At 44.9% G+C, this 144,179-nt stretch overlaps 3 protein-coding genes across 9 annotated transcripts in view; all 3 read left to right on the top strand.

The window, feature by feature from the left end:
* Nucleotides 1-2,381, top strand: part of LOC120371410 (potassium voltage-gated channel subfamily C member 1-like) — a 14,466-nt gene extending 12,085 nt beyond the window's left edge. For all 6 annotated transcript variants that reach the window (XM_039487107.1, XM_039487102.1, XM_039487105.1 and 3 more), the window contains one exon: nt 1-2,381. This exon is cut by the window's left edge and continues 192 nt beyond it. In XM_039487107.1, coding sequence (XP_039343041.1) covers nt 1-609 — 609 coding nt within the window. In that variant the 3' untranslated portion in view covers nt 610-2,381.
* A 50,298-nt stretch (nt 2,382-52,679) lies between these two features.
* Nucleotides 52,680-122,102, top strand: MSN (moesin). Its single transcript, XM_039488792.1, has 13 exons — nt 52,680-52,817; nt 92,613-92,696; nt 110,691-110,786; nt 111,387-111,661; nt 112,335-112,418; nt 114,942-115,088; nt 115,941-116,037; nt 117,255-117,418; nt 117,975-118,105; nt 118,749-118,909; nt 119,500-119,592; nt 120,524-120,757; nt 121,860-122,102. Exons 1-13 carry the CDS (start codon nt 52,806-52,808, stop codon nt 122,022-122,024), a joined length of 1,743 nt encoding a protein of 580 aa, XP_039344726.1. The 5' UTR covers nt 52,680-52,805; the 3' UTR covers nt 122,025-122,102.
* A 17,721-nt stretch (nt 122,103-139,823) lies between these two features.
* Nucleotides 139,824-144,179, top strand: part of LOC120372635 (adrenodoxin-like) — a 14,894-nt gene continuing 10,538 nt past the window's right edge. The window contains exon 1 of one of the 2 annotated variants that reach the window (XM_039489904.1): nt 139,824-140,092. In XM_039489904.1, the coding sequence (XP_039345838.1) occupies nt 139,914-140,092 (179 nt within the window). In that variant the 5' untranslated portion in view covers nt 139,824-139,913. Of the gene's footprint in view, nt 140,093-140,593; nt 140,951-144,179 lie in introns of those variants that run through there. The other variant, XM_039489905.1, reaches the window with a different exon arrangement.

The following is a 144,179-nucleotide window of genomic DNA, read 5'->3' as shown; positions in this document are numbered from 1 at the left end:
TGGTTCACTTTTGAGTTTTCCATGCGATTTTTCTTCTGTCCAGACAAAAAGAAATTCCTCAGGAATCCTCTGAATGTGGCTGATTTCCTCTCCCTCTTCCCAGTTTACATTGAACTCTTCACCGCCGAGCAGATTCACAAAATGCCTAACCTAGCGCTTTGGCTGGGTTTTGTCCGCGTAGTCTACCTCTTCAAACTCCTGAAGATATTCAAGCTAATAGAGACCCCTCTGATCCTGAGAGTCCTGTCCTACACGCTCAAGTCCATCATCCGAGAGATCTGCTTCCTGCTGATGATCCTGGCCTTTGAAACCCTCTTCTTTGGTTCTCTCTTTTTCTATGGCGAGTTGCTGGGTATTCATTCTTACCGGGCAGATTTGCACTTCACAGACATTAACATTTGCTTCTGGTGGGCTCTGATCACGCTAACCACTGTGGGCTATGGTGACATCATCCCTCTCACCATCTTTGGCCAGGTGATGGCAGCCTTTGCTGCAATATTTGGCATGTTAACTATTATCATTCCAATCCCCATTTTCCTGGTCAAGTTTAAAGGCTACTATGCCACTGCCATAACCAAACAGAAGCTGAAAATGAGCAAAAAGCAATAATGCGATTGACTTCAGACCATTGCTGCCTTGGGGCACTTCAGAATTAATTCCAGTGTGGTTTGTTTCCACCACTTTGTGAGAAGAAAACACACTCCTATGAAAAGTCCATGCCACATTCATTAAGACTGCCTCCTTGCTCCTTTGGTATATTTCAAATCAATGTCAGGTACCCAGATCTAAGCTATAGCTTTCTATTTTAGTGGCTAATGCTCTTTATGGCCTATCCCTATATCAAACAGCACTACACTGACCCTCAGCGAGACCCAGCTAGCACTGAAATCTCACCTATCCCTTGTCAGAACAAGATGAGAAAATTCACTGTGGACAGTTTCATCAGCACACAAGATGTTGTTGTTTTTCTCCACCAGCAGGAAAAAGCAATGCTGTTCACTGTGCAAAGCTATGATAAGTGATTCCCAGAGACGGCAGGGATGAAGGGCTGCACTGAAGTATAGACCAAGAATCTGCAACGTGCTAAATGCTCTCAACCCCAGTGATGCCAGTTCAAAGTGGGGCCTAACTAGGGTGACCAGACAGCAAATGTGAAAAATTGGGACAGAGGGTGGGGGATAATAGGAACCTATATAAGAAAAAGACCCAAAAATCGGGATACCTGGTCACCCTAGGCCTAACAGAAAAATGTATAAGGTGCACACCCTGGCAACAGCCTTCTGCACGCTCTCTGGGCCGGATAATCAGCTGGTGTAAATCAGTGCAGCTCCACTGACTTCAAAGAAGCTTTGCTGATTTATCCTGTCTGAAGATATGGGTCTGTGTGCCTCACAGGGACAATCACACCTTCATTTTCATAGATACCTTTTTACGGAGAGAAATGTGTAGCTAAAATCTAAGGGTCAGATCTTCTCCCTAGCATCTGCTCCCAGAGGGGGATCTTCCACATGTTAGATCTCACCGTGCATGGAATGGGGAGAGTAAGGTATCTCAATGGCACTGGACCCCACCAAGAGGCTTTTACTGAATCCTGGTGTTGGGAAGGGGGTGAAGATTGCGTGGACAGTGAGGCAGCCTGCATTAGGCTGTGGCAGGCTGGGAGGAGAAGAGACATGTAGGGATGCACATTATCTTCCCATCAGCCCTGTTACCCATGGTGGGGAACCTTCCACCTTTAAGAAGGGACCTGGGACAGCTGCAACTAGAGGAAGTCCTTATAGTACTTTTTCACAGGAGTCCATTGGCACAGGATGTGTGTGTGGAAACGCAGATGGCAGGGAATCCATAAAACTGGATGCTGACACACAGCTCCTTCTAGGCAGGGTCATACTCTCCCATGGAACAGTACCTTCCCCCCCATGAGTTCGACTGGGCGGGGAGCAATCTGGCCCTAAGAAATTCTGCCCTGTCCTCTCATATTTTATTGAAGAAGCAAAGGATGTGGTATATTTTGTCTGATTTGCCTGCACATAGAGGCCAGTGTGAACTAGTGAACAGATCTAAAATCTGTAGTTCTTATAGTCAATATTTTTAGTGATTTTTTTTCACTTGGCCTGATTCTGATCCTCACATACCCCACTGCCAATTTGGAGTAAATACTCTGAAGTGAGGGAGTTACATTAGTGGGGTAGGAAAAAAAAGAGTGGGAGATCAGAATCAGGCCCAATAAGTTGGTGATGCATTCAGTGTGCAATAAGGGACCCCTTCAATGGCAATTCCCTTGGACTGCAGCCAGAGGCTTCATATCCTAGTGGAAAGATTTCAGAGTAGCAGCCGTGTTAGTCTGTATCCGCAAAAAGAACAGGAGTACTTGTGGCACCTTAGAGACTAACAAATTTATTTGAGCATAAGCTTTCGTGGGTTACAGCCCACTTCACCAGATGCATCGAATGGAACATATAGTAAGAAGCTATATATACATACAGAGAACATAAAAAGGTGGAAGTTGCCATATCAACTCTAAGACGCTAATTAATTAAGATGAGCTATTATCAGCAGGAGAAAAAAACTTTTGTAGTGATAATCAAGATGGCCCATTTCAGATGGTTGACAAGAAGGTGTGAGGATACTTAACATGGGGAAATAGATTCAGTTTGTGTAATGGCCCAGCTGCTCCCAGTCTCTATTCAAGCCCAAATTAATGGTATCTAGTTTGCAAATTAATTCCAGTTCAGCAGTTTCTCGTTGGAGTCTGTTTTTGAAGCTTTTCTGTTGCAAAATTGCCAACTTTAAGTCTGTTACTGTTTTTGAATGTTATGATTCCTGATGTCAGATTTGTATCCATTTATTCTTTTGAGTAGAGACTGTCCAGTTTGGCCAATGTACATAGCTCATCTTAATTAATTAGCTTCTTAGAGTTGGTATGGCAACTTCCACCTTTTCATGTTCTCTGTATGTATATATATCTTCTTACTATATGTTCCATTCGATGCATCTGATGAAGTGGGCTGTAGCCCATGAAAGCTTATGCTCAAATAAATTTGTTAGTCTCTAAGGTGCCACAAGTACTCCTGTTCTTTCTAGTGGAAAGAGTTTGTTTGAAATTGCAAAAGCAATCTGTTCTAGTCCACTGGTGGGGCTAGGTTTTTATGAGAAATCCTCTGTAACTTTTAGTGTCCCTGGATGAAATCCTGGCTTTATTGAAATCAATGGAAAATTTCTATTGACTTCAGTAGGATCAGAATTTCACTTCCCATGTCAAATGGATCAACACGTGCCGGGCTGGTGCAAGGAGGTTTCGCGCCCTAGGCGAAACTTCCACCTTGCGCCACCCCCCCCTCACCCAGCAGAGACCACCACCACTCCCGCCTGGGCAGCCCCCCCGCAGCAGCTTACCCCCCCACCGCAGCAGTGAACCCTGCCCGGGGAGACTCCCCTTCCCCAGCAGCAGCTAACCCCGCCCAGGGATACTCCCTCCCCCGCTGCAGCAGCTAACCCCACCCGGCGAGACGACCCCCGCAGCAGCTAACCCCACCTGGGGAGACTCCCTCCCCCCCCGCGGCAGCTAACCCCATCCGGGGAGACTCCCCTCCGTGGCAGCTAACCCTGCCTGGGGAGCCCGCCCCAACTCACCTCGGCTCCGCCTCCTCCGCTGAGCATGCTGGCGCCGCTCTAATTCTCCTCCCCTCCCAGGCTTGCTGCGCCGATTGGAGGAGACTTAGAGCAGGGGCCGTGTGCTCAGCGGAGGAGGCAGAGTGGAGGTGATCTGGGGTGGGGAGTGGTTCCCCTGTGTGCCCCCCCCCCCCGTTACTGCGGGCGGGCGGCCCTCCCTGCGCCAGCTCACCTCCACTCCACCTCCTTGCCTGAGCGGGCTTTTAGGTGCCCCCAACCACTAGATGCCGTTTGCCTAAATGGTTGCACCAGCCCTGAACACGTGTTCAGTATCTCATGATTTTTACGTATCAAAGGGGTAGCTGTGTTAGTCTGGATCTGCAAAAGCAGCAAAGAGTCCTGTGGCACCTTATAGACTAACAGACATATGGGAGTATGAGCTTTCATGGGTGAATACATGCGTCCGACAAAGTGGGTATTCACCCACGAAAGGTCATGATTTTTATGTAACCAGAAAAGCTCTGCTTTTAATAAAAATAACTAAACAGCACTATTCTTTCAAGAAACAAAACATAAACAAAACAGTATTAAATATAATATTCATTACATTTTATCTGCCTATAGATATTGTTATAAACTAGAAAGATTAAACTTATAATTTTGTAATCTTTATATGCCTATATTCTTAATTTTTTTCCTTATAATATCCAATACTGTATGCTTCTGTTGAGGTAAAGAAACAAGATCAGATGCTGTGGCTATTTCAACAAAGATGGGAAAAAGTTATGTTGCTTAGTAGAAGAAAAACATGTCTTTTATACTATTACATCTATGAATTTAAATCCTATTAAGACTGTACCTTTATTAAAATTTCTATTAATGTATGTCCATCAGTGTGATTATGTTGCAAAGGGCATGAGTTTAAAGGCTGCTTTACTTTTATTAAAACTTTTATTTGCTTTTTTTGCATTAATGCAATTAAAAAGGAATTAATTCTCTCTAAAGAAGAAAAGATTTGCTTCAAAAAATTTTGCATATTAAAAATACACCAAGTGAGAAACAGAAAATTTAAGATCAGATTCTCTCCTGCATCCCAATTCTGCTTGGCATGGGGGAGAGAAGAGACATCAGGGCAATATTAAGCAATCTGAACCTCTGTATGTGGCTGGTGTTAGTTAGAATAGCCTTGGTGTAACAGGGTGGTCTGCCCCTTTAAGGGCCTGGGGCCAGTCAGCTCTTTTTGATTATCAAAACCATCTGGAAAAGCATCAAGTGAACCCTATGAAGAGCTGAGAGAGCTCAGTTGGTGAGGTCTGCAGGAGGGAGATGAGTTCTTGCAATTAGTGCTGAAGCAGGGGGATTGACAGAAAGGAAAAAGTAGGGTAGTCTCATCTCCTTCCAGCACTGAAAGAGGTAAGGGGAAAAGCCCCTGCAAGCTGGAGTCTGTGGTGGGCAGAGGAACAGCTTTGTTTTGGTGTTTTTAGTTTAAGAATAAAACTATGCTCTGAAGGAAGGATCTGAAAAGGCTGGGTGTGGAACGGAGACCTTCCTGGGCTGGAGAGCCAGGCCAGCTGCCTACATGTGGGGATGTTATACCGCTGGTATATAGCCTTTATGTGACCTGATGCCAGATGTAAGTTGAGGGCGTGGTCCTGCTATTGTGGGGAACTTTCTTGACTTATAAACTACCCAGGTGGAATTGGCTAGTGAAAGGATCTGAGTCCTCGTTCCCACTCCTTTTAAGTGGAGGACTGCCTGACTTCGAGGATTTCCCTTCCACTCTACTATGCAGCAGAGTCCTCATAACCTCAACGAGGCTGGACCCAGGATTCCTGGGAGGCTGAACCCCTAGTCTTGTTGTGGTCTCTTATGGCAGGGGCTAGGGCAGGGATCGGCAACCTTTGGCACACGGCCCACCAGGGTAAGCCCCATGATGGGCTGGGCTTGTTTGTTTACCTGCTGCGTCCGCAGGTTCGGCTGATTGCAGCTTCCACTGGCCGCGGTTTGCTGCTCCAGGCCAGCGGGGGCTGCGGGAAGCAGCGTGGGCTGAGGGATGTGCTGGCTGTAAGGGGAAAAAATGAAAAAGGATAAAGGAAACAAGTACTCTGCTGTGGGGGCACAGGGAAACCACAAACAGCAGTCTCTGGGAGATAAGGAAAGTTTAGTCTGTTCCTCACAGGTCCCAGGCCCTGGCCGTGCTGCAGTGATACCAGAGGTCAGATCAGACACCTGCTCTGGCAGCAGTCATGCACCCTCAGGCTCTAGGTGGCAGGCACCTTCTTCCCAGCACATGCCCTCCCCTGGGGGTCACAACCTCCCTCCAAGTCCGGCCACCAAGACCTCTTGTCTGGTGACATCTCCCTGCGCTGGGCCCTCACTGCCCAGGGTCCAACCTTCCTCTCCCCAGCTGCTCAACACGCTCGGCTCCTGTGTTACTTGTGGCACATGGACATCCACTGCCTAGCTCTGGGCCCACAGCTCCCTGCTGTAGCTCAATCCTGGCTCTCCATCAACATAGCTGCCCTGGCTCCTTCATTGGCCTGCCGGCCCTGTCAGTCAGGCTGACCTGGAGCTTTGGCCTCGCCCCATTGGCCTGGGGACTGTCAGTCTCAGGATCTTGATTTCTCATCAGCCCTTCCACTTTCTTTTGATACTGGGAGAGGCCAACCAAAAAGCCCCACTAACTAACAGTGCCCTAACGAGGGCAAGGCGAGTGAGGCACTTGCCTCGGGCGTGGAAGGTGAGGGGCGCAGAAAGTCTCTCCTTCGGTGGCAAGTCCGAGAGGGACTGAGGGACCCGCCACTGAATTGCCACTGGTCATTAGCAAGGGAGAGGGGCGGCACGTCTGTCTCTTTGGCAGAAATTCGGCGGTGCGTCCCCCAGTCCCTCTCAGAGGGAAGGACCTGCTGCCAAATTGCTGCCGAAGAATGGCAGCAATTTGGCGGCAGGTCCTTCCCTCCGAGAGGAACCCGCCGCTGAAGAGCCAAACGTGCCGTCTCTGTCCCTTGCCTCGGGCGCAAAAATCCCTAGTTACGGCTTTGCTAAATAAGTTTCAGTAGGGGGCCAACACTCCCCTTACACCAGTGGTTCTCAACCAGGGATCCGCATACCACTGGGGGTACATAGAGATCTTCCACAGGGTACATCAACTCATCTAGATATTTGCCTAGTTTTACAACAGGCTACATAAAAAGCACTAGTGAGTAGTGAAGTCAGTACAAACTAAAATTTCATACAGAAAATGGCTTGTTTATACTGCTGTATATATTATACACTGAAATGTAAGTATGATATTTATATTCCAATTGATTTATTTTATAACTATATGGTAACAATGAGAAAGTGAGCAATTTTTCAGTAATAGCATGCTGGGACACTTTTTTGTATTTTTAGGTCTGATATTGTAAGCAAGTAGTTTTTAAGTGAGGTGAAACTTTGGGGTATGCAGGACAAATCAGACTCCTCAAAGGGGTACAGTAGTCTGGAAAGGTTGAGAGTCACTGCCTTACACAGAGGAGGATCAGCACAGCGTAGTGTAGCTCAGCTGTGTTCTCTGCCCAGCACTGACAAATGGTAGTGGGCAGCAGACATAGCAGCTGGCTTCACAAGAGGAGTTCCCTGCTGGCTATTTATAGCTGGAATCTGGCCACTTTGTGCCACCTGAGCTTAATAGGGCCAGCATTTGTCCCCATTACACCCATTTTAGGAGTCCAATTTAAACCTGCTTTGTAACTTTCACCACTGTTTATTGTACACCACTGCTATACGTGGCCCCTACTTTCTAAATATAAGGGATGATACAGAATGCTGTTGCAGTACTCTTCCCTCGTGATTGGAAAGATGCTCATCTCTCCATCCTCCATTAACTTCACTGTCTTCTTATCAATCCCCATCCCCACTTGTTTGTTTTTCTTTCCCCAGTTTCTGCACAGAGAACTGAAGGTTTCCATGATTAATGAATATTACTGACTATTAAGTCTTTGTCCAGCTGGGGGTGTTCTCATACCGCATATGACAGCCTCCAATCTGCACAGTCAGCATGACTTGGAAATCAGAGCTAGGCCTAAAAACTCAGTCCCATGTTAATCTGGGATTTGTTCCCTTTGTCATTGTGTCAGTAATTTACAGCAGAAACATAGCCACAAAACAAAGGCTTATAGAAAATGTTAACTAGCAATTGAGCCTGCATTTTTGCTACTCTCCCACATTTTAGCTACTCTCCCACATTTTAGGGATCTGTCACACATCTGGGCTCAGAAAATTAAGACATAATGACAGAAGAAATGCAGATTCTGAACTGGTGTAAATTAGTGTAACTTTATTGAAATTGGTGGTGTTACATCAATTTATGGCAGCTGAGAATCAGGCCTTGAGTGCACTGAAAGAGGTAGATATTCAGAACCCCTACACGCAGTTGGCTTTAAGCTGGCTAAATCAGATCAATATTGATGGTCTAGTTACAAGAGTGGTACATGGGAATTATCTCTCTCTGTCTATGGAGTGTTGTCAAGCTTTATTTAGATTTCAATTATTCATTAATTATCTCTGTAATGTAGATTGCAAACTCCTTGGGGGAAGAACCTCATTTCCTTAGATGTCTAATGTGCCATGCATACCAACCACACAGTATAAGTCAAATAATCACATTAACAATAATATGAAAAATGTAGAGACTCCAGTCCAGTAAATGACATAATCCACTCCAGAGAAGAATCATCCAGACAAGTTACAAGGTGTTGAAGACAAAAATAATCAACTCAGCTAAATATTGGAGATGCAGTAGTAGCTCTGGGAGCTTTGTAGAAAAAGTCATTGTCCTGGGGGGAAATCTTCCTGTATATTAATAATATATGTTCTGGAAAACTTTACCTCCACACCAAGTTTCCTCACATGAGGAGGGGACATCTTGGGGCTACAAATAAGGTGGGTTATTTTTAAGCTCCAAGTAGTGATATTGATAGGCAAAAAATGTAACTGTGCTGAAATGGAAAGATACAAATTCTCCTGTAAGGAAGACTTGGGGGCAAAAATGAGTTTAAAAAATGATCTATGACGGTCCCAATCCTGAGACTGCTGTTGTCCCAGGCTGGTCCCTGATCAAGCTGTTTTGATTGCTCACAGCCCCAAGAAGCTGTTTTTGCCAATTGGGACTCAGTGGCATCCTGGCCATAACCTCTACACTGGGCAGCAGGAAGCAGGGCCGACTAGAGTGTGGGGGGAAGCTGGTACAAATTACTGGGGTCTGGCACTCCGGAAGGGGGCCAGGGGCCTGGCTTCCCTGGCTTCGTTGACCCTGTTTAGCCGGTCCGCCCTTGCTGGGGAGCCCGAAAATTTTTTTTCACTGAGGCCCGATCCCGCTCTTGGCGGCCCTGGAGGAAGGAAATGGCAGAGCAGTCACTACACCACCATCTTCATTCACACATTCAGAGGGAAATCCCTCACTGCCTGTAACCTCCAGTTGTATTACATGGGCGTGGGTGGTGGGTGAAGTGTCCCCTTGGAGAGGCTAGCCCCCTGTCCCGCCTCTTCTGGCTAGGCCCCACCCCCACTCACTGCTCGCCGTCTCCCTCGGCCCACCCATGGCCTCACCCCATTCCGCCTCCACTCTGCCTTTTCCCTTGAGGCCCCTGCCCCCGCTTGTTCCTTTCCACCCAGCTCTGTCCCTGAGACCGGAACAGCTCTGTCACTGTGCCCCTGCTGTGGTGGGGAGTGAGAGCTCCTCCAGCCCTGGGGCCATGGCAAGGGGGAGATTTTTCCAGGGACCCCAAATCCACCACTGGTCCCCCCAGGCAGCATGAGGTTTGGGGAGGCTTAGCCTCTCCCAGCCTTCATTATGCGCCACCCATGGGTTTCTGGCTGCTTTGTGCCAGGGTACTGTCACAGTGGCTGCAGCATGGCTGTAAATCTAGCCCTGAGCACAGAATGCAGCCTGTATGCAAGGAGAGCATCTGCTTCCCTGGCAGGCTTTTAGTAAAATGATGGTGTCATGGTTTGTCATCTCAGCTGTTGTCTCCTTTCAGCTAGCACTAGAGGTGGGACCAAACCACAATGCTCAGGAGTGTTTGGATATGGGATTTGAGTTCAACTGAAAGAGAGAGCTGTGAAATCCAACTATGGATCACATTTGAATTCAGACCTATCCTTCCTACCAAAGCTGAGGAGCCAACATTTAAATTCAGGCTCATCTCTAGATGCCCCAAAGCAGCTTCACTACTGAGGCTACCAGGTTATCTGCGAGTCCTAACACGGTAGTGACCTGGATCAGGGCACTAAGTAAAGCTCATGTTTTATGGTGAAAGGGGAAGTGCTGGGATCGGAGAACAGCTTGTGAGTAAGATCTTGTGCCCACCCCCTCTATGCAGCAAGGCGAGGCTTTCACAATGAACCCTCAGGATAGGAGTCAAAGGGGAAGGGAGTTTCCCCGCACACAAGTCTGCACACATTGGGCTGAGTGCTACACTATGGGAAACAATCTCTTTGTTTGTAGGGCAGGTGCACCCCCCTACCCCCCCAGGCAAGGAATGGTAAGCTCTTCCTGTAAAAGAAGAGGAGCATCACCACCTACCATGGAATGGGAAAAGCGTCTGTAGCAAACTCATGACATCCTCTGTGGAAGGCTCTGCTTCAGCACCTTATCTCCTGCCTGCACCAGGCAGAGGGAGCAGGAAGGATGGGGTGATAGGCCTTGCCTTGGGGGCTTTCCAGCCCAACGCAGCCCCATCTTCTCTCTTGTTGTTCAAGCCATGTATTGTATCCTGTAAAGAGAAGATCATTATAGCCTCTGTGACAGTATAATGACAGGTTGCAGAGAATCCAGCCCACTGGATATCGCCAGACAATTCCACTACCACTAAGTCCCATGCAGCAGACCAGTAGCATTAAAGAGCAGCAATTTCCATTTTAAACTTCATGCTTTGAATTGCTGCCTGGGATGAAGCTAAATCCAGGTTCTGATCCAAACACTGACTGGACTGGACATCATCCTGATCTGCCCTATGCTGTACAGGAGTTGGAACGGTGCGTGAGATGTGGGGAATTCCTCTTCCCCTGCCCAACAAAAGGCATCTATTGTTGGGACCCTTTCTTCTGGCTGATGAGGCGAGGAGCTCGCTCCCAGTGAGTCCATCAACACAGTGGTGTTGGCCAAAGGGCGTTCTGACTCAGAGAGCAGGGATGTGATGAATCTACTCTTTATTTATTTATTTATTTTATTTGAAAACAAGTATCAGGCATTAAGTTTGATACTGAGCTTCTAAACCTCTGATGTAAGGAAATGGGGTTGGAGGGAGAGGTTAGGGTTTATGATGGTATTAGAATAGGCCTCAGTGACATCATATCCTTGCAGCTCTCTGGAGCCCAACCACCATTGTTTGGTGTGTGTCACCTTATTACATCATCTCTATATAGTACCTAATTCTACTCTCAGACAGTCAGATGCAAATGCCCTTGAAGGCAGTGGGGAGCTGCAGGAATCAATGCAGACTGTGTGCATATACAATATTTATATACAGGTTATGGGTAATAATACTGGATGCCTTAATTCTGATCCCCAAAGATCTAGCTTTCTTTCAAGCCTGACAGGATAAGATCTATGGGGGGGGAAGAGACCAACTTTTTGTTCAGTGTTTCTACAGCACCTAGCACAATGGGGTCCTGGTCCATTATTAAGGCTCTTAGGTGCTAATGCAATAAAAATAATAATTATAATTAATGGACAGTTCAGAGTGTGGATATACCTACAGGGATATGGTCGTACAATCTTTCAGAGAGAGCACAGGATTATGTACAAAATATACAGCTTCAGTAACATGAGTAATTATTCAACCTAGCTCTTACTCAGGTCTAGGAGATAACAAATGGGGACAAATATTGATATGTTACTATTTTTTATAAGGCTACAATATGACCTCTATAGAAATGCAAATAAATAATCCAAATTGTATATAGCACTTCTTATCCTGAACCCTTTTAATATACTGTATTTGTAAGGATTATTCACCCGCCACAAAATGTGAGCAACTCTAGCGGGGAGCCCTATAACTATTCTGCTGGGGCAACACAACATGATAGTTTCTAGAACAGGAAGTTGAGGATGATGTATCCAGGGGTTATTTAAGGAGGCAGAATTAAATTACCCAAATGGAATTTGGCCAGCATACTAGGGCTAACACCCATAAAGTGCTATAAGATCTTTAATGACTACGGGGGGGTAGAAGCTTTGTTCATCTCGTATCTCATAAAAGATGGCACCTCTGGTGGCATAGTCCCCAAGAGCATCACATCTGTGTAGTGGCACAATGTGGCAGCAGAGAGGACACTACAACCTGGTTGTACTGTTGCCAGTTCTTGCAGCCTTGGAATCTTTCCATGCAAGCACTGACTCAGGGTATGGCTACACTTGCAGCTGCACAGTGCTGCCGCGGGAGCGCTCCCGTGGCAGCGCTTTGAAGTGCGAGTGTGGTTGCGGCGCTAGTGCTGCAGGTACTCCACCTCTCTGTGGGGATTAGCTTCCAGCGCTGGGAGCGAGAAAGTTGCAGCGTTGTAAAGCACCAGTGTAGCCAAGGCCTCACAGTCTCTCTTAGAAGACAGAAGAAAATCAGAGCCTGATCTGGTACAGCTGCCTGCAGGCAACTCACTTTCTCTCCTCATGCCTCCCTCAGCTTAGCTCAGTGGGAGGCTGAAGCTGAAAGAACTGTATGGTCACTGGCCTTTATGGAGATGGAGACCAGCCCTAGGCCACTTTCTTGGCTTCATCCTCCTTTTGGGGGACTCTCACCAACTGAATGTCTCCACAGAAAGAATCTAACAGGATAGGACCATTCACCTGGGTTTAGGATTGTAAAATCTGTCTCTCTTCTTTCCCTGCTAAATGCTACCTACTCCCCCAGCCCCAGGCAACTGTAATCTGTCTGCGATTTGCAAGCCTGCCAAAGGGGTGGCTTTTTAAGGTGTGTCATATCAATTACTTCCAGACTGGGCTTGCTCAGGGTGCCTCCGAGGACTTGTTAAGGCTCATCATCTGCAGTGCTGAAACTTTCCAGAGCTGCTTGAACTACATCAGAGCAGGGCCTCCGCATGCCACGATAAGTACCAGGCTGCTGTATAGCATTTCCACCTCTCTCCATCTGTTGCTTGTCTTCTTAGATTGTGTGAACTCTTCGGGAAATTAACTGCATCTCCCTATGTGTGTGAATGGTGCCTGTCATGTTGTGAGTGCTACCACAATACTACAACAACAACAAAGATAAATAGCTGTCTGAGGCCTCTGATTGCTGGGTTCCTGCTGGATTTGTGTCCTGGTTCTTCATTGTCTTAGTCTCTATTGGGTTTCTGGGTTCTGCCCGCCCAATGCTAAAGGATCCCCCCCGCTAGCCTAAGGGGAGGATCTACAGGACCTCAGAAACCCACTAATTTTGGGGGACAACTAATAAAAGAACAGGGACAGGAGTGTGGTCAAAGGGTCATAAGAAGGGAGCCTGACGGGGACACCGAGCAGAGAACCCCGGACAGCGCCCACTGTTCCTCGAAGGCGTCAAGGGAGCCAGTGGACGCCGCCTAGAGGAACTCCGCCCGGAGACGTGAATGGACAGAGGATCGGAACCAAGCCCCACAGTCACAGGAGTCTGTGGGGCAAGAGTCTGGGGCAAGAGGCTGTGTTAAAACAGGCACACTCTATCAAGAGCAAGTGATCCAAAATGTTTAACATGGCGGGTAGAGGAGCCATGTTAGAGACATAGCAGTCAAACATCATAAAGATGTAATAGCTACACAACCAGTCTGTGAGTTCAGCACAACCTGATGGGTCCTACGCACTACCACAATATAGATAATAATAGGAGTCAGTTAGGGCTATTTCATTCTATGTAGGTTCTTTTTATCCTTCACTCATCACCATGGATTCTGAGCCCCTCACGTTATTGCTGCTTTTCTCCCAAGAGTTTTGCCACTGATTTCAGTAGATGCAGGAGTCCACTGCAGGAATCCACTACAGTAGATATGCAGAAACTAGTCATCTAGCCAGCTGTGGCATCCAGCCTGGGGGTGGGGGGGGGGAATGAAAAGAGAACTACTTAACTAGCGATAGTCATCTTGCATATTGTTAACTTTGGAAGGCACTCAGATACCACAGTGATAGGCCTGGTGAAGAGCTGAATAGAGCAGAATAGCTTGGCTCTCCCAAAATACAGTCAGATTAGGGCAGTCCCTCTTTGGATTCTAGTAAGCCCAACTCTATAATAATCAAAAAATGATACTTGTAGCCTTTCTTTTGGATGATTGCAAGGCAATCTGTCTCCCTTTTGTGTCAATCCCATCTGTATTTTATTCACAGACCTTCCTTGCATCTCTCTATAAGCTGAAAATTCCTACTGATTTTCTTAGTTTGTCTGCCCTTAAAAGGGATATTTCAGATTTTGTCTTAAAAAAATAAGTCTTTATGTGATGGCATCTTATAAAATGCTAAATAACATTTGAAGGGATGAGCTTGTGATTAAAACCCTGGACCAGAAGCCAAGTGATTCATGTTCTATTCCCAGCTGTATTATAGACTTGCTCTGTGACCCTAGGCAAGTCAATTAATCTCCTTGCCTTAGTTTCCCCACATATAAAATGAGGATAGTAATAGTCACCATCTGCATAATGGCAAAGTGAAAGTTACACTGCACTAAAGTTTGCAAAGTGCTTTGCAGTCCTGTGATGGAGGATGCTATAGAAGTCCAAAATATTATTAATACAGTAATATGTCTCCATCCCAAAACAAAGTTCAGTTCCCTTTTTAGTAGGAACAAACTATGTATAGGTTCTACCCTGGCCTGTCTGAAACGGTGGTCCTGGGGAGTGCCTACTAGGATGTAGTCTGATTGCAGTAAAGCAATTATTCCTTCCAGAAAGTCTGTGGTAACCAGACTCGGGGTAGATTCTAATCTCTGTTAGAGTGGTGCAAATTCAGAGAAGTTATTCAGGATTAACACTAGTAAAAACGAGACAAGAATCCAGCCCACTGGTTCCAATTCTTGGTTGGTTTCACATCTGGGCTATGAAGAGTTTGGTCCTTAGTTTTCATTTCTTGATAAAAGTCTCCTTTTGATTTAGTGCACAGAAAAAGGACATTTTAATTTGCAATCGTTGCTATATTCAGTGCTAGCATCACTTTTCAAAGTGATCAAATCCATTCCATATTTGCCCTTTCACTGGATCCCCTACTATTGATTCAGCTGCCTTGATTTGGGAGGGATTGTGAGTAAGACATTCTTGTCCAACACCTCCTTGAAAAGCTGAGCATTTGGGAGCAAGGCATTGCCAACATTTTATGGGGCGAGGGGTGGGCTGGTATATTTCAGTCCCATCCCTTCAGTTCATCCTCCATCAAACAGCCCTTCTCATATTTCAGCTCTGCTGCTGCAGCAGCCTATGTTCCAGGCATCAATATTTTATGTGGCTAAATGGTTCCCCTTTAGGAAAAGTAAAAGCAGTTTTTCCTGTTTGTGAAATCTCAGCATTGCCGAGACTAAGAAATCCTGCATCTTCACTACAGTCCAGGCTTGCAGAGCTCCACTGCCTTATAGGGTCTGAAATCCCCTGGATTCACTGAAGGGGTGGGCCAGGAATGCTGCCTTTTCCTCCTTCTGGGTAATTCTGGGAGGCCCTGAAATGACGTCATGGTACATTTTAGGCTACAATAACAGGAAATTGTCAAGTGTTTACACAGGCAGACGGGGCTGTGATGTGATTTCTCTCCCCCCGATTTTACTTCCTTGGTATATCTGTTTCCTCCGATTAAAATACTACACAGTGACAACACTAAAGGAGGAAAAAGGAAAGGGGGGAGGGATATGGAAAGGCAAAATTTAAGCGGATGGCTCCCCTGGTGTGATTTACACACTGTACATACACTGTAGTAGTGCAGCAGCTTGGACACAAGAGGCATCAGCACATCCTGCTGAGAGAATAAAGGGCACAGATCTCTGAGCCACAGGAACAAAAAAGAAACCATCCCAACTCTCAGTCCTGGGGTAAATAAGTTGCTTGGGAAACCACCTCTACAACATTTGCCCTGACTCTCCAGTGGGGTTAGGCACCCACTTGTACACTAAAGAAGTTTTAAGACAAGAGTGAGGTTGGTGCAATCATTTAAAATGAAAGTTCCAGCGGCAGGGCCAAAAGGTGGATTGGATACACATCAGGGTGGCTGGGTGCTGCACCACCATATGAGGCCAAAATCAAGTTTTGGGCCAAGCTTCCAGGTTAGGGTCAGGCAGGGTTTGGGGATCAAGCTCCATTTAGATCGGGGTTCTCAGGCTGCCCCTCCCATACTGCTGACTGGTGGAAGGAATCCTAGCTAGATGGATGGAGGTTCTAAGGGCCAGGGGTTCCAATGTGGAAAAGGATGAGAACTGCTGGACTAGATGGCTTTGAAATTTTGTGAGGTGTTCTGGTAAGATTTTGGCCTCCTGTGGCAGAAATCTGAGATCGGCTAGACTCGTGGGCACAGGTGCTCTCTCAGAGTTTTGGTTGCAATGGAACTAGGTCTGCAAATAGGCCCCTTCCAGTTTGGGGTCTAAATCCAAGCCACAGAGCAATGTTTTTTGATTAGGGTATTGGTAACCAATGCATCGGAACTAAACTTGGGATTCAGATTCTGGCCAATTGCTAGTTTCAGGTAACTGTTATCTTGGGCCTAATTCTCCTTCCACCTACACCAGTGTGACTCATTAACTTCAGTGAAGCTGCTTCTGATTTATACCAGGGGGAGTGAGAGAAGAATGAGTCCTTTTGACTCAATCTGATTTATTAAATTCACTCAATACAAATGATTGGTGTAGTTCAGATTTCAAGTAATGATTGTTTTTACTTGAGTAGTAAAGGATCAGTGCAATTAGCAATTAATTTGTCCCTCCTGTAAGTCATTATTGATATTCAGGGTGAAATCATTATTTGGGTTTTCTGGAGTGTAACTGCAGGAATGGGCCCTTAGCATGTGCAGGCCTCTCCAATGAGGCCTGAATCTAATCTCACTAGTGCTCCTGTCGTTCAGAAATAACTGAAGTTACACTGGGATTCAGTCAGAACCAGGTCGCTGCAGAGTGGGATTCACAGAACCTGGGGAGCTGCTATCCATAACCTGGCAACTATCAGGTTCTATTTTCATCTCTTGAGATTTTAAACTAATTGATCAGTTGCCTCTCCAGCACAGACTAGCTCTTCCGACTGCCTACCCCATCATTAGGGCTGTGGACTGGATTCATCATTATGGTTTAATTCCATTGACTTCATTACAGTTACATCTGGGATGGATTTGGCCCTGTGTGACTCCCTAAGAGGAAAATTGTGCATATAAATAATATAGCACATTTCCTATTAATAGGATTGCCAACTGTCTAATCACACAACCTCTAACACCCTTGCCCTGTTCCTGCCCCCGAGGTGCTGCCCCTACCCCAACTCTTTTCTGAGGACCCGCCCCGATCACTCCATCCCCCTTCCCTCCATCGTTCGCTCTCCCTCACCCTCACTCACTTTCACCAGGCTGAGACGGGGGTTGGGGTGCTGGAAGGGGTGCGGACTCTGGGCTGGAAGGTGGGGCCGAGGAGTTCAGAGTGTGGGAGGGGGCTCTGGGCTGAGCCTGGGGCAGTGGGTTGGGGTGCAGGAGGGGATGCAGGGTATAAGCTTGGGGAGGGAGTTTGGGTGCAGAAGGGGGCTCAGAGCTGGGGTAGGGGGTTGGGGTGCAGGAGGGGGTAAGGGGTCCAGGTTCTGGGAGGGAGTTTTGGTGCAAGAGGGGGCTCCAGGCTGGGGCAGGGGGTTGGGGTGTGGGAGGGGGTTGAGGGCTCTGGCAGGGGCTCTGGGGTGGGGCTGGGATGCGGGGCTTGGGGTGCAGGAGGAGGCTCCGGGCTGGGGCCAAGGGGTTTGCAGTGCGGGTGGGGGTGCAGGGTCAGGAGGGAGTTAGGGTATGGGAGGGAGTTCCGACCTGGGGCAGGGGTTGGGGTGGAGGTGCAGAGTCTGGGAGGGAGTTTGGGTGCGGGAGGAGGTTTCGACCTGGGGCAGGAAGCTGGCATGTGGGTGGGGCTGCGGGGTCTGGTGGGGAGTTAGGGTGTGGGAGGGGGTTCTGACCTGGGGTGCAGGCTCCAGCCAGGTGCCACTTACCTCAGGCGGCTCCCACTTGGCTTTGCAGCGAGGCTAAGGCAGACTGCCTGGCTCTGTGCCACTCCTGGAAGCGGATGGCATGACCAGCCCCTAGGGAGAGGCGTGGCCAGGTGGTTCTGTGCCATGTGTGCGTGTAGCCCCCAACTTCCCGCAGCTCCCATTGGCTGGGATCAGTGAACCGCGGCCGCTGGAAGCTGCAGGGGGCTGTGCCTACAGATGGTCAACGTCAGCAAAATGTCTCATGGCCTGCAATCAGATTACCCTGATGGCCTCATGCAGCCTGCGGACTGCAGGTTGCCCACCACTGGACTAGATGGACCACTGATCTGACCCGAAATGGCCATTCCTGAGTTTCTGTATAAAATTAAGGAGTTACACCTTTATGGAGAAAATAGAAAGAGCTACGTGAAGAAACCTGATGCACCATAATGCACAAAGGATCCAGAGAAGAACACAGACAAGGCCCCTAAAAATGGCCTATTCAGCGTACAGAGTTTTGACTCAACTTACTGTGGAAAAGCTGGGGGAAAACTCAGTGGGATAAATCAGTGCAGGAAAAGAAACTGGATAGGTAGAAGGAAGGAGACTGTTCAAAGATAAATGCTGTGATTGGGTTCTGTCTAGTCGGTATCCCCTATAAAGCAGAACATTACAGTAATGGAGGCTGCACAGTAGAAGGCAAGTGGAAGAGTCTCAGGCATCCTAGTTACAAAGACAGGATAAACCATATAATAATACCTGGTGCTTATTAAGTGCTTTGAAGCCCTGGGATGAAAAGACAGTATTCTTTACGAAAGACAGTATTCTTATTCTGAGTTATAGATGGGGAAACTAAGGCACAGAAAAGAGAGGCAACTTGTCTAAGATCACCCAATGAGTCAGTGGCAAAGCTGGATATACAACCCAGAAGGACCGCCAGTTCAGAGCTCCAGCTACATGCTGCCTCTCAAAAAGGGCTGTGTGGGTGAGAGGAGAGAAGAGAAGAGAAGAGGATGGGCTCTCAAAGAGGAAATGCTGATGGAGAGAGAGTGAGGCTAAAAGTCTGCTTGAATGAATGTCATATGCAAACTAAAGGGCACAGGCTGCATGTTAAAGAGCTGGTCAAACACGATGAACATTTGGGCTGCATTACTCCACACAGTGTCATTAATGCATGGATTAAATCTTAGCAACAGCAGCGATAGGGAATTACAGAACTCCAAAACCATTGCAGAGTCCAACTGCACACTCAGAAGAGGGAAATGTGCCAAGAGGAGCTTCCTGCCTCAGCCTGTCCCATAATTTCCTGCTTCTCTACTGTATCTTCCTTTCACTGAAAGAGTTCACTCGGTCAGACTGTTAGAACTGGTCCAAACCGATCTATCAGGCCTCATAGTTTTTCTCATTTGCTAACAGCAGCCTGGGAGCCCGCTTTGTATTGTTGTCTTGGCATCCAAGAGGGTGAAAGACTTGAGTGTAATCAATGGTGTGGAGATAAAGGGAATCCCCCATTATGCTGTGTGAATGAGTGAGTCTGGCGCTGTGTGTGACTGTGGTTGTGTGCAAACAGCTCTCTTTGTGAATGACTCCCAGTGTGTGGTGTCAGAGACCATGTGTTTATATGAACATGCTGTGTATGGGGCTCTCTGTGCAATCTCTGGGCGTGAATGCAGGTAGGTATTAAAAGCCCAATCTAATGTGTTTTACCAATGTGTCTTCAAAAGGAATCGGAATCAGAAATCAAACAATTTGGGATCAAATTCTGCTCCGAGTTACAGCCTTGTAACCCTGTTGAAATCAATTAGCCGGATTCTGATCCTTGTTACTCTGGTGGATGTGTGGATTTAAGCTGATAGTTACAGTGGTGTAAAATCACTGTAAGATCAAAATTAGGCCCCGGAGGTTTACACAGGTGTAACTCAGTGAAGAATTTTGCCTTTGAGGTATTGTCTGCTGTAGTTTTGTGCACTCATTTGTATTCTGGTCAGTTTTTCTTGAGCATGCTGTTCAGAGTTATGAGAGGGCAGCACATGGTTTCACTCCTGCTCTAGGGCTATTGAACTAATTTAACCTATGTGGTTTGTTGTTGTCGTTGTTGGTGGTGGTTTCTTTGGCATGTCTGTTATATTTGCATGTGGATGAACCAGGAGATGATGGAGCACATGGCACAGGCAGCTCCGTGCTCTGTTCCTACCATATGTAACTCCAGTTATATAGGAATCTGCATCTTCATAGAAAGCAGGAAAAAGCCAGCGGAAGCATCCGTTTCCTTTGCTGCTAATTTCTAATTTCATTCTGTTTGTTTGATGCTAATGTCAGCCGTCTGTCCATGTGAGTCAGTGTTTGTGTCTGTGTCTGTGCAGGGGATGGGGCCTGATTTTCTGTCAAGTATCAGCACCTCTGAAAATCAGGCCCATATATATGTGCATGCTGGACCAGGGGTGCTGTGCTGGAACAATTTGTATAGTGGGGGTGCTGAGAGACCCATTGAACCAAACTGTAAACTCTGTATATGATGGAAACCACTTCAAGCCAGGGGGTGTGGCAGCACCCCCAGGATCCCTAGCTCCAGCATCTATGTGCTGGACTGTATGATACATTTTGTATGTGTATATAAGGAAGAGGATCTTCTGTCCTGAAAGGTCCCAAAGGTCAGGCTAAGTCTCCAGACAGGGAGTGGAGCTCGCATATTCTGGGCATCGTGCCATCTTGACATTTCATTGTCCTACTGCAGGACACAAATACCACAATTGAGGCATAAGCCAGCAGGGTGTTAACTACGTACAACTATGTAACAGGCTAATGCAACATACATTTGTCCTTACCACTGTTCTGAAACAGAAAGGGTTACTGTGTATTTATCAGCTATCCCTTAGTAATCACAACCTTTCTCTTGTCCTAAGCTCTCTCTTTGATTTCTACAAAGAAATAGATCTTTATATTCTGTTTACCTAGAGCAGTGGTGCTGGGGCAAATTAATGCAGAAGAGTCAAGAATTCATGCCCTGGGGCTCTGTAGCGGGGTGATCACCCTGCTCCCTCCCTGGAAGGGTGAAAGCAGCCCTGGAGAGGGCTGCAGCAGGGTAAGAGGGATTAAGAACAGCTGGGGAAGCTGAGTGGGTAGGTGACCACAGCTGTGGCTGGTTTAATGAGGGCCCAGCTGGCTCTTATAAGAGGGCTGGGGCCAGAAGCCAAGAGACAGTCTCTCTCTAGCTATTGAGAGGGATGGGCCTGGCTGCTGGGAACTGAGCGGGGTACCTAAAGTGGAGCAGGGCTGGGGAAAGGCCAGAGGAGCTGGGGAGCTCCAGCCTGGAAAACCCCCCAGGCTGCAGGCCTTGTTAAAGACCCAGAAAAGGTACTAGGGTTGCAACAGGGCAGCCCAAGGGTAGGCAGAGGCAGCAGGTCCAAACCCTCCTTGCCAATGATGAGTGGCAATTATACTGCAGTCCGCCCCAGTGAGCGGAGGCTAGATGGTGATTGGCAGTAGCCCCAGACTGAGGTGAGGTGGGGATGGGGGTTCTCTGGGCAGGGGAGACCCAGTGAGACTGCAGGGTACTGAAGGGGGCAGAATCCTGGCAGAAGGGGCACCGGGGTCCGGGAGGGACATGGGGGCCAGCGACAAGGTGAGATACCGGTTTGCAGAGGCACTCAAAGGCTGGAAAAGCTAATTCCCTGGACGACCAGCAGGAGGCGCTGCACCAGTGAGTTGTCACCCCGATACAGGCTTAGATAGGAAAATGGAGACTGTGAAACGTGGAAATAATCAGTTCTATTAATTATGACTGAATGGGCAACAGTCCCCTATAGCACCTTTCACACCACAGGATCTCAACATGCTTTATGGACTCCATGGATACAGTCACTTCTGCCATACAGAAATACAGCTGATGTTCCCTGCTAGCAGCAATGAGCAGTGCAAATTATCCAGTCCTACCAAATGAGCCCACCCAGGAGGGTTAAGCATTGCCATGACTTGGCACTTATCAGTTTCTTTCATCCAAGGGTCTCAGAGCACTTGATAACCATTAATTAAGCCTCTCAGCATCCTGGTAGATCAGCATTAATATTCTTATTTTACCAATGGGGAAACTATGGCACAAAGAGGGGTGTGACTTGCACTAATTCCTTTGATGAATGGGTCCATTGTTTCAAAACATCCCATTGTCCCAGAGAGGATACAGCAGACCAGAGGCATCATTTCCATACCATGGTGTGGTAGTAGCAGCAGGGCAGTAACTTGGAGTTTTGTTTCAGAAACTGTTAATGGGTTTTACGGACGCTCCCCGACTTACGCAAAGCATTCTGTTCTGGAACGCCTTGCGTAACTCGAATTTTGCATAAGTTGGAAACGTATCTCTGACCATTATGCAACCTCCTCCCTCATCTTCTATTTCTAGCATACGGAACTTTTTCTGTAAGCTCAGATTTGCATACGTCGGGTTTACATAACTCGGGGAGCGTCTGTATATTGTGAGCTATGAAAGACCCAGATAAGTGGGCAGCCATTGCAGGCTATGTCCTCGCACTGGACCAGGCATCAGTGGACTTGCTCCAGATTTGTATTGGTGTAGCTGAGATGAGATTCTTGCCTGCAGACTCTCTTCTATTAATATATTGACATTTTAAATAATAACCCACAAGGACATGATGAATGGTGATTAAAGCAGGGACCTGCAAGTCAGAATGCCCGGGTTTTATTTCCTGCCCTGCCATTGATTTACTGTATGCCCCTAGGTAAGATTCTTCACCTATTTAGAGCTCCTGAGAGTAAAGGTGCTATCTAAGGGTAAAGTATTACTGCAGTTGTGCTGTAACAAACTGGCGCAAGACAACCCAGTGACGTGGAGATTGGCCACACCCACAGGGCCTCATTCTGCCCTTTCTGACTCTCCAGCAACCTCACTGGAATAGAGTTGCATAGGTCAACTGAGGCACAATTTCATCCTCAGAATTTTGGGGTGAGGTTAAATCAGTCTCTCACTTATCAGCCTTGCCTAGGTCTCTGGGAGGGACCTTTTCTCACTCTACTTTAACGGTCCCTCTAATTTTTTACATCCGTGTGCAGAATGAATTTTGTTATGTGCACCAGTATGGAAGTGACGTGTGGCTGGTGGGGGGAGGGTTCAGAGTGTGGCAGGGGGCTCAGGGCTGGGGCAGAGAGTTGGGGTGTGGGGGCGATGGCTCTGGCTGGGGGTGCAGGCTCTGGGATGGGGCCGGGGATGAGGGCTTTGGGATGCAGGCTATCCCCTGGCTGCGGCGGGGAGAGAGGACTTCCCCCAGCCTCTACCCTGCTGCAGCAACTCTGGGGATGGGGCCAAGAGAGAGGCGCCGTGCCTCTCCCCGCCTGCGTGGCCCTTGATAGCAGCTTAGAGGGAACTTAGCTCTTCTCCTCCTTCCATTTCTGTGTCCCATCTTGCACGGGCCTTCTCTCTGTCCTTTTTCACAGTCCCATCTCTTGATGTGAAAGACTTCTCCTCTGCAGCTTGTGGCATCTTACATTGCATTGACCTTCCATCTCATTTCATATCTCAGCCGTGAACATCTTTCTTTTTCTTTATATTTTTCATGCCTGCTGCTGTTTAACTTTTTAAAACATTCTGGGCTACGATTTGTCTGGGAGATACTATAGAAAACAAAATCCCATACAATGTAACCTCCCGACAGCCTCAGAGATCACTGCTGACCCTAGGAGGTGCTGAGCACCTCCTGCCCATGGGAGCTGGAAAGTAATATCTTGCAAGAGTGGGCCCTGGATAGGTTAATTACATCTGGGATATACAGCTCTTCTTTGCATCATTAATCAAGTCAGTAACTGTGTAAATCTTCTTTGGGAATAGTGGTAACTATCTGGTGTTCTTATCTCTCCTTTGAGTGCTGTGGGGGCAGCCCATTGTTCTTCATCACCCTATCAACAACTCAGATTGCAGAATAATCTATAGCAAACAAGGTGGTGCTAGGGCTGCATGAGAGCAAACAAACAAAGGAATAATGGACTTGTGATTTCTACCCTCCTTTCTGTTGATTTTTCCTAACTACAGCCAAATAAAAAACCCTCAAAGATATGCTCTATAAAGGGGTTGTATTCCCGTACAGCACTGTAGCACTGGCTCCTGCTGTAGGACTGTAGTGGGAAAAGTTCTCCAGTGGACAGCATTGTCTACACCCCTGAGCGAAGTAGTTATACTGACATAAGTCTGTAGTATAGACCTGGCCTAAGGGCTTGTTTGCGTTATGGAGTTTTGCACCAATGTGACTGCACTGGTGTAAATGGGCAGAACTGGTGTAAAGTCAGGTAAAATCCCACTGCTACAGCATTTTCTGCTGACAGCTTTGCACTGGTATATCTCCAATGTTGCAAAGATGCCTAATACAGATAAAGCTCAGCTCTTCATGCATAATGCAGGAGAGGGTTAAACTCTTTGCCTAATAGATCAGGATAAATCCAACAAAGTTAACTTCTTTTAGGCCCTTATCCAATTCTTATAGAAATCAACAGAAGACCTCTCATTGACTTTTATGGGAGCTGATCCCGGTGTTTGTGCTTAAAGCCCCAGCTCCTGGAGTCACGTGAATACATCAAAATCTCAGCATTCATTAAAAATTTTTTTTTTTACTTTCTAGCTCTCATTGTGAAAATGTGACCCCTGAAGGTGCAAAAGTCAGATGGAAAATAAAAAGAACGCAAAATAAATTATTTTAAAAATTGCATGGTTTTTAAACTAATCCCATGATTTGTTGGGGCCTGACTCATTATTCTGGAGTACTGGAGCAATTCTATGGATCCAGCCCTTAAGAGAATCCCCAATATGGGAAGAAATTCAAAAGCCATTCCCCTTGCAGTGAAATGGTGATTCACCCTGTAGTGAGGTGGATAGGCCTCCCTCCTCTGGGGTGAGTAAGGGAGTGTTACATGCCCCTTGGAGGGCGGAGCCTAGGCCACCCCGCCCCGCTTGCCAGAAGGACAGGGGCATGGCCGGCAGTATAAAAGACCAGACCCGCAGCCCATTCAGGGGGAAGCCTGCAGAGGGGAAGGATGTCCCGCTGGTTCCGGAGCAGCACAGTGCAGCTCCCCCGTCTGGCTCAGCCCATGCCCCGGACACGGACGACAACTGGCCCGGAGTGCCTGCTGCCGCTTACCCAGAGGAGCTGGATGACAACTGGATGTCAGAGGTACCCACCCCAGAGGAGGCAGGAAGTGGCCCAGGGGCAGCCGCCGTTGGGCTGGCTGCAAAGCCCAGAGCCCCCAGCGTTGGCGTATTGCGGCTGGATCCTTGCAGTCCCAGGGCAGCAGATTCTGTCCCTGCCAGGGCCCTGGGCTGGGATGTGGTGGAGTAGGGAGGGCCTGGTCCCCCTGCCCCCACCCCGGGTGGCTGACCCTCGTTCCTCTGCAAGGAGCTCTCGCTCTGAAGAGGAGTGGCCCCGGCCCCTTAAGACTATTGTTCGCCGGCTGCCTGAGCCCAGGCCCCAGTTAAACTGAGACAAGCTTGGAGGTGGGCTACCACCAGCCCTTCAGTGACCTCCCTCCTCCAGGGTAAGTGAAGGAGTGTTACACACCCCCATTCAAAAGCGTGGAGCCAGATTCTCTGCTACTATAACTCTGGAGTTATACCAGCAGAGAATTTGGCTCTTATTGGGCTAAAGCAATGCCGTATTGCCAGCTCTCATGATTTAATCTTGAGTCTTGCAATATCTCCTGTTTATCTTCAAGCCCCAACTCCTGGAGTCAGGTGATTATGTGAGAATCTCTGTTTTCATTTAAAAAAGGGTAAATTTCTACCTCACTTCATTGTGAAGAAAAGCACGAAAGCATGACATGAGTATGACCTAAAGGCTTAAAAGCCAACCTTCTCCCAATATTTGTTGTTGTTTTTTTTAAATAAAAATCCCATGATTTTTAAGATCCAAAAAATCATCAGATTGGCTTGTCTCATTATTTTTGAATGCTTGTGATTGGCTATGCTATCAGGCACAGAAGGGACTTGGAGGAGGAACATCCTTCACATACCAGTGTGCCAAGGACTCCATGAACAAATTGGGTTTGGTCACCCTCTCCCATGGGGTAACCCACAGCACCATGGGGCAACAGCCTTAGTTGTTCCTAGAGTTCCTCTCTAATGAACGAGCAGCGGTTTTGGCCTGCAGAATTCACGGTCCCTATCAAGATTCACATGGATCCATGCTGCGAGGGATTGCTTTGCCCTCTGCTGTCCCCAGAATCCTCCTTAAAGGAAGGGACTGCAGAATTATTACCGCAGATTCACAGCTGCTTTGGAAAGGGGCAGAATGCCAGCGAGTCATCATTCCCTCTTGCCACTGCTTTCAGCGTGTCTTTGTTGCTTTTGGCCATGATTTGTTCCCTTTGGTGCCAAGAAGCAGAGGAAAGAATAGAACAATGTATCTATCTTTCCTTAACTGAAAGGCAGTCACCTCTGGGGTGGAGCACAACTGCTTTTCTATAGTACACAGTAACATCACACATTGTCCATGACAGAAAGGATATGTTTGGAAAGCTGCCCTCAGCATATCCAGCCTTGCTGATGGCTCCAAGCTGTACGACATTTTCACAGCAAAAGACTCTCTCAGGCATTGATAATGCTGGTGGGTAGCTCAGGTGGGAGAAGGTCATTTGGTAAAGACAGGGAGGCATTCCAGCAGCTGCTGGGTGATAGAACTTTACTGCCTTCTTAGAAACTTTTAACCTCTGCAGGGGAGGCCTGGGGAAGGGGAGAAAAGAACTTTTATGAAACAAAGGCCTGAAATGTCACAGCACTAAATAGAACCCAGAAAATGTTCTGGCTACTGAATGAAAATAGTCCATATACCAAGCTGCTCTTTGCATCCACTGATTTCCTTGCTCACATTCCCTGGAGCCAGGGTAGTCAATTTATTTTTTGTCGAGGTCCGAATTCGTTAATTAAGGTATAGTCAAGGTCCAGACTCCAAAGAAACATATTTTACCGTAATAACAGTAATAAGTAAATAAAAAGATTTTGTGGTCCATTCAAAAGCATCTGGAGGTCCAGATTTGGCCCACGGTCTGCCGATTGATTACCCTTCCCCCACAGTGTCAGTCCAGGGCTTCTTGCTTTATAGCAAAACTTCCAAGGAATTCAGCACTATGGACTGGAGCCCTTGCAGCTCTCTGTATAATATCTTCTTATATGCAAAGTCTTTGCCTACTCAGCTTTTGGTAGTAAATTCCCATTAGTGCTCAAAACTGCTTAATTACCAGCGCCATTGAGAATATAATGGCACAGATCAACACAGGGAAAAGAGCATACGAAGTGTAGGTACTTAGAGCATACCAAATGTACCGTACTTTAGCACTATAGGACCCAGTCCTGTGAGGGGCAGAACACCCATTGTCTTCAGGGAGAATTTAAGGTGCTGAGTACCAATCAGGATGGTGTCCAAAATCCTTCTGATTCATCAGTTATGCTTAATGGTCATTAGCTGCACATTATCTTTTGCTAATGGAGGCTTTGGCATCTTGAAGGCTGGAGGATTTGAGAGAGAGAATTACCTGGTGAGCTTCAACTTGTTCAAAGCACTGTGCAAACAGCAGCTAATTAATCCTCCCTGCCCCCTGGGAGGCAAAGGAGTGCTGGGGGTGGGGGAGCACTGAATTTTACAATCCCCTCAAAATATGTTTTTGGGTTTGCAACATTAGTTTTGCATTTGGGAGCCTTTTCCTAGTAATAAAAATCCAGGGGATTTATGTTCAAGGGAGATTCTATTTAGTGAGACACTCCCTGCCCCCAAATCCCCAAACCAACCAATGAAAAGTAAGTGGTGGCGGTGGTTGTTTTAAAAGGGAAAGCCAGCAGGTAAGTATGCCCAGTGGCCTGTGATGGGATAATAGATGGGGTGGGATCTGAGTTACTGCAGAGAATTCTTTCCTGGGTGCTGGCTGGTGAGTCTTGCCCACATGCTCAGGGTTTAACTGATCGCCATATTTGGGGTTGGGAAGGAATTTTCCTCCGGGGCAGATTGGCAGAGGCCCTGGAGGTTTTTCGCCTTCCTCTGCAGCATGGGGCATGGGTCACTTGCTGGAGGATTCTCTGCAGCTTGAGGTCTTCAAACCACAATTTGAAGACTTCAATAACTCAGACATAGGTTAGGGGTTTGTTATAGAAGTGGATGGGTAAGATTCTGTGGCCTGCTTTGTGCAGGAGGTCAGACTAGATGATCATAATGGTCCCTTCTGACCTTAAAGTCTATGAGTCTATTTAGGCTAAAGGACCCCCACAAAAGCAAGGTTGGTATAACTGGGGCAATCTGTCATCCAAGTACTACCACAGTATTTGTTCTTTACTATGCCTAGGGCCCTACCAAATTCACAGCCATGAAAAACATGTCACGGACCGTGGAATCTGGTCTCCCCCAGGAAATCTGGCTATTGTAAGGGGGGTTGTGGTATTTCAGCAGTGCAGAATTAAGGGTGGCAATATGATACCATGCCACCCTTACTTCTGCACTGCTGAGGGTGGCAGTGCTGCCTTCAGAGCTGGGCGTCCAGACAGCAGCTGCCACTCTCCAACTGCCCAGCTTTGAAGGCAGTGCAGCAGTAAGGGTGGCAATACTATGACTGACACCCCCTGCAATAGCCTTGTGACCTCCCCCAGTTTGAGAAACACGGACTTAAAGGCTTTACATGTTTATATTAGGGCTCTCAATTAATCACACGATTAACAAAAAAAATTAACTGTGATTAAAAAAATTAATCGCAATTAATTGCACTGTTAAGCATATTTTTGGATCTTTTTCTACTACAACACAGACTATAAAGTGTACAGTGCTCACTTTATATTTTTTATTACAAATATTTGCACTGTAAAAATGATACTATTTATTTTGTTTTTCAATTTACCTCATACAAGTACTCTAGTGCAATCGCTTTATCATGAAAGTGTAACTTACAAATGCAGATTTTTTTTTGTTACATAACTGCACTCAAAAACAAAATAATATAAAATTTTAAAGCCTACAAGTCCACTTAGTTCTACTTCTTGTTCAGCCAATCGCTAAGACAAACAAATTTGTTTACATTTACAAGAGATACTTCTGACTGCTTCTTATTTACAATGTCACCTGAAAGTGAGAACAGGCGTTCTCATGGCACTTTTGTAGCCAGTGTTGCAAGGTATTTATGTGTCAGATATGTTAAACATTCATATGTCCCTTCATGCTTCAACCACCATTCCCGGGGACATGCGTCCATGTCGATGATGGGTTCTGCTCGATAATGATCCAAAGCAGAGCAGACTGATGCATGTTCATTTTCATCATCTGAGTCAGATGCCACCAGCAGAAGGTTGATTTTCTTTTTTGTGGTTCGGGTTCTGTAGTTTCTGCATCGGAATGTTGCACTTTTAAGAAATCTGAAAGCATTCTCCACACCTTGTCCCTCTCAGATTTTGGAAGGGACTTCAGATTCTTAAACCTTGGGTCAAGTGCTGTAGCTATCCTTAGAAATCGCACATTGGTACCTTCTTTGCATTTTGTCAAATCTTCTGTGAAAGTGTTCTTAAGACGAACATGTGCTGAGTCATCATCCGAGACTGCTATAACATGAAATATATAGCAGAATGTGGGTAAAACAGAGCAGGAGACATACAATTCTCCCCCAAGGAGTTCAGTCACAAATTTAATTAACACATTTTTTTTTAATGAGCATCATCAGCAGGGAAGCATGTCCTCTGGAATGGTGGTTGAAGCATGAAGGGACATATGAATCTTTAGCGCATCTGGCATGTAAAGAACTTTCAACACCGGCTACGACAGTGCCATGTGAACACCTGATCTCACTTTCAGGTGACATTGTAAACAGGATATGGGCAGCATTATCTCCTGCAAATTGTAACCAAACTTGTTTGTCTGAGCTATTGGCTGAAGTAGGACTGAGTGGACTTATAGGTTCTAAAGTTTTACGTTGTTTTGTTCTTAAATGCAGTTATTTTTATACATAATTCTACATTTGTAAGTTCAACTTTAATTATAAAGAGATTGCACTACAGTACTAGTATTAGGTGAATTGAAATATACTATTTATTTTTTTTTACAGTGCAAATATTTGTAATAAAATAAATATAAAGTGAGCACTGTACACTTTGTATTCTGTGTTGTAATTGAAATTAATATATTTGAAAATGTAGAAAACATCCCAAATATTTAAATAAATGGTATTCCATTATTAACAGTGCGATTTATTGCGATTAATTTTTTAATGGCTTGACAGCCCTAGTTTATATTTTTAAATACATATTCATGCTTTGTGACGACACTGTGAAATTTAAGATTTAAATATCTTCAGCTGTAATTCAAGATTTTTAAAACGCTATGACTGTGAAATTTACCAAAATGGATCATGAATTTGGTAGGACCTTGTGCCCCCCTCTGTTCCATTATAGCTGCTCACATACCATGGTTCTGTGTGTTGTATAGGAATCTAGACAAAACAGAATGTTTCTTCTGTCACATGTATGGGATTAGGAGATGAACGTGTGATGTTTGTTCATGTTTAGCCACAGAGAGGTGATATGGCTGTTCACTAATCTGTACCTCAGTACAATCCTCTGTACAATAAGGCCATGTCTACCCTATGAAATTATATTGACCTAATTTAGGTCAACACACAGTCACTGCAGTTATTAAATCGGTTGTATGTGTGCACACTTGGAGTCTTGTCTCAGCGATTCACGTCCTCACCAGGAGTGCTTTTATTGATTTTGTTAGGAGTGTGGGGCATTGTAGGATGGCTCCTGAAGGCCAGTAGCAATTGACATAAGCAACATAGTGTATACACTGACACTGCATCGACCTAATTACATCAGCAGTGTTGCCAACTCTCATGATTTTGTCATGAATCTCATGATAATTATTGTTTTCCTTAAAGCCCACAGCTCCTGGAGTCAAGTGGATATGTGATGATTTTAGCCTTCATTGTTAAGGAAAATGTAAGTTTCTAGCCCTTGTGGCTGTGGAGAAAGCTTCAAAATGTGACCCCAGTGCACCTGGAAAAACTCAAAAAGCAGAAGGCAAGTAAAAAGAACACCAAATCTATTATTTTTACATAATCTCATAATTTTAAAGCCAATCTCATGATTTTTGGTGAGCCTGACTCATGATTTTTGAACATTTGGGGTTGGCAGTGATGCAGCAAACATGACTATGCTGCTTGGGGAGGTGGTGTTACTAATTGGCGTAGAGAGGCACTTATGATAGCGGGAGCCAAATTTAAGAGAAGACACTTCCACAGCTAGGTGGATGCAAGGCAGGTTACACTGGCCTAACCATGTAGCGTAGACCAGGTGTAAAGCTCTGTTAATCTATGCCTGTTCCCTGTTACATCTCAGTAATGACTAGAGTAGCCATTTGGCCAGCTTTTTCTGTGACTTAGGTTTTGCTGTACATCTAGAATCCACTTTAAGATGAGGAGAAGCCAGTTCGGGTTTTGTGTGTGTGTGTGTGTGTGTGTGTGTGTGTGTGTGTGTGTGTGTGTGTGTGTGTGTGTGTGTGTGTGTGTGTGTGTGTGTGTGTGTGTGTGTGTGTGTGTGTGTGTGTGTGTGTGTGTGTGTGTGTGTGTGTGTGTGTTTTTAAATGTCTTCAGTAAATAAAAAGCAACAAAGAGTCCTGCGGCACCTTAAAGACTAACAGATGTATTGGAGCATAAGCTTTCGTGCATCCGACGAAGTGGGTATTCACCCATGAAAGCTCATGCTCCAATACGGCTGTTAGTGTTTAAGGTGCCACAGGAATCTTTGTTGCTTTTTACAGATCCAGACTAACACGGCTACCCCTCTTATACTTCAGTAAATAAAGTTCCTGTATCTGAAGAAAAGTGGCTGGAAACTCCCTGGATATTTTTAAAGGTTCCAAAAATAGATCCAAGTCTCAGACAAAATGAATGGAGCCAAGAGTTAGATGGAAAGAAGCAGTAAAGGGTGGTTTGTCTGAAGCAGTTATTACTGAAATCCTCCTCCACCCCAAATGCCACTACCTTGAAGCATGGGCCAGTTTTTATTCCCATCTTTATAGCCTTCTGTCTGAATCTTATTCCCCAGCCTGTTTGTTCACTCGTTAGGTTTCAGTGCAGCCTGGGAGAAGCTGACTTAACTTTGGTAGGGGAAAAGTAGAGGCAGGGTGCTCACCCTCTCTGTGTTTTGCTTTTTGGAAAGTGTGGGGTGGAGAACCAATACCTTTGGAGTCAATCCTGATTAGCAAATCGACATATCTACCTGCAAATCAACACAACGGGCCAGATCCTCGGCTGGTGTAAATCTGCCTAGCTTCACTGACTTCAGTGGAGCTAGACTGATTTACACCAGCTGAGACTCAGCCCCTGCATCATCCAACTTCAGGAACTTATTCTGCAAGGTGCTGAAGCCAGGAGGAGTTGATTTTAGTGGAAGTTAAGAGCCTAAATACCTTCAAGGAGGTGCTCAGCACCCTGAAGAATAAGAACCTTATTTTGCATATGGTCTTTCATACAAACTGTCTTCCAACTCCCTTGCAGAGTTAAATGATATAGTACAGTAGAGTGGTAATTATAGAAAATGCAATCACAGTGAGGCGTCCTTGTGGCACCTCATTGTTTTTTCTGACACAGACTAACACGGCTACCACTCAAAAAATGCAATGACACTGGAGTCTTCAGTTTATTTACTCCTTAGATCAGAGCGAACGACAGATTAAAAGGTATAGGCAAGAGAGAAGAGATCTCGATGTAATGGGAAAGAGAGAGGGAAGGTTCTCCAAGTGGCAGGAACTGCAAAGGAGAAGACTCTCACACCAACAGTGGTGATATTGTTTAACAGGCCAGTGAGTAGATGAGTGCAGGAAACAGAAACAGCAGCAGTGACAGAGGACAGGACAGATATCTGGTGTAACTCCACTGATATCAATGGAATTGTGCTCACTTACACCAGAGATGTTATACCATGAGGTGCGACTAGGGAAGTCTATGGAATGTTGTAAAAAAGAGAAGGGCCATTTAGAAACAAAGGCCCTGACTCTGGTCTGCAGTTAAGTTGCATGCTACCTTTGTGCCTCCTGCAACATGGAGACAGCTGGGGACCAGAGTGGTCCTTGGTGTAAGCTCCAGCAGCCTCAGGGGCTGCTCTAAATTATGCTGTGCTGCTAAACAGTTGCACTGAGTTCCAGCCATGCCCTCCAATCCACCCCCAACCACACCCCATGCCTGGGTTGCAAGGGGAGAGGGCATCATAAAGCTTTTACATTGGTTCTGTATTGGATAGGAAACCTCCCTTTAGAAAAGAGGATTCTGGAACCGCTGGTCTTACATTACCAGAGTGACATCAAGAGGTTATAGCTTTTGGCCTAGAATACTGAAGTGACCATGGAGCTGGTGGATGGTTTGAGGATGAGTTTGTCCTTCTCCTTATGTGTGAGAAGACAGACAGTGGCATTTTGCACAGGCTAGGGTCACTTGCTATGAAACAAGGTCATGGGAGCAAGACATTACAGCTCAGCATCAAAGGGCACAATGTGCTCTCCACCATAAGGGGAGCAAGCACCAGGGAGAACTGCCTCTCGATGCTGGGTAGCACCTAGAAGTCAAAGGGCTGTTTTGTCCTAAGAGTTTCACACAGCCCCAGACTTCAGCAAATGAAATGAAGCTTTGTGCTTAGAGTGGTGCCAATATGGCAACGGATTATTTAATGGTCTGTTAAAGCTGTTGCTTTGGCTGCAGCTAGTGGTGTAGGAGGAGTTTGCCGTCTCGCTCTCTCACAACTCATGGGCTGTGTCCTCATTCTGCTGTTGGAGCTGCTTGTGAGCTCTGGCAGGGGCAATGCCAGAATCCATTGCAGGGAGCCATAACAATCCTGTGAAAAAATGTACAAATTCTCCTGGAACTAGCCAAGAGGAGAACACATCCAGTCCGTGTGCACTGAGACAGAAAACCAGAAGATCCCTTCTGACCTTTTACCTCTCTATTCAATGGTTAGCTAACACTTATATCTATTCTGTCTGTAGCATAGCACCTTTCAAAACCCTGAAGGCACTTAAAAAGTACATAACTGTAGAGGCAGTCACCACCAAAGCACAACCTCCTCTGGGGTGGAATACGACAGAAGGAATACCATGTACCACAAAAAGCAGTTTAGGACAGGAAGTGAAGGAGAATACCGTATCCAATTAAAATACCAGAGAAATTTAGGTGGGTAGAATAGAATTCCATGTAAATTTTCACCTGTGACTGTCATGAGATGTCCCCAGACTTTATTCTATCTCTCTCTGATTCCATGATTAGTTTCCCAAGTAAGGTTTTAAGCTTAACATACTGTGCCACCTGCCATGATTTGGTCAGTAGGACGCACAAGTGGATCTACGGTTTAAACTTGCAACTAATAGAAAGTGCTGTAACAGTGAGTCACTCATTACCAGAGTATCTGAGGGCCTAGAGCGAGAAAGTGGATCTGCTTCACCACTGCCTTGCCTCTATGTCAGGGGTTGGATCAGGTCATAAAGGATGAAAAGTGAATAAGGAGCTTTATTCCTCACTTCCTTGGACCTTGTGTCATTACTTACACCTGTGTAAAGTGCATGCGAAATGTGTCCCACTTAGAATGGCCGCATTTTACTCCCATTTTGTGCTCACTTTGCACAGGTTTGGATGTTGACACAAGGTGCAAGGAAGTGGAGAATACGTATCCTTATTCCCTTTTCATTCTCTGTGATCTGATCCAACTCCTGTAGAAGTCAAATGTCCATTAACTTCAATGGATTTGGATCATGCCCATATGCAGTGCGTTTACTTGCTATATTTTACCCAGTTTGGGCAATGAAAACTCAATGATCACTGTCCCTCTTTTCTAATTTGTTTCGCTCTCTGGTTCTTGCTCATTAGTACAGTGCTGCAATGCTTGGATTACAAAACTGCAAGGGAATTTTTTGCCTTTAAAAATAAACCATTTGCATTGACATAAATAATGGAAACAATTCTCTCTCTCTCTTTTTATGTATTTTTATTATTATTTTTTCATTAACATGTTATTTATAAAACTTAAATGTGGCTCTAAACTAACCTGACAGTGTCCCCTTTAATTAATTAATCCTCCCCAGTGAAATAGCTCAGCATTATCATGCTCATTTTATAGATGGGGAAAGTGACGCATAGAGAGGTAAGAAGAGATCTCACAGCCAGTTCATGATAGGGCCCATAGAACTCAAAAGACCTGGTTCCTGTCACATATCCACTAGAGCAGTGGTAGGCAACCTGCAGCCCGTGGCCTGCATGCGGCCCACCAGGATAATCCGCTGGCAGGCTGCCAGACCATTTGTTTACATTTGCACGGCTGCCCACAGCTCCCAGTGGCCATGGTTCAAAGTTCCTGGCAGGGCCGGCTCCAGGCACCAGCGCAGCAAGCAGGTGCTTGGGGTGGCCAAGGAGAAGGGGTGGCACGTCGGGCTCTTCGGCGGCAATTCGGCGGCAGGTCCCTCGGTCCCTCTCGGAGGGAAAGACCAGCCACCGAATTGCTGCCAAAGAAGAAAGTGGCGCGGTGGAGCAGGCGCCAATTGCTATCGCAGCTTTTTTTTTTTTTTCCCTCTTGGGGGAGCAAAAACCCTGGAGCCGGCCCTGGTTCCCGGCCAATGGGAGCTGCGGGAAGCAGATTACCCTGACGGGCCACAGGTTGCCCACCACTACACTAGACGACTCTGCTTTAATGGCCTGATTTTTTCAGAGATCTGGAGCACTTGCAATTTCCATTCAGTGCACAGGAGGTTGTGGGTGCTCAGCATGTCTGAAGATTAAGCCACAAACTACTCTTGCTCTGGTCAAGGAGAGGCAAATTGACCAGCAGTAACTCTAAGAAAAAGGAGGTTATTGCAGCTCCAGGGAGTTGACTGCAGCTAAAGGGTTTAAGAAATGAGGTTTGTTATTGCTGCCTCTTGAGAGCTTTCATTTTCCTGTCTGACGCTTCCTATCTCATAAAGCGCGCCCTTTATTTCCTCTTGAGCCTGTGCTTCCCTCCCACCTCAACCACAGCTGCTTTGAGTAACTTGTGGGTCAGAGACTCCACAGGGCATATTTTATGCAGATACTTTTATGGGTCCTGAATCTGATACAAAGCCAAAGGGACCCTTTCCATTGACTAAAATGGGCTTTGGAACAGGCCTATAACTTGCAAGTTTAACTCATTGGTAAAAGTAGAAAGATGGGATCAATTAGCTGTTTTTTCCATCCACTTTTAAATGTACTTATAGAGGACAATTTAACTCTGAGGTAGGGTCCACTTCCAAATTCCTCTAAAACCCAATTTCACAGTCCTTGTAACCACATATTTGGCGAGTCATTGTATCACTTCAGCACTAATGCCAAGTTAATAAGTGATTTTTTTTCCATGGAGTGCTTAAAAAGAAATGAAAGGAATTTCAAGAAAAATGAATAGTGTCTCTCCAAGTCCTGGAAAAAGGAACATGGATTTAAGAAACAGCCCCTGTCTAAAGGCCTTGTCATCTTGTTTCTAAGCAGGCAACACTTCCTTTGTGATCAGAATAGGAACTGCAGGATTGGACTCTCACTATTAAAGCCAAAGGAGTGCAAATGTGGGCAGGTCAGGGAGATTTTTGGATGGTCAGCTGGAAGGCAGCTTATGGGGAATAATGATTTAGGGTATGTCGTTTGGGGGTCCTACAGCATAAGTAAAAGCATAGCCCCTCAACTAATTTTTTCAGTGATGTTAGTTGCAAGTTTCTATCACTGACCTGCGATTGTATTTAGAATAATGTCCTGGGGGCTCCAGGAAGCAGTGCTGGGTCTGACATGTGCATTTATGGCCTTGTCTTCGCTGCTAGAAAAGGCGTATTTTTTACCTCAGAATAAATAATGTGGATGAGCTATCCTGAGTAAAAACACAGTGAAGACAAGGCACTTTAGTTTACCTTGTGGTAAAACTAAGCAAGGCCATATTATACCCCCGCCTATTGCCGACCTCACCTAGTTTACTTCACAGTAAAACTATGATGCTTTGTCTTCACTGTGCTTTTTGCCTCAGAATAACTCCTGTGTTAGTTACTCCAAGGTAAAAAAAAAAATACCCACCTTTTCCAGCAGTGAAGACAAGGCCTGTGTGTGTGTACGTGTTACCCATGTTGGTGTTACATGAGCGAGGAGTGGGACACATGCACTGAGTGCTTTATTTGTTTCCAAAGCTGAGTGAAGCAGAGTAGATATGTTACAGGAATGCTGTGTACCTATGATGGGATCGGTGCAAAGTTTCAGTATAAGTAACCCTGTACTGACCTCTCCTATCTTATCTTCAAGATCCAGGACACTCTTATAAATCTTAGACTCTGGTCAGATCCAACAGGTTTCTTTCCCTATGCTCACTGGGTCAAATTCACCCCAGTCTAATTCTATGGGCCCCAGTGAATTCACCTAAGGGATGAATTTAGCCCAGCCTTCTTATTACAACCTGATTCTAGAGCTCTGCCTGAATGCCCTGCTTTTGCATGCTATGAATTAAATGTGGGGAGCACAGTCTGGATCCACAGTTATGCTTATGGAGGAAGTGGTGTCAATGACCACTCTCTGCCTAACATCTTAGCTCTTCTGATCTATCTCCACTATCCATCTGTGTTTGTAGCGAGTGGCTGCTGCTGCAGTATTTCAGCACTTCCATTTTATGCTATTAGACTATATTGATATGAAAAGCACTTTCAAAATCAGTTTATTCCTGTGGCTTCTTTAGACAGGTTTATATTAATAGAATCGTAGAAACGTAGGGTTGGAAGGGAACTGAAGAGGTCATCTACTGCAGTGCTTCTCAAAGCCGGTCCGCTGCTTGTTCAGGGAAAGCCCCTGGCGGTCCGGACTGGTTTGTTTACCTGCCGTGTCCGCAGGTTTGGCCAATCGCCGCTCCAGGCCAATAGGGGCTGCAGGAATGGGGGGCCAGCACATCCCTCAGCCCGTGCCGCTTCCCGCAGCCCCCATTGGCCTAGAGTGGCGAACCACGGCCAGTGGGAGCCTGCGATCGGCCGAACCTGCCAACATGGCAGGTAAATAAACTAGCCTGGGCCACCAGGGGCTCTCCCTGAACAAGCAGCGGACCGGCTTTGAGAAGCACTGATCAACTGCATCCCCTTGCTCTGAGGCAGGACCAAGTAAACCTAGACCACCCTGACTGGTAGTTGTCTAGCCTGTTAAAATCCTCCAGTGATGGGGTTTCACAACTTCCCTGGGAAGCCTATTCCAGTGCTCAATTATCCTTATAGTTAGAATTTTTTCCCCTGATATCTAACCTAAATCTCCCTTGCTGCAAATTAAACCCATTACTTCTTGTCCTGCCTTCAGTGGACATGGAGAACAATAGATCCCTCTTCTCCTTATCACAACGCTTAATGTATTTGAAGACTGTTATCAAGCCCACCCACCCCCAGTCTTCCTTTCTCAATACTAAACATGCCCAGTTTTTTTAACCTTTCCTCATAGGTCATGCTTTCTGAATCTTTTATCATTTCTGTTGCTCTGTACCCAGCTAATATTTCACAACCCCCTTCTCCCACCTCCCTCCATCTTCCAGACTGATTCTGTACGCTATCACTCAGCCTATTTAAACTCTTGTCTGCCCATTAGACTCCCTCTATCTCTGCTAAACTTATAATTGCCCTTTAAAGTCTTGAGAAATCCCTAATGTAAATACAAGCATTCCTGACATATTCCTGTCCAATATTTACTAGTACAATGGGACACCTTTTGGAACCCAGAGTGCAGTCCCATTGGCTGAACTATGCATCAGAGTTCTTGTAGGGGGAGAAGATGGCTATCCTCCACCCAGAACCAGGGAAATGCTGTATCATCATTACTTAAGCCTCAGGACTCCCCCTGAATGGGTCAGAAGAGCTGATGGTTCTGCATAGTCATAGACCCAACAGTCTTGTCCCAACTCTGTGTGCTAGAATGCAGGGAGCCCCCAAAGAGCCCATCTCACTGGCACACCACCGGGGGTCACTAAATTTACTCCTGGGGGAATTCTGTGCCAAAAATCAATAAATTCTGAGTACATTTTAAAATTCTGCATATTTTATCTGTCTACATAACACAATATAATCACGTCAGTTTAAGTTATGTTGGTAATTTATTTAAAAATACCTGTCAGCAAGTAGGTCTCTAACAATATAGACCCCCCCCAAAAAAGCTGATTTTTTTCTTACAAATAGATTCCTTACTAAGCACATTAATACAAAACTTTGAGTAGTTCATTTAAACTACAATACAGAAATGTCTTTCCCATACCCCTCAGAAGCAGTGCAAAGGCTTGCAGGAGGCAGAGGTAATGGAGGAGCTGAGGGAGAGGGAAGGAGCCTGGGAGTGAACCTGGAGGGTTGTTGAGTGTGAGTGGGAGAAGTATGGAACAGGGTGTTTTTTTGCGGGGGGAGGAATTGTTATGGAGTTGGGGAGCCTCTCCCATGCAGAACCTGGCTGACCCCTAGCCTCTCCCATTCAGTCAGGCATATCTGCCCCGTCCCCGTGTGTCCTTGCACCCCCCGATCCATGCGTGTCCCTGCACCCCCTACCACCATCCCCATGTGGCCCTGTAGTCCCCTCCCATTCAGCCACTGGCTCAATGCTGTCACCCCTTTAGCTCCTGAGCCCATGCCCCAGTCTGTTCCCTCCACTAGCCCTTCTGAACCCCAGTCTGTGACTCCCCCCAGTAGCCCTGTGTGTCTCGGTCTGTCCGTCCAGTGCCTCCTCACCTGTCCCTGCTGTGAGGAATTCAGCCTCTCTGGCTGCTGCCCTTTTTTCTGGTGCCACAGCAGCCCTTGGCGGGCGAAAGGTGTGACTGTAGTGACTCTCCAGTAGAATCGATATTCTGCAGAGAAAAAAAATCTGTGGAGTGGACATGAATTCTGTGCATGTGCAGTGGTGCAGAATTCCCCCAGGAGTATAAATTGTATCTGCACTTTCTGCAGCAGAATCATACTGGCTCTGCTGGATCTAGGCCAGTGTTTCTCAAATGTGGTCACCGTGGCCGCATGAGGCCATCAGGGGCTTTTCTTGCGGCCACAGCCTCCTGGGCTGTGATTGGAGGGAGGGGAGAGGGGGAATAGTGCCTCCTCGCCCTCCCTGTTGCTCCTGGATGCACTGCCTTGGAGTTGGTTGTTGGGGCTACCAGTAGGGATTGGGCCCTGCTTCCCTCTGGAGTCATCTGTGGCACAATGCTGTAGGAGCAGGCAGCCAGTGAGTTCCCTGCCTTCTCAGGGGCAGTGGGGCTCAGGCTTTGGGCTTTAGCCCAGGGCTGGTGGGGCAGCAGGCTCTGGACATGGGCCTTCGGGCTCCAGCCCCAGGCTCTGGCTGCACGATGGCAGGCCCCAGACTTTGGCCACACAGCCTCAGGCTCCGTCTCGTCCTCCAGCCGTGGGGCTTCGGGCTCTGGCAGTACAGCTTCAGGCTCCAGCTCCCTGCTACCTCCTCCAGCCCCTAACTCCCATCTCCCCTGGGCCACACTGCCTCCCCCAACCCTCCATCCACGGCTTAATTTGTCCCCAGGCTTGCAGGGGCTGAGTAAATCTGCTGTGAAAAGTGATACGTGTATGTTTGTTAATATCACTTTTCACAACAGACTTACTAGCTATCAATAAATAAATTACAATTATTTGACCATGTATATGTGCATATTTATTTGGTTTTCCTAAAGCTAATTAAGTATGTTAGGAAAAAGTGTGAGAGTGGCCACCAGCAAGAGTTGGTGGCTGCATTCTGAGGCCACGAAAAAATTTGTCCTGAGAACCCCTGATCTAGGCTCATCACAGCAATAGAAGAGGAGGCAGTATTTGGCCCTATAAAATAAAATATTGGCCAGATTGTATGCCTGCCTGCCTTAAGAGTGTCTCTTTAAGTAAATAAGTTTGGGAAAGAAACAGTGACAGAGAAGCATTAGAGAGTTTGGATTCTCCATTTCATGTACATGGGTTATTTCTTTGATTGCTGTTTGTTTAAAACAAGGTATCACTTAGAATGGACAGCAGTTGTGATTTTTGGCATGCCTCAGGTGACTAGTCATGGGCTACGGAGCATTTAACACCTACTTCTTTGGTTACAATCTGCTCCAAGCTGGTTGTGACTTTAGTAACTGTTTGACGGCCCGTGTTAAGTAAATTTGGGTGTGTATATGTTTCTTGTTTCAGTTCCTACTGGACATGTGCCCAGATCACAAAAACCACCAGGACAATTGACGCCATGGGGATTGCTTGCTAGGCATATCAAAAAGACCAAGGGTCAAAACTGAACTCTCCTCCTGGGTGGGCGGGGGAAAGGGTGACTTCTGGTGAGGGTGAGGCGAGAGAGCCATTGGTGGGCCAGAACTTGGGAAGATCGCACTGTGCTGTGAATAAATAGGGGATGTCAGTCTCCAAACCTTCTATATATTGTTCTATTTCATATAGATTCTTTTACCACACTCATCACTGCAGTATCTGGCACCTGGCCCCCAAACTGCCACAAAATGGCCACTGTTTGTCCTCACTAATTATCTTATATCTTATATAGGCTGCAAATTCTTAAAGTCCTACCCTAGAATTATATACAAGGCCTTTTATTTTTTTCTTACCAGCAAGTAATGCAGGGTGTGACAAGTGGACATTATCGATCCTCTCGCTCCTATATAGTACCAAGGAAGAGAGAGAGAGCTGCATTCTACAAGTGCTGCAGCTTCTGGATCAGTTTCAAAGGAAACCTGAACAGGAGCAGGTTCCAGTAATCTAGCCTGAGGCTGAAGGTATGAAGAGCTGTAGCAAGGTCCGCATTAGAGCGGAAGGGGCATTTGTGAATAACTCTGAGATACTTTGGAATGAAAGATGCTGTAGAAATATAAAATATGATTGTTAATGAAAATTATCCACCCTGCATGTTCAGACCTTATGGTCTGAGTGGAGGGACGAGTCAGACCTACTGTACGTAGGGTGAAAAGAATAGTTTGTAACAGCTCAGTTACTCTTCAATGAAGAACAGCCTAAAATGGCTACATGGTAAATGCACAGGTTCTCACCTTGGGTCAGTTACTGCCAGTGGTTCCAATGTGTTCCCTAAGCTTCCTCCCTAGCAGCAATGGCTTTGTTCCCTGATAGGGATACTACACATTTGCTTTGTTGCCCTGAGGCATGTTTGATGGCATCATTAGCTTCCCCCATGTCCTCTTTTGGGGTGGGGAGGGGGCTCTGCAACTTGCCCATCTTGTGCACAGGAAAAATTAACTTACGGTTCTCTTCCAGGAAGCTGCATGCTGGAGAGCCACGTTAGTGCTTGTATTAAAATATTTCTATTTAATCCACAATTTAAAATCAAATCTTTACCACTTTCTTCCACTTAAAAGACAATACTGCTAAGCTTCTTAAACTAGGAACAATAAATCATCACTACATAGGGCAGGTGAATACTTGCATCATCAAGGAGGATGCTTAATGCCACCTAAGTCTAATCTAATTTTTAAATACTTGAATATTATTTGATTCCTGAGCAAACTGAGAATAACAGCATTTTGAAGGCCTTGGGCAATGTTATTCAATCTGTACAGCCTTCTCTAGGGATCTTGCTTTATTTGGGCCCTAAGAAGCAGACAGTTCTCCCTTTAAAACTCAGCCCATTGGTCTAGCGCCCCAATATCTCTTCTGTACCTTGCATGTGGCTTTCATGGAATCCATAACCGGGCCTGAGCTCAAGTCACACAAGGCTGTGCAGGGAGTGCTCAGCAAACGAACCAGAGCTTCTGGAATCCATTCTCTTCACTTTCAGCAGATGGAAACAAGGGGGAGGGGGATTCTTGGTGCAGCATCCTAACTCCTGACATTTTATTGTGATGCTGTAGCATGACCAACCCTACAACACAGAGCTGCCAGTGACTGAAAGTGTCAGTTCAGGCAAAGTGGGCCCCAGCCCTGGGAGCCCGAACAGAGGCAGGCTCATGTACCTCCCCTGTTCTATAGCTCTACAGGGAAGGGGAGGGAGAGGGCAAGAAGCAGGAGGGAAGTGACTGCAGGGGGTAGGTGAAGCATGTAGGCTTGTGCCCCCATCACAGCAAGCCCCTAACTTTTAGACACTTTCACTAACAAAGCCATCATCTAACTGGCTAATCATCTCTGCAGTGGTGTCAGAACCTGCACCCCAGCTTCAGTGTCCCCTATAGACCACTGCAAGGTGCACAATCATCAGTGTAGGAATGAGCCAGCCTCACCTCATCCCACCCTTGGCAGTGTAGATTCAGGGTCAGTGGGCCAGTTGCCACCCACCTCTGCAGGATCCCCCAGCAAAATGGCTGTTCCCTCTTCGGCCCTGCCCCTGTGCTGGGGGTGACTGCAGAGGTGGCTGGTGCAAAGGGGCTGTAGGACAGCTAAGAGTTTGAATCTCCATCATCAGGTACAGAGAGTGGATGGAGCAGGTTTGGACTGAGGGGAAGAGGGAGGAGAAGGAAATGTCTAACATACTGTGAACCTAACATCACCCTGAACATTCTACTTGTATGTTGATATAGGGTTTCTCTACACTCCATTGCAAACGTGTGTCTATATGTAAGGGGACTGTTGTCCCCTTACTAAAACTTGTGGGGGTGTTTTGGTTGGCTAGCTCCCAGTACCAAAAGAAAGCAGAAGGGTCGATGAGAAATCAGGACCCTGAGACTGACAGTCCCCAGGAACAATGGGGAGAGGCCAATGTTCCAGGTCATAGGCGCTGACTCCTATTGGTGGGTGCTCAGCAACCACCCACAGCTCCCCACCCCCCCACCCCACCCCAGCTCAGCTCCATCTCCGTTCTGCCTCCGCCTCCTCTCCCGCATGCCCACTTTTTCCCCCTGGCTCCCAGCGCTTGCGCCATGAAACAGCTGATTCGTGCAGCAAGTGCTGCTGGGAGGGAGGAGAGAGGAGGGGGAACACTGTGCACTTGGGGAAGACGCGAGGCTGGGGCAGGGCTTTGGGGAAGGGGTCCAATAGGGGCAGGGAGGGGGAGAAGATGGGGTGGGAACTTTGGGGAAGGGGTTGGAATGGGGGCAGGGCAGGGGCGGGGAAAGGGTGGAGTCAGGGCAGGGCCAGGGGCAGGGGGGCGTGAGCACCCACCAGTGCCGGGGAAAGTTCGTGCCTATGCTCCAGGTCAGCCTGATTGACAGGGCGGGCAGGCTAATCAGGGAGTCAGGAGGGGTCCCATCCTCTGTGTGAGCTGGAATTGCCTGGGTCAGACAGAGTGGGGCAGAGCTAAGGAGAAGGAAGGGGCCCAAGCTGAGCTGGGGAGCAGAGCTGTGCCAGCCAGAGGGGCCAGAAAAGCAGCCCAGGAAGCAGGTCAATGCTGGCAGCAGAGTCACAGAAGTAGCCCACAGAAGAGCAGATCCTGTGCTTGGAGGAGAGCTGCATCAGCCATAGCCAGAGAGGCCAGAAAAGCAGCCCAGAGAGCTTGAGGCAGAGTGGAGCTGGAGCTGAGGCAGAGTGCAGCTGGAGCAGTCCAGAGCCGGGTGTGGTGAGCAGCTGGCGAGAGCAACGGGGGACCCTGGGCAGCGGGCCCGGTGCAGGGAGACACCCCCAGCCAAGAGACCCTGCAGGCCACACTTGGAGGGGGATCATAACCCCGACGGAGTGAGGGCGACACTGGGAAGAAGGATCCTGCCATCTAAAGCCTGAGGGCATGTGGGCACCACCAGAACAAGGGTCTGACCCGCAGCATCCCTGCAGCACAGCCAGGGCCTGAGAAAGAGGTCTGGGAATTGTGAGGAACAGACTGAACTTCCCTGACATTCCAGAGACGCTGGTTGTGATGTCCCCGTGCCACAGAGCGGGGTTATGTGTTTTCCTTTCACCTTTTTCATTTTTTCCTTATTCTTTTTTTAATTGATTGCTGTTTAATAAATTGTATTTGCTTTGAATTGCATGTAATGATTAGTGGGTCAGGGAAGCAGCCAGTGCAGAGAGAGCACCTGGAGGGGGAACACCCTAGCCCCCACTAGAATGGGGGTCAGGTGAGGGCGGTGCAGAGGCGGGAAGAGGTGGTGCAAGGGTGGGGACGGGGGAGGGGTTGAGCACCCACCGAGCAGAGGGGAAGTTGGTGCCTATGCCCAGCCTTGTTTGGGTTGGGAGGACTCTGCCATACAGGAAAGTGGAAGGGGAGCCCCCGAGGTCAGGCAGGCCTCTGGGTAAAGGAAATGGGAGTGAGGACTCAGATCCTTTCGCTAGCCCATTTCACTGGGGTAGTGTATAAGCCAGGAAAATCCCCCACAATAGCGGGACCATTCCCCCCTGTTACATATAGTACCCAGGCTTGTGGTCTTGTTGTTTCCAAATCTGTGCTTGAGGGTCCACACTGCGTTGTAAGTCTGCATTTACAATTGCTGGACCTGGATCCCACAGCCAGGCTAATGCCTCCATACTGCAATAGGCAGACATTCTGACTCAAGTTTGCCGCTTGAGCTGCACCCACACTGCAAAATGACAGGGTTTGGACCCAAGTCACAGCAAGACTTGGGCTCTGACCCACTCTCCAACTAGAGTCCTGCGACCTGGGTCCTGAGTACTTGCTGACCTGAGTCAGACTGATTTGTGTGTGGAGGGATGTGGGGCTTGGGCTCAAACCAGGTCAGAGCCCCAGGTTAGGGTGCAGTATACACATATCCGCAGTGCCTGGCACACTGTGGCCTGTAGGTGTAAGAAAGAATTACACATGTGTGTGTTTATGTAAAATATTCCTTGATGGTGTTTCTTTAAAATTTGGAGCTATATGTTTATCCTGCTGTTCACATGGATGTGTGACAACACTGGCATTCAGGGTTCCTAATCTCAGCAATGTGAGCACAAAGCTAGTTCCCTACAAACCAAAGTGTGACTGACACCTGAATGTTCACAAAGGGATGCTCTGGACTTGAACTTTATTAGGAGTCACAGGGCTAATGTTGGGAGCTTACTGGCTAAATCTCCAATGTACATTGCTTCAAAACTTGCGGAGGGGGGACTTGAGAAATAGGATGATGCAGTCAAGGGGTTGGATTTTCCTCTAACTTACACTGTTGTAAAAGTACAGTGAGCTCATTGAGTTACGCTAGTGTGACTACACACTTCAAAATACAGCTTAGTATTTGTTGGGCAAGTCACTACAGGGCCACATATTTGAATTCTTGTCCAGTCTGGCTCCAAACCTGGTACAAAGGAGCAATAGACAGCCCAGTGTCATTAGTCAAATCAAAACAGTGGGCAAGGATTTCCATACTCGTAGCATCTTGAGTCACTTATTTCAGTAATCAAGTTTCGGAGTGGTAGCCATGTTAGTCTGTATCAGCAAAAAGAATGAGGAGTTCTTGTGGCACCTTAGAGACTAACAAATTTATTTGAGCATAAGCTTTCGTGGGCTACAGCCCACTTCATATTGAATGCATGTAGTGGAAAATACAGTAGGAATATATATATACACAGAGAACATGAAAAAATGGGTGTTGCCATACCAACTGTAATGAGGGTAATTAATTAAGGTGAGCTATTAGGTGAGCTATAATCAGCAGAAGGAAAAAATGTTTGTAGTGATAATCAGGATGACCCATTTCCAACCCTTGACAAGGTGTGAATAACAGGGGGAAAAATTGGCATGGGAAAACAGTTTTACTTTGTGTAATGACCCATCCACTCCCAGTCTTTATTCAAACCTAATTTAATGGTATCTAGTTTGCAAATTAATTCCAATTCTGCAGTTTCTCATTGGAGTCTGTTTTTGAAGTTTTTTTGTTGGAGTATTGCGACTTTGAGATCTGTAATTGAGTGACCAGCGAGGTTGAAGTGTTCTCCGACTGGTTTTTGAATGTTATAATTCTTGATGTCTGATTTGTGTCCATTTATTCTTTTACGTAGAGACTGTCCGGTTTGGCCAATGTACATGGCAGAGGGGCATTGCTGGCACATGATGGCATATATCACATTGGTAGATGTGCAGGTGAACAAGCCTCTGATAGTGTGGCTGATGTGATTAGGTCCTATGATGGTGTCCCCTGAATAGATATGTGGACAGAGTTGACAACGGGCTTTGTTGCAAGGATAAGTTCCTGGGTTAGTGTTTTTGTTGTGTGGTATGTGGTTGCTGGTGAGTATTTCTAAGTCAGCCATAAAAATGTTGGCATACTGTGGGCCCGTAGCAGTGCCACTGACTTGAAGGTATACATTGTCCCCAAATGTGAAATAGTTGTGGGTGAGGACAAAGTCACAAAGTTCAGCCACCAGGTGTGTTGTGACATTAGCTTGGTTGACCTTTGTGACACAGTATCAGAGGCTCGTTTGTTGTCAAGGGTTGGAAATGGGTCATCCTGATTATCACTACAAAAGTTTTTTTTTCTTCTGATGATAATAGCTCACCCTAATTAATTACCCTCATCACAGTTGGTATGGCAGCACCCATTTTTCATGTTCTCTGTGTATATGTTTTCCTACTGTATCTTCCACTGCATGCATCCGATGAAGTGGGTTTTAGCCCACGAAAGCTTATGCTCAAATAAATTTGTTAGTCTCTAAGGTGCCACAAGTACTCCTCGTTCTTCTTATTTCAGTAAGTTCCTACAGATCTAGTGGGAACCCACCCAATGAGGAGTCTTGTTCTCAGCCTGGCCTATGAGATATATAAACAAATTCAAAGTCAACAAAGGTGGCAGAGGAAGGAAACTGGCATACTGTGATGTACAGGTAATTTCAGTGGGCCCTTAGGGAATCTATGGCCTTGTCTAAAGAAAAGTTGTACCAATTTAAGACAATGTAGTTAAATGAGTGCAGTCTTCTTAGACAAGACCTAGGGAATTTTGCTTGAGTGAGGCTGGAGGCTTCAGGCTTAATAAATACAACAGGCTCTCAAGAAGGCTATGGGCCTGATTCTTCTATTATTCCAGTTCTGTGCTGGTGTAACTCCATTGACCTCAGTAGTGTTACTCTTGCTTTACACTGGTATAAGGCAGAGGAGAATCAAATATCTTATAGTTTATATATTTCTTTTATAGAATGAGAATGATGCTGTTTTTCTTTTTCTTTTTCACAGAATACCACATGGTGAAGAAACAAGACATTGCAAAACATATTAACACATTTTACAGGCTGTTAAATGGAAATTTATTTATATTGTACTACATATAATTTTACAGCATATTATTGCTGAGGGGAAAAAATAAATTTCCCTTTCAGCAGTTGTGAAGATTTAATTATTAGTGTGTGCAAAGCACTTTGAGATTCTCAGATAGAGGCACTAGAGAAATGCAAAGTACTGTATAATTATTAATGTGGTGTCAATTCCTAATATGCCCTAGTTTACTGGTACTCCCAGAAGAATCCTAGAATCAAATTAAACAAAAGGGATTAGTCAGCAATAGGCTATGCTTAGTTGCCTATTAGTTTTTGGCTAGTCCACTTTCCATTTTGTAGCTGGATATGGATTTACACCACCTTAATTTATTCTAGCACCAGAAAGCGACAGGTATGTGGCCGAAGTCAATTAAGGGAGAAGAACCACTGGACCTAGGAATCGATTAAGTGGGGCAACAAATGAAGAAAACAGCTGCCTCGGCCTTAGCATGGGGCTTGGAAACCCCATCACGGGCCCCTTTGAGAATCTGAACCCTAGATCCCATCTCATCAAGGACTAATATTTAAGTACCTGAAAATGGGATACAGCTTTCTCAGCCACACAGCTGCTATGAAAGAATTTTGTAAATCAAAGTCTGACTCTATAATACCTTCCATAGATTAGTAGTCTATTGACTTTGACTGTTGCAGGATGGGGCCCTACATCTGATGCTTTTAAGACTTAGGGTATGTCTTAGGGTATGTTAAAGTGGTGCCGCGGCAGCGCTTTAATGTGGCTGTGTAGTCGCGGCACCAGCGCTGGGTCTCCCAGTGTTGTAAAAAACCTCACCTCCACGAGGGGAGTAGCTCCCAGCGCTGGTGCACTGTCTACACTGCCACTTTACAGCGCTGAAACGTGCAGCACTCAGGGATGTGGTTTTTTGCTAAAGCCTTGTCTACACTACACAGTTTAACACTGAAATGCTCCTCTCACCGAAGCAACTCCCCAGCTATGCCAACATAATAAAAACACCTAAAAAATGTTGATTGAGGATTGCCTTAATCCTGCAAACTATATATGCTTAAATGTTCTCTGTCCTACACTCCTTTCACATCCCCTCCATGTGCCTATACATCCCCCCCACATTTTGATTCCATTATCCTCTGATGTTGTATTCTAATTTTTAAAATATACTTTGAAACATTTTATTCTATAAAACATCAGTAAGGTATTTTTAAACAGAAAAAAATGTTGTTAAAAGGATTGCAGGTACAGGGGAAACTTCAGTAAACTTTAGTGGCTTAAATGTCAATGACCAAAATGAGAGCTTTGGCCTGCTCCAGCCTTCCTGGATTTCATGCAATTGTGCTGATTGTTTGTGAACTAGCCTGCAGGATGTTTAAAAACTCATGCATTTTGTTCAGGTAGAATATTGCATCAGGACGTGATACAATTTGTCAGTAGGATTTCCACTTAAAAGGGAGCTTGACCAATGGGGCAAACTCGTGTGTCATGATTTCATATTTGCATTTGTAATCCGACATAATAATATCTGCAGTGTGATGTCTTATGGGTCTCAAAAGTTATTTCAGGCTCTCTCAAGATCACACTAAGTAGACTTGTACGTGGGATTACACTGCAGCAACACAGAGATGCATTGGTGGTTCACTACTCTGTGTCAGCAACTCTTGTCAGGCCTGACATACTCACTACACCTAACACACTGTTGTTACAATCTGTATCTAAAAGGCATCATGTAAAATATCATATACAAATTGGTAATAGGCTGGTCTTGAAAATCATTACATGGTGTATGTAAGGGGGTGCATACGAAGAGTTATAGATATGTGCTACAAATGTGTTCTTAAATGTATTTGGTAAATAGTGTCCTAGCCATGCCTGTTCCCGACAAAGGAATGTGGCTCCATATGCTTGAAAATGTCTCTAGTGTAAATGAGGCAAGGTGTGACCAAAGACAAAGAAGAGAACATTTACTTGCAAGGTTAAAAAAAAAAAAAAGCCATCAAAGAGCAAGTGGGAAAAGATAAATACCTAATCTCAATGGAGGATGGAGCCTGCACCCCTGAGTAATCTTCATGCTTCTTGAAGCAGGGTCAATTAACTGTGGGAAGCCAGTGTGGCATCTGCGCAAGGAAACAGAAACTTGTGGCTAGTCTACACGGCAGCACTTTAATGTGCCTTGTGTGGTCGTGGAGCAGCACTGGGAGAGAGCTCTCCCAGCGCTCTAAAAAGCCACCTCCATGAGGGGCATAGCTCCCGGCGCTGGTGCACTGTCTACACTGGTGCTTTACAGCGCTGCAACTTGCTGCGCTCAGGGGGGTGGTTTTTCACACCCCTGAGCGAGAAAGTTGCAGCGCTGTAAAGTGCCACTGTAAACAAGCCCTTGGTCTGCACTTACTATTCAAAGAATACATTTCAAAGGTTGCCTCAGCTATAAAGACAGGAAGTCTGAATCTCCAGTGATAAGCAATTAAATCAACTGATTGTATACAATATTACTGTATTACCAAAGTGTATCAAGTAAGGTCTTCTATGGAAGCCTATGACCCCTGGTGATTAATGTCTTTGTGAAATGTATGCATTAACACTATCTGAGGAATTATGGATACTTATGACATTATGCTTTTAAAGTCTGTGATCAAACACAGAAAGAAACAGGCTTTCTCCCAGACAGGAGGGAAGGCAGCTAGCTATCTGTCTCCAATATAAATTAAACCGTGTGGAATCAAAACAATGGAAGCCCAATTTACATATGAAGTCCTTAGGATGGGAAGAACAGCAGGAAGCCTCCCTGGCTCTTGAAACAGAGAAGTACTTTAGGGTGACAAAAGGGGGGCAAAAGACATTTGCGTTATCCATCACTCGGGGGACTAATGGCACCAGAGCTCTTGAAATCACAGAATTTTGGATCCTTCAGCTAAGAGGGCTACAGTCTCCGGGAACTGAGTTCGGTGAGAAACCTGCTTAGGCAAAGATTGTACCTTGCTGAAATTAAGTTTTAGTCCTAGAAGTATAGTTTTAGTTTTTGTTTGCTTGCAACCTTTTTTATCTTTATTCCTTATACTTGATATCACTTAATTCTATGTTTTATTGTTAAATAAACTTAGATATCTGGTTAACTTTTATTGAGTACTCAAAGTACATTCACCTGCAAAAAACCCCAGCAGAAAACCCCAGCACACCTGTCCATTTTTTTTTAAATATTAACATTTGATAATGTTTATGCCTGGTCTGTTAAATATGTTTCTATAGGGACTTCACTCTATTTAATAAAATCATTAGAAACAACATATTATAGGTGTCATAATGATGCTCACTCTTTAATACCCTGTTAAATAGAAAGATCTGATGACTATATTCCTACATAATGTCTCTTTAAACAAAAGTTAACTGTTGTAATGTTTGTTTTGTTTCTCTCATTTATATGGCAAGGATTTGTAAACTTGTTAAAGCTTCCTAAATAAATAAATATTAAAAAAAATAGTTCAGTTGATTCAGAATTGATTATTTCTCTACTGTAGGCAAGGCGAGACTGGGAAAAGTAGGAAAGGAGAGATGGGGGAATGTGTATGGAAAACAGAGATGTGGGGCTTTAATGAGGGAAGGAGAGATTGAGGAGACTTGTTGGGGGAATGGGACATCAAAGGGCTTTAGGGAGGGTATGCTGAGGAGATTTATGGGGAGGATGAACACAGATTGAAGGCCTTCTGTCATGGGAGGAGAGGTTGGAAGGTTGTGTGTGGAGAGGGATACAATAAGGGGATATGGTGTTAGGATAGAAACACTGAAGGGATTGAGATGAAGTGGATAGAGATTTAGGGAGAGCTGGGGGATGGGGATCTACAAGGAGAGGATGCAGATCCAAGGAAGGGGTCACTCAGGAGATGAGATGAGACCGGGGAACACTGGAGTGTGTGTGGGAGATGTGGGGGCAGGGGGACACAGTGAGGAGATGTAGGAGTGGGGAACACATGGGGTCACAGGAAGGACAGGGACAGATGGACACACAGGGATGTGGGGGTCACAGGGAGGACCGGGGTCAGGGGACATGCAAGGATGTAGGGGCAGTCAAGGAGGGATTGGGGCTGAGGGACATGCAAGGATGTGGGGGGCAGATGGGGATTGGGGCAGGAGGACATGTGGAGGTGTGGGGCACGGGGATTGGGGCAGGGGACACGCATGGGTGTGGGGTAACAGGGAGGACCGGGGCAAAGGGACACACACGGATGTGGGGACAGATGGGGACACACAGGGTATGGGGGCAGAAGGTGGATTGGGGGTAGGGGGACACGCAGGGATGTTGGGGGCAGAGTGGGATTGGGGCAGGGAGTCAGGGTGTGGAGGCATATGGGGATTGGGGACACACAGGGACGCCCTAAGGATTCAGGAGCCCTGGGGCAAAGCAACTTTGGGGGCCTCTTCCATAAAAAAAAGTTGCAATACTAGAGAATATTATAGTCTCGTGGGGGCCCCTGCGGGGCCTGGGGCAAATTGCCCCACTTGCCTCACCCCCCCCCCGTCCCCGGCAGCCCTGGGGACACACACGGGTTTGGGGGCAGAAGGTGGCTTGGAGGCAGGGGACAAGGGGGGTGTGGGGGGTTGGGGGCATATGGAGATTCGGGGCCGGGGAAATCGGGCGGGGTTTGGGGGCGAGGAGACGGGGATCAGACAGCGGTTCACGGAGGGCTTTGGGGTGCAGGCGGCAGCTGAGCGGATCGGGGAGGGTCAGGGGGACACAATGACGTGCGGGGTGCTAGGACCCCGGCCCGCCAGGACCATGCGCCCGGAGCTGGGGGTCGGGCGCTGGCTGCTGGGCCGGGCCGGGCCAGGCGCAGGCAGCGCCAGCCGGGGAGGCAGCCAGGGCGGGGCTCGGCAGCTCCAGCCCAGAATAAAGGCGGGCGGCGGGGCCGCAGCTCCGGGGTGGGGTTTGCGCCGTCGCGGGAGAGGCAGACGAGTCCCGTTAGCAGGAAGCGCGGAGCCCGCAGCAGCCGGAGCGGAGGAGCCGAGAGCGCCGAGCCCAGCCCGCCGCGAAGATGCCGAAGACGGTGGGTGTCCCCGGGCGCCGGGCTGGGGAGGGGGCTGGCAGCTGCTGGGGGCGGCGAACGGAAGCGGCCGTCTCCGCTCTGCCCTGCGGGCCGCTCCCTGCGCAGCCCTTCCCGCCCCGCCGTGCCGTGCGGTGCCAGCGGGCGCCCGGGGCGAGGGCTGGGGGCGCTGCGAGGGCGGGTGGGGGAGCGGGGACGGAGCCCCGTCTCGGGGGCAGGGCAGGCCCCCGCCCGGCTCAGCCCTGCCCCCGGCCGGGTTCAGCTCGGCGTTTCCCTTCTCGCGGCGGGGATTTCACCACCGCTGGCCGGTAGCTGATGTGCGGAGCCGGGGGGTGGGACGGCCCTTGTTTTAAAACAAGCAACACGAACTTCGGGGGGTCCCTGGGCCCGATGCACTGTCCCCAGCCGCTGCGTGGGGTGGGGGCTGTGGCCGAAATCCTGTACCCGTGGCCGCTGCCCGGCCCCGGGATCGATCGAGGGGCGCGCTCGTGGCTAGCTGCTTAGCGGAACAGGGGCCGGGCCGAGCTTCTGAGTCTCCCGTGAATGATCACATTCATGGGCGGGAGGGGCTCCTCTGAGGCGTGGATAGGAGCTGAAACGTGGGTAGGGCTGTGGGCAGCCATGGTGGAGCATGTGCGGTTCCTGCCGGGTGGGTTCATTTGCAAACTAACCCTGCCCTCCAAAGAGTGTTAATTGGAGGTGGAGTAAATACCCCCCCCCCCTCCGAGTTCTTATCATAGCAGTCAGACTTCCCAGAACAGCGGGGGTGGTGGTGGTGGTGGTGGTGGTGGTAAGAGTTTCTGCCCCTGTAAATGAGGGAGGAGTGAATCTTCAGCAGAGCTGGGCTGTGTTGGCCCAGCTTCCATTGGGTGAGCTGCTAACTGTGAGATGACTGTCAATGGGTGATGGGTGTGTGTGTGGTGGAAATCGGCACTGAGACTTGCTTCTGGCTGCCCTTGGTGGAGGTGGCTGACTGACTAATTGCACAGTTGTGCAATTCTCATCCTGAAACTACCCACAAGCATTCGTTCTTTTTGAATCAGACTTTTCTTTCTATCTGCCTCCACCATTGACAGGGCCTTATTCAGTCTACACAAGTTTACAAGCCTTTCTATAAGTAACAGGGCTACTCCCTGATACTCGAAGCCTTTCTGTAGTTCAGGGATCTTCTTAGAAGTGTATTTCCTGAATACAAATTTACTGACCCCTTTAAAGTCAAAGTATGGGGAGTTAAAAATGTATATAGAATGTAGTCTCATAACTCCCAGTATGGCTACATCGCAGCCACAAAGAACATAGGGGTTGGTGTCTTTATAACTCATAATTAAAGTCTCTGTTTGACTGAGTTGCTAAGGAGCCTTGTCCCAACTTGATTCAAAAGTATTTCTTGGCTAGGGAGAACCGAGTGCTTGAGAAAGTTTTGTCAAGTCCATACTTGACTCTTTCTTTTTGTAATAGGAGTTTAATGATGAATAAGAAGGATGAGTTTTTTCCATTTTCAATTTCTCTTGATTGGACTCAGAACTGGTACTTATTTTCCAATAATGGAAAATGGAAGGGTCAAACTTGCAGGTCTGAAGGTTTTCCTGCAGTTAAACTTTGTCCTGTTTTTTTAAAATGTAGTTTGTAGACTAACAGCCCTTTTTAAACATAAAAAACATGCAAGTATCTATATCTAATGAAACTACCCTGAACTTTTGAAGATAATGTGATTTGGGTTGAAGTACTTCTATCATACTGCAGGAGTTATTGATGGATATGGTTACCATGCAAACAAGCTGTATCCAGATTTATGTGCCATGTTGTAATAAAGTGCCTGTTGCAATTTCAGAATCACATACACACCCTAGACTCAGTTCGGTGTTCAATCTGGTGCTTTCCCCTCTTTGCCCAGGGGCTTGGTTCTATTTTCAGAGCAATTCAAATAGATGCAGATATGAAAATCCAAGCACTTCATTGTAGTACTTTATATTTGCTGTATGTTGTAACTTCAGATGCTGAAGCAGATCTAGAAGCTGGTTGGTTAAATGTGCACCTAGCTACCAAAGTGCAGAACTGTGGGCTCATTGGAATGAGGCAATACAAGTAGCCAGCTTCCCTCCTGTTTCCTGGCCTGTCTGTTATAATTGCAGACCTAAAATAAAATGACACTTCAGCCTGTACTGCAGATAAATTATGTATAGTTCAAACATTTTCAAACTGTGGCTCACAAGAAATGTAGGCAAAACTATGTAACTATTTCTCTAGGTGAAAGTAGCACACTACTACTAGTCATCCTTCTTAAAACTTTTTTTTAAAAAACAAAATGGCTGAAATTCAAAGAGTAAAATGAGTTACTTTCTTCCTTCAGATCAAGGTCAAACATGAGTGAAACCTCCTAATAATTAGACATAGATGTAGTATGAATTCCATCACAAAAATAAATTGTGGAGGAGCCAGTTGGAGCAAATGTTTCAGTGAACACTTCTGGTTGGGCAAGAAAAAATTGATAGAATTTCACCAGACTCTCAGAAAATGGGCTGCTATGGTCACTGTTTGATCTAAGCATCAAAAACTGTTGCAGTTTTTTTAAGCATCTACCAGCCAGGCTAAAATTTAACAGAGCTAGATAGAAATCACTCTTCCTTCAGCCATTCCATCACTTTTCAGAGTTGGCCAAGTGGCATTAAACTTTGGTGCACTATTAATAGGAAGGAAAACTCCACTCTGTTAACCCTTGAACTAGTGCTACCTGTGACCTTTGAGATGTACATGGGCTCTCTTTGTCAAGCAGTCAGCACATTTGTGATCAAGGATGGGAAATGACTCCAAGGGCTGGTCCCAAGAAGATATTTTTTTTTTCTGGGGTGGCAGCTGGCACATTGGTGTTTATACAGGATATGTAGAAAGTCCATTGTGAAAATGCCTGCTAATCCTGCCAGACTCTTGGCGGGAGGGGGGGGGGGAACTGCATCTGGCCTCACAGATGAATTTAGAGAGCTATCCTAAACGGGTGTTGCTTCTGGCTCACCATTGTTCCTTGTTCTGAAAGATCTGTGTGATGTGTGCAGTGTAAGCAGTTAAGGATTACATGAAAGAGTAGGCTATATACTTTTTTGTTCCCACATGTTAGAGGAGATGGTTGACTGTTTAAAGGCTTTCCCAAGTCATACTAAGCACTGAAGTCTCTTCCCCCTTTGTCATTAGAGCCTTGCTTATTGGCAAAGAGTGGGAACTGGTCTCACTGTGACTGGCTAGTGCTTCTGTCTGTCACTCTAACCATTTCATGCTTGGTAGAGCTGAACACTACACTGTGTTCCAGAATCTAATTGAGGTGAGTGAGCTGTCACTGCCAAAGCTGGTTCAAAACCTCATTTCATAACTTGTAGCTATTTAGAAAAATTAGCTTGCCTGTGGGGAAAGTGTTGCTTCATAGAGCTAGTATTTTTCTCATGTTTCTACTAAATGGAGACATAAGGAGTTAAATTTACTGTCATTGGCCTTAACTTGTAAATGGAAAAAAATAAACTAGCACTGATTTACTTTGAGTGGATTACCAGGTCCAGTGTGACAAACATAAGCGTCAGTCCCACACGAACTATTCATTTACCTTTGGATGTTTGTGATTTTATCTTGCTCTGTAAAACTTAAAACTTGCTGCTCATCATCACTAGGTCTTAAACAGTTCAGTTCTTAATCACTCTACAACCTCATTTACAGCATAGGGAAATGGGATTAGCCAGAACTGGCCTTTCACAGAACAGTGGGTCTTGTAGACCAGGCCCAATCATTTTATAAGCAAGGCCTGGGCTAGTGCTCATCTGCTTTTTGTGTTAGCAGCACTTAAATGTTGCTGGCTGGTAGATGGCATCTCTAGGGCATTAGCCCTTAGTGCCCTCTAACCCAAAATGTACATGCAAAGAAAATCTAATTGGAGAAATATGGAAGCTTTTAATAAAGAAAATGGGGAAAACATTTTCACCACTTTACTAATTTGTCAGTTTAAGCCTTTTTTCCCTGAAGAGTAACTTTGTGGCCTTTGGTTCACTATTCTGTATTGTATCAGAGGGGTAGCCGTGTTAGTCTTATCTGCAAAAAAAAACAAATGGCACCAAAGAGAGAACAGATTTTTGCAGTATTTTTGCAGGTGAATCTTCACTTTCTTCGATGCAAAGAAAGAAGAAGTATTCACCACCCAAAGCTCATGCTGCAAAACGTCTGTTAGTCTATAAGGTGCCACAGGATTCTTTGTTGCTTATTCTGTATTGTCACTAATCCAGTATAGCAAAACTGCTGCTTAAGGTCCTTATAGTGGCCTGTGTTCCTTTTTTGGTTTAAAATGAGTGGCCCTTGACTTTGTCACTCTTGAATATCCTTGTGGCTTTTTCCCTTGCTATTCTCCAATATTGTATATACTTTGTTTTCTCTTGCTGCCTCCTTTCCAAACAATACCAATCAAGTTTCTCTAACAATCTGGCTCTGACAATCTGTTCAAATCTTAATGATACAGTAACTACAGTGTTACACATGTACTTGACTATTTTATACAGTTACAGAATTTACTCTAAGACTTGACTTTGGGGGTCTAGTGAGAGGCAACCATATAAAATGCCTTGTGAATTATAATAGACAAATTCTCTTCACCTCTGGAGACCTGGGTTCAAATCCTGATGTGTTGCCAAGGAACATTCAAGGAATCCCAAATGTCTTGTCTTAACTAATACAGAACAAAAGGGTTTCCATTCTGAGGCTCCTTATATGATTTGGGAATCTTGTCTAACTTTGAGTGCTGTCTAAGCATTGATCTAGCATGGCTGCCTGAATCACTAGCTTGATTGCAACTTGAGTTTGCATAGCTATTGTCCCTCTGCTCTGTAGTCTATCTGATAGGGCCTAAAATGAAAAGGCTGCATTGAGAGCCTCCAAAGAACTCCATTTTCAGAGAAATGTATTAGGTTGCCTGAGGCATCTGGCAATTTCAAATTAATTTTTTTATTTTTATTTTTTACTTCAAATTGTATTGTTTTAAATGTAGCCAGTCATAACCCAACATTCTGGTGTGGTACCATACCAATATACAACTGATTTTGTTTTGGTACAGTAACAAACTCCTGTGGCAGACATAACTGTTTCACTGAAAATTCTCTTCTCCCTTCCTGTCCCATTGCCTCTCTTCCAGCAAAATGACTAACACTGACTATTTGGAAATATCTTAAGAAATTTGGCTTTGTTTTAGAATTTTTAAATGGGGATAAAATCAAACACTCTGACTAAAATGTCTCAATTAATGAAACTTTATTACCCAAAAACCGTTTAATACTTGTGATTGGCAAAAGTGGAAGCTGAATAGTAAAATGACAAAAGGGCTGATTATTTTGCGGATCAGCAATCTCTGAAATGTTAATCCCTTTGGAACAGCAGTTATCATGGTTTCTTGGTGCTGCAGGAATATTTGGGTTCTGTATTGCATCTTGTATATAATGTGCAGTTGTACCTATGCACAATGGGGTGAGCTGAATGGACTAGAAACAGTATTTACTAGGATTTTTTGGACACTGCCATTTAAATAATACATAGGGGGTTACAAAATCCAATTGATAGATAAAATAACATTGATTTGTTTAAGTTCTGGTGCATTTTTCCACACACAAGCCAGTGACAGGGCAAGTTTCCCTTACAACTTCAGCCTCTGCCTGAGTGCTTCAGCATTGATTTAGAATGGTGGCTGGTGGTGGGAGTGGGAATTCAGTCATTCAACCAAATTCTTGGTTGAGACTAACAAAACGGGGGACTACTTATCATGTCTTTTTAATAGTAGGATAGCCTAGTACCATTAGATGACTTGGAAAAATAATCTTGAACACAAAGTCCTATGTCCCCTCTGGTGGGGTTGGGGATTAGGAGAGAAGTAGAATTCTACAAGAGCTTCCTTCTAAATCCCCTGAAGCCGAATAGATTTGCCACAAAAAACCCAAACTAATTTAATCTCCAAAATGACCAAACCAATTAAAGTTGCATTTTGTTGCACATCTAACTTTCCAGCATTTTGTCCTTACTCTCCCTTCTGAAAAGGGAACCCTTTTGGATAGAGTATCTGGCTGGCCATGTCCTGCAGAGAACCTCCGTGCAAAAGCAGAATTCCAGACCTGTCCCTCTTGGGTAGTGACCAAAAGTTCACTAACATCTCTTCCTATCTGATTTTTTGAAAGACATTCATGGTCTTTGTTCACCTCTTGGACAAGTGTCCACCTGGCAAATAATCACTGTAACTGATCCCCTTAGCCTCTACAGAAGTGGCAAAAATTGACGAGCCAGAGCCTGAACTCCCCCCTCCCCCTGTACTTCTGGAGCTTGGCTACCACAGACTATTCTAGGTTCTCTAAGAACATAATGGCTAGATCAGTGTTGAAGCATACTTAAAAAGGCAGCATGGCTGTGTTTTCACAGCTGCTATTCATATCATAATTCTGTGGAGAAACAGAACACTTAATTCCCCAGGATTGCTAATCCAGCACCTCTCTCAAACACCAGAGTATTTTTTTCTAATTGAATCGCAGGCAATTCCTCCTTTGGGGCAGCAGGGTTTGAAGTGCTTTCTCTGTCATGCTGACTCTGTTGCCTCTTCATATGTGTCTGATTAATCCCCTCTGAAGGTAAAGAATAGTCTCTGTTTAAAAAAAAAAGAGATCCCTGCTTAAGATGCCTTAATATGGACTCCTTTTTGACAGGAAATGGCACAGCTGCCTCAAGAGGAAGCTCTCTGTTTCAGATGTCTCATGTATAAAGTTTGGTGTGAAGCAGAATCTTGCTGCGCAGCTCTGCATAGCTCACTGAGCCCTGTGCAACTAGCAGGAAGTACAGCTAGTTAGCCAAAACTTTGTAAATTGAAGGAGGGACTCCTTATTAGCCTGTTGTGACTTATTTTTAAAGGTGCTTTTTCATCATGAGCTGCTGGGATCTGAGCATCTCTGCTCTCAACTGACTGACATTCTTCAGTGTGAGATTTGATGTCTGAGAGGTGCCTTCTGGCTCCACTCCAGTTTCTGAAGGAAACTGATGACTAAAGGCTTCCTCTGAACCACGTCATCTCCTGGACCCTTTCCTGGCTTGGTACCACTCAAACGGCCTTATTTGGCAGACTTTCTTTTTCTTCCTTTGTGCAGCCAAAGGGCCTCCCTGATTTTAGCACAATAAAGCTGCTGTTGGCGATTAATCATAACCCTGACGGTTACAATGAGGCCCCCTTGGAGAAGGGCTCTAAGTCTCTCAACGCTGGGGGTATGTCTACACAGCAACTAGACATTCATGGCTGGTCTGTGCCAGTTGACTTGGGTTTGGGCTGTGGGGCTGTTTCATTGCTATGTAGGCTTCTGGGTGTGGGCTGGAGCCCAAGCTCTGGGACTCTCCTGCCTGACAGGGTCCTAGACCCTGGGCTCAAGCCTGAGCTCAGAAGTCTACACAATGTGGAACAGCCCCACAGCCAGAACTGAGTGGCATGGGCCAGCCACAAATGTCTAGTTGCTGTGTAGACATACCCTGTATGTTACCTCAGGCTCCTCCCCCCCCCCCCCGTGCCCCCCTCCCAAGAAGTATCTCATTCACATACTTGCTTTTAATGTGGTGCACCAAACTCTTCAGGGGGCCTCTGTAGCAGTGTTAGCATGCCCCCCAAAACCCAACCCACCCAGGAATAATTCATACCAATTGAGTGGTTTACTTTTCCTAAGGGATGTGTTAGAACAGAAGACCTGTGGATTAGATTCACTAAATGCCTTATTAGTGGGTTGTATTTTTACAGTGATCTTAAACTCCAGGCTGCTTTAGAAGCATAAGTCTGATGCTTGTGGTGGTTTTTATTGTGAATTGTTTCACAAAAGCACTTCCGTGGCTTAAACCTTATTGAAAACTGACTTCAACTGTGGCATTCCTGAATGGTCTGGGTGTATAAAACCATCCTTCTGACTGCAATAGCTAATGCTGATTCTCTTTTGCTGTAATGCTTAATATATCTTCCAGTTCCACTGCCAAATATTTGTAGAAAATAGGTCATTTGCAGGCTTGGTGATGATAAAGCCATAGCTCTAGAGAAGAGGAGGAGAATCAGCTGTAACTGTTCTGAATTTTATGAAATTAAGCAAGGTTCTTAGGCGTTGAAACCTCCCTCTACCCTCCCCCCTCAATGTAGCTGTAACATTGTGGGGGAGATCCAACATTTGCTGTCTTACTGCCCAGCCATTGGATACTTTTAGTCTACCTTCACATAGGTACCTCTCTATTACCCACAAATTTGGGTGTCATAATGGCCATCTTGGTTTAGGTTTTTAAACTTGATGGTACAAGCTGACTAAATACTAATCTTTTGAGGACAATGGGATAACTCCTACAGAAATCTGCAGACTTAAATTACAGCAGTACCCAAAGGTGTGCTAGTTGCCATACAAACCTGTAAGAAAACAGTCACTGTCCTGAGGTGCCTACTTTGGAGAAGGACAAGCATCTGAAGGGTGGGGAAAGTAGAATGAGGCTATGGCTACACTTGCACTTCAAAGCGCTGCCGTGGCAGCGCTTTGAAGCGCTAAGTTTAGTCAAAGCGCCAGCGCTGGGAGAGAGCTCTCCCAGCACTGTCTGTACTCCACCTCCCTGTGGGGAATAACGTACAGCACTGGGAGCCGCGCTCCCAGCGCTGGGGCTTTGACCACACTGGTGCTTTGCAGCGCCGCAATTTGCAGCGCTGGAGAGGGTGTGTTTTCACACCCTGCTGCAGCGCTGCAAATTTGCAAGTGTAGCCATGGCCTGAATGTGTACACTGTGTGGGGGTGGGAGTGTCTGGCAGTATCCAGCTGCTTCTTTCACTAGTCCAGGGGTGGGCAAACTGTGGCCCAGGGGCTGCATCTGGCCCTCCAGACATTTTAATTTGGCCCTTGAGCTCCTGCTGGGGAGCAGGGTCTGGGGCTTGCCCTGCTCTGTTGCTCCAGCCAGGGAGAGGGGGCCAGGGGCTTGCCTCACTCCATGTGGCTCTCGGAAGCAACAGCATGTCCCTCATCCACCCCTACACGTAGGGGCAGCCAGGGGGCTCTGCACACTGCCCTCACAGCTCCCAGTGGCCAGAAACCTCCACCAATGGGAGCTAAGGTGCACAGAGCCGCCTGGCCGTGTCTCTGCGTAGAGCTGGAGGGGGGACCTGCTGCTGCTGCTTCTGGGAGTTGCTTGAGGTAAGCACTGCCCAGAGCTTGCACCCCTGATCTCCCTCCCACCCTCTGAACCCCTCAGTCCCAGCCCAAAGCACCCTCCTGCACCCCAACCCCTCATCCCCACCCCAGAGCTTGCACCCCCAGCCAGAGCCCTCATCCCCCTCCTGCATCCCAACCCCTTTCCCCAGCCCAGATCCCCCACCTGAACTCTGAAGTCCTCATTTTTGGCAACACCCCAGAGCCCACACCCCCTGCTGGAGCCCACACTCAACCCCCAATTTCATGAGCATTCATGGCCCGCCATACAATTTCTATACCCAGATGTGGCCCTCAGGCCAAAAAGTTTGCCCACCCCTGCACTAGCCATTAATAGTTAGTAGCTTAAGAGGAGGAATTTGAATGGAGAGGTTAGTTGCTGTGCAGATCAGTGAAGGGAATTGTGGGAAAGAAAGTATGAAGACTGTTTGTTTGGGAGGGTGGAAGAGGAGAAACAAGGCATCAAAACTGGCATCACTGGAACAGAGGTACAGTGTGGTAAGAGACCTGGGTTTAACTTCAGTAATGTGGTATCATGTAAATCCCACAAAATACAGACCGGACTATAAATTTGGTAAATGACCCAGACTGCTTGCCTGTTGCAGCCCCTTAGTAAGCAACAATTCAGAATTTCCTGGAGATCCCATGCATACTTTAATGAAAGCTCTTAACTCTGCTCCAGAAACAAACTAGATTATTCCCTGAGGCTATGAGACATGTCTGACTCTGAAAATCACTAACCCAACCTCTCTTGTCCTCCCTCTTGCTTTGCCACTATGAATCACTGCCTTCTTTCCTCTGGCTAGGAAGGTCTCATTAACTTGAGGAAATTATTCAATATAGGAAAAAATCTAGCAGTGAGTAGTCTCATCAGTGATGTAGTAGTTTATTTAAAACTTTATGGTTTTATGTGGCATAATAATACATCAAAAGCTGTGCTAAACTCATCCCTGATGTAACTTTTGTTTACACTAAGAATGAATTTGGCCCCTTAATTTTATTGTCTGTTCTAGGGCGTGTCAATTTCCCATGTAGACCAGCAGAAATATAGCAGTATAATTATTCACTGACAAGAATTTAGATTTAAAAAAAAAAACATACTTGGCACGGCAATTGGAGCAATTCCAGAATCTGGCCTTTTAAAATGATCTAAATAAATGCATTAGGAAATATGTATGTGTTTAGGTCTGTCTGGAGCAGGCTGGAAAATGGAAGCTGCAAGAGTTCACAAAGTATATTCCGCTCCCCCTTTTCTCTACTAAATCTTGACAGATTTTTTTTTCTACCTGTTGTAGTTTACATTCTGGGTGCAGAAGTCAGTGGTATTGTAAAAGTCTGCAGTCCTTTGTACAGCCTTTTGACTAGTATACTTTCACCACAGGAAAATTCTTCTACTTTAATATCCTTGTATCTCATACTGGGGTGGGTGGGTGTTTTTTGAAGAAGCTGTAGTGAAACTAGACAATCTTGAATGCACTTCTGGAAAGTTCCTGCAGTTTTCCTTTAAACTTAAATCAGTATTCAGGATGCTTTCTCTACTTAGAGGTTCAGGAAAAGTGCAGATCCATGAGCTCTTAATTTAAACTACTCTGTCCTATAATGTAAGCACCTTTCTACTGCTCAACCTGTGTGCAATATACAGATAGGTTTTATGACTGTGGTCTCTGAAGGAAATGGATAAACTGTATCTGATAAACCAGTTAGCACAGCCCTCATTAAGCTCTTCTTGTGGAGATGGAGCTGCTGGTGAACACCTCTCATGAAAACAAAATTTAAGCCACTGTCCAGATTGAGTGTTTAATCCAAAGGATAGATGGGGGAAGACAGTACTTAGTAAATTTTATCTCTACAATCAAAGTCTTAATTTTATCAGAGGGCTCATGATTATACAATGATGGGGCATTTAAAATACCTAAATCTTGACATGAAAAATATGGTTACTGAATGAACAGTTTAACTACAAAATCCTTCAAGGATTATTTTAAAGAATACATTTAACAAAATGGGTATTACACCAATTGATAAGGTACCAGATATATTTCAGTAATCAAGACAAGGTTAATGGAATGTTCAACTTTATTGAAATCTGCAGCTCTTTGAGGGGGAAGGGGGAAACAAGTAAGTGTAGGGAAAAAATTGTCTAGACTGTGTCCCATAATATAATCGTGTGGGGAGGAATTAAGAAAGAAATTGCTCCTTGGTATACAATAGTTTTTCTACATGCACCATCTTCACCCTCCACAATGCAGTTTAGTTAGCAAGATAGCCAAGTAGGATAAACTAGCACAGACCTTCTGCATAACCAAGTCAACCATTGGCTGTTAAAGTTTCTGATGGATTAGAATAGAAGAGTCACCAAAACTTTTTTTTTAACACTTCTATTTACTAGTTCTTAATTCCCTCCATGTTGCAGTACTCCAAAGAGGCTTAGTCCAGGTTTGTCAAGAAAATAGATTAAAAAGTCAGTCTGGACTGACTTGATATAGATGAATTCTGCAGTGTTTGGATTCCTAAAACTATTTGGATGGCAACAGTAAGTTACCTACTGAAAGACAGTAAGGCTCACTGGCTGTGCAGACTGGTGTTCTCTTAAAGAAAAACTGTATTAAGCTCAGTTTGCTAGCCAGCAGTTTAAGGACTCCCTTCACACTCTTTACAGTTTTTATAAAGAGTGCCTGCTGTAGCACTTGAAGGATTTGAAAACCAGGCATTAAATCTGGTCTTTCCCTTTCAAAGAGCCATATCTGACTACAGCACATGTGAATGGATTTTCAATAAGGGCTTGTCTACACTGCAACTGTTGACAAAACTTTTGTCTTTCACGGCTACTTAAAGCGCACCCACCACCCCGAAAGACAAAAGTTTTGCCGAAGCAAGTGGCAGTGTGAAGGCTCTCCTGCCAACAAAGCTACCACTGCTTGTGGGGTTGGAAATATTTTTGCTGACAAAATACCGATAGGGAGCATTCACACATGCTGACTTTTAGCACCAAGGCTGTGTTGACACCGCCTTGGTGCTAAAAGCTGCATAGTGTAGACATGCCCTGGGGCAGTGGTGCCCAATCTTATTACACAGGAGAGTCACACAAACCTAAGCACAACCTTGTGTGGGCCAAACATTAAAATATGTGGAATCTAAGATTTTAAATCTTGCATCTGAAGAAGTGGGTATTCACCCACGAAAGCTCATGCTGCAAAACGTCTGTTAGTCTATAAGGTGCCACAGGATTCTTTGTTGCTTTTAAGATTTTAAAGTCACCTTTATTGATTTATATTCAGTTCAGCTTGTTTCATATGTATTAGGTTGTTTACACTTGTGTAAACAAACACTACATATAAACTAAAATGATGTAAACATGATGACAAAAGGCTAAGGAATCTGCCATTAGTATATTGTAAAAGCCTGGCACCTTATAGACTAACCTATAGACTAACAGATCAGCAGCAGCATGAGTTTGTGAATAATCACTTCTTCTTCTGCATGTGTGGAAAGGGGCAGGCAGGTATATATATAAGCAGAAGCAAGAGAGAAGAGAGAGAGTTCGTAGTTATCAGGGAGAGGAGGCCCTGTCTAGCCAGTTGTGGTGTGAAACCAAGGGAGGAGAAACTGGTTCTGTAATTGGCAAGCCATTCACAGTCTCTCTTTGAGTCTGTCTCTCTTTTTTTTTTTTGAGGATGATGGCCAGAGAAGATCTCTATGTGGCCAGGGAGGTTGAAGTGTTCTCCTACAGGTTTTTGTATATTGCCATTCCTAATATCTGATTTGTGTCCATTTATCCTTTTCCTTAGAGACTGTCCAGTTTGGCCGATGTCCAGATCAGCCACACCATCACTGGTTCATTCACCTGCACGTCCACCAATGTAATATATGCAATGCCCTCTGCTATGTACATCGCCAAACTGGGATAAATGGACACAAATCAGATATTAGGCAATACAAAAAAATAAAAAAAACAAGGAGAACACCTCCCTGGCCACACACAATAGCAGATCTTAAGGTGGCCATCCTGCAGCAAAAACTTCAGGACCAGACTTCAAAGAGAAACTGCTGAGGGCTTGCCAACACAGACAGTTTTTCTCCCTCCTTTTTTTTCACACTCAACTGCTAGAACAGGCCCCTCCCCCCCTGATTGAAACTAAAAACTCTCTATCTCTTGCTCTTGCTTGCATATATAAACCTGCCCTGAAAAAATTCCCACACTTGCATCTGAAGAAGTGGTATTTCACCACTAAAACTCATGCTGCAACAGATCCAGACTAACACGGCTACCCCTCTGATTAGTATATTGTGTTGATGCAGGGTCTGAGTCTTATGACTGGGCACCCCTGCGCTAAGGGAACAGCAAGTTTGAGGGGTGTGTGTTTGTGTGTGTGTGTGTGGGGGGGGTATTATGTAACCTGTTTCCAAAATGCTTTGGGTGAAGTGAGAGGGAATGACTAGATTTCTGCACATTACAAGTCTTATGGCTTCTGAAGATATGATGTACAATTTGATTTTGGTATCAACCCTGTAATTGGAACATAGCTTAATCAAATAGCTTTGCTTTCTCCTGAAGGACGCATGACCCACCTGATGAGCTTCACACGGCTGGTAAAATAATGCTGAAAGTAATTCTGTAGTATATTCACCAAAAGCAGTGAAATGGATCTGTATGTAGGATAATTGTCATCCAGTCAGGGAGCAGAAGCTTTTATTGTATCATTAAGTGACCACTCATACACAACAAATCAATTAGTGAAAAGTTTGTGAACAGGGTGAAACTTTTTTATATAAACTATTCAGTGAATACTTACAAAATTACATTCCTAGTAATCTGGCTCAGTGCATGAACAGAAAGAAGATGAATATTCATTTGATTAATCTAAAACAAGCAAAGCTGATCAAGTTATAAAGTGTTGGCCTTTGAGATGTTTCCAAAGGACCAGCATCCCATCAAAACTGGAAAATGGTAGGAATTATACTGCAGTCCTGCAAATATGGATGTCTCAGATGTAAAAGATTTGAAGGTTGTGCAGACTTGCTCATGGAGGCTGACTGCAAACTGTGAATATTCTTACCTGCTAAGACCACAGTTCAGTACTCTAGGTTTATCTTGCTGCTGTTAATGCCATCAGGCAAACTCTTGATGAGCAGGTAGTAACATGTTCGTTTTTATCAGAGTTATGATGGTATCAGTAACATGAAAAACCTTAACTTATTTTCTGAGAAGTATGGAAACTTACAAACAAGTATCTTTTTTAAGCTGAAGCATGCTGTCATGTGGCCCATATGCCTTCCAAAACTGACAGCACATTGTTTTTCATCTTTAAAACCTCTTTAAAAACATATTGCTTTAACTTTCAAGTGAGCTGCTCAAGATCATAGAAAACTGGAAGTTCCATATTTCAGTCTCCATGGTATCTATCCTGCATTATCACTTGTAGTACCAGTTGCTATGGTGTGAGTGTCTACCATACTACACTATTACTTAGCTGCAGTAACTGTAGAAAAATTAATACTGAAAGAGGGAAGGATTGTAATGCCTTGTACCTCACTGTCTCTTATGGCTTAGCTCTAATAACCTTTGGCACGTCACGTGTTATCTCAAGTACATCCTCAAGCAAGTCCCATCAGAAATGATGCATCAATTTGCATACCCCCATGTCCAAACAGAGGATTGGCTTAGGAGCTTTCATAACCCTCTTAGGAAAAAGTTCCTCTTTTCTTTAGCTCTATAACATGTGTGCTAAAGTGCCTGTCCTGAGCTACAAGTGCCTCTGGCATAACATAAAAATATAACTAGACAAATGACCAAATGCTGTTCATCCCAAAATTGTAGAATAATCAACCAAAGATGAGGTGAAATACTAACAAACTCCTCTCCTTACTCAGACCCCAAAACTTTATCTTTACACAGGAAATGGTTGAGATACTCACCTTTTTAATATGGCAAATAACTGACCAATGCTAAATCACTAAGATGGGGAAATTTGACACACAATCCTTGCGATGTTTCAAGCTCTCTCCTACCTGTGTGGGTTAATTTGGCTTTACCAAATGTGTGTGTCCTTCTGAATTAGTGCTGTATTTTGCTCTGTGTAGGTGCATAGGTGCTTCTGTCAATAAGGACCAGTGCAGCTTGTTCAGGGACAACCTGTAGCTACTGGTCTTAGCTCTTTGGTGGTCTCCTTGCACCTACTGTGAAACAAGTTGGTTTGTTTTCTGTGTGACTTCTTAAACATTCCAGTGTGGAATTCTTAAATTTAATTGCACATCTAGAAACTAGCTTCACTAGTCATGAGCATAAAACCCACTCAGCAAGTAGGTTTGACTTACAAATGGAGAGTGTTTCTGACTCCTTCTCTTAGGAGCTGTATTTTGCTTCTGTACTTAAAAGTAAGTATGCAAGGTGGTCTTCATTCCAGCTGAAATATTTCCTTTTTCTGAAAGGTATGACCAATACTCAAGTGGCCATACTCTCCCAAGCAGGAAGCTTGTGCCAGCGACCTTTAAAGTAAACTTGGTGCTGTGCACACGTGCAACCCCTTCTCCCAATACCCCTAAACTGATACTAGGACATGGGTTTAGACTTAATGCTATTGCTGTAGTGGTCACAAACTGTAGTGAAATATACTTCAGGGTGCCTAAGCATTTATCTCCAACCGCCCTCTTTCGGTTACTTGCAACTTTCTGAATATCAACTGTTGGATGAAATGTTCTGAGCTTGGTACCTGCATGAGGATAGGACTATGTGTGTGGGAGATAGGGAAAGCTGGGTTAGCATTGCTATAAGCAGCCTCTTCAAACGGGTCTAGTACCAGAATGGTTGGAGAGAGTCAACATTTAGCAGAGAATTGCCTTGAAGATGTCTCTTCAGTGTTTCAGTTGGAATGATTTTTGATTTGGCCCTGTTGAGCTTGAAAATCATCCATGGCATAGGGATAGAGTAACTTTTTTAACAATAGAAGTCCTTTAGGACATTTAATAAAAGAAAAAAAGGACTAGCACTGTTTGCCACTAATCTAGCATGGTGAGGTCTGTGGTTTTATTACAACTTTTTTTTGTTGGTATGAATTAAGAGATTAACTTTCATTGGAAATAGACAGATACTGAGCAGGCTGCCTCTGCTATCCAATTCATTTTCTTAGCTCCAGCACTGCAGCTGTGTTTGGAGTGCAGACATATCCTATCGTGCCATAGAGTAGATGCTTCCTACATTGATGGAAGCGATTTTTCTATCACTGTAGGTAATCCAGCCACCTAAGTAGCAGTAGCTAGGTTGACAGGTGGAGTCTTCTGTTGACTAGTCTGTGGATTTAACTATAGTGCATGGGTGTGAATTTTTCAGAAACTGGGGGGGGGGGGGGGCTCCCAAGCATTGTAGCTAGGTGGATTTAAATTTTAGGAGTAGGCCAGGCCTCAGTCTTGAACTCCCACAGCCCTTGTTACTCTAGCTCAACTCACAGGTTAAAGCAAGTCTAGCAAGCCTCATCTTTGGGACAAGTGGGGACAAGGGTAGACCTGTTAGAGGCTAATGTTCAAATAAAGGTTTTGTGGTTGGTTTTTTTTTTTAAATCCCTAGCTCTGCTCACTGTGGGCTTTGAAACACTGAGCTGATAAATCTGTACATGTTTCCACTTCTCTTTTGGATTACATTTCCAGAGTAGTACAGGGCTTTAGCAGTGACTTTTAGTGCAACTGCATGGCTAAAGCCCCATGCTTTCCATTGAAAAGGAGCCCCTAACTTCTAGGTGTGCAGAAATCCTGACTCCTGGTCTGGAGGGTTAATATAGACCAGCATATCTGATCTGCTTTCCTAGGTGGCTGAAAGGCATTTTAATAGCAAAAACTTTATGGAATCTTTACATAATGCTAAATAAGTGATCAGCATTGCTCTTGATTGGAGAAGTACAGGCCTATACTGTTTTGGAAGTGATGCAGACCTTTCAGCTGTGGAAACTGTTACTTTGTTTTTAAGATGGAGAGTGCCTGTGTGATACTGTAGCATGTGCTTGTTGTGAGTTCTGTCTAAACCAATTCAATGTAATCCGTGTTCCTTTAGAAGTTGCATTGTTCAAATACAATGAATGAACATGAGACTTCACAATGACCCATGCAGTTTGTGCTTTCCCCCACCTCTTATTGTCTGTCTACTAGCTTTGGTTTTGGATTTCCCTTCAGGGCCCCATCCCAACTGACTTTAAGAAGTTATAGGTGGTTGTGAAAGAAGAGAGGTTTTCCCTCTTCTCCTCCCTCCACCCCCAAGGGGTCTTGGAACTCAGTCTCAGCCCTCATCTTTGGGAGAGAGACTTCCTTCTAACTACCAGAATGGACTTTTATAGTGACCATCAATCTTCTGGGTATTGTGCTGTAACTCTTTGCAAAGATACACACCCTTCCCTTTTAGTGGTATCTTTCTGCGTGGGGAAAAGTCACCACAATTCTTAAGTGGCACAAGCTCCTCTTTGAGTCAAATTTTATAACTCCATTTTAAAAGGGAGGTGGTGGTGGGGAGAAAATCTACCTGCTGTCTAAAAGGTGCCTCCAACACTTCCCTGTGGTTCTTGGCACCTCTTCACCCAGATGAACTGATCATTGCCTCCTCTAGGATGGCATTGGGTGACTAATCTTCTTTCAGCATGGGGTAACAATGCCCACTAATGCTCTTGGGTGGGTCTGAAGAACCTCTGAAATATATTACTAAGCATGTGGATTACAAACTTGAACTATTGCTTTGAATTCCCCATTGTGTGTACTTCAAGGCACTAAGTAGTTCATGTTGCCTGTAGAAAGACATTTGGGAAGTGAGTGGTAGTCTGATTGTATGCTTCTGGAAGGGAACTCACAAGGGGAAAAGTAGCTTTGAGTTTTCAAAACTCTTCTCCATCATAATTATCTTCAATTCTAGCCTACTTGTATCTTCTGAGACCTTCTATAAAAATGTTAGAGCAGTTCTCAAATAATTACAGCAACATTTTATTGTAGAGATACTTATAGCTCCACTCCCCCTCCTCCCAGGCCATGCAAACTTTGTATTATCTTAAATAAACCCTGAGCCTTTGATCAAAATTAGGCTCTCACCACAGTTCAGAGGAAGGTAGGAAGATAATTTTTTTTTTAGTCCATATTAGTTACAGAACCAGGATAAATGACTTCTAACATTCAGTGACTGAAGTGATACAACCACTTCCCAATGTACCTGTCCCTGTGTTTATATGAGCAAGTATTCTCTTTTCCCCTTTAAGCTTACACTACAGAGCTGTAACTTAGCTGTAGCACTGAGAGGCTAGTATTTAAAATTGCTGTAGTGTGTCCACTGGCAGGTGGATCCCTTTATTGGGATCGCCATTGTTTACAGCAGTTGTGGCTGGGAATTTCCTGGGGGAGGAGTGAATCTCTCTCTTTAAAGAGATTGAGTGGAAAGCATTAGCAGATTTACTGTGGCAAGAAACCCTGCACTGGCAGGGAGAGGGAGTGGATGACCTAATCCGTCTCTTCCCCCCCCCCCCCCATTTCTACCCACTACTTAACCAAAAGCTAATAACCCTGCCTATTTATTTCAAACTTGTTTCAAAAAATGGGTTGTAGTTCAGTGTTTCTTAAATGTTACCAAATTTTGACTTTCTCCAAGTCCTTGCATTCTGATTCTCAAGAGTGTGGGGATGCTAAGAGTCTTGCAAACCCTGTACAATACCTGTAAATGTCAAGTATTTTCAGTGCTTGCTTTATAGCTATCTGGCTTGCTTTTGACAGAGAGCTGCCCATCAAAGCCAGCACTCTGTACAATGCTCAAATCATAACAGCTGATAATGGATTGTATAAAGCAGGAGTACTGTTTCAATATTCACATCCCTCTTTACAATTCTAGTTTTATAATCGTGTGTGTGTTTGGAAAAAAGCCCTTATAAATTGGCGCTTTATGTATCTAAGTGATCTGAGCATCCAGATGCTAATTTAAAATGCCCAAATCTTGCCATCTTCTGAGAACTGGGCAATGTATGTTTCAAGGGGCATATGAATACTTCTGAGGTCTGAATATGGCTCAATCTTCAATGTTCTAGGGAAGTATGCTCTAGGTTAAGTAGTTTTGCTTAATGAAACCAGAATCCCTCTGGAAAGCTTTACTTTGGAAGGTAACTAGGAGCATATGTATTTTGATGTAGTTACACTGGTGGGTGTTGTGTTGTACCAATGCAGCTTACTCTGGTAACTTACTAGCGTACTTGACCAGTGAAGTCTCATTCTTGCATTGCTTCAGTTGTCTACATTTGGAGGTTTGCATCAGTGTGACCATCTCAATGTAGTTACAACAGTGCAAACACTTGAAAATCTTCCTAATATGTAGGCAGGCACTAACATATAAAAGTAAGGTTTGGTGTTGCAAATCACTTTTTTTAATAAACCATAAATAACTCTGGTGGGATTATACAAACTGAAGTTAATGGGTGGGGTCAGGACCGTCCTTACCCATATGCAAAGTACGTGGCTGTGTAGGGGACAGGGAAATTTGGAAATTTCCTGGTGCCCTGCACAGCTGTGTGCTGCTCCAGCCCTTGCTCTGCCTCTGTCCCACCCCTACCCCCCACTACCCTGAGGAATGCAGCAGGGCTAGGCCTGCACTCTCCAGCAGTGCGAAGTGCAGTGGCCCAGCCCCAGCCACGCCACTGGCGAGTGCTGGGGGATGGTCCCCCCTGTCCTCCAAGCCATCCCTACTCCCCCATGCCATGGAGGCCTGGGGCCGGCATAGGGCCCAAGAATAGCTAGGGACAGCCCTGGGTGGGGTGGGAGGCAAATGAAGGTGGGGAAACTTTTTTTTTTTTTTTTTAAATCCCACAAAAAAATCCCACCATGCTTCCTGGTGCTTCAGTGAAATCCTGCCTTGTATGGAGCAACATCCTGAATGGTCTGATGAATCACTTCTCCTGAATATGAGACCCTAAAAGAAACAAAGTTAGAAGATTTAACTTTCTCTGGAGATGAAGCAGTTTCTGGGATTCTCAGAATCTACTTAATGATCAACAGCTTTACTTTAGGTCTCATTGCAGACAAATCTGGAGATATGCCTCATAGACTGGACAGACACACTCCCACAGCAGGTACATCTGGGTTCATAGTTCCTAGAAATCTGGCTATTGGACAGTTCTAGTGCCTAGTGGGAGACTGCACAAGTACTTGGTGTGCCCCACCCAGGCGTTGATCTTCCACTGTTAAGTTGACCTATGAAGATCATAAAATACAACTGATGTGCCAGAAGTGACCACCTCTGTTTGTTGACCAAGAGATCTAACTAGGTGACAACTTTGTAAAAGGTTTACACAAACGCTGTAGAATTATATAGAAAGGGATGGTGTGCTTCCCCTCCACCCTCAGAGTGTATATTTTATGTACATATGTATTTTCTCTCATAAAAAGCAGTTTTGGAATTTTGCAACTAGAAGTTATTTTTTTTTCCTAAATTTCTTCAAGCTTTGGATCTCTTTTAAACTTATGAAGCTGGAATTAGCTGCAGGTACTCCCCCAGCGCTGCAGGTACTCCACCTCCCCAAGGGGATTAGCTTACAGTGCTGGGAGCCGTGCTCCTAGCGCTGGGGCACTGTTTACACTGGCGCTTTACAGCGCTGTAACTTGCTGCGCTCAGGGGGGTGTTTTTTCACACCCCTGAGCGAGAAAGTTGCAGCGCTGTAAAGTGCCAGTGTAGCCAAGGCCTTAGAAACAAAGATTCAAAACAGCATGATGCAACTCAAAACACTTGTGCTGCCCCTCAGGGTCTTGTGTAGCTGCTGGTCCAGGGTGTCAGCCCTTCTTCCAGGGTTTCATAGGTAGTTCCTGTGCCCTGTCAAAGCTTCCATCTGACAGGCACAAAGAGCCCCTTCCCATTCCCAGGTCCTTTCCTGACTGGCCCTTTCCTAAGAGGCAGGAAGCCTTGTATGTGATTTCACATAGGCCACGTCCCTGGCCCTAATCTTGTGCCCTGAAACTTCAGCTCCTTTTTTTTTTTAAAGTCCAAAGCCATACTAAGCACACAGACGTGTGCATATTCCCAGCATACATTTGTCACACAACTCAAGATCTAGTCTGTTCTGTTTTCAGACAGTTGTCTCTTGTTACAAATATGGAAGGGGACAAATGATGGCAACTACCTCAAGCTGGATTTGGCTCTCCTGAGCCTGATGTTGAACATGTGGTGAGGGGAGATGTAATGTCCTCTTTCCAGAATCTGATGTTTGTCAGTCAAAATCCAGAAGGGGCACAAAGCTTGTTGGTCTCTGCAAGTCACCCAAGTAGCTGCTCTGTGTTCTGAAAAGCAATTCTTTTAAGGGCTTATTTTCAAACCCTAGTGGCACAGGAACTTCAGACAGCAGCTTTATCACAGGAAAGCAAAGGGAGTGTGCATGAAGATTCTATTTATGAGAGAGGAAATGGCAAAAATAGAGGAATTGACTTACTACCCAAGGCTGTGAATAACATTTGCAATAACTGCCGCCATAAATATCTGGACTTGACTATTACGCTGAGGGATCCACCCATAATATTTTCTTTCTGGTTTAGTGTTCTTAGTTTTGCAGTTCCTTTTTTTTTTCTCCCCGCCTCCTCATTTAAGAGGGTGGGGAACTGCTTGTGTCCTTCCTGGCTGACTAGCCAGTGGCCACAGTGTTGAAACACAGATTATGACTGCGAGAAGTGGTTAATCCTGTATCACTTGATTGGTTAGGAAGGAATTTTTGCCATTTAACTCACAGGATTGGAATATCCAGACAAACTACATGGAATAAATTCAGTTACCCTCAACTGATGAATTTTGCTTGTAACCTGTTGAAAGGAACAAGTCCCCCTGCTGGGGGCTAAAACCTAATGACTATGCTTTAACCCTGACACAACAATCTACATGTTGTCCTCCTTCCTGAAAGGAACATAGTTTCTAAGGATTTTATTATTCTATTATAAATCAAATAAGTAATGTCCCCAGAGTTGTAAATTTCTAAAACTCACCTTCTGTTTGCTGAGAACTAATTAATAAATGCTGAGGTAGAACCTCTTTTTATGGTGTTCCCTGGTAGTGCTTGGTTGTCGTAAAGCCACACTGCCATAGCTTTGACTCTTTTTTTTTTTTTGTATATCCATACCCATGGGGTGGGGGGGGGGACAGTGTTACTGAAACATGAGGAAACAAGGAAACCCGTCTTTAATTGGGTGGGATGAATGAAGGAAGCTGCTTCTTCCTCCTCCCCCACCCCTGGTTTTTAAAAAGGTCTTTAACAGAACGCCAAGCATTCTTGACTCCTCATTGGACTGGGATGGTGGGAAAGCCTGAAGCCTTAGCCAGACTGTGGTATGGGTGACTATTTCTAGTGTAAGGCATTCTTGTTCCATGAAGAAACTGTCTTTCGATATTCATCACAGGTAGCCTACTGCAAAAATCCAGAAACTTTGATTATATACATATAATGAAGTAGGTAAGATTCCAATTTGCTTTAATGGTGGCAGGAAAGACTTACCCAACAACACAAAACTGAGCTTAATCAAGATTCTAGGGGTCTGATTGTCATAGGTGCCGAGTGCCTACAACTCAAGACTTGCATTGTCCATTGGCTTCCTCTTAACTGTTTTAAGAAAGCCCAGCTTGGGTGTGGTAGTGCTGCTGCGATAGCCATAGAGAGTCCAGTTAGGGAATGACCTATTTGCCTCTCAAGATGGCAGTGTCTGTAGAGAGGTATTTTGCTTTTCATCTGTATGAGGGTGGAGTGTACATCCTAAAGGGAAAGTAAACCTCTTTACAGGATTTGGTAGGTGCTGGTGAAAAGGGATTAAATACTCAGTTCCCTCAATGTAGTGTGAATAACTTTCATGGATAAAGACCCTGGGTTGGGAAGTTAGCGCTGCTGGAACATAATGTTTTGCCTTTAACTTTTGGTCACGCTAGTGAAAACTTGAGACTATCCCAGGTTGCTTTTCTAATAAAGATTTCAGCTAGTGGAAGGATAGACACTGTGTTTGGGAGTCCTGATACAAGTCGTCATTCTTAAGGTGCCTAATGACTGGGTGATCTGCTTTGTAACCATTTGTTAGCTGCAGCCCTTAAAGGGAGTTCTTCCAAAGGTGCTGCACTGTGAGACTTAATTATCAGTAATAGAATATTGTGTTTTTCAGAGCATCTTGCCACATCTGTGAGGTAAGTGCTATACACATCTTGCAGATGGAGGTGTGAGAGAAAGTACTGGAGTGCTAAGAGCATAAATGACTTGTGAGATGGTGACAGGAATGGGAATAGAATTCAAGTCCATGCTCCATCCTGTGTTTAGATGGTAATAAGTAGAGAAAACAGATGCAATTCTCTATTGGTGAAGGGAGCTGTGGTAATTGGACATTCATGTGTTAACAATCTGGAGTATCACTTAGTAATTGCAAATGCAGAATAAGATTATTGCACCAAAAGATGGACTTTCATAGTGGGGACATTTAAGTTTTGGATACTTAAATCTACTTGCCTCTTTGCATGTCTCCACTCTTGCTAATACAAGTTCTTGGTATTTTAATGAGTTTCCTCCCTCCTATCTTGTCATGCCCCCCTGCTTATACACACCTATCACAATGAACCAAAGTAGAAATACAGGTCTGTCACATCTTGCATGCATTTAACATGCGCAATTTCAGCTTTTGGTGGTTGGCAAAAAAAAGAGGAAAAATAACAATTTTAATATTGTACCTGTAGTGTGGGGGATTCCGCCTGCCATTCAACTCAATGTAATTTTGACTCTACGCAGTTTTCACTTTACACGCTAACCGCGGAACGGAACCCCCGCGTAAGATGAGACTTGCCTGTCTTCATGGGGGTGCCTCATGTGAAGAATGGAAACTTCCAAGGAGCCTCTTTGACTAGCAGTTTAACTGCAAACCAGTCATTATGACAAACATAAGATAAAGTGCGAAAGGGGCATACAAATATCAGCCACTACAGTATGAATTCTGCAGTTTAAAATCTGTTAAAGTGCTGTTGGTGAGCTCTGACTCAGAGGAGCACCGTGTCCTCTCATAATGCGAAGTATTGCTGTAGGAGATTGGAGACTGGACTAACTTGGTAAAGGATCTTTTCAGGGTGTTTTCAATGATTGCCATACATGTATACTTTATACAGCTTTTACTATATAATACAATAGGGTCTTAATTTGGAGAAAAAAATTTAAAGGTTAATTTCTCTCCCCCCCCCCCCCCCCCGACAACCTAGAATACTAGGTAGGATTGGAGTTGCACTAAAATCTGTAAAATGGCTAGTCATGTGCAGAGGCTGGAGAAGAGTATATTGTAAAACACTACAGACTGGATATAAGAAGCCCCCTCACCTGTAGACAGTTGGCAGTAGATCCTGTGCAACTGTTCAGAATTGAAAATGGAGGTATCCTTGCAACTGAAACAGGTGTAGTCTCCGCCACCAGTCTGTTAGATAAGGCAGAGCATTCTCTTCCTCTCTGCACCCAATAACCAATGTTGGTACTCAAATAGTGTGGCCTAAGTGGAATGAGGTAGTCCAGAAAGCCATCCGTGATAAATAGGCACCTAGTACAGGTGACCTAGTCCTCTAGCAAACATCTGTAGCCCTTACTTCAATGGCCAGGACACTCCAAGTATACCCCCAATAAGAACAATGACATCCAAATGTCATATGTACTTCATTGTTGCTATAAATTGTGGGACCACAGACTCTTAATGCTGACAACGCCCCACTGAGTTCCACTGAAGAAGCAAGAGAAAATGTCACACCCTGTGACAATGAATGCCTGATTTGCATGTTCACTTCCCTTCATCTCTCTCCCTTCCCCCACCCCTCTTCCTCAGATCCACTTCTTCAAGTAGATTTGTTTTCAGATGTAATCATCAAGTTTTTGAGCCTTGCTGAGGCGGATATGGTTCACTTCCTGTTGTAGTGGGCTGGCCCCACCATTCTCTCAACTGCTCAATGCTTTGGAAGTTGCTTTAGCGGTGCAGCTTGCAGCAAGGACAGACAATTGAAGTCAAAAGCCAACTTTATGGTATCCTGGGAATCTGAAAATCAAATAGTTAAGTTTAACAAACTAAAATGCAATTTAAAGATCCTCTAGCTCCAGCAGCTACCCTGTGTAGCTATCTATAACTGGAGCATTAATGGCTTTAATGGGTATAGTAGTTACCAGTGGCCCTTTATCCCTTTCTGGAAGATGAGTGGTGAGTTTTCCCAGTCCTTCTACTCTTCTGATGTATCTGACCAACCTGGCTTCTGATCTAGTTCTGCTAGGCAGAAAGCAAGTCCCATTCCCTTTACATGCACCATCAATTACTTGACATCCAGTCAGGTACATTCTTCAGATGTCAAATTTACATACTTGTCTCTGGAGTTGGATTCAGCCATAAAGTGCAGACTAAGGTGGCTGAACACTGCTGCTACAAATTGTTTTAATTAACTTTAAGGAATACTCTTATAGGAGTTCATACATGCCCATAATAGATTAACTGCTTAATGCTGCATGTTCCAGCATATTACTCTTAAGACTATAATGTTCTGTGCTAAATACTAGGAATTGCCATACTGGATCCAGAACAGTATCCTGTCTCCAGTAGTGGTCAGAACTAGATGTTTCAGAGGAAGGTGCAAGAACCTTGCATCCAGCAGATGTGCCTCCCCAACACATACACTAGTCCAGTGGTCCCCAACCCTTTCAGTGTGGTAGGTGCCTGACGACTAGCTGCCAAAATGCCACTGAGACTTAGCGTCATCAGGAGGCATCACCGCTGAAAATCAGCAGCATTTTGGCAGCAGCGCTTGATGTTGCTGCTTCTCGGCGGCATTTTGGCACTGCTTTTCTGGCAGCCAGTAGGAGGGCGCACATAGATGCCACGGAGGCAGTCTCCTAATAGCTAGGGATCGGCTTACCCCCTGAAGCAAGAGGCTTCAGACAGCTTCTCCCCAAACTAATTATAATTCTAGATATTCTTGTTGCCATGTAAATGTCCAGTCCTGTCTCTCTGTAGAATCTTGCAAGTCAGTGACATGTGGCAGCGATTTCCACAGTCTAATTATGTGTTTTGTATATGGGGGGGAGAAGTATCTTGTTGGCTTTGTATTTGTCACCTTCTGGTTTCATTGAATGTTCCCTTGTTCTTCAGTTTTGAGACTGGGAGACTAGAAGCTCCTTGTCTGCCTTCTCTACAATGTTCATTATTTTCTTAACTTCTATCATGTACCCACTTGGCTCTCCTTAAAAGATTAACATCCCACCCTTTCCAGATCTCTTCATACAAGTTTCTCCATTCCATTAATCCCTTTCATGGTCCATCTTAGAATCTCCTCAAACTCTGAAATCCCCTTTTTGAGATGGACCGGTGCTGCAGACAGTTTTCTACATAAGCCACAATGGTGAGGAGGCTCAGGCTTTGTTTCTCAGTTGTCTATTGAAAATGCGAGGTTGGTGGGGTGGTTTTTTTTTTTAGCGTGCCTGACATTCAGTTGCAGTATTGGATGCATCCTAGCTCTCCACTGGCTTCAGTGGCTGGTTGAGATTGTACAGGAGCAGAGGTGGCAAAGTACCACTAGCTAAAGATTTGAAGGGTTTCAGTTTAGCTCCCACTGGACTTGGCTCCTCTGTGCTGCTTATCTTCCTGGGTGCTGGTTGACTGCACCTGATAATTAGACCAGCCTTTCAATGACATGAGAGAAGCTCTCCTGAAAGGGCTCAGGCCACTGTGGCCTTCAGTTCCTGCTGCTTCTCCATCCTATGACCTGGAGATGAGCCTCTACTCCTTTTGTAGGCTGTCCTTTTGAATAAGACTTTTTATTATTGGGATGAAGTGTTTTTTGTTTTTTTTTAAATATTTCTCTCCATAAACTCATGTTCGTTTGAGCTGTAGTTTTATTTTAATGACAGATGATATTGTCACTGCAATCTTTATTTCCTAAATCTGAAATTACCTCAGACTGATCTTTTCTTAAGGTTCTCAGTCATGTTAGTTTAAGTTTTACATGATACAAGAGCTGTCTATTTTGACATCTGTTGCTTGCATAAAATAGTCAGTCTGAAAGTTTTTATAAACTTGCCTAGGGGCCAGATTTTAAAGTATTTAAGCAGCTAAAGAAGCAAATGTTTAGTGGGATTTCCCAAATCACTTAGACCCCTGTCAATGGGAATTAAGCACCTCTTTGTGTCTTTAGGTACCTAAATATCTTTAAAAATCTGTTTCTCCCCCCCCAAATTCTCCTACTAAAAACTCTTCTGTGCTGTGCACACAGATAACAAGTGTCTCAACGCTCTCCATAACTAGAGTATTGTTACAGAGATAGTCAACTTGAAAACTGGTTTAAAAAAAAATTAAAGTAACTTTTAAATTAATCTATGTACAAGTTACAATGACAAAACTGACCTAGAAATAACACTTTTTTTATTGCACATTGAATCTGTTTCTCCTCTTTAAATTATAGTGATCATCTTGGTGTGTGTGTGTGTGTGTGTAAAATTAAGTTTTCAATGTCCATTTAATTTCTCCCTGAAGCTGTCTAAGCCTGTGTGGGGCAAAGAAGCTAAATCTTACAACATTTGCTCCTTGTCCTTACGGTCTGCACTAAAGTGGTTGGGGGTCCAGGAGTCAAGTGAGTTCCCATTGTGTGCTACAGTAAAAGATTATGACTACTGAAAATGGAAATGAATGACTGTAAGGGATATACCTCTTCTACAGTGATCATAGATATCAAAGTGCATTAGAAAAGTGGGCAAATAACATACCTGTTTGTTAGAGGAATAAACTGAGACCCAGAGGCAAACTCATCCAAAGTCTCAGTGAGCGGCTGGCAAAGCTGGGGATGGAACACATCTACTGACCCAGTTTAGTGCCCCGTCCATAGAGCCCAAGGTCTCTAAGAGTAGAAGTAGAGAGGACTACTGTGTGTGAAAGTTAAATGGAAAAACAAGATGGATGCAGCAGGCTTTCTTGGGTGGCCATCCAGAGGGTTAATCTTTTTCTCCAGGTTGCAATGTGGCAGGGTTATGCTTGGAACCCTGGGTGTGCCTGCCTGCTGGTGTTCTGTTCCCTGATTAGCTTAGGAATATGAAAAGCCCCTTTAAGATTGCTGGAAGGGGGCTTGGTTTAATTAAATGTAATCCCTTCAGCAATTGCAAGCACTTTCATATGACCTAGGTTCAGCTTCACTCCGACACACAAAGAACACAGGGAAGTTTGAGAGGGAAGGGCTGGCACTCAAAAAGAAGCCAGATGTCTGTAAGTATCCCTGGTGCGACAGGGGGGGTGGAGTGGCTTATCCCTAATGTTCCTTGTAGGGCCTGTAGTAAGCAGAAGCACCTGGTTCACTCTGCTGTGTGACTTCATGTCCCTCTGGCAAGCCACTGGGCCTGGAATATGTAAGGTGTCAGGGCCAGGTTAGTTCATCTTTCCAGCCAGGATTAGAATTAATATGTAGCTGTGAGAAATGTCTACCTCTTAAGCAACATGTGTGGGTTTTTGGAGGTAGAATTTCACCTGATCATGGTGTCCTGGGCCTCCGTATTCTTTACAGAGCTCCCCTTTTGATGCTACTATTAAAGTCCTCTTATGGCTTTGCCACATTATGAATTGCTTCCCCATACAATTTCTGTTGGATGTGGTATACTTCATTTCCTGTCCTAAACTGTGTAGTATTGCAACATGCTGTTAGTCTGAAAATTTCCACCCCAGAAGTGGCTTCATTTCACGAGTGGGTGTAGTCATTCTTGTGTGTATGACTCATAAAGGAATTTAGATTTTGTATGGGTGAAAGGAGTGTGTAAATGTAGCACAGTATTCTATTTAACTTTATTCCAAACTGTCCATGAGAAAATCAAACTGTAAGTTCCCCTTTTATAGAGCAGTTTTCTCCAGGAGTAGTCTGAAATGGACATATTGAACTTGAATCAGAGCTGTAACATCTCAGGAGGTGTGAAGCCTATAAATCAAACCAGTAGTGTTGTATCCTGTGCTCTTGAAGAGTAGCAATCTTCCTGCATTGTGCCCTCCAATAAGGAATGACGTTTTTTAATAGCCCAAGAAATAATTAGTCAGGGAGTCTTGAATAAATGATACTCTAGGGGCTATTTCATGTCCTTCGAATTACAAGCACAATATGTAGGGCTCTGGCTTGAGTTATCCATACACAAAATGGACAGCTTGCCATCTGAGAAGGAATGTACCCTAAGGGTTCGAGGTTTGGTAATGCCTGAGTCAGTAAGCCTGCTTCCATGTCTTGATAGCATGAGGATGAGGGCAGTGAATGTCCTAATTGTATAAACTGCCATCCTAAATAGAGGAAGAAATAGGCAAGATTGTTAGCAATGCCAGCTTTGTGTGGGTATTGTAAAAAGCCTGGTGGGTTAAAACTTGCAGGTGGAGAATCTGCATCATGATTATGCTGGAATCTGGGGAAAATAGTGGTGTGGGGACAGGAATGCATCGGTAGTAGTGTGGGAGTTGTGATAAAGCAGTGGTTTTCAGCCTCTGGTATACAGAAATCAGACATGGTCTGCAGATCCCCAGGGGTCCAAAGGGGTCGACACCTCCATTTGAGATTTTTAGGGGTCTGCAGCTGAAAGGTTGAAAACCACTGATACAGCAAGGAACAAAACTACTTTCCAAGGCCAATGGACATTGATATCAGGGCTCAGTTAAGGTAACTGCTACACTTTTGGGAGTGAGGGTCAACTTGCTTCCATGCCAAGCTACACTAGGACTAGGCTCTGTTACTATGGGTGGGTGTGTAACTTTTTTTTAATTCCGCCACTAGAAGTTGCTGCTAGATCTGAAATGTTTTCAGTGGGTGAAACCGATTGGGAGAGCCACCCCCACTTGGGAACTCAAATACAAAGTGACTTGCAAATATCTTTTTGTGAACAATAGCAGAGTTTGACTTGCCAGGTTCTCAGGGTTCTTGGGATGGCTTAACTGTTCATGAGCTGGCTGATGTAGGATTTACTACCACATGCACATATATCCCCAAGTTCATTGCATTTCAATAAAGCTAATCTGGTAAATTTTTGAATAGAAGCGTCATTCTAGCCTTCCCTTCTTTCAGGGAATGTCAGAATATCTCAGAAATGATACCATGTGATATCGCACATCCCAAATGGCATAGCTGAACTCAGTAGCTTACAAATAAAGCCACAGGTTGGAATTTGTTTCCTAGAGTATTCAGCAAATACTTGATAGTTTCTACAGCTGAACCCATTAATTCCTTTCATGTGTGACTAAAGAGTTAAACTTGCAACTGAAATGTGGAAGCCAGTTACTTAATGTTGCGCTGAATTCCCTCTCCATTTGAGCCCTCTGCTCAGGGAAATGCAGACTGGTAAAATGTACTAACTTTGACTTTTGTCATGTGATTGTCTAAAAGTGGGATCAGTCCCAGTCCACAGATCCACTAAATTCCCAACATACCATTTGAATGGGGTATACTTGTTTTCAGACTATGGTGAAAAGGCACTCTGGTCAAAGCAGCAGTGACTGACTCAGCATATAGAGTTGGTTCAGATTGTGTGTGTGTGTGTGTGTGTGTTTTTGGGGGGCGGGGGTCATCATTTTGTTACTTGCCTCTTGTTTGCCCAGCTGAACCCATGGCTTGCTTCATGCACCACTAAGAGGTGAATAACACAGGACCACCTTAATTATCCATTGACTTTTTTTCCTCAGGTCATGCCTGATTCTGGGCTTGAAGGAAGTGATATGCTGAATATCAGCTGGATCAAACCTGTCCAGGGCCAGCTCTAACTTTTTTTTCCTGCCCCAAGCAAAAAAAAGTGCCGCCCTGCCCCACTGTAACCCCCCTCCCCAGCACTGCCCAGCCGAACCAAAAAAAAAACCCCAAACTGAGTGCTGCCCCAAGCACATGCTTGGTCGGCTGGTGCCTGGAGCTGGCCCTGACTCTGATCCTGTCCCTATTTAGCAACTGTGCTTATCCTTGCTCTTCCTTACAAGCATGTGTTTTAGATGATGAATTTGTGAACTCATGTTGCTCCATATGCAAAAAGGGTCATATGAAATAACTGAAATCAGTTCTCTAAAATACTGGTTTAGATAAGCAAAACATCACACCGTGTGTGTGTGTGGTGTGGGTGTGGAATACTGATGACACACAACCCACAATATTTAGATGCTGCTAAAACTTCTTGTATTATGGGCTTAAAATGCAGTAGTCTCCTACAGACACTCAGAGGCCATTTTTTAATACCCTGGAATTATTACAACATGTAAAATCTCCTTCTCCCAGTACCTTTGGACTTTCTATTGCAGGAACTCTGATCCTCAAAGGGGAGGTGGGGGGGAGGGGAACCCTTCAGCTAACTAACAGTGCACTTGATTAGTACAGGAGTTGGTCATATCCAGTGATGAGCTGCCAGAATTAATAACTGGTTCCCTACCAGGCCTTCGGTGGCAGGTCCTCACTCACTCAGAGCTTTCACCCGGAGCGAGTGAACGACCTGCTGCCAAAGTGCCACTGCCAGCCTGGTAGGGAACCAGTTATTAAGCACTTCCCAGTGAGTACAAGCCTGAGACCTGCTCCCCCCCCCACTGCCCCCCAGGACACCACCCCCTACCCAACTCACCCTGCTCCCTGTCCCCTGACTGACCTGACCCCAGGGGCGAAAGTAGAAATCGGGACTTACAGTACGGGGCTGGGTTGGGGCCAGCTCAAGCCTGCGGAAGTGGGGGAGGTCAGAGCCAGCCCCAGTCTGCCCTGTACTGGTAAGTGCCCTCCGCCTCCCCTGCTGGGGTAGCAGTGGCAGCCAGGGGCTCTGGCAGCAGTTTAAAGGGCCCAGGTCTCCCCTACTTCTACCACCCCAGCCCTTTAAATAGCCCCTGGAGTAGCAGCAGTGGGGCTTTGGCAGCTATTTAAAGGGCCTAGGGCAGTAGAGGCAGTGGGAGCCCCAGCCCTGGCCCGGCCTGCTTACCATGCTGCTCAGGGCAGCGTGTATGGGTGCTGCGCAGCCCCATCCCCTTACCATGCTGTTCAGTGGCAGGAGCTCCTGAGCTGCCTAGGAGTGGTCCAGAGTGCTGGTGCCAGGCTCTGAAAGAGGCAGGGGAGGGGCCAGGGGAGCCTCCCCAGCTGGTGGGCCAGACAGGACAGTACTGTGGGCCAGATGTGGCCTGCGACCTGGAGTTTGCCCAGCCCTTTAACCACTGGTTCTAAACTGGCTTCTGAATTTAACTGGTTCACATGAACCAGCTCCATCTCGCCACTGGACATATCCTTCCATCCCTGCACCTAGACACAAGTCAGCCTAATACATTGTAAAGTAATTGATAAGGCAAGTGACTCTGGGATGGCACTTTCAGATAAAGGAGATCCCCTGTCCACTCACATAGCAATGGAGAAAAGGGAACACTGGGTACCAGTTGTATCAAGTGTAGTAGGAAATACCATCATGCAGCCGTAATTGGGCCTGGCTACATTTTAGTTTCCTGTTTGCCATTCTTATAAGGTAGCTACAGGCCAAACAACCCTGTTTAGTTTACTGCTGGTTATTACAAGAGGGGAGGGGGATTATTCTTCCTCTCTGAACATCTGAGAATAACTGATGTGCCAGAGCATTGGAAAGGAACTTATTAGCAAACCTATTCAGGCATTTACATGGAGGAGGGGATGAAGGGTGGGTATGGAAGGCATATGCACAATGTTAAACTTTTGAAGGCCTGTTGCAAATAGATAATGGTACCAGGCACCTAGTATCACTTGTCTCCAATTTGATGCTGCTGTGGGAGGAGGTGCTGATCCCTGATGAAGATTTCTGCCTTTTAATATATAGCTTCAATCTTGCCAGTTGCAGCTGTTTTTCCATATGGGAACAGGCACTGCTCTGACTTGGAGGGCTTGGCCTGTGTAGGAGGCCTTGCCTTCACAGCAGTGCTGTCCAGGGCAGCAGGAAATTCTGTTGTAGAAGCAATTTCGTAACTTAAAAAAAAAAAAGGCAGTTAAAGCGGTAAAACCATGGCAACTGCTCTCTGTAACAGACGGAGGAGTTGCTGGGGTTCCGGCTGTTTCCTTTAGGGAGATGTTAGCAATATGGTCTGTTTCATGACTAATATCTTCTTGATATCTGGTGTAGAGTGTTAGGGAGGGACACTAAGAGGTACCACAGCCATCTTCTAATATGCAGCAAAAGCCATTTCTTTAGAAGCACTTTGCACAGTATTGAGAGCTGCAAACATGTATAAACTAAAGTGGAGGGAGGATAAAGGGTTCTGCAAGCCTTTCTCTTCCTTTTGATTAGTAAATTACTAGTCGGCTCAAAGGGCTAGCAGAATTTTTACTATAGTAGAGGTGGCTTCTAAAGGTCTAAACAAAATTATTTTCATGGTTGCATTTACTCATGTACAAGTGCATTAAGTGCTAAGATGGATGGATTTATTGGGTTGCATTAAATAGAAATGCAGTGAAACATAACCAGGCAATCATCCTGAAGTGGAAGTCTAAGGCTGCATTTCATTTTGCTGCAGCAAGCAGCGCAGCGCTGGCGCAAAAAAAGCAAGCAGCAGCGCTGGAAAAAACTCTCCCAGCGCTGTCTCCAGCTCTCTCTGTGGGGCTGGGACAGCGCTGGGAGCGCGCTCGGGCGCGCGCTGCTGCTTCACACTACGCTGGCGCGCGGCCGCGCAATTTTGCAGCCTGCAGTGTGTTTCACACCCTGCTGCAGCGCTGCAAATTTGTAAGTGTAGCCAAGCCCTAAAACTATAAGCACCTGTAAATCCCTTAACTGCGTATTTTAGCTGTTAACATATTGGAGGGTTTAAGTCCAACCCTTAAGATAACTCCTTTGGAAAAGAAGGGTATGAAGTGTTTCTAGAAAGCCAGCTTTCATACATACGCACACAGAAGTATCTTTCTGGGCTCTTATCATTGGAGGGAATGTTTTTCCCTGCTCTTACTAGTCATTTCATAAAAATTCAATATATAGTAACCCTACAATGACTGACATAGAATCTCATATGTTTTGCTACCCAATTGGGTTACTCCCCCTTACATTGGAGTAGCTGGTTCTTTGGAATGGGAAATATTAGCCTGTGAACAACCAGTTAACATGAGCAGTGGTGTCAGCACCACCTGTGCTAACACTTGAACTAAATTGCTGTTGGTGCTTGTGTATATGGGGAGATCACATCACCTTTGCCATGCCACTGCCAGGCAGTGGTCTAGTCTCTAGCACATGCCTGGTGGCTGCATGCATTGGTGGGCATGTGGTATATAGGGTTTTGGAGGGGAAAACATTAGAACTACTTACAACTTTGTGGAAGCCTTGGTTGCAACTCGATTTGGCTGGTGAAGGACACCAATACAATGCTCATAGAAAAGGGTCTGACTCTGTGTTCTGTCCCCCTGAGCCAGTCCAGACCTCACCGGTCTGTCTTTACCTTTGCTTCCAAATACTGGCAGAAGAAAAACCTACTAGATTCAGGAAAATGAGAGTTCAGTTCCTAGCTCTGCCACATGCTCACTATGCAATCTGGGGCAGGTCACTTCAACTGTACACCCACTTCTGCATCTGTGAAATGGGGAGAGTACATACCCCACTGCTGTTAGTATCCATCAGACATGAGGAAATTTTAGCTTGAGAGAGATCTATTCCCCCCCCCTTTTTTTTTTTTCAGAAGTGCAAGGTATAAACAGCTTAAACCTCATGCTGGCAGCAGTTTAAAAAATCTTCAGCACAGTGTTTATGGAATACAGATAAATAAATGGTGGTAAAAATGGTCTTTTAACCCCTCCCATCCCCCAAAAATCCTAGTATCTCATAACTGACAAAGGAAACAGCATGATGTGCTGTGGTGGGATTGGATTCTCTTGTCTAATGTCAAGAATAGTCATCAATATTTATAGGACACCCATGCTGCTGTGGCATTCTCAATGATGGGCAGAGTATGAGGCTTTTTTTGTTCATCTTAAGGGATTTTTAAGGTTAACTAGGAAAGACTTTAGCTGATTGCTCTGCCAGGCACTGTCTCATCAGAGGTGATATATGCAGTATGTATACTAATGTACACTTAAGCGATAAAGCAGAACTTTAAGGGTGAACAGAGGAAGAGAGTTCTTCTGTGTAATATGTATCTTTTACTATCAGTTAAATGAACTGATGGGGATGGAACCTCTCCTACACATGACAATGTCTCTCACTAAGGGGCCATACTCTTAAAACATCAGCCATGTGCCTGTCCTCCTTTCTAAAGTGTTGTTACAAGCCTGACCTTTTATCCGCTTACTGGGATAATAAAGAGAAACTCCACTTCCCATTTCAAACAGTAGAACCTTGCTAATGCTCTTATCACTGATCCGCACCCAGTAACTCATGCACACAAACTAGCTTCTCAGCAAAAATGTTTCACTGTAGTGAAGTACCACGTTTATCTTTGCAAAACTTAATACACCATAGTGGCTAGCATAGTATGAGATTATAAATAAATCAGTTGCATTATTGCTGCTATTTGGCTAATAGATCACGAGAAGCTCTCTCCCTCTTGATCTCTTGCTAACTCACAAAATTCAGTTATTCAGTAGATCCCTCAATTATTAGTGCAGACAAGTGAGGCCCCACTGTATTTAGGGGTGGCTTTACAGAGCACCTACTTATCTCTCAATTTAAACTGGCCGCTGGAATCCATATACCCTGAATTAAGCAGAACTGCATAGGTCTCAAGATTTTTATGCCTGCTTCTGAACTTTTCATTTACTGAACTCTGCTTGAGCAGAAATAGTTGGCAGAACCTTTAGAGTGTGGAAAATGCAGGTATTTCACTCTCTCAAATAGTTACCCATGTTCAGTACTACAAGATCTTTAAAGATTTTTATATACTGAACAGATGGGTGGTAGAATAGGCTTAAATGCACCGAAGTAAAAATAGGCCCCTTACTGCATACCCAATTACTGTGATGTAGCAGTGTCAAGCATTGCATCTTAACTCTGTGTGGGCACAAATAGGTTTAAAAGATTAGAATCCTGCATGTAGGACTGGTACTACCATCCATCAAGGCAGCTTCACTTTATGGTCTGATCTGGAAAGCAGTTTTTTAAAATATTATTCAGTCCCAGGATATAAACCAGCCACAGATGCTACAATTTAGCCCACAGCTCCAATTAATCAGGAGAAGACAGAAGTGTCAAAGCCAACATTGTCTCTCTAATATCAGTCTAAATCGCTTGTCCAAGCCAGGATGTCCTTGGCCAGCAGTCATCATTTTTAAACCTGTAAAAGGGAGAGCAAAATAATGGATTGCTCCTCCACCAGTGAGCGGAACCAATAGTAGTAAAGCTTTTGGGGAAAGAGGACTTAAGTCATTGCAGAGGATAGTATTCAAAAGACAATTGTGGCTGAATTGAGTGTAACCTGTCTGACAGTTGACTTTGTTTAAAAAAATAAATCCTTGTTCTGGTCCATATATGCCATGAACAAGGGAGAAAAACTGTAGCTGCTTCCTGGCTACTTATTTCAGCTGGCAACACAAGAATGCCTAGCTAGACTGTATTTACTAGCCAATTAAGAACAATTGCTCTGTTCACAGTGGGGTCCAACTGACTGATACCATGCTAAAGGAGGTGACAAATAAGTAGAGCCAATGTAGATACCCAGAATCTCTAGAAGAGCCTCCTGTGAGGATATTTCAATATATCCTAACAAAGCACTGAGTGCGGCACAGGAACTACAAAACACATAGGGTTAAAGTTGTTGTCTTATAAGCTATCCAAAGAAGGCAAAAGAGGCTTGGCTAAGATATTTTTCTTACTGCATGGTGATGGAACAGTTAATGCTAGGGCAGAATAAAGTGTAAGATGCCAGCATGGTTATCCCAGGGAGTGGGGGAATTGTCCTGTTGGGATCTAGTTCAGAAATGCACATATTTGGGCACAGCGATCTTTTCTTGTGTGTAAATCTAGGATTTGACTAGTTCATCCATTAATAGAAATAAAGCCTTTTGCTCACATCTTTCCACAGCTGTTCTACAGTTTTGTGTGCTGCTATCTTATTAGCAGAGGAAATGGTGGTATGTTAGTAGTGATGAAACATCTCTAGATAGACAAATTACTCTGAACCAGCTTAATTCATAGCTGTATTGGGTGGTTCCTCAAATATTTCTCTGACACTTGCTTTTTTTGGTCTCTAGTGTCATGGTTAACAACTTTAGTCTAAACTTGAGTTCGAATTTTTATTAGTAAAGCCAACCCATTTAGTGGCTTTTTCTTTGGGAGGGGGCAGATAGAGATGAAGGGAGAGTTGGGAAGGGTCGATCATCTTGAAGAGAGCTGGTAACTGTAATTAAAAAAATTTGACTCCTGGCAAGCCAGGGGTAACCATAGCACAGTTCTTTGTATTATCAGTTTTGATACATTGGGTATCTTGTTTTGCATAATCCTGAAAATTTTGGCTTGGGTGTCCTGGATGGGAGAGTACTAGAACACAGCTTGTTCTAAAAATACCCTGCTAAAAATACTTGAAGCACAATGTACATAGGTATTGGAGGTTTTCCCTTCCATATAAACAGAAATGGGTTCACAAACAACTTGCATCTTTTTGGGGGCGTGGGGGTGCTACTGAAAGTCCTAACATTAGCTTCACCCACATTCTTGTAACTCATCCTCTCCATTTTCAGGTAGGAATGTGTTTTTTTTTTTTGTTTGTTTTTTTTCCCCACTCAAATCTACAAGAAGTCTCCTTTTAACCTAGGAAAATGCAGCTCTGCACTGAATTAATTTGATAGATGCTCCAGAGAGGTCTGAATGGAATCACAGCTCAGTCATACAGTAGTATTCAAAGAGGAACCTGTCCCACCTTAGACTGTGGCTACACTAAACTTACAGCCATGCAGCTGCATAATATAACCACTCTAGGCCAATGGGAGAGAGCTCGGTAGCTGTGTGGCAGCTCTCCCACTGACATAGTGATACGTACATGGTGTTAGGTTGGCATTACTTATGTTGCTTGGGGGATGGCTCTTTCACACCCCTGAGTGACCTAACTTTATCCTGCAGTAAGGGCAGGGCTGGCTCCAGACACCAGCCTACCAAGCACATGCTTGGGGCAGCACCTTGGGACGGGGCGGCGCTCAGGGTTTATTTTTGGTTTTGTTTGGCCTGGCAGTGCTGGGGGGAGGCGGGGCTTGGGCAGCGCAGCGCTCGGCTGGGGCGGGCTTCACTCAGCTCGGCACGGCACTCGGGCGACTTGGGTGGTGCAGGGCGGTGCTCGGGAGGGGCAGGGGACTTGGGGGTGCGATGCTCGGGGCGGGGCAGCACTTTTGCTTGGAGCGGCAAAAATGTTAGAGCCGGCCCTGAGTAAGGCCTTAAATGCCTAGAGAAACCCTACAGGATTCAAGCAGCTCTCATGGGGGTAGAATATATAGTCTAATAGAGGCTCTAATGTGCCTTTAATTTGGGACTGACAACTTCTTTATGGCTACAAGGAGTCTAGTGGCACCTTAAAGACTAACAGATTCATTTGGGTATAAACTTTTTTGTGGGTAAAAAACCCGCTTCTTCAGATGCATGGAGTGAAAAGTACAGACGCAGGCATTATACTGATGCATGAAGAGAAGGGAATTACCTCACAAGTGGGGAACTACTATTGACAGGGCCCTGGCCCATCCCCAAACCCCTAAGGAGGCCCCATTCTTACTGTGAGCGGTGTGGTGTGGTGTTTTTTATTGTTTTTAGTCTCCCAGACATAGAACGCCACTAATTTACACACTACATAGCCCTCAGATCCTCATGCTCTTGCCCCACCTGTCAAAGGTTTAGTAGATTGCTGTAGGGAGGTCTTGACCAAGATTTCGTGTTCAATAAACAACTATAGTGTAGGGTACTGTGTAGAAAGGCATTACTGTTGTAGTCCAAAAGAACTACAGGGTAGCTTGTCAGTCCTACAGCTTTGTGAACAGCATGTACACTTCCAGGGGATCCTATCTCATTAACAGAAGTGATGTGTGGGCAAGCTTCTGCATCTTATCAAATCTGAAACTTGACACTCTTGCCCTCACTTCTCCCAAGATTTGCATGGCAGGGTTTTGGCTACACAACTTGCCTCAATCAAAGGAAGCTGTAGCCATATAATCAAATTCTTGATAGGCTTCTTGAGCAGCTTAAGCAGTTAATATTTCTGAGCATGTTTATAGGCTCATGAGTAGGATCTCCTGGTCTGAGTGGCGGGTTTTTAGAGAAGACAACCAGCAGTTTCAAGTGCTTTCCCTTCTTAAATATGATGGAAGCTGTTGGCATGTCCTCTGTCGAGCACTAACTTTAATCTGTGTTTACAAACTATAATATGCCATTTTACATGTACATGTTTTAGATTTAGATTGGATTAATTTTTTTAGAAGGGATGTAAATGCTCCTGTTTCATAGCAGAGATGAACCATTCACTGACTTGGGTAGGGAGAGTGAGGAGGTTAAGAAGAAACTTCTCCATATGGGCTTTCTGCTCACTTAAAGGTTTCTTGCACCTTTTATCCAAAGGCTCCAGCACTGGCTGTTGTAGACTGTGGGTGGGACTAGATAAATGGACCACTGATGTGATGTAGTATGACCGTCCCTATGTTCCCTGTAAATAGGAACACTCATTGTAACCACTTTTTCTTCTCTTCTTTATCTTCCAGATCAGTGTGCGAGTTACCACCATGGATGCTGAGCTGGAGTTTGCCATCCAGCCCAACACCACGGGGAAGCAGCTCTTTGATCAGGTAAAGTGACACAACTTCAGAAAACATGCACTTAGTACTGACTTTGCTAGCGCCTCTCTTCTCCCCCCCCCCCACCTTCATAACTCCTCACCCATTAACACACACTCGTCACTGACTTATTTATTTGAGGCCTTTAAAAGAGACTACATGGCCATTAGACTCTCATCAAGGAACTGCATGGTTTTTTATCCCCACCTCATTATTTGTATATTTTAATTCTGAGTGTGCCGGGAGCTATATCTGCCCCCAAAGTGCTTCCACTCTTGGGCAAATTGCATACCAAGAGGAGGGGAGAGGCTAAAATATACAATCATCATATTTTTTAAAAATATTAACTGTCCTGAATCACCTCTCTCACTACCATCATCTATTAGCTTATTGTAGGTGTGTTCGTAGAAATAGCCCCTGGGAGGCATTTGAAAGAGTCGTGCCTATTCAAAATAAAAACTCCCCTTTGTACAAGTGTCAGCAAATGAGTTCAGTGAAATGATGTGCACTATAACATGTGCCAGACTTTGACAAGGCGATTCTTACTACTGTAAGTCACTTCCTAGGTTCAGCTGTCTTTATCTTGGTGCACTGGCTTTCCTCTGCATTCTATGCTCACTGGCAGGGTGGATTCCCTTCCCCCGCTCCCCTCTAGCTCAGGCTAAACAGAAGCAGGGAGACATATGCAGCCCAAACGTGGAGCTGTGAAGCCATGGACATTATCAATCGCAGCTGTTGAGAAACTGACAGACTCCATTACACATCTCCTCTGTAATCCCAGGGGCCTTATCCAGGCTACTGCCCAGCCGCTCAGAGCATCCGTTCAGCCTGTGGAGAGTGATGCAATCATGTCTTGTAGACAGTAGGGACTTTGTCGAGCTGCCGTTGGGGGAGGTGGCATGCAGTAGAGGTGGAAGGAGGAAGAGATCACAGGCGTTGGCTGCTTGCAGAAGATTCTGTGAACAATAAGTCTTATTTTCATTTTCTTTTGCCTGATTCCTTCATGTGTTTGTTTAACATGGGTGTGGTTCAGAAGAAACCCTAGACATTCTGGGGCCAGTCTTTGCACCGCATCTGGGCTAGTGAGGAAAGAAAAATCAATTATGGTTACTTTACCCATAAAGCTGACTATCTCATTTGAGACCAAAAGGCTTAATTTTGTACCGCAAGATCACTTAAAGGTTTTTTTCCTTTCAAACACTTGACTGTTTCAATGTGCAGATAGTAAATGTTCCCTCTTCTGATGTTTCGCTGCAATATAGAGGAATAGGTTGACAGATTAGTATACTATTTTTGTGACAGCAGTGCCTCAAGATAGTCAATGAATTAAACCTCTACTTCTTCCCAAAGCCTTGACTTAAGGAGGGCTTGGATGGGCTGTTGAGGCTACTGCCGTTGAGTAATATGTGAACACTTCTAGCCTTGTGACCCACCCTTTAAATATAACCATTGCATGATCCATCGAAATGACATTGTTGAAACCAACCAGCATGAGTGTACACAAATAAGTGTAGGGGACAATGAATTGTTAGTTCATTCTGTATCTGGCATTTCAAGTGTTACTGCAGTATGATGGAATAAAATTAAGAGCTTGATGTTCTCAAAGTTTGTCCTCCCTTGAAACTACTGTCTTGTGTTGTTTTTTGGGGTGTGAGGTGGGGTTCACCATGTCTACTGTTCAAGGGTCAGGCTTTAATACTCTTAACCCCACAGAGTAAGATGCTATTCAGCAAGCACACCACTGACTTTAGTGGATGTTCTTGCAGGTGTAACTGTTAACCAGTGAGAGTAGAGGGTTCCGAATCTTGTCCATGTTGGTCTGCAATTTTGATGGCTATGTGCCCCTAGGGTAGCAGAACATTTCCACAAAGTACACACTGATGCTGAATTTAGTCTTTCCAGTGAATAAGTCTGTATTTGAGAAGCATCTATCATTCATCATATAAACTTTCTAATTTTTAATCATTGATGATGTTCTTTTGTCATTCATAGCCCAGGGAGAAAGCAGTATCGATTTGGCTTTTGAGGATTTTTGGCCAATGTAGCTTGTTTTTAGGCACTGGCTTTTTTTTTTAGTTACCTGGGTGCCCAAATATTTTGACACCTTAAGTGGTCTGACACACATTCATCAAAAGGTTTGGAGCATCCACAGCTGGCATGTTAATGCTATGCCGTGCTAGGAGCTCCTGAAAATTTAGACCATTTTTCATAGGCGCCTAAAACCTGGTTTAAATCTAAACAGTCATTTATTGAAAATGTTTGCCACTACTTTTGAGCAGAATTTATTTTTGTCAAGACTAAAATATTTTTCTGCTTGCCTCTTACTTCCCTTCGCCCCCCACCCCCGGTTTCTCCCCATTACTTGAACTATTAAAGGTCCTACTTCCCTCCCTCACCCAAAGTCTAAAAGACTGATGCATAGTTGAGTCGAGATACCAGATCTTCAAAGATTAGAAGGCTGAATCTTAAAACCATGTAGAAGCTTCACTAATGGGTTAATCTTGAAATTCTTCCATTAAGATTTTTAAATGAATGAGTGGTAATTTGACCCACAAGGAGAGGAAGATACACTGGTATATGACTAAAGTTTTCCACAATACATCAGAGCCAGGATACAGAACAGTTCCTCTGCTACCTTTCTCAAGGTCTCATTTTTCAATTATCTGCATTATTACAGCTGTCAGATATATACTAAAATATTAAAGGAGAGAAATTTCACTAAATGGTGGTATGTCCATCCACTTTGTGCCTTGACAAGGGCAAAGAAGGTTCTTGCAGGCTTCCCAGTAGGCCGTATCTGGTTAATACACAATATATGGACAGTTGAATGATCTAGCTATAGCATGCTATGGTTGCCATCTAGAAGCTTGTCTGATTTGTAATGTCCTGCTGCTTACTCCACAGGGAGTATGTGAAAGTGGTGTGTGTAGTCCTTGACAGCTGTGCATGTCTGCCTCACTCTGACTCTGGCAGTTCTAGGAATATGGCACTGGGGGTTGGGGCAGTCAGATGAGGGCTAGGCACTGAAAGTGCCATTTAGCTAAAGGACTCCAGAACAACAGTGTCTTCAAAGGGAAGCTCTTGAGTTGGGAAGATGAAGGTTCTGCTAAGGAAAAGTGAGTGGTCTAGACACACTGAGGAGTGAGATGAGAAGTAGGCATTGCATTTATGGGTATCAAGGCTGCCCTCTTGTCTGTCGTAGGCTGAGCTGCTGAACTGCAGGAGGGGTGAGGAATTTTAGAATCTGCTGCTACGTCAGTGCAATGATAAAGAATCTAATCTGTCCTCTAATGTTGCCCTGGCATTCAAAAACTGTCTCTGGACAATTGCACGAGGGGGGAAGTTTGATTGCAAAGGAAACAGTCCATTCAGCTTCAGCAACAATGGGAAACGTATTGCTCCTGTCTTGAAATAAGTCTGATTATTCTGTATTTTTGTTTCTTGACCAAATGTTCTAGCCTGCAAAGACTGCCCTGGTTTGTAATTCTGAACAAAATGTTATGTTGGTTCTTTCAGAAGTTTACAACTGAACATTGACTTAATATAGCTTCAAAACTTTACTATGAAGAAGAAAAATGCTGCTTTCCTTTTTTTATGTAGTTAACACAGGATTGTACTATATTTGCTTTTTTGTCTCTTCTGCTGCCTGATTGTGTTCTTCGGGTTCCAAATGAGGTGTGTGATTGACTGGTCAGTTTAACTCTGGTGCTCATAATTCTGAGGTTCTTCTGTATTTAAGCTGGCTCAGAGAACCGCTTGTCATGAAAAGTACCATCAGGCATTATAATCCAAACATGGCAAAAGAGTTCAGGGCTATATTGGAATATTTTAAACTGTTGCTCAGAATAGAACCGTGTAAAATAATGAGTTGATAAGTATAACTAGAAAGACCAAAGAGCTTGGATGCAGCAGCTGATGTAGGGAATTTCAACAATATGCATGGAACAAGCTTCACGATGGATGTTAAATTGGGGATTTTTTGGAAACCAAATACTGGAGTTCTACCAAATGATCTAACCTGGCAGGGGATGGTGAAGGGAGAGGGGCATGAAATGGGCGCAGGGCTGTCCTCTGGTAATTTTTTTTTGCTCAGTTATAAATACTACTTGTGCCCTCATTCAATGGACTGCAGCCAAATCATCCCTGCCTGTTTGGTTAGCCCTGGTTGGAATCCTTCTCTTGCTTCCACACTCTTCCTGCATCAAGTTCAAATGCCTCTACCTACTACAGTTCTGCAATGCTGGGCTCTGTCATCCTCGATTTCACCACCACTTGTGCAGCGCTTTGCCAATCACCTTGCCTCTCTGATCCCTGTGTCTCTTTTTTTCCTTTGCACCTCATGTATCTTCCTCCTCCCTCCCCCACCCAAGGCCTTTACATCTGCTCTCTATCCTCTGCACCTGATATAATGCACTTGCATAAAGAGTGAGGTGGTTTTTCCTAAAAGCTCACTTCTTGCAGCTAACCGTTCTCTTCTGTTCTTACCTAGTAGTTCTCATTTTTTTTTGATGTAGACCTGTGCCAAGCCGCAAATGCATATTCAAATAACTTAGAGCCATTTCTCCACCCTGTCCGCATGCTGTCTAATTTGGACTGTAGACTTTTATGGTAGGGGGCATATCTTCTGTCTGTGTAAAATGACACATGTACCTCTGATGCAGTTCAGAACTGCATTTCTTGCCACAGCTACTAATGGACTTTTTGGACTGCACATTTTAGCTGCAACTCTTGCTTTGCCATTACATGGGCCTTGAGGTTTGCTGTTGGCTTTGCCTCTTGACCAAAGAGATTTTCGGTACAATGGGTAAGACCCAAATGGAACCAGGTTATGGTGCTCTGGCTCTGGTGTAATTACTTCTAGGCTTATAGTTGTACTAGCTGCTTTAAGTTATGGCATGCTCTTAGGACAAAATTGGGTCAGCAGTCACTTCTGCACTGCGCCTGGCAGCCACATCTTTCAGCACCTTGTTGAGACCCCACCCCCACCCCGAACTGCTAAAGCCAGACTGTTTTATGTAGCTGTATTGGGATCTTCTCAGGCCTAATCTTGATGCTTCCTGGAGCCTTGTCAAGGGGGGTGACTTTCTGCTCCGTTCCAAACAGACTCCTAGCACGGGCATTCCCTTTCTTTCATTGAGAGTAAATGAGACTTTGAATGTAGGAATTTGTTAGATCTGAGTTGAGCTGTTCCCTTCTTACTAAACTTAGCAAAACTAGCACCCAGCTTGTGGTCAAACCTTCTGATACACAACTGTAATGGATATGAACATATTGTAGTATGTGCATTTGACTTCATTCAGACACATTCAAGTGCAGCCTGTGTATAGCTCTCCCTACATTATGTATATTTGACCTGCCAGTGAGCTTATTGGACCTCTTCTCTTTGTGGCTACCAGGCTCACCTTAACTAAAAGTGCAGCAAAAAATTGTTGCCCTGTGTTCATTTTAAATCACTTCAAATATGAATTGACACTAATTCTGACACTGTTAGTTCCCATGACTTTCATCTTATTAAACAGTGGTTTCACTAGAGCAGGGTGGAGTTTGTGGTTGGCTGCAGAGATGGTTTCACAGTAGTTTATTTTTAAGTGCTGACATTTGTTAAACTCCCTCTACTTTTTCTATACTACTGAACATTAGCAGAAGTTGAAAACTCGGTAGCTTTCTCCATGACAGAGCAGCCTGAGACTATAAAGGCTACTCTCCTGCTTGCCTCTTTCTGTAATGGAGTCTGGGTTCTAAGCTGTTATTTCTATAACCAACTACTTTGATTAATGTATTGATCCACCCAAGGGATGCATGAGTCCTTTTGTCTTGCCGGTCTCCAATAGCTTCAGATAGGTTCTATTACAGCCTTTTGTTCACTTCTAATATCTGGCTTTTGTTTTCCCCCAACTGCACGTGCAATTGTAGGCCTGACTTAAGTATAGAACTAGGAAAATTACATACATGCACAGACAATTTTCAGTTGCAAATGGTCAGCAGGGTGCTCGTATAGCACTTGTATAAACCAGTACTAGTTATTGATGTGTTTATTCCATAGGGTCTCAGTATTATGTGTTTTCCTAATTATTCAGTTGTGTTAGATGCCTCTGAATGTCAACACTTTTCAGCTGAATAGTGAAACTGTAGCACTCTACAGATAACTGATGGGAGGCTCTTTTAGAATTTAATGTGGCTTGTGTAGTTGCAGCAGAGCGCTGGAGGAGAGCTCTCCCAGTGCTCTTTTTTTTTTTTTTTTTTTTAAACACACACACAAAAAAACCCCACCTCCACAAGGGGCGTGGCTCCCAGTGCTGCTGCATTGGCACTTTACAGTGCTGAAACTTGCTGCACTTGGTGGGGAGTGGGGGTGTGTGGATTTTTTTCCCTTCTCCAACCCCTGAGCCAGGAAAGGTGCAGCACTGTAAAGTGCCAGTGTAGACAAATCCTTAGTTATGGAGCTACAGGTCAGTCAAGGGACTCTGCTGCCCTCACTCTGCTTAGCTCCTTGGCTATGGCTACACTTGCACTTCAAAGTGCTGCCGCAGCAGCGCTTTGAAGCGCTAAGTGTAGTCAAAGCACCAGCGCTGGGAGAGAGCTCTCCCAGCGCTGTCCATACTCCACCTCCCTGTGGGGAATAACGTACAGCGCTGGGAGCCGCGTTCCCAGCGCTGGGGCTTTGACCACACTGGCGCTTTGCAGTGCCGCAATTTGCAGCGCTGGAGAGGGTGTGTTTTCACACCCTGCTGCAGCGCTGCAAATTTGCAAGTGTAGCCATGGCCCTTGGGTGGTTCTTCCTTCACTGCTGTTAGAGTGGTCAGTAAAGCACCTGTGAAATGGCAACTCTCCCTAGTTTGTGGATTAGCATGAAGACTGCAACATCAACACCAACACCAATTTATTCCCCCCCCTCCACGCCCTCATTGCGTGTGGATTAAAGGTAAAATATAGCATGGCTTGAGACTCTTAATACGTAACTGTTACATTGTGGGTCTCTGCCCCCTCAGTACTGCTACATATGGTGCAGAACACTGTTTGTTTCATTCTAAATTTGTTTAATTATAGATGGGGTAAATGATTATCTGTGATGGACAAACTGCATATTCAGTAGGTAGCTTGTTCCTTTAAACTGCTTCGGAATCCTACCCCACACCCCCAATCCCATCCCATTCTCCCTCTAAATATTTCCTTTGAGACACTCTTCCTACCATAATGCCACCAGCTACATGTTGTTTTACTATCTTTGACTACCGTGTGGTTACCAAGAGGAAGCAGTAGTTGACTTAGTTGAGGTGCTCTTCCTGGTACAGATGGGGTTTTTCTTTTTTTTTCTTTTGAAGGTGTGGTGGTGTGCAGGCTGGACTTCTCTAACTAGAATTTAAATCCAGATAGTTTTGTTCAAATAAATCCATGTTTAGGTTGGTGGAATTAATTTTTTATTTCCTACCTACAGAAGTAGCAATAAGACACCATTAAGTGGAAGCTGCTTGAAATTAAAAAAAATCACATGAATTCAATCTTCTGCATGCCTTGACTTCGTACAACACCGTACAGCCAAATCTCAAAACGGACGTGCAGAGTCCCCTTCCACTTCCCCCCCAGCCCTACTCTGCTGCAGGCTTCTTTCCAACCCACAGAGCAGCTCTACTTTTGACCTGTTCAGCACCTAGTAATTAAACTCAGTCTTGTTAGTCTACTTCTTTCTCCTCCTGTTTTATTACCTCCTCTGGATGTGCAGCCTACATCACACTTCTTTGTCAGAGCCCTGGTAGTGACTCCCTAGCCAGCCTCTGCAGTTTCTGGAACTACTTGTTGGAGACAGCAGCTATCAGCTACTGGTGAACACTTAAGTGGCAACTGATGCCTCCGGGCAGAGGATCAGCCCTGCATTAGATAGGAAGTTGGGAATTGTAGCCAGCAACCAGTGGAAATATTTAAAAATTTGACTCATTGCCCTAAATGAACATGCAGTGGAGGTTTAGGACCACACCCCTCCTATTTTGAGCAAAAAACAGTTTGGTTCCCCAAAATCTTATCTCTGGCTTTGTATCCACATGCGCCCTCTACCTACCACAGTCAAAGCCTCTGCATCTATCATACCACAATAGCACTTCTGATTTATTAGGTCAGATCACAATATTCCTCTCCCATATTGTAAGCACAGTCCTACAAAGCTTCTAATTCTTGATAGTAAGAAACACTGACAGCTCTTCCCTGTACCTCCCAGAAAAATTTATCTCTAGCCTTGATCTGGGCTGGGCAGTCCAGTTTACTACATCTACCCTTAGAATTTTATAACTGCTCTAATACCACATACTCTGTTTTTATTGTGTTGTATACTTTCTGGACAAGACATGAGTATGGGACTCCTAGACAATTTTTATATAATACAGTATCTGCCATATGAAGTGAAGAAAGTAGGTATTGTCCTAACTACACAACATGATTGAGTGGGAATGTGGGGTCATAATTACGTGGTATGTCAAGTGGGGGTAAAACACCATCAAAACAGAGTATGCCAGACTTGTGAGCATTTTAAATCCTCTTTGCACAGGGGTGTATGACTACAGAATATGTAATGAATCAATTAAGTCCCTAGTTTGGGAACCTAGGAATTTATAAGTTTGGATATTCATAAACTCAAATTTTTTGGCTTAAATTAGAACACAGAGGTGTTAAAAATTTTCTTAAATAATTGAATCCACAAACATAACTCATTACACTTTTCAGTTGAGGATTTTTTACAATCTTGTCAAGTCAAATGGTAACATCCTGTTTATGTGGAGCTACTTACCTAGTAGGTATGGGCACTGGACTGCCTAAAGCTATGAGCTTCAACTTGCTCGTACTGTACAGCTTCCACAAGCCTATCCCCGTGGAATCCTTACGCACAGCCAGTTCAGCACCAAAGTAAGAGTCTGAAGATGTGTGTGTGCAGATTTCAGGTAGGTAGAGGGCGCATGTGGATACAAAGGACCAGAGTAGATTTGGTTTGACACATACATGGTTTGAGGTCCAAGTTTTAATGGTTGTCTGTATGCAACTCCAAAACCAACCACCCAACCTTAAAGTAAACAAAGGTTGTAGGACTCATTTGAGGACTTTTATTTATGATAAAAATAATGAAAATTTCAAGCTTCTTAGCAAAGTCAGGTGATTATGGCATGCTTCAGAAAGAAAATATTTTTTGAGTAAGTTACATTGGGAAATTAAAACCTGGCTTGTAACAGAAAGCTATGAACTCTAAGGAGTTATGGCTGAAATTTTCAGCTTCTCCCTTGTAGCCCCGTGACTACATCTTATTCAGAGTGCTCACTGTCCTTTATGCTCATTGCTGAGCATATGCTAGCACATACTCAAATGTGGAGCCTATCAAGGCCCATAGCAATGGGGAAAGAGCCTGTATTGAATCGCTCCTGTAATTCTGGATTCTAGAGCAATGCTGTAATGCTTAAGAACCATTGGTCTGACCCAGTTTATGTTCATCTAGCCCCGTGTTCTGTCTTCCGACAGTGGCCAGTGCAAAGTTCCCCAGAAGGAACAAATAGAACAGGTAATCATCAAGTGATCCACCCCCCACTGTTGCCCAGTCCTTCTGGCAGACAGAGGTTAGGGACACCATCCCTGCCCATCCTAGCTAATAGCCATTGATGGACCTATCCTCCATGAACTTATCTAGTTCTTTTTTGAACCCTGTTATAGTCTTGGCCTTCACAACACCCTCTGGCAAGGAGTTCCACAGGCTGACTATGCATTGTTGTGTGTATGGGGGAAAATACTTTCTTTTCTTTAAACTTGCTGCCTATTAATGTCATTCGGTGACCCCCAGTTCTTGTGTTTATGAAAAGGAGTAAATAACATTTACTTTATAAAATCATGACTGGTGTGGAGAGACATGTATCATATTTCTCCCCCCCCCCCCCGTTGTCTTTTCCAAGATGAAAAGTCCCAATCTTTTTAATCTATCATATGGCGGACCTTCCATACCACTTATTTTTGTTGCCCTGTTTTTGAACCTTTTCCAATTCGCAGTATTCAAGATGTGAGTGTATCATGGATTTATATAGTGGCAATATATTGTCGTCTATCTATCCCTTTCTTAATGATTCCCAGCATTGTTTGCTTTTTTGACTGCTGCTGCACACTGAGTAGATATTTTTTCAGAGAACTATCCACAATGACTCAAAGATCTTTCTTGAGTGGTAACAGCAACTTAAACCCCATTTTATATGTATAATTGGGATAGGTTTCCAATGTGCATTACTTGGCTTCTAAGCCATCTCACTGACAAACAAGGACTTCAAATAGAAGTTGGAAGAGTCTTGTCTATTTAATTTTTATTTTTTCAATTTCTTCATGGTTGCTTATAGGGAGCAACAGTTTTAGCCACAACAGTTTAGCAGAGACAAAGCTCCCTAGGGGTACCTAGAAAAAACAACTTCACCCAATTAAGGGGCTTATGGAATACCTTTTTGCAGCCTTTTTTGTGCTGCACATAAGTGAACTGTGAGGAGCCAATGGAGATGCACTCAGCAGTAGCAAGAGTAATCTGAAATATTTCCTTGAAGAAATATTACAGTAGCATTTAAAGGGCTGATAGAGTGGTTAATGCATTAGCCTCCAAGATTGAAGTTAGCAATGCCTTTTGCCATTACCATAAGGGAAAGCTAGGATTCCATGGGCAGTGTTCATCAGGTCTACCCACCCACCCCAGAATGCATCCTCTTTCTGCAGCTATGGGTGGTTGTGGTGCTGAAGTCTTTTTGGAAAAGTGGCTTTGCCATTTACTTCAGGAACCAACTGTATACAAAATTAAACTTGGTTTCCAAAGGGTGACTGGAGCCAGGAATTGTTCTCTTAGAGGGAAACCTTGTAGGTGCTCTTGTTCAACCAGAAAATGAGATTACCCATTTTTCCCTCTCAAATTGTTCTTGGAGCATGTTCTCTTGGCTGTAGATTGGGCCAAGAGGAATGAAGTTAGACTAGTACCAAGCAACATGTATATTTTGCACAAAACCCTTTCTAAAACCTATACTATGGCAATTCAGAGCCTTGAGAGGAGTACTTTATTTTTTCCAGGGATGGGGAGGAGGGCTTATTAGGTATCTTCTCAGTAGTCCATGTCTGTCTCAATAAAGGACAGCTGGGCCCTTCTTAGTGGTATTTGAAGGTTCTCTCTCTAGAATAGTGGCTCCTGGGCTGCTTAACTTGTATACGTTTATGCTTCACTTCTATAGGATGTTGGTTCATTCTGTATCATTCTAGAACTCCTCATGCTATTCCTCCCCTTCTCCCCCCTCCCCCCAACCTTTAAACATCAGTCTTAAAGCATGTGGACACAAATGCAGGATCTATTTTTGGTAGGATGCGCACACATTAGATGCAAGTTTTGTGATCAGGCTGCTTCGTCTGATACATAAGTAGTTATGCTTCAGGTCTCTGTAAAATTAAATTGGTTTACATTTAAATGAAACTGGAGGAATAAAACTAATAGTGTTTGGTTTTTTGGGTTTTTTTTATTTTGTTAAAAGCAATAAACTATTCTAAAGGCTGCCTTCACAACCAGGATTTCTAGATACAAATAACTTTAGTTTAGATTTGACAGGAAGATGGGTTTTGTAGTTATTGGCATAGAGAGTAAAAGTTTAACATGACTTTTGTGGGCATTAAACAAATCGGCCCACCATATTGCTGCTGCTGCTGGATGTGGTGGTAGAATGTGTGTACTGCTGTGAAGCTAGAATACCAGGGCAAAGGCTACAGTGAAACTAGCCAACTTCATACATTCGGTAAAGCATTTTGTTCCCTTTTCACAGCATATGAAACAATGATAAACATGAAGGCTTTTTGACATGCAAAGCATTTTCAGCTAATTAAGTTTCACTATTGCCAAATCCAAACATCTAGTCATGAGTCAGGCCCTCCAAAAATCATGATTAAAGGGGAAAATTGGGGTTCTTGGCTTGCTTTCTGGAATTTGATGCTTTAGGGTTCCTTTTCTCAGTTCTTTCTTTGCATCTCTGAGGGCTGAAACTGTTTTTGTTTTTAAATGAGTGGGGGTTTGTCACCATAATCCTGTGACTCAGAGCTTGGGCTTTAAGAAAAGCACCATGTTGAGAGACTTGCAATAAAATTGCATTAGTAACAACGAAGCTTAAAGTAGAATGCAGATCTGGCTCATGTTGATCCTGGTTCCCAGGGCTTAAATTCTCTGATTATTTCCTGGAGCCCCCTGCCCCTCTTTGCTCCCTTCCCTGATTCAGGGCTCCAGGTTTCAGTTGCAGGGGGCCCTCAGGGCTTTCAGCCCCACAAGGGAGGGTGGCTGCTGGGGCTCTCAGGGGTTTAAAAATATTTACTGGCGCTCTGCTCTGGATGGCTCTGGCTGAATTTTAAGCCTTGCTTGTTTCTCATCTGATGTTTTTGGAAGCTGGGCAGAGTCCTTTTTCTCCCCCCCCCCCCCCCGCCCCCGCCCAATTCTGCTTCCTGGCCACATATTGTGCAGTGACCCCAAGTAGAAGACAAACCGTAATATCTCTTGACTTGGGAGCCCTAGTAGAAACTACTACTCCCATTTCTCATCTCTTAGGCTGGTGAGAGAGAGAGAGAAATCTGATATTCTCAAGAAATCTTACTCTTGGAAGAGCCTTCATGTCTTTCTCATCTCTTCCTTCTCTTCTCCCCCCCCCCCCCCCAACTTATGGGTAATTGAGGGAAAGAACCCCACTCCCAGAGAAAAGAAGCAAAACTTTAATTCTTCCAATTGTCTCTGAATAACGACTTGACACTAGAAGTTAGTGGACCAAATTCTGGTAGTGCAATCCCATTGTGGATGGGTTTCAAGGACATAACTGAAGGCAGAATGATCCAGTAAGGTGTGGATTTGCCCTAGCTAGTGCCTTTTTGTTAGTTTTTTTTTCTACTCAGACTAGTAAACCATTCACAGAATGGCATCTGTAATACCTTGTGTGGCAATGATCCCATGTGAAAAGAGATTCTGTAATGGGCCACTTGAAGTTTCCAATTCTAGCTATCAAGTTGAACATAATGAAAACTGTTAGTGGGCTGCTGGCTGGCTTCTCTCAGCAGAACGCTTAATACCTTGACCACCTTCCTGCAAAAAAAGGGGAGACACTATAACTTAAGGGCTTTCCTGGGAAGAGATAGCAAGTGATCCAACTTTCTGGTTGCATAATTAGAACCTAACTGTGAAAGGGGTTTAGGGTCAGGGAGCTATTGGGGTACTGAGGCATCCCAGGAGAAGTTAGTTTGCATGTAGAGGATTATTGAGAGAACAGGAATTCTCAAAGTTGAAAGGCAAGTTTAAGTATGTGTGTGAAACCCTAATTTTTAGAATTGTCACTCAAAATACTTCAGAATTAGTCATCACTGGTGTTGGCCATTTTGTTAGTGATTTAGAATGAGAAATTGAATGAGTAATGGTGAGAAACTGGGAAAAACTTCCCTAATGTGGACGTCACTTTCATGCATGTCAGTCAATGGCTTGTTCATACTTGTTTACAGGCATCTTTGATGGCATATTTAATGCTCTTCAAAGCAGTAGAGAGAGGGGATGGCAGATGTCTAGATTCACTTTTGTCATTGGGCATGCAGCAAATACAAAATCCTTTTGCCTTGTGGTGGTTCTCCAGTAGTCAGAACGCTGTGTGTGGGAGCAGTGCCAGAGACTCCATAGTCATCTTTTTCTTTAACTAGAAAGATGGAATGTATGAGCAACAGGAGCCTTATAGGGAAGCATGTGAAATTGGGATAAGAAGCATTGGGTGTAGCAAGGGACTGAAGAAACTGGTATTGCCCTAGAACAGTGGTTTTCAAACTCTTATTTTTTTCTGGGGACCCAGTTGAAGAAAACTGATGCCCACACCCCAGTGGAGTTGGGGATGAGGGTTTGGGATGTGGGAGGGGGCTCTGGGCTGAGGCAGGGGATTGGGGTGCAGACTCCGCTGCTGACTGGGAGCTGCTAGAGGTGAGAGGCAGGCTTCCCATCTGTCCTGGCACCATGGGGCACACTGCACCCTGGAAGTGGCCTGCAGCAGTCCAGCTCCTAGGTGGAGGCGCACAAGCAGCTCCTGGCCAATGGGAGTGTGCAGCTGGTGCTTGGGGTGGGGGCAGCACGTGGAGCCCTGTGCCTCCCCACCTAGAAGCCAGATCTGTTGCTGGCTGCTTCTGGGGCGCAGCACGGTGTTGGAACTGGTAGACACTGGCCTGCCTTATCTCGGCAGCACTGCCGACAAAACTTTTTAATGCCCGATCGGTGGTGCTGACCAGAGCCACTAGGGTCCCTGGGTGCTGAGCAAGGCGACCTGGTGCCTTGCATGCTGCGACTCAGTACTGGGGTGTGACCTAACTTTGAAAAACACTGCCATAAGACTTGCATGTATCTGTAAGAATGTTATTGCCACTGTTGCTATAGAGATTCACTCAAAGGATGAGTGCAAAGATACCTAGAGAGTGGTTATTTCAATATAAGGTGGGAAAAGGCTTGATACAATTCTGATCTGGGATTTACTTGTGGCAACCCAAGTTTCACTTGATAAACAGTGCCTGAGCTAGGGTCTTTATATATAATATATAATTGGCTATGAAACCATAACTGGAAGATTGCCTGAACTCTCCATACACTGCTTTCCACCATCCTATAGGCAGATCAAAAACATGAAATTTATGAATAAATTCCTTGTATTATACTCCAGAGTACTGTTAGTCAACCTGACTTAATATTCTGCCTGGTAAGGAGGAAAGATAGTGTTCTCTTGTATATTTATAGCCTTACTTTGTAAGTAGAAGAAGTTATTTTGTAATACAGCATATGATCAGCTGTCTTTAAAATTCATTGTCCCTCATCAAAACAACCCTATGCATCTTGTCCATTTGCACCTTCCATTCCTGCTCACTGCCAAGAATTGTGTGAGGCCCCACAGGCAAACAGTTCATCAAATCTCCAAATGCTGTGTAGCCTTTTAACAAAAGTAGATTGGTAATCAGGCTGCTAGCTGACAGGCAGACTCCTAGCAGCTGTAGAAATCGGTCTCTACCTTGATTTTTTCCCTTTGCCAAGTAGAACAAAATATTTTTTATATGCAGTGGGGAGTCACTTCCCTTTGCATTCGGTAGAGGCTACCAGCATGCACATCCGGTTGGAAAGATTTCAGATATGAATGAGTACATGCAGCCTGAGCACAGACCTGGTCTAGCAAGCCAGAATGTGCTTGGCTTTACAGCTCACATAATTTCATAGCACTAATTTAGGTTGGTTCTATGCAGCATAGTGTCAGTATAACTTTGCAAAAAAGTTATATGGGGGTGGGGGGCGGAAGGGAGGGAATAAGATTTGTAAAGATACTGAGTTTGCATAGCTGGCTTTCCTTTTTGTCCCATCTGTTGTTGCTGTTGCTATTACAGTGCAGACTTCTCTGTGGAATAAAAGTCCTTTTGTGCTATGGCCTCAGTGTGATGCCATTCGGTTCCTTTTTGGCAGTTCAGCATGCTGAACTCCCAGGCTTAAGCTGTCGGCAAATGAAACTGAGGCAAGCAGACACATGCAGCAGTGGGGGTGAGCCACCATCCTATTCAAATGTTAATGATGCCCGAGAACAGAGCTCTCCTTTTAACTGTGTTCCAGACCCATTCCTTCCCCTGCCCCACACACTTATAAGCTATATAGCAGCCTGCAGTCTTAAATGCACTTCAGAAAGTCTGTTTAGCAGCATGCATTCCATTGTCTGTGACAAACATTTGCTTATGTTCCTATGACCTACTGTCCCCAGGAGTTTACTCCAAACCATTGGACCAGTCCCCCAACTCTTAAGCAAGTGGTGCTTCTTGAACAAATCCCACTGAAGTCAGAGGGACTGGTGCATAGGGGAGGATTGCAGTATGTGGCCCAATATTTGTTACTAGGATTATGTCTACCCTATAGAGGCTATATTAGCACAGCTATGTTGGCATAATTATGCTGGCATAACCCCACAGTGTAGACACAGCCTACACTGACTGAAGGGATCTTCCTCCTTTCCACCATCCACCTAAATAAACAAATGGTAGCTAGGTTGATGGACTCATTCTTCCATCAATCTAGCTGTCTTTATCGGAGGCACTAGGTCAGAATAGCTGGGTGTTGGTCGGGAGTATGGATTTTTCACATCTGATATACTTGACTTAATCGTAGACCAAGTCTGATAAATACTTCTTACCTGTAAACCCTCTCCCTTTTGCTGTAGGTAGCAAAGCAGTAAGTGGCCCAGCATTGTTCTCAGATCCAGCATTCCTTCTACTCTTAGAAGCCTTTGGCCATAAAACCAGTAATACCCTGAAATTTGTATGCTGCACCCCATAGCAATAGAACAGGATGGAGCGGAGGGCTTCCTAAAGATTCAAAGAGGAAGTAATTTTGAGAGGGGAGATCCCATCAGCACTGCTTCTTCCTCAAGAAATTGTCCAGGCATCAGACAGAGTGGCAAGCAGGCAGTCACAGGGGGTGGGTAAATAGAGTGAGTGCCTGCAGTCTTGAGACACTTGGATGCAGTGTTGTTGGAGGTGATAATTTTTACAGAATAGTTTGAAAGACAGGTGGGTAAAGTCAGCTGGCTGAGAAGCTAGTGAAGATGATGGGGAGAGGGGGACATATCTTTCTAGTTTTCCTGAAGTGTAGTGTACAGCTTGGAAGCCAGATGACAAAGTTTCAGGAAGGTTGCCTGTGGGGGAATTTTTAGCCTGTAGCATGTCCCTGGCTTATCAAAAAATTCAGTTCTGTTGGTTTGGCAGTAGCTCATTTGTTCATGATCACAAATAACCCCCACGCCCTGACAGGAAATAGCGTTACCACAGTAGTTCTCCACCTCTGGCAGGCTTCTGACACTGAATGCTACAATAGCTTTGTGAAGTCGTCTTCGTTTATATAGCACCAAAAGTGTGCTAGGTGTATGATGGAAGAGAGATCCCTGCATCAGGATTTAGTTATTGCATTGGTGGCTCATCACTGTCTAAGGGGCATGTTGTCCTGCCTTACCCAAAGCAGTGCACTTCAGTGGGGCAACTAAACTGCAGGTGGGTGTGGGTAGGCATCATTTACATACAGGGTAGCATGCATTGCAAATCTTAAGGCATGTGGCAGTTAACAGGACTGACTCTCTGGTCCATAGCAGAGTGGTTCATGGTATGGTCAAAAATAGGACCCTTGCATGTAAAAATGAGGAATGGTTCTGGAACTAGAGCCAAGACACATGCTGTTTACTCCTGTAGTGTCTGCCATTGCCTTACCCAACCAGCACATATCACTCCTTACTGCAGTCGTCCTTGCTCGTTTGAGTGTCTAGTATCTCAGCATTTGCACTGTTGCCATCCAGGCTGAGACCAGGGGTCTAAGCTGTATAGCTTCCCACCTGCAAACTCTCTGGAATCTACCTACATACAAGGGAAACCCTGGCCTTTGCTGTGGTGCCAAAGTCTTAGTGTATCAATAACTTAGGGTTGCTCCATGCTCCAGCTTTTTCCAGCAGGAGTCCTGTTTCAGATGGGTTTAGGGGGGGCATCTGAAATGAGTTTGATAGGTGCTTAGTTCTTAATTGGTGTCTCTTACTCGGAAAACTATTGTACAACTGGCAGCCTTCACTCAAGGAGGGAGAGTGAGGGGGCATGTAAGAAGATGCAGCGGGGTGGTAGTGATCTGCACCAGTAGAGCTGCATAGGGCATTCTGTTGCTACCTGCCTCAGTTTGGCCTACCCTAATTACCATCACCCTACGTCAAATTTGGCAAACTTTTTAGGGGCCCCTCTTATCTCCCTTTATAAAGGACTCTGTAGTAGTGGTATGAAGTGCAGGGAGTCCACAAGGATAGTGGGTTCCTTCCCCCTGCCCCAAATACTCATAGTCAACAGGTGGAAGTTGGATTATTTGATTCTTTTCTAAACTTGCCTACCCCAGCACATTCCCAGGTAACCAGTGAGCCCATGAATGGTCAGCTGTGACAGTTACTGATGTGCACACTGCTCTGTCTTCTTTTCCAGGTTGTGAAGACAATTGGGCTGAGAGAGGTCTGGTTTTTTGGACTTCAATACCAGGACACCAAGGGCTTCTCAACATGGCTGAAACTCAATAAAAAGGTATATGCATAGTTATCCAATTTGTACACTTGATAATTTAGTGCATTTGTTTTAACTATTCTCTTCTGGAATCTTGTCCTCAGCTGGATGGGATGCTCAGATCCTCCGTATGCTGCTCTGAATAGTGAACCTTGAGATGTATATGATTTTTTTTTCTAGTCTGTGCTGACTGTTCCAGAATGGCTGGCACATCTGTATGTTGTAGACCTAGCCAATCTGCTAGGCAGATTTATCCAGGCAGATCTAATGTGGTGGATCAAGGAAGAGACTTTATCCATGTGTAGTACATCTGGTGAATAAGACTCCTGGTGTGGTGCCATCCCTAGGAAGCACTGTGGTGCATGACTTACTGATAGGTTCACAATAGCATTTGGCAGCTGCTAAACAAATGAGAAATAATCTTGGCTAGACTGGACCAACTCAGCAGTTTCCAATGAATTGCTCAATGGGAGGATACTTTATGCTTTTTTGTTTTGTGTGTCAGAAGGGAAGTGTGTTTTTGAATATGCTTCTGTCTTTCTTACTCCCTTTTTATTACACACTGCTCAACTCAGCTGGCAGGCTAGCTCTAAAACTGGATGGTGCCATCTCTCACTCCAGGTGACCGCACAGGATGTGCGCAAGGAAAGCCCGCTGCTCTTCAAGTTCCGTGCCAAGTTCTACCCAGAGGATGTGTCCGAGGAGCTGATTCAGGACATCACGCAGCGCCTCTTTTTCCTCCAGGTGAAGGAGGGCATCTTGAATGATGATATCTATTGCCCTCCAGAGACTGCTGTCCTTCTGGCTTCCTATGCCGTCCAATCTAAACATGGAGACTTCAACAAGGAGCTGCACAAGCCTGGCTATCTTGCTGGTGACAAACTGCTCCCTCAAAGGTATGCAGACTTCACCAGCCTCGGACCTCCCAGCACCATGAAAGGCACAAGTGCTATATTTACTATAGCTTCACTTACTCTGTCGTCTTGCTTGTTTTGTTTTTCTCAAATCATCTTAATTATGATGGGGTGTGCAGGGAGTGTCTTTCCATAAGAGCAAGGCTGTTGCATTTCCTGCACCCCTGTCTCTTCTCCCTGGGCATTTGCATTTTGAAGAGTGGATTGCAACTCGGTATAAAAGTGCAGGTAGAAACTTAAATTTCTGGGAATAATTTAAGATATCCGAGCAACAGAAAGAAGGGGGGAACAAAGAGCAAAGGAGTCAATTTTGGCACTAAAATTCATAAACGGGTATGATGGTACAAAAGAAATGAGAAGCTGGATATCCTTACTTGGCTAAATATTCAGGGCTCCTGTCACATTACGCTGTAGTCTGGATATGCGGCAGTGGTGTTCATCAGGCCAAATTGTTTCTTAACCCAATTAAATGCTCTAAGAGTCAACGCTGGCCAATAAGGCCAGCATTTACTATAGAATTTCTGTTGGCATTGTTATACTGTGCATTGAGACATTTAGACTGTACAGCACTGCATATGCTCAGACTTGTGGCCTGTCTCCGTCTAGTTCCTTCTTTCATACTGACAGGATCTTGCTGCTCTTTTTTCCTTTCTAGAGTTCTGGAGCAGCACAAACTCAATAAAGACCAATGGGAGGAGAGGATCCAGGTGTGGCATGAGGAACATCGGGGAATGCTCAGGTAACTGATCAAGGTTCGATCTCACTCTGTTAGAATAGTATGGTCATACTACATGGTAGTTCTCAACTCCTGTAGATAAGGTTTGTGTCTAAACAAAAGATCATCCTAGGGCAAAGGCCTCTTATCATTGTTCTAGCCATCTTGCTGAAGAATAACTATCTTGTCTGTCTCAGCCAATACTAGCTGAAAGTTTACAATCGCTTTAGCAAAGTGAAACTGAACTTTTTAAATAGTTGCATTATAAGAACACCCAGACTGGATCGGACCAATGGTCCATCTACCTCAGTATTGTCTGACAGTGGCCAGTGCCAGCTGCTTCAGACAGAATGAATAGAACAGGGCAATTTCAAGTGAGTCATCCACCTTGCAGTCCCAGCTTCTGGCAGCTGGAAGTTTAGGGACCTTGTCAAAGGTTTTTAGTGTTTAACTACCCTCTAGTCATCTGGTACAAAGGCTGATTTAAGTAATAGGTTATGTACCATGGTTGTTAGTTCTCATATGCAATTGCAGGTCTTTCAGAATTCTTGGAATACCATTTGTCATGGTGACTTATTGTTTAACTTGTCAGTTTGTTCCAAAACTATTATTATTTGACACCTTGATCTGGGACAGTTGCTCAGATTTTTCTCTTAAAAAGAATGGTTTGCATGAGGAGATCTGCCAGAGATCCTCTGCAGTGAAGACTTCAAAGAATTATTTAGTTTCTCCACAATGGCCTTGTCTTCCTTGAGTGCTCCTTTAGCATGTCAATCGTCCAGTGGCCCCACTGACTTTGGCAGGTTTCCTGCTTCTGATGTACTTGGCAACAAACTTTTTTTTATTTTCGTTTTGTATCTTCAGCTAGTTGCTCTTCAAATTCTTTCTTGGCCTGCCTTTACACTTGATTGCCAGGGTTTATGCTTCCTTATTTCTCAGTAGGATGAGTTCCAAACTTTTTTTAAGGAATGTCTTTTTGCCTCTAACCACCTCCTTTACTCTGTTTAGCCATGGTGGCATTTTTGGGGTCCAATTTTTTTTGTTAAATTTGGGGTATACATTTAGTTTGAGCCTGTATGGTGTTTGTTTTAAATGGTTTCCATGCAGCGTGCAGGCTTTTCACCCTATTAATTTGCATTTAACAAAAGTGAGGAAGCTTGTATCGTTTCCCCCCCCCCCTTTTTTTTTTTTTTAAGTTAAATGCTACCATAGTGGGTTTTTTAGTATTCCTTGTCCCGCCAAGACTGTTCAACTTACTTACATTATGGTCACTATTACTGAGTACTTCAGTTACAGTCAGTCACCTCTTTGGCCAGATCCAGTGCTCAATTTAGGACTAAATCAAGAATTGCCCCTCCCTTTTGTGGGTTACAGCAGTGGTTCTCAACCAGGGGGCTATGAGAAGGTTTCAGGGGTTTGCCGAGCAGGGCCAGTGTCTGGCTTACTCATTGGAGCCCAGGGCAGAAAGTTCCCTCTCCTCATGGGGCTGAAGCCTGGGGCCCTGGCACTTGGGGCTGAAGATGAAACTTGAGCAACTTAGCTTCATGGGGCCACATATGGCATGCGGCCCCAGGCAACTGCCATGCTTGCTACCTCTAATGCTGGCCCTGGCTTCTATATGCAGAAAACTAGTTGTGGCACAGATGGACTGTGGGGTTCCTGTAGTATGTTGGGGGAGAGTGGGGGCTCAGAAAGAAAAAGGTTGAGAACTCCTGGGTTTCAGGACCAGCTGCTCCAAGAAACAGTCCTTTAATGTGTCTAGAAATTGTATCTCTGCAACCCTTCCTGAGGTGACACGTGTCTAGTCATGGGGATAGTTGAAATCATCCAATATTATTGTTTCCAGCCTTTGTAGCATCTCTAATCTCCCTAAGCATTTAATCATCATGGTCAGGAGATTGGCGTTCTATTCCTGCTGCTATCCTCGTATTGTTCAGGCATGGAATTTACCATAGAATCTTAATGGAGACAGTTTGGTTCATTTTAGGATTTTTACTTTGACTCTGTCATACAGTGTCACTCCCACACCAGCATGACCTACTTTCATTCCTATATTTTGTACCTTGGTATTACTGGGTCCCATTAATTATCCTTCCACCAAGTTTCCACTATTATATCAGTATCCTCATGTAACGCCAGGCACTCTAGTTCATCCATATTAGTATTAGACTGCTAGCATTTGTGTATATAAGCACTAGTATATTGTCAATGTTCAATTGCTTGCCTTCATGTGTTATTTAAATGGACTTTTTTTCTTAAACATTTTGCCTGGTTCTCACTACCTCCCTCATCTGCTTTACCAACTTCTTTCCTATCTCTTTACTAGGACATAAAGTTCCCCCTCTAATAGAAACATCCCACCTGAACCATATGCTCCTCTTGGCTTTTGCCCAGCCCGTAGTTTAAAAAATCCTGTCTGCATTGTCATGCTCTGAGGTGTTGTCAGACTAGTTGCCATTAACCAATCAATTGACAAGGCAGTAAATTCTCTATTTTTGGCTTATCTGGTTTCAAATGTGAATATCTGCTCTCCTTTGCACGTTTTAGGGAAGATGCCATCTTGGAGTACCTGAAAATTGCACAGGATCTAGAAATGTACGGCGTGAACTACTTCAGCATTAAGAATAAGAAGGGCTCTGAACTCTGGCTAGGTGTTGATGCTCTTGGACTCAACATTTATGAGCAGAATGACAGGTAACAAAAGGACGTCTCTCAGTTCACTGCCCCCTCTCTTGTGACCTTTCATTCCACAGTGCAGATGCAGCTAACACACAAACTTCCTTCTCCAAAGCAAAGGAATACTTTGAAGAATCAGGTTTTTGGAACAGATAGCTGTTCCTCAGTCAGCTACACAGGAAGGTGGTTCAGTTTGTTGGGATGATGCTATTTGCGGTCTGCAAACGCCTCCAAATCACATCCTCATGGCTCTTGGCAATGTCCTTGATATAAACCTTGTGATTCAGTACTCTGGATCTCCTGCATAAATACAGCTGTTCACTATCATAGGGTAGATAGATCAAGAAACTGAAATTAGGCATTGATCAAATCCCATTAAATGGGGTTTGCGTAAAGACTGAGCCTTCAAACCTTAAGGAAGGTCTATGCTGAAAACACAGCAGCTGTGCCACTGTAACACTTAAGACAGTGAGAGCGCTGCTCCTGCCAGCATAGCTAATCTGCCTCCCAAGAGGCAGTAGCTATGTCAACAGGAGAAGCTGTCCTGCTGACACCATGTAGCCCGTACCAGGGGTTAGGTTGGTATAACTACATTGCTTGAGTGTGGATTTTTCACAGATAAGTCTGTAGTGTAAACCTGGCCTTACTTTCTCTAATGGGGGAGAAGGGTTGAAAAGCTGTCAACTCCTGCTCTTATATTTTGTTTTTTACATGCCTCTTCACTCTTGTTTCTGGCATTGGCTGGAACTGGGAATTACTGAAATACTCTGAGAGCCAGTTTGAGATTTCCAGCCCAGTGTTGTAGACTAAGAATTTGAGTCAGCTTGGGGTAACATCTACTAAAAACTCCTCCTTTCTTTCTTATTGCAGGTTAACACCAAAAATTGGATTCCCTTGGAGTGAGATCAGGAATATTTCATTCAATGATAAGAAGTTTGTTATCAAGCCCATTGACAAGAAAGCACCAGTAAGAAACAGTACTCAGACATAAATCTTTAGCATTTTATACATAGAGTTGAGCTAAACATTGTTTATACATTTAAATACTACCAATCTAGTCAATTCTAGAACCTTCTGTTTGCATCATAAGGCATCCACATATTGCCAAAGTAATACCTCAAGCATTGCAGAGCAGGCTTACTACTATTAAGTGGGTAGATGGGTTGGCATGGGGAGGGGGTTTATACAATGGCTATTGTATATAGTTGTCCACTTCTGATTTGATGACCGGCTGCCTTACATCAAGATGAGAAAATTACTGCTGAGATTTTTCTTCCTTGTTGATGTGCACTGAAGAATCTTACTATTTCTGATAACCCAAACAAATCCCATTCACTCTAGAAAAATCCAAAGTACAATGCATTTCTAATCTCTGCAATTCTGGAGAAAATGAAATCAAGCTGTAGCTCCTTGGCTTCCCCATATACCTATTTATATCTTCTTCTTTCCTTCCCTGGATGAAGTTACTGCTGCTTGGAAACCACCTTGCAGCTGTTGTACCTCAGTCACATAACGAAGATGCATTTTCTTCCCCTTTTCTGGCATAAGGGGAAACCTTCTTTCTCACGTGTCGGCCAGAACATTACAATCCTAGTTGAATAGAAAGAGTAAGGGTGTGAGACCATGTGGTTCATCACCTTTATATGATCCTAACAACTTTGTAGAATGTCTCAGAATGTAGAAACTCTTCCTTAAAACCAGACACTGAGGTTTGATAAAGGAATGCTTTAACTGAGTTCTGAGTATTTTCTGCACTGCATGCATATCCACACAACTGAAAATCCAGTTCCAGTATGCACTAAGCAGAATGTAAACCCTGAGGATTTTCTGAGGCCAGAGACTTGAACTGCACCATAGATCACTGGGAATCCCAGGAAAACTGACAACTATATAGTCTCCTTGTAATCTCCAAAATGTGCTTGTGGGGAAACATCTGTACAAGTTCTGTCAATCTTCATCATCTAAACCAACTGTTTAGTACTGCTAATTCAAGGCACTTGACCCATGTCATCAAGCACCTGTCTGTGCTGGGTATAGGTGTTTGAAATCCGTTTTTATTACTGGTAATGGGCTCCCTCAGACACTTGACATTTTTTATGTGCAAGGCTGCTATTGGATACAGTGTTGTGTTTGGCGCATGCTTGGGGAGTGATGAATCTAACGCGGTCTCCCATCTGTCCCAAGGACTTTGTATTCTATGCCCCACGATTACGGATTAACAAGCGAATCCTGGCACTGTGCATGGGGAACCATGAGCTCTACATGCGCAGACGTAAACCAGACACCATTGAGGTGCAGCAGATGAAGGCACAGGCTCGGGAAGAGAAGCATCAGAAACAGATGGAGAGGTGGGTACTGCAGGGCTCTGAGTAACTAGTGTTTTTGAGTCCACTGCTAGACTGATTAAAGCAGATTTCATTTCATTTCTGCTCCAATAAACCTAAAGATATGATGTAGATGGCACTCCTTATAAATATGACCCTGTGTAAGACTGCCTTGGGCAGCTCAAAGCATTTCAGGTCTATTCATATCAATATCATGATTCTGAATCTTAATGATGACTCTACAGGCTATATTTCAAATTAGTCTGGGTTGTCCACGTAGGTGACCTAAACAGGGCTGTCGGTTGACCTGTACAACTTCTACAAATGAGAACCTAACCAACACAGTTCACTAATGTTTGCAGTGGTGGTGTTAGTGTCAGTCCCAGGACTGGAAAAAGAGGTGTGTGTCCCAATGGAAGTTGGTCCAATGAAAGACATTATTTAACCCATCTTATGTCTCTAAAGTTCACTAAGTCATTTTCTGCTTACATGCTCACAGGTCTTCTATAATAAAGTACGGAGATCTTTGAATTGTGGTTTAGATTTAACTGCTGTACTGTAACTTTCTTCCCCAAATCAGAGCTCTGCTGGAGAATGAGAAGAAAAAGAGGGAACTAGCAGAAAAGGAGAAAGAGAAGATTGAGCGTGAGAAGGAAGAGCTGATGGAACGACTCAGACAAATTGAGGAGCAAACCAAGAAAGCTCAACTAGGTATTAGGAAATGTGCATTGGGAGAGACTGGAATAGTCTGATTCTATAGGGCCTTCATTTAAAAAAAAAAAATAATAAAAAAAATTCCACAATTACCTACCCCACCAACCAACTTACTTCCTTGAGCTACATAATCACATGGTGCTCTGGTTCAGTTGGTGCTGATGGAAAGACTTTTTTTCCTGTGGTACCCTAAGGGGGCAGGTGCGAGAGACTGCACCACAGATGACTTTCCTGTCCTTTTCCTGAACTTACTACCTCAAATGGTGGTAAATGTGGTGCTGCCAAAGCAAATTGCTGTATATTTGCTTCTTGGTTTAACTAACACAAAACAGGAGCTTGAGTTGTCTGGTGCTTTTACAGACAAATGGTTCCAACCAATGGTAACCAGATGGTATTTGAAGCTAACTTTTAAAAAAGATGTAATTTGGGGTAGGACAATGCAAAACCAGACTGTCTATGCAGTATATTCCTAACCTGTTCACCAATATTTACTCTCACTTGTTTACCCACATTTCTGTGTTGGGAGTGAAGGGAAAGTGTATGTCTGTCATGGGGAAGGAAGCTTGCTTTCCTGCATGGATTTTGTGCTTGGAGGATCAGAAAGAGAATCTTTGCCTCATACTTTGTGTCCTCACTTCAGAATTGGAAGAACAGACCCGCAGGGCACTGGAGCTAGAGCAGGAAAGGAAACGAGCCCAGGAAGAAGCAGAGAAGCTGGCTAAAGAACGCAAAGAGGCAGAAGAGGCAAAGGAAGCCCTACTGAAAGCATCCCATGATCAGAAAAAGACCCAGGAGCAGCTGGTAAGCAGCTTTCCTGAAAGCTTAGCAGTGGGGGAATAGCTTTTACTAGAGTTCTAGACCACCAGCCTCAAAACTGGGTGAGTTTTATGTAGTCTAGTTGTTGTAGCTGTAGTAGGGGGCATAAGCTACTATTTAAAGAAACTTAATTGCATTTTTCTGAAACTGTGGTCTCTATTTGAGCTGCGTTTTGTATGTAGTGATTGATGGAGAATACTTTCCAGTAAAGGTCCATGTATGTGCTAACTAGTCAAGCTGGGTACTGAGAGAGCAACTTTATGGCCTTGTTCTAGACTACTTAGAGTTAAAGGAAGAAAAGGAGGGAAAGACCAAGCCAAGACCCACAGTTACAAGATGGGCATAAGGCAACTAACAATGTATCCATAAGTGGCTTTAGGTGTCTTTCTCTTGCATCTCTGGAAATCCTGTCTGGCACCCCCCAAAAAAACAACCCACAAAACCCTTCCCCTTTGGTCCTAGTCCTCTTTTATCAGTGTGGAAATGGAACTTCCAGGTTCCTGGGGCTTTAGGGGCCTAATATCAGAAGGGAATTGGTTTTCTCTCCTACTAAAAATAACCTATTACTTCCACAGGCAGCTGAGATGTCAGAACTCACATCCAAAATCTCACAGCTGGAAATGGCCAGGCAGAAGAAGGAGAGTGAAGCCTTGGAGTGGCAACAGAAGGTATCAGTGGAGCCTAAATACAAAAGTATAGCTTTGGCCTTAGCACAGTATTCCTCTTCTTACTGTGGACTGGTCTGACCATCTGGCCATGTCATGCGATTAATTGTATAACCCAAACCACAAGTCCTTTACCATGCGGAGAGCTCTTCAAAATAAGACTCAGAACACTCTTCAGCAGAAAGGAGAGAAGCCAATGTGTGGTAAAGCTAAGTTGCCTCCAGCTATCAATTTACCAGTTATTTCTTAGTTCACCCTGCTAGAACTACTTTTTGGATCAAAAAGTGGTGAGAGCGACTTATGCAGGTAAAATCCAGTAGTTGCACGCAGCTCCAAATTCATTCAGTGTTCCTAAAGTGAATTTATTCAAAAGAATAAGCAGAAAATGTCCACCTTGCAACTTAAATGGACAGACATGGGAATTATCCTGTGGGCAGACTTCAAAACGATGGGCGCACTTACACCTTTATTCATGCCTAATTTGTGTGCAGACTGTGTAGTTGCACATGCCTAGGGCTGGTTTAAGGTATGAGTATACACAGTGCAGGATTTACAGGTGCAGGTTGGGTATCTGAACACTTAAAATGCATACAAATGTGTGCACATCTGCACACACCTAACTCTGCAGTACTTGTACACAGACGGCTGCCCAGATTATCTGAGTTGCCTTTAGTTACTGCAAATAAGCTACAACTCCCCTATCAAAACTCTTTGAGGTTGATGGCCATATGCTAGCTCCACTAGTGTATGATGGTGCCTAGACAGCCTATGAATCCTCTCACTTGAAAGTGCTTCACCCAAAGGGGTTATGGACATTCTGAAAGAGACATCTGAACCCAGATGTTCCCTCTTTTGGGTCCCTTGGACTGTAAGAGAAGCCTTTGAAATGGGTCTCTTTCCCGCTAACCCACTGAGGGATGTTGCCCTTCTGCAGGCTCAGACAGTGCAGGAAGACCTAGAGAAGACCAAAGAGGAACTGAAGACTGCCATGAGCACTCCTCATGTCACTGAACCCATGCAGTCTGAGAATGAGCATGATGATGAACAGGATGAGAATGCTGCGGAGGCCAGTGCTGAACTGAAGGCAGATGCCACCATCAAGGACCGCAGTGAGGAGGATCGCACCACTGAGGCAGAGAAGAACGAACGGGTTCAGAAACACTTGAAGGTAATGCCAGGGGTGGGGTCAGGGATATCTGCTGCTTCTGGGCTGCTGTTTCCTTCTTGCCTGCCATGCTCAGGTAGCTGTAGTGGGGACTAAATGCATCTACTGAGGAGTAGGTGCCACAATCTCATCAATTCAAGACATAGGGAGAGTGGGGGAGAAGCTTGCCTCTCCCCCGCCCACTCCCATCCAATAACCATTCAAACCTCTTGCCAGTGAAGAGTACTTGTGTATTGCCAAGAAAAGCATCTGTCCAATATATTCTGCCCACTTGAATCCCGCTGGCCATCTGACAGCTGTTCAGTGCTGTCTGGAACAGGATGAAGGACTTGGTCCAGTTCTTATCAAGCAGATGTCCATGCCAGTCTGCTGCCCTGTTGGCTGACTCTACTGGATTGCACTGCTGAACCCCAGTAGTAGTCTCTCAAAGGCGGGTTTGAAGTGCCTTGTTGAGAGCAGCACAGGAAAACTGTCCTGCTATCTGTCCAGTACCTACGCTGAACTTCAGTCTGCTGGGTGGTGTCTGTTTAGCAGCGGTGAACGAACAAGTGGTACTCTGTGTGTCCAGCTGTGAATCACTCACTGGATGTCTAGGCTTCTTCACCGGCAGACCAAGGCAGAAATATTACTGCATTGTGCTGTAGCAATGCTAGAAAGGTGGCTGGAATCTGCAGTGCCTTTCTAATGGCCAGGGGTTTGCCATTTTGTTCACTATTTAAATAAATATCTTATATCTTGCTATTGTTGTCCCTTTCCAACCCCTACCCCGTGCCCCCATGGGAAAAATCGCTTGCTAGAGAGCCCCAGGGGGCACACCATTTTGGAGTTTTCACCTTTTTCCTATGTAATGTTATGCCTAACTTAAGTCCAGACTTCTTCATACACTAGACAAAACCTAGATTTGTGAGCAAAGGGTGTGACATCACACATCCCACACTGAAAATACTGGGGGTGAGAGAATACCAGATTAGGTAGGCACAGGGTCTTCCATCTCAAAGGATAGTGTTCTTTTGGGTCTAAGGCCCGCTTTACCTCTTGCTGATCCTACAGCTCAGCGCTGCTGCATGTGCTGGCTTGTAACCCTACTTCTTTCTCCCATCTATAGGCTCTTACCTCAGAGCTGGCAAATGCCCGAGATGAAACCAAGAAGACAGCCAATGACATGATCCACGCTGAGAACATGCGGCAGGGCCGTGACAAGTACAAGACCCTCCGCCAGATCCGGCAGGGCAATACTAAGCAGCGCATTGATGAGTTTGAGTCCATGTAAACTCTCTTGCACCTGCTGTCCCCTCTTTCTCGTCCTCTCCCATCATTCACGTGTAATCGTGCTGCGCTGGAACCACTACAGAAGAGTGACCATGGTCTTTATTTATCGAGTTTCGTGCAGTCTCTGCAGTTCAGCAATGGAGGAACAAACAAAATATCCATGTTGTCTTGGGCGGGGTGGGGACTCCAAATCTGAAATTGTTTTTGCTTAGCTGGGTAAAGTCTCAATTGCACATGGCTTTGTACTGTTCACTGAAACAATTGCATTGCTCTCTGGGTCCACTGGGAGGAGATGCAACCAGACACTTCCACTGAGTTACATATGGTAAAAGTCAGCAGTCTGACACACGTGCCTTAAAACAATACTTCAGTATTAGAATTGAGTAGCTAGGGGCTAGATCGCTGCTTTAATGCAAGGGTTTGGTTTTATTGAGTTGGGGGGTGTTGGGAAAGAAGGTTTGTGTGAAAAAGGGTTGGAAGTAAAGTATAAATGTTTGTGAAAGACCAAAGGTTTTTCTGCTCTCCAAATTTGAGCAAGCCAAACAGATCATCTGAACTGTCAGTGTTAAAACTTCTTGAGGGATCCATCAGACTTCTTTTTAGTTAAGAATAGGAAACTAAAAGTTTCCTGAGTCCTTTGGAGTGATCTGGGCATTTCCATTAAAGTAACTTGTTTTGGAGCAGTAAATTCCCTAGTCAGTGAGGAGAGGGGTTCCTCCTCCAGTTATTCTTGTTCATTGCCATTTGTTGTGCCAATGGCAGGTAGTAGCAGAGACTGTGTTGGAGGGGCTTTAACTTCCACTAGTGACCCCAAACTAGAATTCTAAAGGAATAGGCAAATATGTGAGGGGGAAGGGGAGGGGGAAAAGAGACTTAAAAATTAAGTAGTTCTTAACAAATGAAAATGTAGCCACCAAAAATCATGACTGTCTCAGTATGATGCATTTATTCCTCTCATGCAGATAACTTCCAGAAAAGGCCTTTTTATCATGAATCATTGGTGCCTTATGACTTGTGCACAGATGCATATTGTAGTTTAGGGTTTTAATAAGGTGTCTTTAGTTTTTTAATTAGTTTAAACTAGGAAAAATGACCAGCAGCTGGGGCCCAAAAATAATCGGTGACCTAAGGCTTTTCATTTCATATCTGGTTAATCTGTTAAAGGTCAGTGCCTTCATCCCTTCCTGCCGTCTCTTCTGGTTGGGAAGAGAAGATACCTTGCTAGCTGTCTGTCCTAAATAGAATCCTCTTTTCCTGTTGCCAACTTAATTGTCACAGGATAGCAGCACACTTAATTCCTAACTCAAATCTGTCCTCCCCTTGGAATGATATTGTGTCCTTTGTCTGTGGCCCTGAGAACAGAAGTTTCTGCCCCTAGTGATGAGGTGACTCGGTCCTGAGCTAGCTGTTACTGTTTTACTGTCACTTGTTGGACAGGGCAACAAATGACAGTCATCCAAATGGACTTGTTATGCATTCCTGTCCATGTTATAGGGAAGATTCAGTGCACACTTGGCAGGAAAGAACCGTGTATGTTCAGGGTTGACTTGGACATGGCCTTTAATTCTTTGTAGAAGAAAATGAGGGGAAAATGCTCCTGTTTTAGAAGAGCCCTTTTTAAAATTCAAATCCATCTAAATGGACTCCCCCTCTCCCCTGCTCTTCACATCTTAGCTTAGACTGTTGCTACTTTAAATTTGCAGCCTTCAGCCTGGCTGGTAGTGTGTTCTTGTTTGGCATCTTCCAAAATCTATGCAACTTCAACCTTGTGGGAGCTTCCCACTCCCTCTCATCCATGTAGTATCACCATTATTGGTGGTATAAAGAAAATACCTGAAAACTTACACTAGAGCTCCTCAAAACTCAAACTCCTTCTACTAAGGCAAACTAGAAGTGGTACAGTGGAATGTTAGTGGTGTGGAGAGAAGAGTGCCAGAAAGTCAGTGTTAATACAAGCCTGCAGTATTTCTTCAGGAATCCCTTGTGCTGCTTGAAACCACCACATCTGTATGAGTGATTTTAGAGAAGCAATATCCACTTGTTTGCATGGAGATCCGTGCAAACACTGATCAAGTGGACCTCTGTTGGTAGCATAACCTAATGTAGATCCTTCCAAATGTCCAATACATGCATTTTTGAAGCACTTTTGTCCCCAGACACAATGTGCCTTTAGGCGGGGAGGGAGAAGGAAACCTTCCGTCAACCAAAAAAACTCACAAAACACCCCAGTGCTTTGAAAGTTACAAATAAAATTGCAGTTAAACTTGTCAGAACTTATTTGCATATTTCTTTACTGAAGAGTTGTTGGCACTGATTCTATCTGTCTCAGTAATGAGAGAACAGACAACAATTAAACTTCACTTCTGGTGCTTTAAATCTGGTTCTCAGCAGTTCTGCTCTGTCTGTGACAACTACTGGCTTTTTTTTTCTTTTAAAGTCTTTTATTGCATCTTTAACAGTTTCCTTAATGAGAAGATGCACAGTGCCTGGAGTATGTTTGTTCAAATAAACCTCTTTCTGTTGTGATGGGTCACAGAACACTGCTGAACTCCTGTGTTATGTTGACGTGACTTCTGTTTTTGTCACGTTCTAATTTCAAATGGTCCAATATAGGAATAGAACAGTTCATACCAGTGAGTCCACCTAACTCCTTGTGTAGTTGTTTCAGCTGTGCCCTTTCCTACCAGTATTATATTCCAGTGGTATCTAATGATATTTGATTTCAGTCTTTCTAGCTATGCACAATTAGAAAATATTAGTCATGGGAGGAGGAGATGTTTATAGTCCCCTCGCCCTTTGAAAATGTATACTGTATTGTAAAGAGATGATATTTTGCAAGGAAATTAATGTAAGATGCTTTCAGTATTATGGTGAGATTTCTAGACACATTTTTTTATTATTTGTTACAATACATTGAGCAAATTTTTTTCCTCTTCTCCCCCTTCTCCCCCCCCCCCCCCAGTTTGTTTACTACTTGGATATGGAGTATCCTCTTTGGGGGTTATCCTATGAAGTGTTTGCCTGCCTTTGGTTTTTTTTGTTGCTGTAAATTATGTCTACATGTTTTTGACCAAACTTTTTATTTTGGTTATATTAAAACATCAGTCCCTTGTGGCTTGAGTTACCTCACAAGCCCCATATGGCTAACCACAAAAAGAAACTTGGTATCAAAACACTTTAGTTTGGAGGAATTTGTTAAAGTCCATGTCCTGTTCTTCCTTCAGTGCCAATAAAGTTTAGCGAAATTAAATCCTTGGTGTATCTGGGTTGCTGTGCTTTCTGTTTCAAGCCTTTCCCCCGCCACTTCCATGTTCTGCCACTGCACCGCCATGCTCATTTGCAACAGTCTGTTACCATGGAACTCCAACCTCTCGGCATTAACACATTCCGTAGTTTCTTCTTGATGCACACAAATTGCGGGTTCCATCCTAGCCTCTAACTCTCTACTTAAGACGTAGAAGTCAAAACAGAGTCACAGGATTGTACTGTCCTAACAGCTGAGAATGACCCAAGGTAAAAAACCTGATAGTTATGTCTAAAACTGCTTCCAGTTCAGAGAAGAACCTAAAACGGTTGGATTTTGAGTTAAAATTTTCACTAAATCTTGTTTCTGGTGTGGAGACATAGCTGCCTCTTTGCATCAGTAAGCCACAAGAGGGCAGCATAGATTAGCCTGTTTTTGGTTTTTTTGTAGCTAAATTCCTATGTAGTGGGGATTTGAACTTGGATTTTTTCCCCCCAAGCTACCAGTTGCTTGTTTCCTCACTATCCTCCCAAATCTCAAAAATGTGTCGTTTGAGATTTTTAGGGATGAGAAAATGCTGAAGGAAGAGGGGGATGTTGCACATGCTCTCTCCAAGCTGAGTGTGGGCAGTTTAGTTTCCATATTGAGAGGAGAGTCATAATTGGGAAGAGACAATGATCATCTTGGGGATTTAGATGTGACTAGAGAAGAGCTTTCTGCACCAACCACATTGCCTTTCTGCGCCTCAGTCTCCCCATCTGTAAAATGAGGAGGATAAAGATCCTTATTTTTGATGGTGCTTTGAGATCTATTGTTGAAAAATCATTACAGAACAACTTACTGTTGGCCATCTGTACTTAATAAGGAACACTGGTGGTCATGATTTTGGGGGTCAGTGACACTTCCTATCCCCTCTGGTGGGTTGCAAGCATGTCTCTAGAACAGCCTTCTTCCCCTAAGGCATTGGGTGATAAAGGATCATGATAGGTGGGGCTGCCAAGTAATGATCAAATTTTTGGCCTACAGTTTGCTCAGTGTACTTGTTTTCTAGGAGTGCTCCCAATTTATAACTAGATTATTGGACTCAGCAAAGAAGACAACTGGTTTGAGACTACACTGGTGTCTTGTGTCTTAACTATTTCTTGTTTTAAATCACTGTAAATATGCCTTGTCCACAGTGGTGGAGTCTTAGATGCCTCTTATTGTCCAATCAAACATACCACTATATGGCTGCAGGAACAATACAATATTGACTTTCTCCTAAACAAGTACCAAATCCTTATCAAACATCTGGATTAAGGCTGTATGAACCACAATGGTGTAAGAGGCAACCTTGTATTAAACAGTGTCAAGTGTAGCGGATTAGATATGAGCATCAGCACAGGTGTGGGATTCAAGAATGGATGTGTGTGTGAATGTACTTTAAGACCGCTCTGATCATCCACTTAGTCAATCATGTAAGTGCAGTGACTTCAGTGGAGTTACTCCTGACATACACTGGTGTGAGTAATCCTTAATATCTTCACTGGGGACTTGTCTCTAAGGGTATGTCTATACAATCGATCCAGCAGGGGTTAATTTATCACATCTAGTCTAGAGGCAATAAATCAACCCCCAAGTGCTCGCCTGTTTGACTCCAGGGCGAGAGGCGCAGGCGGAGTGGATGGGGGAGCATCAGTAGTCGACTCACCGCAGTGTCTTCACTGCAGTGAGTAGATCTAAGTACACTGACTTAGCTGAAGTTGCGTAACTTAGATTGAGATTTCCCCCGCCCCCGGGTTAGACCAGGCCTATGCCTATGGCAGAAGTGAGAGCACTTTCACTGTCCTGGAATGGGAAACTAACCCTAAATAACCACCTTCTGAAAACTCTACCCACTGGGGAAGAAATGTACCTGCAAACAGGTGTGGAAAAGTTGAGTTAGGGTGCTGTAATGAAAGCTATTTTGCAGCCTTATTTCACATGCTCCTAAGGCTCTAAAACAACCGGGGCTCACATTTTCCATGCTTGGTCTCTCTTGAAAGGTGTCAAGGCTCAACACCCCCACCCCAATCCATTTCTAAGTTACAGAAAGGTAACGTTGTGTAGTTTAAATGGTAACTTGTGCTTCTAAAGTTTTTGCTGCAACTTTTAAACTTTCCAGGGGTACAGTCTAATTATAATCCTTAACATTTTATGCAGTGCTTTCCATTGGCATAGCACTGTATGAACATGGAGCAAATGCTCTTTGCTCTACTTGAAAGAGGGAGGAGGGGTGAATTTCCTTCTCCTTTCCTCTTACTAACTTTCCATTCCTCACTCTACTGCTAACCCCAATAGAAAGAGAGAACAAAATGTAACTAGTAAAGTTGCTAGTTCTGCACCATGTTAATTTGCTTTATTAGATCCTTGTCATCTGCCTTGTTAGATAGTAAATCTCTGAGGGTGGATTGTATCTCTGTACAGTGTCTAGCACAACGGGACCGCAGTGCTGGTTAAGGCTTCTGGGTGCTACCGTCATACATAATGCTGACCTGAAATGTCAGCATACCCCAAACATACACAAAGCTGTGCGATTCAGGCAAGTTATGGTTATCCTGACTGTTCCTGTGTAGAACCTGTGCCCTTGTTTTGCGCAGGTGACATTTCAGATTTCCTGCTGGTGTGAAGCCGTTGGTGTGATCTGGAGCACAGCTGAAAGTTTCAGAAGCTGGCATTCAAGAAAGGGATATTAGTCTGTACAGCCCTAAAGAGTCTGTATGGGCATTATGTGCTGGCACTGTTGAAGGGGAAGACCTTGTGGAGAGGTAGGTAGTTAAGTGCATGTGTTTTGATGTGCAGTTTTATGGGACAGCCTTTGGTACTTACCAAGGACTGTACAGTGGTTAGGTTTTAGTATTGACTATTTAAATAGTCACTTTTCTCTGCTGAGCTCTGTCCTCCTGCCTATTCCGTGCTCATACATGTTCTCTGCCTGTCCCTCTAACCACATGTGGTGAGAGACAGCTGGAAGCCTTAGTCCCTCCTCTTCTCCCTTTTGCCCCATCTCTCTGCTTACCCTTCCTGGGATTTGTCCCTTTGTTATAACCCTCCGTCTGTTGGGATGTGAGAAGAAACAAAAAATTTGAAAGATGGTTTTTATCTGGTCCAGTGTAAAGAAACTTCCGCCCCGCAGCCTGTTCAGAGAGAGACGTGTTTCTCTTCGGACAGTTGGGCAAACCCACAGGTTAGAAAACACAAGGTTCTGATTTAATGTATTGGCAGGGTTGAAAGCGCAGTAATTTAAGTGATCCAGGGTCAGGCCCCTGGGACAGTCATCCCCAGGCAGGCATGTTCATGTCTATGTCCAATCATCCTCCCAGTGTGGTGGATGGTCTCTACCAAAAGCTAAGAACTAACTGGTAAGGATGGTTAGTGTGGGCTGTTTGTCACAGAGTTATGGACTTTAAGGTCAGAAGGGACCATCATGATCATCTAGTCTGACCTCCTGCACAATGCAGGTCACAGAATCTCACCCACCCTCTCCTGTAATATACTCCTAACCTATGTCTGAGCTACTGAAGTTCTCAAATTGTGGTTTAAAAACTTCAAGGTGCAGAGACTCCTCCAGCAAGTGACCCATGCCCCACGCGGCAGAGGAAGGCAAAAAACACTTGGGATCTCTGCCAATTTGCCCTGGAGGAAAATTCCTTCCCGACCCTGAATATGGAGATCAGCTAAACCGGGGTGCCCGTGGGCGCCATGGTGCCCACGGGGACATCTAAATGTGCCCGCGTCCTGGCCGGCGGTGGAGTATCCGCCGAAATGCCACCAAATTTCGGTGGCATTTCGGCAGCGACACCTCTCGATGATGCCACTTGCTGCCAAGAGACATCATCGAGAGGCATCGCCGCCGAAACGCCGCAGAAATTCGGCGGATGCTCTACTGCCGCCACAGTCCTTCATCTGGCGCCTGCCAGACGAAAAGGTTGGGGACCACTGAGCTAAACTCTGAGCATGTAGGCAAGACTTGCTGGCCAAACACCCAGGAAAGAATTATCTGTAGTAACTTAGATCCCACCCCATCACAGGCCATTGGGCATATTTACTGCTAATAATCAAAGATCAATTAATTGCCAAAATTAGGCTATCCTATCATACCATCCCATCCCTTCCATTAACTTATCAAGCTTAGTGTTGAAGCCAGATATGTCTTTTGCCCCCACTACTCCCCTTGGAAGGCTGTTCCAGAGCTTCACTCTTCTGATGGTTAGAAACCATCTAATTTCAAGTCTAAACTTCCTGATGGCCAGTTTATATCCATTTGTTCTTGTGTCCACGTTGCAACTAAGATTAAATAATTCCTCTCCCTCCCTGGTATTTATTCCTCTGATATATTTATAGAGAGCAATCATATCTCCCCTTAGCCTTCTTTTGGTTAGGCTAAACAAGCCAAGCTCTTTGAGTCTCCTTTCATAAGTCAGGTTCCATTCCACGGATCATCCTAGTAGCCCTTCTCTGTACCTGTTCCAGTTTGAATTCATCCTCCTTAAACATGGGAGACCAGAACTGCCCACAGTATTCCAGATGATATCATTATGTAGCATATTTGGTTCCCAAACAGTTGGAGGTGACATATGTCACCAGAGGTGGGGTGGCTCTCAGCTGCTTTAGTCAACACAGAACAATTGACATCCATCAGCCCTGCATTTACAGTGTGGAGCAGATGCAGGCTTAAGCATGGACAAAGACGAAAGACTCTGAACTAAAGTGAAGCCCATAAATGTGGCTGCACAGCTTCCATGGAGGTGTTAGATCAGTGCATATTGCAAGTGCCCAGAAGATAAGGGATTAGGCACTTGACTGTAACAAGGTGTGTGTGTGTGTTTAGTTTAGTTTAGTTTAGTTTAATTTAATTTATAACCTGGAAAGGTGGGGGGAACTTATGGAGCCCAAAGTGGAGCACTTGTGCTGCAAGTAGACAGCAGAGTCAGGAGGATATTCTACAGTGGACACAGACAAGGCCGTCTCACTCTGTAAGCAGGTGGAAGTAATTCACCTCTGCTAACCCCAGAAACTCTCAGTCCCCAGTGTGCAGATGAGATCAGTTTCGTCTGTATTCTTCCAGTCACTTCCTTATTTCCACAATTAACAATTGGATATAAATGCCCATTGGTGTCAAGCTGGCTAATGCCATTCAAATATATGGATGACTTGCAATAACCAATGTAATTCAGGCTTTCCTGAAAGACACTCTTGAACAGCAATTGGGGCTAAGTCGTGTTCTCATATGTATGTAGGACTCTTAACTTTTCTCCTACTAATTATATACTTCAATTTTGAATCCCTTTATTTTAGGCTATGGAGAAAAAACAAAAATAAGCATAAAGACTCCATGAGAGAGTGCAACCAATTGTCCAATGTTCATGATAAGTCCCGCACTTGACACTGGCCAATGGAGGATGAAAGTCTATTACAGCTACAGGAGTTACTTTAGCTCAAGGATCAATGGTCACCATTTTAGGTCTAGAGGTCGGGAGTTCAATTTCCCTGTGATGGTGGTGGTTACAAGAGTGCTGTCTCCCTGTATCATGATGCATTGACTTTGCTGCACAAAATGACACCTGTCTCTGCAGCTAGTTGGTATTTAATGTCCTGTAAAAGTGGAGGGTACCGTAAACAAGAACAGAAGTTACATTCATCATGGCCTTTGCCAGGAGTATCTTGTATCTGAGAGCAGAATTTCTCCCTAAGGAGAAGTGGAGAATAAACCCAGCTGCAGTTTGACACCATATTCTTCACTGGCTGCTCCAAGTAGTTGTGAAATGTGTTAACCAGCTGTCACTTTGTGTGAAGAGTTTGATTCTGATCTCACCCATGGTATATTGCAGATTTACTCCACTGCTTTCCCTTAGTCGCTCTGCACTGGCACAAGGGTGACCAGGCCCCAAAATTGCTATATGCCCATCCCCTGTCCATTGACTTCACATGGGAATTATAATTTTGTTTTCCTCCTTTCCAAGAAAAACTCAGTTTAAGCTCTTCCGCAAGATGTGCATAGGACAGAGACAGAGCTCAACTCAGAAAAGTCTCACCAGTGCAGCTGTGATTAAAGCAGAGGGCTAGCTTCTGGCTGCAGGTGTGTTTAGCCCCAGTTCAGGAGCAGCTCATGGGCAAGGCCATGACTTTCTGTTGCTGTGTTAGAGAACATCACAGAACTTGAGGCAACTGAATGAGTGACCTAAGGTGGTGGTTGATTGTGAGGGTGAGTCTATGTAGCAGCAGAGGGATAGGAAGGTCAGTATGTAAGCAAGGAATGAGTGGAGAGGAGAAATGACATAAAAGAGGAGAAAGAAAAGGAGAAGCAGAGGAATTAGGGAGGAGGCGGCAGTGGGGAAAAGAAGGGACTCCAGGAGAAGGGGAGAAATGAGGGAGCTGCTGGATGGGACCCTAACTTTGGTGCTCTTCAGAGAGAACCTTAAGTCTGTCCAAAGCAAATACCTAGACCTATTGGCACAGCTCCTGGTCACAAGAGCAAGTTGGAAAAGTACAAATCTCCATCATTCCTGCTGCCTCCAATTCTGAAGTTTTAAGGAAAACAAACCAGGGTTGCGCTGACATAAAGATTGAACAGGGCAGCAAGGGGCTTGGAATATATTGAGCTGGAGTCAGCAGGTTCCAGCAAAGGCCATTTGTATCCCAAGTGCAGTGGCATTGCCCTCTTCACTCATGCCAGCAGAATCCTTGAGTGACTGAAAAGCATTTGCTGCTGTAAACTAGAGACTTGGCTGGGACACTTGAACCACTGGGAAGACCTTCACCCGGATGCTTTCGAAGATGGTTAGGTGAATTAATGACAGTTTCTGACAGTGTTGATTTGTCACATGCGGCAGCATACCAGTGCTGCCCCATTTGTGGCATTGCATTGTGATAAATCATTGGTTAGTGTCTCTTCACTAGTACTGGAAAAGCGTGCTGCTCCCCTTTTGTTTGGACCATTTCTCAGGAGATCTCAAAACACTCAAACACCAATGAGGCAGATAAATGCTATTCCCATTTTACAAGTGGGGAAACTGAGGCATAGAGTTGAATGGCCTGATTTGTGGAGGTGCTGACCACTTGCCGCGCTGTGTCTATAGGGAAGCTGAGCACCCACAATTCCCAAGTATCCGGCCATACACAACCAAAATATTGTGACTCCTAGATGTCTGTTCTAACCACTGTAGCACATTATTTGCATTTGCTCTCATCAGGTTCAACATGTTCGGCATGGGGCAGACTTGTGTGTTTGGATCTGGGTACGTGAGCAGTACGCAGATGGATTCAGGCTGCACCAGTGCAATATTTCCCTGTAATAGAAATAGTCAGAATGGGGCAGGCAGACTAAGTAGTTTTCATCTGGAGTTAGGGATGATGAATTTTGGAAGGTGACTTTAAACCTGCGGACATGGGACCCTCTTACCTGTGCTTTGTCACTGGGAATGTCTGCTGTGGTTTTTCGTACAAGAGGAATGCTGGGCTGAGATGTCGTGGGTGGTCTGGTTTTGCTACATTAGTTACAAGTGAAGACCAAACTCCTCCCACCGCTCCATTGTCCCTGGATTTGGGCACGTCTCTTTCTGGGATGGTCTCTTAGCCAAAGGCACTCCACCTTGGTGGGAGTTGTTCTACTCAGACTTTACTGGTAAAGATAAGACAGGCTATGTGTGGCTGCCTCCTTGGCAGTACCTGGCCGATTGGGTCTGCGCACACCCTTCTGAGGAAAAGCAATACTGACCCAATGTTCATGCTGCTTTACCAATATTAGTGAACTCACCCTCACCATCTCGTGGCAGGCAAATAAGTGTCAGCAGTCCCCTTCTTCCAGATGGGGTAAACTGAGGCTAGAGAAGAGAATTGACTACTAGGGCTCTGTCTGCAGGGCCAGTGGCAAGGTGGTGCAGCGAGTCTCCAAGCCTGGGTTGACAGGCTCTGGCTCAAGCTACTGCACTGAAAATAGCTATATAGACCAGGGGTCGGCAACCTTTCAGAAGTGCTGTGCCGAGTCTTCATTTATTCACTCTAATTTAAGGTTTCACATGCCAGTAATACATTAACATTTTTAGACGGTCTCTTTCTATAACTCTATAACATATAACTGAACTATTGTTGTATGTAAAGTAAATAAGGTTTATAAAATGTTTAAGAAGCTTCATTTAAAATTAAATTAAAATGCAGAGCCCCCTGGACCGGTGGCCAGGACCCAGGCAGTGTGAGTGCCACTGAAAATCAGCTTGTGTGCAGCCTATGGCACACGTGCCATAAGTTGCCTACCCCTGATATAGACAGTGCTTTTAAATTGTGACTCGGGCCATTGAGAGCTTGAGCTGCAACGTCCATATAGCTACTTTTAGCATGGCAGTGTGAACCTGAGTCTGTTGACCTGGGTTTGGAGGCTTGCTGCTGTAGGCTGTGTAGACATACTCTAAAAGAGCTAGAATTAGAGCTCTGCAGCTCCTGGTTCCCAGCTCAGCCCACTAGCTCTATCATATCTCAAGGCATCACTATTTCAGAATCCCTCACTGCTTGCTGAGCCATGAGGGCACAGACCACCTGCCCTATTCCCATCAGCATAACAGTGGAATGGTGGAATCTAGCTCCCAGACCCAATCTCTCCCTCCGTGACTCACTGCAGATAACAAAGGAGCCAGTTCCATGTCCAGTAGGATCGAGACCACTCTCTTCAATTTCACAGCCCCACGGACAGATGATTGTTCCATACACAAGTCTCCTTTTCATATTTACAACCCATGAATTACTCTTGCTGCAGTTACAAGCCTGGGGAGGGGTACAGTATGTAGCCACAGGGGATTTTAGCTACTGATAGTTAAAAGGGGGAGGGAATTTCTTTTATAACCTCCCCATCGTTCCCTCCCCAAACCCTAGTTCCGAGACACGAGCATGAGTGTATTTGCAATTGCAGGTGTGTTTGGGATGCTGCACATGGCATTAAACTAGATGAGAATCCTGCTTTTTGAGAGGCTATGCACTAATCCAGTGTAGGCCTGATTTGAGGCCTACCAGCCCTGACAAGTTGGCAGCATTGGGGTTAATGCTTACTGATTAGACTTGTGTTTGCAGGGACAACCCTGTGCCTAAGGGAAGCATAGATAGTGTTTGGGTTTGTACTGGGCTCTTGCCTCTTACTGATGATGTGTACTTGTGAGCACTGGAACAGAGCCCTAAGGAACATGCCCATAGAAGGAGTGAAACTGCCCCCGGCTGCTGTAATGGTGGTCAGAGTACCTGGGTTTGGTATTCAGGAAATGCTGCTGAGTGTGCTTCCTGCTCAGAGCTGCCGCAATGCCATTAAGTAATTTCTTGTCCGTTCAGCCTTGTGCTGATTTCACTTTGATTACTCACCGCTTTTAATTTTGCTGTCAGGGAATCCACATCACCTTGCCACCTCTCCCAAATGTTTGTGGGGCAGTCCCTAAGCTGGATGGGTTTGTCCCTTGCCCTGTGCTTGAGGAATCTAAAGTAGCCATGATTTACTGCACGCTGGGGGGAGGGGGAACCCCCCTTCACAGCATGTGCAGAGGCAGTGTGAGGGCTGCATGCACTGTCTGTACAAGTGCTGCAGCAGCAGAATGTGACGCTGCCTATGGTGTGTGCAGTGGCGGAAAGCCGCCTTCTCTCTTAGCTCCTGCCTACTCAGCAAAGCAGAGGCTGGGGCCAGGACTTGAATCGAGGTCTCTAATTGGGCAAGACAGGGCACTAACCACTGGACAGCCGAATCAATGCTGCTAAGAGCCATTCTATGTGCTGTACAGTGTGTTTTTATCCCTAGCTCTTTTGCTGTCTTCCAGGGTTAGGGAGTGAGCTCTGTCACTTTGCAAACACCAGGTGTTACTTTTGGAATTGGTCCTAGTTTTGCAGATGGAGGAGTCCACCCACTACCTCCCTTATACTATCCTCAGAGGTCCAAAATTAGGTGATGCCCGGCTGTCAGCTGATCCCTGTCTCCAAGCCCCCGCAATGGTTTAGCTGGAGGGGAGTTGCTCCCCACCCACCAATTCCACAGTCGCTGCAGTGCTCCCTTGAGGGATGGGGGTAATGAGCTCAGCATCAGCTCCTCAGCTGGGCTATCCCTTGTTGTGCCATTGACCTGCTATTCACTGCGCGGTTTCAGAATTCTTCGTAGCGAAGGAGGTCAGTGCTAAGCAAACATGCCAGCGTCCTTGCAAGAGAGCTGCTGCTCGTATGTCTTGCATATCTCTTGGTTCAAGGTTTGCTGGTGAGATAAGCTGCTCAGCTGTTTGTTTGGATGTGCTCTTGGTCCTTTTTCCGTATTGTTCATGGCGAATCCAGTCCTCATTTAACGCAAGGATGGGGGGACAGAACAGAGGTGCTGAGCTGCACCTACAAACCCAGGCTCATGAGCAGAGAGGGGGATTGGAGGAGTCTTTTAATAACCATGTGCAGTGTTTGCTGGTTAAAGTTAGAGGTGGGCCTGAGCCACAAAGTTTGGGTTTGGATCTGAACTTTCTCAGCCTTTGTGATAATCAGGCCCAATGTTTTAGTTCAGCATGTGATAGAGAGAGGGTGACCAGCTGTCCCAATTTTATAGGGACAGTCCTGATACTTGAGACTTTATCTTATATAAGCGCCTCTTACCCCCCAACCCTGTCCCAATATTTCACACTTGCTGTCTGGTCACTCTAGATAGAGATCAAACCAGCTGTTACATGTTGATCTGGGGCTGAATTTCCTCAACATTTTAGGGGCCTGAGATCAGGGATTTAGTCTGATCCCCGTCTCCAGTGAAAAGGTTCCCCTACCACAGTGAAGACACTGTGCGAATGAGGGCACTCTTGAGAACAGCCCTGCCTGAACTCCTGCATGACATGGGATGGGGCTGATGTCAGTTTTCCTGCCCTATTCCACAAATAATTTAAAATGGGAGATTTTACTGTAGGGGCCAGTTCTACATTGACTGGGGGTCGGGGTCTGTGCAATGGCTGAGACACCCTAATAATGAAAGTCTTTTCCATCTCTAACGTATGTGCGTGTACAGACTATTAAAAACCAAGTTTACTGGGCAAGGCCCGTGTCAGGGTTTATTTCCTTCCTTTAACATCTCTACCCTGCAGAGCATGGGACATACAGCAATTGTCTCAGTGTGGGAGGCACAGCCGTCATCTGGACTGAGACGGTAATAATATGCATTAGATTAAAACCATAATAATACTTCAGCTCCCACCCCCCATCCATTACGGGAAAAGGCAGTGGGCTGAGCAAACGCTGATAGGATCCATAATGCCAGGTGGACCTTACAGCAGAGTAAAGCCCCATATATGCTGTCAGTGTTATGGAGGCACAGCTATGCTGCTGTAGCGCCATGCTGGAGGTGCTTTTTAGAGTGAAGGAAGGGGTTTTCCGTCACTGTAGTTAAGCCACTTCTCCGAGTGGCAGGAACTAGATTGACAGAGGGTTCTTCCGTTGACTAGAATGGGGTTAGGTTGGCTTAATGATGGCTCTCGGGAAGTGGGTGGGGATGGGGTGCATTTTTCACACCTGTGAATGCTACAGCTAGATCAGCCTAATATTTAAGGTAGGCCAGGCCCAAATGCACTTGTGGGGGTTGCTGAAGAGATCTAGCTGCTTCCTGAAGAGCAGTTCCTACTAAACTCCACACACAGCCTCTTTGGATGGGAGAGCATGTCTGTCATTCAGTGCACAGCCCTTTAAGGTCCTGGCATGGGTAGGATGCGAACCCGCTCTCCTGGGAGGCTAGCCCCTGGCTTTGCCTCTTTCACACCCCCTTGCCTGCTGGAGCCCCAAGCTGCCCCCCCCCTCCCCAGTATGGCCAGAGATGCTCTGGCCAAGCTGCCCCAAGTACCGCCCAGCTGCCTGTGAACCCATCTTAATTGCCCCAGCCAACCCAAGCATCAGCCTGCCCGCCGTGGGCTGCCAGCTCGCCCCAGCCATGCTGGCCGCCCCTATTCCCGCACCACCAGCCAGCCAGCAACCCCCTGGCTGCTGGCCAGCCTGAGCCACTGGTTGACCAAGCCCTGAGCTCCAGGCTGCCAGCCAAAGCCAGCTGGGGCTCAGCTCAGGGGAGGAGGGGGAGCGAGGGTGAGGCCTTGGGACAGAGCATGGGCGGGGCCACAGTCTGGGTTTGGGGAGGCTTAGCCTCCCCTGGCCTATTATACCTGCTGCCCATGGGTGATGTGGTGTTGCGCTTCTGAGCTGTGTCCCCGTTGTGGCAAGGCATTAAGACTTGCTCTGTGTTGTGTAGAGAATGCTTATCAATACAGGACTAATCACTGACTTGTCACCTCCCCCTCTTAAGTTTTACAGGGAAGGGCTTGATTCTCCTTTCACTCATACTGGTTTTCTGCCACTGACTTCAAGGGAGTAACTCCGGATGTAGGTCAGTGGGGTGAGAGGAGAACCATGTTCAGTCAGTGTACTCTTTGTCATGGGTCTGTTCCTGTATGGTCTATGGGGGCCTCTACTGGCTGCTATGTGCATTACACAGTGAGGGGAAAGTCGGAGAGTGGGGAAAGGGTTTGGGGGTGGTTGTGACGCCAGATGAATCCAACAGAGCACTTGCAGCAGAGGATCCTATGTGACTTGCTTTGCTGCTGCTTGCGTTTCTGTTGTGTTCAAGCTACCTTTGTTGATCATTTGTCAATCAGTTACAGAGCACCTTGTTTCTTTCTCTCTCTCCCCTCCGCCACATTCCCCCATATATGGGGATGTCTTCTAGACTAGAGTGCAACCACAGTGTGTGATTGCAGATCAAGTAGACATACCTGAGCTTGCTGTAATCTAGCTAGTTTGGGTCCCAAAGGAGAGTCACGTGGCAACTCATGCTTCAGCGCTAGCCCCATGTGTAATTATCTGGGGAGTAGTTAGCTGTGCTTGTACATCCGAAGAAGTGGGTATTCACCCACGAAAGCTCATGCTGCAAAACGTCTGTTAGTCTATAAGGTGCCACAGGATTCTTTGCTGCTTGTGCTTGTACAGCGTGTGTTCAAGTTTATGCTGTTACAGCTTTGCTGCTCCATTACCGGAGCTAGCAAGATTAAAGCTAGCTTGGGTGCATCACCCTGTGATGGCAGTATAGACACACACATAGAGAATGGTGATGACCCTTCTCTCATTAAAGTCAGTAAGAGTAGGAACAGGATCCAAAGCATTGAATGGGAATCAAATAACCCTGTATGTTTGAGAATCTCACTGATGGGACGGCACATCACAGGGAGGGCAGATACCTGTAGAGATCATGGGTTCTCTGAGACCTCAGGGAGGGGACCCTCTTTCTTTCTAACCTCATGTCATTCCCTGAAAGCTTTTCCCCACCTTCAATTTAGTCTTGAGAGCAATACAACACAATGATTTAAATGGCATGTTTTAATTATGGCTGCTTGGAAATTGTCCCTGAATTTTTTCCCCCCAACAGATTATTGGAGTTTTTGACTGACTAGACTTGTTCATGGAGTGTCTGCTTTCCTCCTGTTGATTTTTGTTGGAAAAACTGAAAACCCCCAAACCAAGAAGTTTCTGGTTGAAAATGTTCACTTCTTTGACAGAGTGTCAATTTTTTCCACTGAAAAAAAACCAAAACAATTCTTGCTTCTAAATTTTCATCCCCGGCCCCATTTTCTGACCAGATCTAGACTAAATCTCCTAATGTCTCTGCCTTTTGGGATTGATTGGTGGTTTGCTGCTATCCTCTTCTGAAACCTATATGGGAGCCCTAGACCTTTTCACTTTAGAAGGTTCACTAATACTGGTAACTAACAATGCCTCTATAGTAATGTAAAGGATATATTATGATATAGATAATTAAAATAAATATTTCTATTAACTGTCAAATTAATCAGATTTGTTTAGGGGTAACTCAGTCTTTTGAAATGATCAGCCCAAGACTGGACTTGCCTCTCATCTATTGTGGTGGGTCCTTTTCAGGTCAGGGGTGAGGACATTGTTACAGGGCAGAGGACACTATTGCTGCCATGATCATACTTGTTTTGGGAATAACTTGAGGCTCTAGGGTTACCACCAGTACTAAATTCCCTGTACATTTAAATGACTAGGATAATCCACGCTTGCGCAGCATTTTGCAGCTGAAGATTTCAAAACCATTCACTAATTGAGCCGCTCCTCTCCCTTGTGAAGTAGGTAAAGATGCCCAATTTACAGAAAGGAAGTTGTGGCACAGAGGGATGAAGTGACTTGCTCATAGTGATACAGCATCTGAATCAGGAATAGAACCCAGGAGTCCTAGCTCACTAGTGTAAGTGCTCAAGGACACACACTCGCTGAGACAGCAATAGAGTGCAATCATTTCAAGTCCCAGTGCGCTGTTTCAACCCACAGGTCAGACATACATATTGTACTGAAGATAGCATCTGAAAATGGCTTTGTTTAGTTGCTAGAATGAAACAGGAATTGGAAAGAATAGTGAAGTGTGATCAGTTGGGGTTCTAACCTGCTTTGTAAGCAGCATATTACTGCTGCTTACAAAACTCCACCAGTGGGTTGGGCTGTAGTCAGGTCCAGGATACACCCTCTTTCCTCCTCCACAGGGAGGCTGTCCTAGATTTTTTTTCCCCCCCTCTCTCAGCTGTACTTATACCTCAGAAGCTAGCCAGCCCTGCAACAAAAAAAGGAAACTTAAAGCAGGACTCAGCTAGCATGATGGCCCGATGCGCTCCACGGCTTATCCGCCCCTTGCTAAACGGACTTAATTTGGGCAAAGTTCAGTCTTTTCAATGCCTCAGAATAGCTGAGCACAGTCAGGCACCTGCCAGCCTGCAGCCAGAGAGAAGCTTCGGCTCCACACACAGGCTCCATGATGTCTCAAGGGACACAGGGTAAGCAAAAGACTCAACTCTACCTTATTTCTTCCAGGACCTTTCAGGAAAAACAGTCTGACCCCTCATGCCTCTATCTCGGCCTGCTGAGGTGGGTGGCACAGACAAATTAGTGAGGGTGTTTAAAATAAATAGCAGGCAATCCCCTAATTAGGTGAGACTGGGACTGTAAGACCACAGTCCGGTCTGTGGGAGATATGGCTTCACCTGCATCTAGAATGAAAGAGGCAATGCCACCCAACGGACAATTGGGGTGGATGTTCTGCTGAATCTGTGCATGGTTCTTGCCCTGTGTACTCTCATTAGCTTATTGTACTTGGTGTCCTAAAGGGAGAGTGGTCGACAGGGGGTTGAATTGGGACAGTAGATAATATTTAGTGGGGGATAGCCACTGAGGGGCAAGTTCAGCAATACCTCCTGTATTTAGATCTGAGTGAGTTCTAGCAAATGCTGGGGGCTAGTATTTCTCTGACTGTGGCAACATTTATGTACCTTGGCTGGTTCCTTTCTTTTTTTGTCTGAATTTAGTGCTAGTTGGACAGCCCTGAAGAATGAAATCCTTTCTTTATTCATAGCAGCACTGCAAGCTTCCTTCTCCCTCTTCTCCTGCCAAGTGCTTCACTGCTGACCCGGAGGGTGAGAGGGCAGCTGAGTCTCCATAGCCTGGTGATGGTTATTGTTTGTCTGTGTTATAATAGAGACCCCAACTGAGATGAGTGTCCCGTTGTGCTAGGTGCTGTACAAATACAAGGTGAGAGGCCACGCTGACAATCTAAAGAGGCAAGACAGACACATGGGGGTGGAGGAAGAGACAGAGGCCCAGAGATATGCAGTGGCTTTGACAAGGTCACACAGCAGGTCAGTGGAAAAGCCAGGTTCCTGAGTCCAGCTGAACCACACTGCCCGAGCCAGTCCTCGGCCTCTCTGCGGAGACAGCCGAAAAGGGGGCCAATTAATGCAAACCGTGACAGTGTTTTTTGTGATGTGGACCCCTGTTTGGTAGAAATTGGTCTGAGATTTGCATCGTTTTTCCTATGCCTCCAAACACCCATCAGAGGATAAATACACTCAGTCACTGCCAGTAGGGCTGGATTCCTAGTATGACGAAAGGCTCCAGGGCCCATTTTCCATTGCGATGGCTTTACATACTCTAGTGCTGCAGGATGGTTTATATTTCAGTGCCTGGGGGAAAGGTGAGATCATGTCATGTGTCCTAAAGATGTCAAATACTTCACCTCAGTAACCTTTTTTTCTCAGAAAGGGCCAGTGGGGTTTAAGGAATTACAGATATCTTCTCAGGGTTTTATTAGTGTGGTGTGGTTTTTTTGAAGGATGTATTCAACACATGGCCTGGGGCTGGCCAAGGCTTCTAGCTACAGCCACGCGAGTTCAGATTCTGACCTTGTCCTTCACTCCCCAGCTCGTAAGGCTGGCAGCACTGCGCAGGCAGCAGTGCACGCATTTCCTGGGCAGAAGCCAGCACCGCACATTGCACTGCACTGACTATCACCCTCACAGCTGGGAGCAGAAGGTTCTCAGGAACTCCTCCTTGGGGGCAATACAGCTGACTCCACATTTACTATAGGGGTTGTTACACTATTAACATACAAACAGGAACACAAGGTTTTTTTTGTTTTTTTCCAAATTCTCCCTGTTTTCTCTCGGATGGATCCCACCATTTATTTACATTTTCCCCTAAGGATCTCCCAATCTTTACATCCCTCCACAGTTCTTGGGCAAGCATGCTGGAGCCATCTGCCTTTCCAGTGGATGGATCCCAATAAGAGCTTCTATTTAATTGGCCACAGGGGACACTGTTGAACAACACGGATTCCTCACTTTCCACTCAGGAATGCACTGTAAGGCAGAGACCAAGCCGCAAACCCACCTCCCCATCATGGTACTACACAGAACAGTAACCAACGTCAGTTCTTGAGCACGTGAGCTCTTTATGCAGAAGGATTTTAAGATCCCATCAGGATAGCACATTCTAGAGAGGCTCCTGTTCTTTGATAGGACTGTCTTTTAATGATGAGTCTGCCAGCTAAAGGACGGGGGAGAGTATTCAGGAATAAGGGCTGGGAGAAGACCCATTCCTATCAATCCAGCTCTTCTTAAATTCACAAGTTAAAAATTTCTTCCTTCTCCTTTTGCAGAATCCCAGCCCAGGACCAGATCCCAGAAGCAGTTTGGAGGTTGCATAGGGGTCAGCAAATCCATCTTTGGATTAGCAATTAAAAATATGTCTTAAATCAGACATAAACAGCCCTGCAGCATCTGGCAGGTCAGGTGTAGTGCCTTAAAGCTGCTTTCTGCACCTTTAAAAGAAAGTCCCCCAGAGATCAGAGTATGCCTCATTGGGCCCAAACAATCAACAGGCCAACCCCTTACAGTCAGATCAAAGCATTTATATTTGATCCAAAACCAAACAGTACATGGGCTTGGATTACGGAAGGAGTATTTCACTGGCACCAAATCCTTGGGTGGTTTTGAAAGTAGAATGTCAGTTAAAAGCATAGAGCTGCAAGCTACTAATTTAGTGTGGTTTGTTATTACCAGTATTGTCCATGATGTGCAGGCACTTTCCAAATACTTGAGAGGGATGGTCCCTGCTCTTGGGAGCTCACCATCTCATGGCAACTAGTGAGGGAAAGGGGACCAACAACAGGCAATTTAGATACAAGGCAACTTGGCTTATTGTAAGCAGCACAGCAGTAGTGGCGTTTTAAGGACTTAAGCGTGGGCAGGGTAGGAGCCTTGCAGATTTGCTCAAGGAAGTCGTGCCATATGTAAGGGGCAGCACAGGAATAGCTATAGAGGACGTTGTGTGAGAAGCTGACCAATGGGAGAACAAGGGTGGGGAATATTGGCAAAGCAGGGTGGGTGTGGGGGCAGGCTTGACAAAGGAGGCTAGTGAGGTAGATGGTGCTATTCTGTGAGAGTAAGGAATGCAGAATCAAACAGAGTTTCTGGGTGGGTCTGAGTTTTACCTCAAGGCTCTCACCAGTTCTGATGGTATCTTCTCTAGTTAGTCCTGAAGGAGCTCCGTTTGTGTTAAGGGTAATGTGGAAGGAAAACCCATTTCCCTGGGGAAAAGAAAGGGAACTTGTAGCTCTTCTAAACCAATGTGATCCGAGTCAGGCTTTAATCTGCTAGCAAAGATTAAGACCCATCTAGAAAAAGAGCCCAGCCAGCAAAATGGAAAACACAATAGGCCACTTTGTTATCTGACCTTAGAGAAAGGGGTTGTAGTGATAAGCCTGTTAAATGGGACTTATGAACAGCCACTATCAACTGTTTTCCTTTTTAATTAGTTTGTTGCTTACTAAATTCTTTCCAGCAGTACTTTTTGGCACCATGCTTTTTCATATGGCCTTATGAAATATCTTTGGAAAAAATAAACATTTAAAGGACCATTCCTCTACTAGTTTTCTGTATCATGTAGAGCCTGAGAAGATTAGTGACTGTGGGTGCTTCAGTTTTTGAGCTGCCCAAATTGAAACATCTTGCAGAAATCTTCAGAAAATGCTGAGCACCTGCCTCTGAAAATTAGACACATTTAAAGTGTCTCAAATTGGACACCCAAAATCACTACTCTTTTGAAAATCTTGGTCCAAGATTTTGTTAAGGAACAACAAGAGTTTTGCAAAATGTAATATAAATAGGAATTCTGTCCTGATGTAAAAATGGCAATCAACAGGAGGTTTGCATCTTATGTTGTTTAAATATTACCCTGCAGGGTTGGAATAATAGTCTGTGAAGACAGGAGAGTGAACTGACTAGTCTAGTAAGGCAGGAGATTTGTGCCACAGAGCTGAATGGTTGCTTACATCCATGCACCCATGCACAATACAGAGAGGTAAACTGAGGCACAGTGGGGCTGTGCAACTTTCCTGAACTCATACAAGGAGTCAGTGGCAACAGGACTTGGGGTGCCTTATTCTCAGTCCAGTGCTCTGTCTGCTGCACCATGCTATCACTTAGCTGCCACAGCGCCCACTTAGTCAAGAATATGACTTGGGGCACGAGCCCACATGAATTTCTTACGCTGAATTCCCTTTGAAGTCAATGAAAGTTCCATGCCTGG

This window comes from Mauremys reevesii, linkage group 9, assembly GCF_016161935.1.
Source record: "Mauremys reevesii isolate NIE-2019 linkage group 9, ASM1616193v1, whole genome shotgun sequence".
Lineage (NCBI taxonomy): Eukaryota > Metazoa > Chordata > Testudines > Geoemydidae > Mauremys > Mauremys reevesii.
The sequence above is the reverse complement of the archived record's forward strand: the minus strand, read 5'-3'. Positions and strand labels throughout refer to the sequence as shown.

Excerpts from the sequence above, each read along its gene's own strand:
- MSN (XM_039488792.1), top strand. Across the intron at positions 92,697-110,690 it reads GGAAGCAGCTCTTTGATCAG|GTTGTGAAGACAATTGGGCT; the intron begins GTAAAGTGACAC and ends CTTCTTTTCCAG. Across the intron at positions 118,106-118,748 it reads AACCAAGAAAGCTCAACTAG|AATTGGAAGAACAGACCCGC; the intron begins GTATTAGGAAAT and ends TCCTCACTTCAG.